Source organism: Ambystoma mexicanum, chromosome 10 (genome assembly GCF_040938575.1).
Source record: "Ambystoma mexicanum isolate Mex_15411 chromosome 10, UKY_AmexF1_1, whole genome shotgun sequence".
Classification (NCBI taxonomy): Eukaryota; Metazoa; Chordata; class Amphibia; order Caudata; family Ambystomatidae; genus Ambystoma; species Ambystoma mexicanum.
The window spans coordinates 292,320,938-292,465,116 of NC_090932.1; the positions used below are offsets into that span (position 1 = coordinate 292,320,938).

Below are 144,179 nucleotides of genomic sequence, written 5' to 3' on the forward strand. Positions count from 1 at the left end.
AAAAGTTCCATGAAAATCACCCTGAAAAGCCCAAGCTCAAGCCCCTCCGTGCGGGGGGGAGTACTGTCAGGGTACAGGGTGTTATAAGGGGGAATCAGGGCTCGGTGAGGAGCCCCAGGCGCCCAAAACAAAGGGACCCAAAACAAGACAAACCCAAAGGAACAGCCTCCAGCCTTATAGGAGGCTTCTCTGTCCTTTTTTCAGGCAGAAAAGCCCACGGACCACGATTCCCAGCAGCCTCTAGGCCAGGAACTACTTTTTCACTCCCAGGCTGGGAGGGGCTCGCGCACACGCATGCGCGAAAGACGAAGGCACAGGGCTTGTGCTTAAGCTCCCGTGCAGAACGGACGCATCCACCGGAGCTCCTGCCGACGGGGATCATGTGAGGGGCCACGCCCCAAGGAACCAGCATTCCGGCCCCTCGCTCATAGCAGATAAGTGCAGCAAACTCCCGGCGAACAAGCGTGCAGGGGAATTAGACGCGCAGCTACAGGGGGAGAGCACGGAAGCGAACGGAAAGCATTGAGAGTCCCAACCCTCTACGGCGCACGCTCAGGGGGCACCACCCAGCCACATCACGTCCCCTGCTGAGGGCAAAGCTAAGTCTCTAACCGCGTTCTGTTGTATTTAAGCAACGCGGTTTTGGTTCGCATGCAGCATTAAGACTAACGCGCAGCGTTTATTTACCCAACTTACTTTCAGCCACTTGCGGCAAAACTTGGGCAGCATGGAGTGCTTTTGATGTCAAGCCACGTGTGGCAAAACTTTGGCAGCATGATGGGTCTTATTCTTTTTAAGCCACGTGCGGCGAACTTGGGCCACACATTCTGAATCCCTTAACGTAATCGGGCGCTCAGCTCTTGTCAGTTCTTGGACACTGTTAACCTCTGTGAGCGGATTAACCCTGAATGTGCATGTGCTTGCACTAACTAAACTCAGAGGTGGCCTGCCTCACTGTTGTGTGTTTTATGGTTTGTATTGTGCCTCTGTGAAGTAACACAGGTCGCTAATTCTAAAACTCTCTTGCAGCATTTGAACTGCTCCGAGTTCCGGACATGAGAGTGCGCAGGCAGGAGGCCAGCACTCACCCACAGAGCTAAGCGCCTCTTTTGTATCAAAAGCTATTTGTAAAGCACTGTGTGAATGTGTGGGGGGAATTGTGTGGATATTATTGTTGTTTTTTCCCATATGTTCCCTTGCCTGTCCACTTTCCCTTTCCTAACTCTCTATCCGATTACCTGCTGTTCGAAACCTATCCAACCAACGAGATCCTAACCCTCTTTCCCTGCTGGGGTCTCGGAGGCCTGTGTGAGCATTGACTTGCAGGTGCCCAGACCGTAGTGGGGGTAGTTGGTTCGCGCCACTCCTGCACCTGGAATTTGGAGCCGTGGCACCTAGTCAGTCTCTGTCAAATCGAAGATCTCCTATACTAACAAAACCTAATACCTGTCCTATCTCTTATACAAAATGTGTATAAAGGTGCATATGAATGCAAAGGAAAATCAGTGTTAGAATATAAAGAATCAAGGTGGCTGAGTCGGATCTCCTCCCTACATTGGACAGCACGGAGAAAGACGGCCGCCATAGACAGGATGATACACTCTGGCTCAGGTTCTCAACACCAAGGCAGTTCAAAACGTGGATCGAGGCCCGCTCGGCCTTCCATGATAGAGTCACTTATTCCAGCTTTCAAAGGTTCTTTTAAGTTCAACAAAAAGTTCACGCAGGTCTCCCTTGGGTGGGCTCGGACCTCTCAAAGCAAATGTTCTAAGAAAATAGGGCATAGGAGACATAGGTCTCCTTCGGTCAGGCTCAGACCTTTCAATCACAGCACTTGCAGGGGTTCCCTTCCCCAAGCTTAATTTACTTCCAGTCTCCCTCAGTTGGGCTCAGACCTTTTTCCTGATGTTGAAGACTTTCAAAGGTGTAGGGCTTTTACTATAGACCTCCACAGGACCACATCGACTTTCCATTCAGCTTGTGTTATTTGCCCCAGTGTCTCTTGGTCTGGGTAGTTTAGTATCATAAGCACAAAAGTTCAACATTTACCTTTTTAGAGTTCATTCACTTTGTCGCTTTATAACAAAAACCTTTCACCTTTCGCTGAGACTTTCGAGTGGGCTACTTCCTTTCGCCGGACCTCTCCGCTACTCTGTATCACTGGCTTCACAGTTATCAGTAATTTAAAGCTCACCATAGGTCTGCCTTCCTTCGCGTCTCATCCACACGCTTGCAGCCTTCAATTGTGAGATATACTGTTGCAACTTCAATCTTTCCTTAGCACATAAAGGCCTTTCATGTCACTCGCCAACTCACCGGCTATGTTCATTCCTTTCTTGTCTTTACAGTTTTAATTCACAAATCAAGGTTAATACCACAGGTTTGGCCTCACCTCCCCAACTCTGTCGTTCACCCTTGACGGTTGCTGGTGCCCTTGAAAAACAATGTAGTCTTCTTGTCTGGGATTTGGCCTCCTATGCGTATCTTTCACGGCTCTTCGGAGGCAACAACATCCTGCAGGGATCTCATGGGTTACTCTACCCCTTGCTCTCGTCCCTTTGTCGGTCACTCTGCTCCAGTAGGTTTGTCTTCTCGCCGGAAGTTCTGCTCCTTCTTGTGTTCCACCTTGCTCAGAGTGTGTCTCTATGTTCCGCCTTGTATCAGTGTGGGGAGAGCTAATGGTTATCAGATGTATGTAATTAAAGTCAAGTGCCTGACTTTGCCTGACCCGATTAGCGGGACATGTCCAATGAGATAAGTAACGGTTAGCCTCTTTACTCTCCGTCGCCCTCTTCCTCGGCCCAGTGTTTGTGTAGAAAAGGGGGGAGTTGGGATGTTGGAGGATCATATAAAATAGGATGGGTTATGGGTATGGGAAAGGTGGAATACCTCATCTCACCATCGGTTGCCTCACCCCCACTCTCCGAAGATCCCTCACCCAAGTGATCCTCCCGCACTGTTCCCCTCCCCAGGGTCTGGATCCAAAGGTGATGGCTGTGACCTGGCCACCTGAGATAGAGATCCCCAACACTAATAGGTGAGAAACCTTTGGTTTCTCACAGCGGTCATCAAATGGTACATGATATGCACCAGTCCATTTTTATGGCTGACTTCAAACTTAGTATGCTCCCTCCTGGGACATCCCCTTTTACTACATATATTGTCAGCATTTTGGCTTAATCTTTATACAAGCAGACAGATTCAAACATTCTTTTGCAGGGAAGTCGTATATATATCCATGTCGGGTGTATTCAAATGGGTCGCATGCCTGAGATCCTTATATGTCTCTTCACTCATCACATTCACTGTGGCCCCTGTATCTATGAGGAATTCTTGTGTGCTGCCTTCAATGTTTAGCAGCAAGGTGGGGCTGTATCAATGGCTGTCTTATTTCTGATAGCGTGGACATAACCTTGTTTTCTCTCTCTGCTAGATGACGAATCAGACTCTGGCTGGCGTCTAGGCGACACTTCAATATTTCAAATCTTCTGACACCTTGATTTCTGCAGCAGCTCCTCGGGCGTGGAGGCCCTCCTTTGCTGGCATCCTGCCAGACGTTTAGGACTCTGAGGCGGTGGGGCATACATGTCTCTGGAACTTCTGTGATAATTTGGAGACCTTTGAATTGGACTGCATCGGCCCTCTGATCCTCGGCCGGAGTATCATCTTTCTGTGGGGTATTGACTATATTTCACAGACTTACACATGGATCAAAAATGATTCTCCTCGCCACCTGCGTAACATTGGTGTCCCATCGCGAAGCAAGTTCCTTCATGAGGAAAATTGTATCCACATCTGTAGCATTTTAGTGCTTCTTTCTGAACCACCTTGTCCATGGACTGCACTTGGCATACTGGAGCTGGAGCGGCCTGAGATATTGTTATTTTACCTAGGGATTCAGCTTGCATGCTGATGGCCGTGTCTGTGCATGCTAAAATTTGGATTTCCTCTAGAGACCTCCTTTTCTGAAGTAGCTGCTTGCGAAAGTCATTCGACACACATCCGGCTATCACTTAAGCTTCAGCTACTGAGTAATTTTCAAAGTCACAAAACTTCACTCTCTTCCTCAGCCGCATAATGAACATATCCAGCGTCCCATCCTTCTCTTGGGTGGTGGTGTGGAACATGTGGCGTTCATAGTACATGTTCCTGTGTAGGGCGAATTAAGTGTTAAGAAAGTCAATTACCCCTCTGTACGTGTCCATTGCATCTTCCGGCATCTCATACACCATAGGTCGCACTGTGGGACCCAGCGAGTGCATCAGAATACCTTGTAGGCATCTTTGTTCTCCCACTCCCGTGGAATCCACGTAGATGTACCATGCTCCATTTAACCACCCGAGGTCGCACCTCCCTGTTGTGCGTTCACTCCTACTGCAGGCAGCCCTCACACTCTCATGAAGCCGAGGTGTTCTCTGCAAAGCAGGTTGGCCCAGTGTCAAGATGCGGCTCAGCCGCTGCAATGAATTCTGCCCCTCACGTCAGCATACATGCCAACATTCTCGACCACCTGAGAGGGAGATTTTGCAACAGAAAGCAGGAGACAGGAATTTCTCCATAGGATTGCATTGGGAGCATAATTATTTTAGAAAGGAGTAAGTAAAAAATAGCAAAAATTGGGAGTCTCCTGCTAAAATAGGGGGGGTTGGCATGTATGCGTCGGCTCTAATGCAGCAGCCGAGGTGGGCTCGACCACCCATCGCCATTTCTATGTGGACACTGGGTCACCCTGCCGTCAGGACGTCATTTCACCAAAATGCCAGGGGTAGCGGAAGTGACATCACACAACCCTTGACCTCCGATGACATCACAGGAAGTGATGTCATTTAACCTCACCTGAAGTGACATCACTGGAAGCGATCGAACACGACCTTTCACCCGTTGACAAAACACTATGAAAAATATGGTTAAAATATCACTGTAATTTGATATACATTTCATAAAAGAATGTATCACCATATGTAACGTTAATATCAGTGTGTTTGTTTGTTTGTTTTTATTACTTATATTGCGCACCAGACCCTGGGGTAACCAGGCGCATTTTATAAGACAACTTAAAGCTTAGTTACAGGAGCACATGGCAAAAAATAGAGAAATAGAAACAAGAAATATACAATAATATACAACAGAAATGCACAAAAATATATAATGGGGGAAAATGAGGATGCATGTATTTACAGTCCTGATCAGAAATTACCGGGGATTAAACTCATCCAGGCAATGGGTGAACTATTGTTTGTCTGCATTTTTGATCCACGTTATGAGGTTATGTCGGAAAGTGAGGTAGGGTTGGTCAGTCTTCAAGGTGGATGGTAGGGAGTTCCAGAGTTGAGCTGCTTTCACCTGAAAGCTGCAGCCACCGACTCTAGTCAATTTAACTCTAGGTATGGAAATGTTGTTGGAGTTGGCAGATCTGGTGAGTCTTGTAGGTTTTATTCTCGTGAATCTCGTAGCGAGGTAATGTGGTGCGGCGTCATTGAGGCATTTGTAGACCAACGAGGCAACTTTTAGTTGGATTTTCTCCTGAGTAGAGAGCCAGTTATTGGCTCGTCTAAATTCGGTAATGTGGGCTCTCCTGGGAATACCTAGTGCTGCTCTGAGCGCATTGTTCTGCAAGATTTGAATTATTTTCACAACTTCCTTATTAGCCCCGATATAGAGTGAATTGCAGTAGTCCAGCTTTGATAACACAAGCGCTCTTGTAAGTGTGATGCAGCTGTTGTTCGATAGGAAGGGTTTGCCTGCTCTTATCAATTTACAGGTGTAGGCAGTTGCAGAAGCCATCGCGTTGACCTGATTATTGAAAGAGAGGGTGGAGTCGAGGTAGAAACCCAGAGTTTTAACCTCGTGGGCTGTTGTAATTTGGTTGTTGTCAATATTAAAGGAGGAGTAGTTAGGGCCCAGTTTTGTGAGGGTAGAGGGTGTGCCTAGGATGATGATTTCGGTTTTGTCATCATTCAGGCATAGTCCGTGAGTGGCCATCCATGCCTGGATGATGAGATACACTCTGTTCACCAAGGCCAAATCCTTGTCGTAATCACCGGTAAGAGGTAGGAGAATCTGAGTATCATCTGCATAATTAGTGTAGTTGTGTATAGGCCCATATTACCAAATTACTGTGAATGCAAGCAGATGTCAAGGCGAAATGATAATGATGTGTTATTATATGGAACTTACCCGTAAGCGCTTTATATAGAACAAATATACATACAATATCACTCAATCTGTGTTGGTACTCATTTATCAACCTCAGAAGGATGAAAGGCTGAGTTGTCCTTGCTGGGATTCGAACCTGCAACCTGCAGACCACACACACATTGCAGCAGCAACAGATGAACCCCCTGAGCTATCTTACCGGCTATAGCTACCTTACCGGCTATAGCTAGCTTACCGGCTATAGTAAAATGCGCAATTACATGTCTGAATGTTCTCAAAGTCAGAAAGCAAATTACACTCTGTAGTGGACACCATTAAACTGTTAACTGAGATTTAACAGCAGGCCAGTTCATCTGCAGGTCTGGTGCAAAGTTGGCCACATGCCAAGCCTCAGTGGATCTACTTTTCAAGCTTCAGAGGTTGTTAAAAGAAATACCATTGTGAGGGTTCATAACTGTGTATTAAAGAATTTTGAGTACCGTAGGGAAAGCAGCACACTCACAAGGCATCCCATTCTCTGGGCACTCGTTACCTCTTAGATGAAAACAAACATCCTGAACAGCATGCCAGGGAGATTGGAAAGATAGACACATTACAACAAAGCATTAATTGTGGCACAATGAAATCATGTGCTATGGTCAAACATTTCTACACTGTACACAAGCTTTTAGGCACAAGGATTTTGTCAACTGGCCGAGGACACTGAGATGGAATGTCTTGTGATGATCGTAACCGAGACAACGGCAGAAAAAAACATGCTATAACTGCAACATTCGAAAAGCAAAATACATAGGGCCTGATGCACAGAAGAGTTTTATAATGGGGCAATCTCATAGGAAAATGCTCTGTAAATCAGGCCCATAGTCCGAAATGGATGCTTATTCTACTCTAAATGCTTTTTGGAGGTTTCTGTCTGCATTGGGAATTTGAGGTGTTTAGAAACAGACTAAATCAGTGACTCAACCCCTGAAGTGTGCCTGAAACAAACCTTTGAGTCTAGCAATCATTGTATAGAATTCGAGAAAGACAAAGTGTGTTATTCCTATTCTTTCTTATTTAGGGTCACTGCTTAAAATGTTACACTTGTGGAAGCCCCCACTTTTATTTTTAAGAACCTTGAACAAAAAAGCCAGACACTCTAGAAACAAAGAGCCACATGGCACTGGCCACAGACCTGGAGCTTTAATTTGTAAAGAATAAAAATAAAACAAACTTTTAAAAAAAATTTCTTTTTAGGGGTAGCAAGGTAGAACACGGGGGTGGCAAGGGAGACCTCAGGGTCTTCGCATCAAGAAACCCAGGTATACAAAGAATCTGTGAGACACGTCTTTATTCACTCGCATATATTCTTAACTGTTTCACGTGCCTGTGTCATGCGTCTCCTGTCTTGTGTTATGTGACCCTCACAAGTGTATTGCCCTTTTAAGATGTGTGTCCCTCCCAAGTGTATTGCCCGACCTAATGAAAGGAGCAACTGCAGGCACCCTACTGTGACAAGACCACACAGACCAAGAAGAATACAAACCCACGACTACATACTCAACCCGAGAAGATGGAGTAATGAGGCTCAAGCCTCGGTATCCAAAAATCACAGCTGATGGATAAAAATCTATCAGCAAGAAGAAGAAGAAGCGCACGTGCGACAGAACTGCTGCAGGCTCCAACAATGGAAGTCATGTTGTCTCCATCTCTCACTTTGGGCCTGCAGCCACACCATGTGATCACCGTCCTGCAGGTCCCCGCTGGTCTGGGCACCCAAGACATGCCCTGGGTCCAGCAGGCACCCTCCATCTGGATGCACCTGGCACCAAGGTCTGTGTCCCCACGGCCTATCAGGGTCCTGCCCTGTAGCCACCTGTAAGTCTGCATGATCCCAGCAAACCAACATGGTGCTGGGCCCCCCAGCACCTGTGAGGATGACGGCCTGATGGCCGCCAGCCCCAAAATATCTTGCTGTCAGACAGGGAAACAGGACAGCACTTGCAATACAACTAAAACGCTACATGATGAAAAGAAGTCGTAGTTAATCCTTGTAACTTTAAGTTGCCTGCTGCCCTAAAGCTGTTTGTACTCCAAACTATTCTCTAGTGCTTAAATTGACTGAATTATATCACAATGTGTCAACACACTGCCAACTTCAAAATGTTATCTTGAAGATTACATTTTCGGTCTCTATCCTTTGAAATGTGTACAATATACTGAACAAAGACGCATACTTGGCAACCCTATGGATTTAGGCGGTATGCTACTACTTTTCAGGCAGACCTACCACCTACGGATTTTACTATGGTATCCTAACGTAATTTTTAAACTGGTGCAGTCTGTGACACTCATCACATGACATGATAACATTACCCTCTGGTTTCTGTCAAATCCTGAAAGTAATTGATGGCGCCACACGTCTCGCAGACTCTGACTACAGCAACAGAGGAATTGTCATGTATGCACAGAAGCACTGCAGCCCCTCTTGCTCTCATGTGCTGGCTGGCTCATCTCACACCCATAGTAATGAAAACATCATGTCTGTGTATTCTGAGCGAGGTGGGTTTCAGTGGCGAGCACTTTTTTCAACAAGCTAACCTAGCTGTGTTGTTATTAGAATGTAATTGCCATATCCAGTACCCTGCAAGAAACAAATGCATTTGTGTTTGTATTTGTTTTATTTGTATAGCGCAGCCAGGCCCGAAGGCAACCAGGTGCATATCTTCAACAGTAATTACAGGAATGACATATAATCAAAAGAGTAGTTACAATCGTGCCAGAATTACAGTTAACGTTACAAATCTTCATATGCATCAGCAAGAACAGTAGCGTGCAGGAACAGTACAGAGTCCCAGCGGGCATGCAGAGAGTCATATTGTACACATATTCAAGAGGATAGTTGTTTGTGTGTGGTGGCTAACCAGAGCTTGGCTTTGTGTTTGAATAAGTGAAGTGATGGTAGATTTCTAATGGTTAATGGCAAGGTGTTCCAGAGTTTTGCAGCCAGGACAGGGAAGCTAAATCCTCCGGATGTTTGAAGCTTATATCTGGGGATCGTAAGACCTTGAGTTTGGGTGGATCTTAGTGACCACGATGGAAAGTCCTGAGTGAAGCACGAGGCTAGATAGATGGGGGCCTGGTTGTTTACGCATTTGTAAGTAAGGGCCAATGCTTTCAGAGAAATCCTCTGGGCGACTGAGAGACAGTGAAGGTTCTTCCTGGTTTCTGAGATGTGAGCTGATCTGGGGATGTTGAGGGCCGCTCTGATGGCACTGTTTTGAGTGATCTGAAGTTTGTTGAGGTTACGCTGGTTGGTGCCTTGGTACATTGCATTACAATAGTCCAATTTGGACATAACCAGTGTCCTGGCCAAGGTGATGCAATTATGAGTAGTGAGGAATGAGTGGCAGGCTGTTTGCAGTAATCGAATGGCATGAGCTGAATAATATGCAACATATTTCTTTTTTCACAATGACTGCTTTATTGTGGTGCTCTTGATTTTTAGGCTAAATGGTAAGCTCATCAGTATTAAGGAAGGAGACTATTGGGCATATTGATTTTATTATATATATTTTTTTAATTCCAGATGACTGAATCTTTCAAAGATTTTATACCATGAGGTGTTTGTGTATTTGTTTGCTTATAGGTTAGTGTGTTGCTGGAGTGCACATTTTATGAATAAGTATGACTGTGACAGGTGATGTCCGACCACAGTAAACTGAATGCCCTAACTCTGTGATTACATTTGTGGCTGATTAATAGCACCCCACTACGTCTCACTACATATACTGTTGTTATTCAGTGTATTCATGAATTATTTTGCTTGAACTTCTGACAGTCTAATTTTCTTTTCTTACATACTTATCTTTGGGTCTTTATTCTCTCTGCTTTTAAGGTTTGTGATGTCTATTGTTTTAGGCTGTTTGAGTAGTTATATAACAAAACAGCATGTGGTTACATTCTTTTTCTTGTGTTTCTATTTCGATTACCTACTAAATAATATTTTTTTTAACGCAATGTAAAAGCCAAATGTTTTATCTTTTCTGTAGACAGGTGATATTCACTTACCAAGCGTTGCCATAATGGTACTACCTCCCCATAATACACCAACAGCTGGAGAACGGTAATACTGCGGCACATTATGGCTGTGCCTGGCAAATACTACTAATGGTGGTTTGAAGAGGCACTGTTAGGGGAGCCAGCAGAGTGAATCCAGCTGGTGGCTAGTGGTTTGAACAAAAGCCATAAGTGTTAGATGTGATTATAAGCAAATGTGTGTCCTAGAAAATCTGTTTATTGTACTACATTCCTGCCAAAAACCAGCAATGGCAAGGCCAATCGTTTTGGCTGTTCCGAATGCATACCATAGGCACTTTCCAGGCTTTTCTATAATGGTACTACTACCTGCCATTAAATGTTAACTCATGGAAAATGGTTTTAGTAACTGGGCACATTATGGTTGTGCCTGGTAAATGCCTATTTTAGTGCCTATAAAAGATCCAAAACTGTTGGATTTGCCAATGCTTGTTTTTAACAGTAATATAGTGCAAGAAACAGATGCAAAGACACACATTTCCTTATAAATCAAGTAACTGAAGGCATACTTGGTCAAGACATGGTTCTCACACTAGCAGCTGGTTTACAGCTGCAATTAAGCCATTGCCTTTCAATAGACTGCTTATTTATCATTTTGGAAACCTTAAAAGCACAAAACTTGCTCATACAAATCCCATTGATATGCATAGCTCTCAACTCACACGCTTTTGGCGGGTGTCACCCGCCTTCTAAAGGGCTGACTCACCCGCCAAGCCTCCTACACGCCCATTCATTTCAATGGGCGTCTCACCCGCCAAAAACAAAATCGGGTGATTTCACCCGCTTTTGCAAAACAAATGGTTGAGAGCTATGGATATGTGTTTTGCACAGGGAGGGGCACGCAATTGTTGCACATGGGCATCTGGACTAGCATGGTCATGGGATGGGTAAAAAGTCAAATAATACCCCCACAGGCTGTGTTTCATTCTCCATAGTTATCTCACTTTCCTTGCCAAGTGTTGACTGATAGGAAGCGCTCACAACAACCTAAACAGCTAAAACTAAAAAGGCGTACCAAAATTCTCACAGGTGACTCATTGGTTGTCTGAATAAATATGAAGGTCCCAGTTAGACATTTCTTGTCATCTCATCGGGGGCACATTTCGTGTGATGTCATGTTCAGCGACGATACAATTTTGCTAATTTCTATTTTTGAAACTTGAAAAATCCTACCCCGTTTTTGGTCACAGAATGTTGGCAAGTATGAAGACGTCTTGTGTTTTTTTTTAGCAACTTTCATCGTGCACGCCAGTATTTCTATGCTGGAGACCTATCACTTTTTTTAATTCTGAAAATCTGTTCCACGTATAGCCAGCGTTTGTGTTCATATTCAGCTGCTGTGGTATCTTAGTCACATTATTCTTTGTGCATCGTCTTTTTCGTGTGACACGTTTATTTCAAAGCACGGTGTTTACCTCTTTAGTATTGGAGTGGTGTTCTTCCGGGTTGTGACTAGAAAGCACTCTGTATTTCCGGGTTGGATAGTTCGCTTCCAGGTCAGGGGTTTAACTTTCGAGTGTTCTGACAGCCTGATGCTGGTCGGGATGGCCTGGCTCTTGCGTGCAGCGGTGTCACCGCTCCTCAGAGGCAGCCCCTCATGCCCTTGCGGGCTCCTTACCCAGGTGCGAGGCAAGAAGCGCTGGCTGCGTGCCTACCTCCTACTCCTGGCGAATAAGAGCAAGCTCGAGGCACCCCCGCCTCCAACCCCACGGTACGTATGGAGAATCCTCAAATAACTGAACACGCTCGGGATCCTGATTAATAAGGAGGGAAGCTCACACTGATGCAGGACTGGAGGTGGGCCAGTATCCGAGCACGCTTCTGCACAGGAGTGATTCTTGAGTGATGGCAAAGCTGGGTCACTGGAATGAGTGCGGAAAGCTTGGGGTTATTGAAAGGTTAATGGCGGAGTTTAGTATTCTTACGCAGGATTGGGGACACGGGCAAAGCTGGGGTCAGGGGGAGTAGCACAGCTAGGAGCTGTGGAATCTCGGAAATGTGAGCACGGCAGATTGTCCTGGTATTGGAGACGATAAAAATGAGGTATCGGTGCAAAAGAGGTTGTTCGTCCCAGTCGCATTGGAGGCAGGCCATTGACTGGTCATGTTTCTGCATGTGGATGCAAGGATAGTGATTTAGTGAACAGGCACAGTATCTTGATTGGGGGGGGGCTGGATCTGAAGATCCTAAGAAAAGAAGGCAAACCGAGGATCTCGTGGGAGGAGTCGTCATACCTGGTTATATAGATGGGGCAGTGGTTTTAAGTCAAAGCAAAATACCCACTGAATAAACCCAAACCACTGTACATAACTGAAGGTGTTTTCATCTCTCACAGTCCCCTTATCAAAACTTAGATTTAATTTTCATTGTCAAGACTACTTTGTTTTCCAAGTTTAGTTTAACAACTTGTGGCTAGGTGATCCCTGGCACTTACTTCCCACAAGAGACGATTCTTATACTAAGGACTGTGCTGTAAACCAAAAACTATAATTTGTTTTCTTTCCGGCTATATTGTGGAAAGCTAACCCTGACAAATCATCTTGATGTCATTCAGATTCATGCTTAATTTTATGGTTGACACAAACATGATACATATGTTTTCTTACACATTCTTTAATCAAACACACTAAAAAAGTACATCTTTCATACTCTTATTTTTAATTTCTTTTTATTTGATTAGGGTATTGTACAATTAACTTTTAATACCACACAGTAAAGGAAACCATACAAATCAGATTAAAATAAAACATACCAAGAACCAAAGTTGAGTCACTCAACCTTCAGCTGCACACACTATGCCAAAATGTCCAAAATGTTGGCAATTCTTTGGCATTAAATAGTGCAAAATGATACATGCTTCATGAGAGCCCCTCATGAATAGGTTCCAAATAGTCTCAGATGTCAGGTTCCCATCCAGACCGCTGAGCTCAAAGCCTGTGTTCAGAGCGTCAATAGAGTGTCAGTAGGGGTTTGACTGTTTCCGTTAGTGTTTCGCTATTCTCTGAATTTTTAGCCAAACTCCCGTTATCTCATAAGATTTCACGGTGTCACATTAAATCTGAGAGGATCCCAAAGCAAAGAGTTACCCAAAAATTGGGAGATGTATCTTGGAGCTGATTCCCCATCCTGAATGTATTCAATGAAGGCAGCTGCATTAGATTTAGTTGCCACATGTACGATTAGTTGCTCCCTACTCAGTTGGAATAAAAGGGTCTTCATTATTTTCCTAAAATGGCTAAACTGCATTGCAAGAACATTCTCTGGTGCATGTTTAAGCCACCTATCAGTATTCAACCTGATTTTCACAAGGAAACTGGTAGACCCCAGACTAGCTCTATTTTGTAACACCACGAACATCAGCCCATTGAAAGTCTTTTTCTAGAGCATTGACAAGCTTCCAGTACGCAATCAAACAGTACAGATGGAACTTCATATAGATTGGTACCATATCAAATTCCCCCAAAATAGTTTCTGTTGCAGCAGATTGGGAAGGCTATCTCAACAGTCTCTTTAATATTACTGTCTCCGTTTTAACAAGCTCTGTAAGATTCCTAAAGGCCCAGACTTCAGCCAATTATAACTGGATTGGTAGGATTTTGGCTTGGTATAACGTGGTCAAAAAGCACCAGCTATCTGTGAGGTGTTAATTTTTGCTTTTTCTAAATGCAAGACCCCCTGTATTTATAGTCCAAATTTACTCCCGGATATTTATAGTCCGAGACAATTTCGATTGCTTCCCCATCAATGTACCAGTTCAGCTTTTTTTGCATTTTTATGCATACAGATCAAGATGATAATTTTTGTTTTGCTAGTGTTCACTTTCAAGGTGTTTAAAACGGAATATGTTTTCAGAGCACTCACTGATGACTGCAGGCTGCCAGGAGTAAGTGAGATCGCCCAGTTTAGTTGATATGGAGGAATGGTTTGAGATGGCTTCTCCTAGGTCAGACAGGTAAAGGTTAAACAGCATGGTGGCATGGATACACCCCTCCGTTAGCACTTTCTGGTTGGGTATCCAATAAGTCAGTCCCCCATGTTTATCAAGGCAAACCTTTACCCTGGTTTGTTCATAGAGGGAAATGATCATCTTCAACAGACTTAAAGTAATATTCCAATTGTGCAGCTTCCTCCACAGCCTACCCCTATCCACTGTGCTGCGCTATAGTCCATAAATGCAGCATACACAGGAGTTTTGTGGATTAACCAGGCCTGCTGAATAACGGTGGTCAGTGGTGTTAAATACCTTCCTGTATCCAGTTTGAATAAACAGGATGATGTTATTCGACTCAGCCTAGGCTCCCAACTCTTCTAGGATAACTCTGTCAAAGATCTTAACCGGGGCATCTAGCATCACCAGTAAACAGTAGTTACTGGGTTCAGTGTGGCTTCCATTTTTTTAAGACTGGGACAATTATGCTGTCCTGCCAGGATGATGGTATGATCCGTGTCGCACTTATCCCGTGGAACAGCCAGTACAAGGCGTTAGTTAGCCCAGAGCTTTGTCAGACCTGATGACTAAATGGCAGGTACCATCGGGGCCAGGAGCCTGTGACGATTAGTGGTCTTGATCATACCAGTTAGCGGCAATGGTATTCTCAATTCAATCCCCCTACGTTCTGTTCAATATGGTTAACCCATACCTGCTGAGACACCATGAATGTATTACAAGTGGTTTGTTGCCATTGATGATCGTCCAAAACCTTTTGGTATTATTAATTATGGATTAGCTAACCAAAACCCTCCATTGAGAGCATTCCACCCGGTATTTGAGCCATTTAGGATTTATCATTTTGTATGGTCTTCACTCTAATGGCATGGTGAACCGGGTGAAGCACCTGGTGTGTGAAAGTCAGAGTGCTTTCTGTACAGTCATTTTCTTGTCTCCAATATGTTTGTCATGAGCAGATTTCTGGCATTTTTTTAGGACCAATACCCACATTACATCAAGTTATTAGGTTAACAAAAGTGCCTGGCTGGATGGTCTCTAGACATGTTTTTCGTAATTGGTGGTGGCACATTGGGCGACCTACAATGGGGTTTAGGAGTCAGTCGACAGTCTAATATATATTCGCTTCGAGTAAACTGGGCCAAATTTAATGCTGTCTCAATTTTACTGTTGCTCCAGGAAATGCGGTTTAAAGCTGAGTTAATCTGAAGTGTCCCGGTTGGAACAATAATCGAATGATGACTCTGCAAATGAAGGCTGGCAACAATGGGATAATGGTCGCTTTCCTGTTGTTGGAACACACACACATTAATATTTAAGGTGCGTGAGCGACAAAGATTCATGTCAAATACTACAGCTATGATGCCCAGTTGTAGTAAATTGAGGAGGTATGTCAGAAGGAAATGCACCAGTAAGCATACTAAACCCAGGCATATATTACAAGTTAGCCCATTGATTCCCTCTATGACATGCCCCATCAAGTCTGCCACTCACTGGAGGTGACAACGATCAGTCCATCTCCTGCCCCCTTAAATTATCATCTCGGGATTCTAGAATTAAAATCCCCGCAGATAAGTGTCGAAGTCGATCTCGCCTGAGAGCCAAGTAGTTCTTAAAGTTCCTTAGTTACTACAGCATGGCAGCCTGAGTATGGGGATCATAAGTATTGATGATCAGTAGTTTCCTTGAGCCCTCACCTTGTCATTCTTGAAGATATAAGACTTTGCCAGCTAGGACATTCGGGATATGGTTGAGATTTCGACCAAACTCGATGGTTTCTTAACTCCTTAGACCAAACCACCTTTAGGGAGTCCCCTCGGGCCATGAGTGGCCAGTGAAGACAGCATGTTCCACCCATCAGTAATTAAAGGTCCTGTTCACCAGGTCTCTTGTGATGCTATCACACTAAGGTTATCAATGTGACCTAAAAGACCATCCTCTCCGAATATGTATGTTAATGCAAGTGTTGCAACTAAGGAATAAGGCGGGGGGGGGGGCTAGGAATTAGGCTGTCTGTTCTTTTCAACCATGGTAGCCAGCCATTTCTAATGACACTCCTCCTTTTCCCCCATGTCCGCTAGCCAATCCTACCATATTACGGAACTCGCCACTTCTTGGTGTGTAGCTGGAGGGACCAGCTGCGGGCATAGAGCAGGGTTGCAGATCCTCCCACCTCTGTTGGACATAGACTGATTATGCAGTTCTGTGCGAGACCATGGAGTGATGCACTCCTTTCTTCTCCCAGTGAGTTTACCTGTTCAGTTATGTCAGTTAGCATCATCTAGGTTGCCACATGATCAAGCTCCATGATGAGCATCAATCTCCAAAACGGACCATTCATAACCAAGCTTGTTTAAGGCAGGACAGGAGTCCATAATGTAGGCAAGAGTAATTTCTACTTGGAAATGGACAATAGAAGTAAATTGTCTGACATTTTCACAACACTATTCTGATGTCATCGCTTCTGATGAAGTGTAGAGGAATAATTGTATAAAACAGCTCCAGCAGCCGTGATCGGTTTAAATAAAAAGGTTTACGTCGCAAAAAAGAATTTCTTTCAAAAGACAATGATGTAGATCATACCTCTATTTGCAAGTCTCTTGGCTCCAATTTGGATCATATCATTGACAGAGGGACCCACACCCACCCCACATCCATCTTAGGGGCTGCAACAGCCGGGCTCAGAAACAACCTTTCAAGATTGTAGACCGGCACCTCCGCCACATTATCTGCAGATTTTTTATAATGGCTCTGCCGGAGGGAAGGCAATTTCTTTGCTTTTCACTCAGTCCAGTACTAAAACTCGACTTGGTGAATGGGAGCAGTCGACCAATTGTTAGCAACAATTCCTATAACCGAAGGTGATATAGTCATGGCTTTAAGCACAATATTATGATGTTCTTCCACAATGAATGGTATGTCAGTCTCTTGTTTTGACAAGTTGGACCCCTCCATCAAATGCCCCTTACGGGCAGTGGCAGAGTTGGTATTGACTGCATGTGATATATGACATGATCTGATCTGGCATTTGTAACGCGCCTATATACAAGTGTTTCAAGCGTGACGAGGCAGGGAGGGGGAACAAAGGGAAGACAGACAACGATCCTACTAGGCCAGGTGTCATTCAGATCGCACAAGTGCATGGGTAGAGGGAAAGTGCAGTACAGGGTAAGTAGAATAATAATGATAAATAATATGGCCAGCTAGTGGCAAGTGCAAGGTAAGTGCAGAACAAATGCTAGGAAGGGGGCTGTAGGGATACAGAGACAGTCCCGCAGTCCAGGGGTTGTCGGTGCAAGTGGAGAGTGGCTGGGCCAAGGACCGAGATCGGTGAGAGTGGCCCAGTTGCAGATTCATGTGAAGTCTTAATGGCCCGTAGGCGCCTATTGTGATCTGTCAAGATATTCAGAGACGTATGCCTTTTCCTTTTGGCCGAAAGATCGTCATACATAATAGCTTGTTTAATTACCCTTCTTTTTTCCGTTTGTACCAAGTCACTGTGTCATTGTCAACTCCGGCAGGGACGAGGCTCGATAATATCTTGCTTTCCTTTTGTTGGGACAAAACAGACTTTGTTAATGACACCGTTGGTGTAAATTATATCCAGGCTGATTGCACAAGCTTTGTTGATATTCGTAAACATATTCTGTATACACACAATGTGATCAAGGATATTACCTAGACTGCCAAGTTTATTCTCAATGGCATCACATCTGGCTATTAACCGGGAGAGTAGGTGTGATGCTGGTAATGCATTGGAGGGACAGGGCCTATACTCCCTTATGTGTGTTTTGTGATGTTTTCTGCAAAGGAGTCCAGTTGGTACACCTGGTAGTACTGCCTTCCTCTTTTTTGGTTGTGGTGAACAGAGACCTTTGGGATACACTTATGGCACCCATGGGCATGGGTGGAGGTACAACCCTGTACCCCTAGTGTATGTTTTTTTTTGTGCACCTGTGTTGCCCACAGAGCAGGGTATGGGATGGTGGCAGTTTCATACTGATGACAGGCGCTCCGAGTATCCTCCATTTTGGGATACCCAGGCCCTGCCATAGGAATCAGTGGATTCCTGATAGAAGGCAAGATGACCTTTGGGGCCTCTTGGTTTCTGTTGCCTGTTTTGTTTTCCAAAGTCCTGGGAAGCCCTGACTCTGTCCATTCCACTAACTGGCTGGTGGGTGGAAGAAACATATATGGTATTGTGGCGAAGTCCAGGCCAGACTGGCTGAAACCTTCCCGGTGCTGTATGTTCTGGGTACACCCTTGGGGTGGGACCTGGGTGAATGGAGTGTGTGACACAATGAATGACACAGCCCTGCCTGAAACTGACATGAATGCAGTATAGTGTGCTGAAAGGCTGAGTGCTTGCACCAATCCACATTCCTTGTTATGGGTGTCTGGGTGGAAGTGAATAGCGAATGCCTGTGAGCCTGATTGGCTGCCTGCATTAATGCCCTTCTGTGTGATTGGCTGACTGAGCCTGGCTCAGCCAGAGTGAATGAGGGACATATTTATATATCTGGGGACCGCTCACTTACCAATTTGTTCAGAAGCTGAAGTCGAAACTTGTTGCTCAGCCTTGAAGCCCAGCTGGAAGAAGACTGCTACTGCATTCCTTCGAAGTAATCTAAAAGCTGATGAGGACTGATCCAAGAGAGGACCTGGCTAGGAGACCTCTTCTTGGGCTATGAGGGACCATCCTGCAAAAACTGCTTTCATCAAGGCACCCTGGAAGCCAGTTCGGTGAGTTTGACGTCCAGAGAAGGAGTCCGCCGAGAATCCTGAAGAGCGCCTCAACATCAAGGCCAGCGAAGCCTATTGACGTACACCAGGGTTCGGAAGATTTCCGTGACTGCTGAAAGCCAGTTAAAGTATGTCGCTTAGAAGCCGGGACCTCTTGGCGCTGCGCTGCTTGACACCTGGAGCCAAAACGCTCTACATCACCTAAGAACGTTTGAAAGGGGCCTCCCTTGCCATCACCGTCGACCACTTTGTCCCGCCAGAGAAAGTCGAGGTCGCCGGCTACTGAGGGGTTTCCCGCCACCAGAAGTCAACAAAGACGTCCCGAAGACACTGACGGAGTGAAGATCCAAGGTCCAGCCCATGATAGAGTCCCGATCGCCGAAGCTATCCCGAGGTACGTGCTGCGGCTGCAGAACAGACGGGCCATAGGACCGCTGAACGCGACTCCCGATGTCAGCTGCAGGGCCTGCATCCATCAATGTCTTATTTGCGGCACATAACACTTTGCATATAGGTTTACCGCAAGCCTGAGCTTCCCAGGACTTCCATGACCGATTGTCGAAAAGCACAGCGAAGGTCGAAGCTGCAGTATCCGCATCATTTTCCACTTTTCTTTCGAGGATCACGACGCCCAGTGGCTCCTGCTTTAAAAGGAGTCCACCTTCGAAGAAACTATTCACTACAGGTGCATTGGGGTGGTTGAACGTTTTGACCAGGAAGCAAGACAGCATTTATAGACTGGGCTTGTTAATACATTTATTACAGGTTGCCCAGGTGGGGGGATTTGGTCTCTATCTAAATAAAGCATTCTGTCCTACGTGCTGACCGAGACGGCCAAGGAGGAGGAGTTGCAATCCTCTCCAAATTCACCCTCCCCAACAGAGCCTCCCCTCTCCAAGTCTCCCAGGCTACGAACTCCTACTGGCCAAGATTGAATCTACCCTCCCCTCCCCACCCAAAAGATCATCAATTTACTACTCCTTTACCGCCAACCCTCACACACTGGCGCTTCCGACACCGACATCCCCCTACTCATCGCTCCCCTCCTCAAGCCCAATACCAAAATCATTCTCCTAGGAGATTTCAATTTAGGCTTCAAAGACCCCGCTGACCAAAAGGCCAACGCTCACAGCAACCCTTGAAGAGATGAACTTCACTCAATTGGTCCTCTCTCCCACCCACGAAAAAGGTAGAATCCTTGACTGGATACTTTCTTGCAACACACCCCTACAAGTTATATCTATTGACACCCTCCCCCCCCCTTCCTTGGTCAGATCGCTCATTAATCTGCTTTACAATGACTAACATCACCAAAACCACACCCACTCCCGGGCTCCCCCCAGATCACTGCCAGACATACTCGCAGCCAAGCTACTAGCCTCTTCTATTCTTGCCTCCCTTGACTCAGCACCAGGCAGCGCCACCCCTGAAGACATCCTAGCGGCGTACAACACCGCACTGTTCTCTGCACTTGACAAACAGGCCCCCCCCCTTAAAACTACTTCCTGCAAAAAAATAATCCCTAGAACTGGTACACTGACGAAGTAGCTGCCCTCTGCAACCAAAAACGTTCCCTTGAACATCTTTGGAGAAAAAAAACCCACGTCTATCAACAAAACTGCTCTTCATCGCGCAGCCAGCACCTACAAAACAACCATCGTTGCCACTAAAGCCAATATCTATAACAGTAGAATCACTGAAGCAAGCTCTAACATGAAAGAGCTCTTCAAAATCCTTAGAGCTTGAAACCCCTGCACCCCGACCGACAATTTCCCCAAAAATAAAGCATGGTGTTCAATCATCATATCAGCCCTTGTCACCAAAACTCAGAAACTTAGGGTTAAAGCCTTCCTCAAAAAGTCCCTCCTGCACCACTCGTCCCCTAGGAAAGCACCAGCTCGACCACCACCAACTCTCCTCCGTTTCAATTCTCTGCCATCACTCCATCTGAAGTCTTCCCCACCATCCAGCATCTGAAAGCCTCCACTGCTCTGGAGACATAGGCCCAGCTCACATTGTTAAAATGTGTGCTAAACCCATGGCTCCGACTATAGCCAGCTTTAACGCATCCTTCAAATCCAACTCCATTCCTAACTCTGTCAAAGAAGCCCGGGTCACCCTACTTCTGAAGAAACCCCCCCCCCCCCCGCCCCCACCAACTACCACTCGTTTACTACAGTATATATCTCCTCAAAATTCTGGACCGCACTGTTTACTTGATACTCCAAATTTGCCTGGAAAACCACAACCTACTAGGTTCCCGCCAATCTGGCTTCAGACCCAGACACAGCACTGAATCCACCCTCCTGGATCTAAAGATCCAGCTTGATCACATCAGAGACAACAGGGAGCTTGCCATTCTCCTCCTACTGGATCTCTTTGCAGCTTTTGATTTAATAGATCATGCAATCCTTTGCCAACACCTCAATGCAACCTTCAAACTTTCCCCAGAAGCTAATTTATGGATCAGTTCCTTCCTATCTGGACAATCCAACATGGTCTTTGTGGGCAATGAACAGGCTGACCCCATTCCCCGTCTCTCACGGTGTCCCCCCAAGGCTCCTGCCTCTCCCCTACCTTGTACAATATGTACACCAAACCCCTCTTCGACCATCTGGATAGCCTTAACATACCGTACACCAACTTCCCTGACGACATGCAGGTCCTTCTCAAAATCACTGGCAACCATGAGATTGACTCTGCTAACATTAACCTTCTCTTCAGCATCATCCAGGCATGGGTGGCTACCCACCATCTTTGCCTGAACAATGATAAAACGGAGATCTTTCTTGTGGGCTCTCCACACCACCTCACACACCTCGGTGCCGCTTTCACCTCCTTCTGCATAGACAGTAACATTATCCCAGTGTCTGCCCAAGTCAAAACACTTGGCATTTACCTCGACTCAGAACTAAACATGCAGAAACGTGTTAAAGCTATCGCCGCCTCCTCTGCTGCCTATTCCGCTAAACTTATCAACCTCTCCAGAAAACTCCTCACCCGAGTAACTGCCTCACACTGGCTAGGGCCATCATAGCTAGTTAATTGGATTACTGCAATGCCATCCTAGCTGGGACATCATCCAAAAACACAGCAAACTCCAACTGTTTAACAAACAATGCATTCGGAGCAGTCTGAGGCCTGAAACGCTCTGATCATAATTCACCAATCAGACTAGATGCTCACTGGCTCCTTATCAAAGCATGCATCGAATTCAAACTCCTTACCGTCCCCTACCGCTGCTTACACTGTGGGGGCTCGGGGACTCTGTATTTAAGAACCAGCCTGCATCACCCCCTGAGAGCTTAATCCTTGGTTGCTTGTCCATAGCTACCATATAGAGAACCTTGGCTGGGGTGCTCTGTGCCTCTACTCTGCCATATAGAGGGCAGAAGTACAGATGCCCCCCTCCAGTCTTTACAGTAGGTTTTCCAGAATGTTAAACATTGCCACAGAAGATCCGCTAAGATTAGAGGTTTGCAGCGTGTTATTTAACTAGATGTCGATCTTGCCAACGGGAGGTGGAGTGATTTTTCTCTGTGTGCTTGGTCAATCTAAGAGGGGAAAATTCAGTACCAGAAATCTCGCTGTTAAGATAGGTGTCCACAAAGGACTCGTCGGGTTTGAAGAGATACTATGTTGATTCTTATGGGTGTTGGTGTGTGTAACTGGTGATATTGGTGCCATGTCAGCCATAATAGCTGCAGTTTCCAGATCAATCAACACCAGACTGGTATCTAAATTAATTCCAGGCAGGCCAAGCAACCGCGAGCTTACAGGCATCGAAAAGGACTTCTATTTTGCTCAGAATTGTTCGTTACAAGTGCCTTAACAACTGACTCAATGGTTTTAGAGCCAAGGCAGGGGAGCAACACAGCAAGCTCCTCTACCAAGCCAGAGCGGAACTCTGTGACAAAGACAGCATTGTTTATTGGAGTAACGTCCCGGACAGAAAAAAAAAGTCAGTAATTTTAGTGTCCGATTTAGTCCCTTGCTAGTGTCTCCAAGGTTAAAGGTCTTCTGGTGACAAGGTAAAAGGTCTTCTGGTGACATGTACGTGATAGAGGTTGCAAAGGAGCATTAGCTTTGCTGCTTAGTTCTTCAGTGACTAGCCTCCTTTCTTCTCGGGCCGAACCCACAGAATAAATTGAGGAGGCAAAGCATACTTCATTTATACAAAGAGGGGTAGGCGGCGGAGTCCTGGGCCAACCCTCCGTATCTCCGCCTTTAGCAGCTGCAATACGCTTAGAAGCTCGTAATGCAACTGCTCCCGAAGCACGTCGCTTCAGCGTTTTTGCGGCACACAGTCTCCAAGTGAAGAGTGGCTCAGAGGGTGCACCCCTGCAGTCCCCTTGCTTCCTGCTGTGTGACGGGAATCCCCTTGTAGAATATGGTTTACGGCTCAAATATCAATACCCACAGTTAATAGATGATGTTTACAGTTGACCTGCAGTGAATTCGCTTACCAAGTAAGGAGCAGTTTGTGGCAAGATGGATGAGAAACCGCAGGTCCGTGTTTTTGAAAATATTTTTTTACATTAATTGTTTTCCTACAATCTTTTTATTCAATTTCAGGTACAGTCTGTTTACGTAGGGTGGGCACATGAAACGGCACAGTCCCCCCAGACCCCCATCCAAATATATTCTACTGCAGGAAATCTGTTAAAATGCCCGCTTCTATGGCTGTAATATCTAAACCCCCCACCTCACCCAATCCGCCCCTAGATTCCCATTTGTACCAAGCGTGACGTTGGAAGGGTTGTATTGATTATTCCTCAGCATGTAACAGTTGCTGTATATATCCATCAAAGACCATTCCCCAGTGATGTGTAGGTGTCGGCCCCCAACCCCCACCTTATTGCCCCTGGATCTGACGATCCAGTGTTTGTGTCCTGTGGTCCCTTTTGACTTGCTTTGTCATCGCACTGCCTTTGCTTGTATATACCCCGAGTGATGAAGATCCCCTTCTGGTTCATAGACGTATAAGATGCTGAAGGTTTACAAATATGGTTAAGCTAGTTCCCAGATGTGTGTAGCCTGTCTAAGTCTAGCAAGGCGCTTAATGTTACTGTGTTCCAAGGAGCACAGCTTGCTAAGTAATGTTTGCCACATGAGATTGGTGGGTGGGCTGATGGCTTTCCAGTTGAGGATCAGGCTTTTACGAGCGGCGAACAGCATTATGCATATTATCTTGCGCGGAATGGGTTCTGTGTGCCAGTCTTCTCTCTCTCCCCCTCCCCCCATACCCCAAAATAGCAGCGGGCCAGGTGCAAATTCAATATCTTGTGTTTGTGTGTGTGTGTGTGATCTGTCGATGTATCATTCCCCAATATGCCATGATCTGTGGGCTGGACCAGAGCATATGGCCCATCGTACCCATCCTTCCATATAGTCGCCAACAGGCTGGAGAGTGTGTGAGACCCTTCCGGAATAGTTTGCTCAGCATATAGGACATGTTTTGGATCAGTTTGTATTGGATATCCTGGTTATGTATATTGTCCGAAAGACCGCTCAAAAAAAGTCCTATAGGTCACCTGGATCAAACGCAGTCCCCAGATTACTTGACCACAGAGTCGCTAAGATGTGGTTATGCTACACATTCTTGGGTGCATATTGTGTAGAAATGACGCAGGCGTGGGTATGCTTGATTTTGCCCGCTGTCGGTGTAGCAGTAAGATATTGTTCCGAGGTGTTTGCGAATCGCTGATTATGGTGTCCTATATTGGAGCCACTCTGACTCCCGCAGCCCGAGCAGCTGTCTCCCATCTGAGAAACGTTGGGAGTGGTCCTCATAGGTCTGTCTACCTGACCTGTTGCCATGCTACCACTTGGGTGGGGTGCAATTTATGATTTAGCCCATATGACAGTAGCGCTCTGACACTGTTCAAGGCTGGCTTCACCCGAATCGGCTAGCCTTGTACCACCAGTAGTCTGTGCCATTGCGAGAGCATCGCCCCTATTACCGGGTGTTTTTTAAATCTCGTTAGGCAGTTTTTGGGGGAATTAGCCCGGTCTCAGATGGTGAGAGCAGCGCCAATGGGGATAACTCCATTTGCTTCACCCCTGCGCGGGCTGTTAGTATGGTCTCCATGCCGGTAACGCTAGTCCACCATCTGATTTAGATGCCTGAAGGATTTCAAGCCTGAGCCGCGCTTTCTTTCCCCTCCAGATCAATTTGGACATATAAGCATCCAATTCTTTAAATCTGACTCATCTGGGGCAGGTCGATGGTTTAAAACAAAAAGTGGCAGCCAGGACTCGCGCTGTCTCCTCCAGCCCCGACAGACCACGCTTTGCCACTTCCTTCCACTTGCTCTTCCGCGGAGTGCTGTGAACTGGGTATAATTAATTGCAGCAGCAGGTCTCTGATGACTGACTCCTCCTTCTAGAACACAAACGGTGAAAATAATCCATAATGACCACGCTAGACCACTTGCTCTTCCGTGCAGCACTCCGCGCTGGGAATGGGGTACAAGTAATTGCAGTAGCAGGTCTCTGATGACTGGCTCCTCCTTCTAGAACAGCAATGATAAAACTACTGAATAGTGACCACGCTAGACCTCTTCCTCCAACTTGATCTTCCTATTTTTATATTGTTGCATAGTTTGCTTTATGAAAAACATTTCACACATGCAAACATTCTAAACATCCATATGCATAGGCAGTAATTTCAATTAGAATTAACAATTTCCTATTAAAATACGATTAAGCTGAATTTCCACATGTTCTCAATATCCTCTGCATATGTTCACGTGTTTAGGGCTTTGCACGTTTTTCAGCAACAACAATTAAGTTATCTTTATAGTTGAACGTTCCATACGCTTGCTGTGTAGGATCTGCCGCAGGCATCTTGGAGTTGAAAAGAACATTTCGATGTGATCAGGGAAATCTCTTCCACATGTTGCGCACAAATGCATTCCCACAAAATAATTCAAAATCCTTGTAGACTTACCTGCAATTCATACATTGTTTTTAGCTAGTTTGACATTTACAAATAGAGGGGAAGTAAATTACACTTTATAAACATAGTTCGTTTTATTGCAGTTCATAGATTGGGCAAATATTCTTCCTTATCCCACAATTAAAACGATTTACTCTGTCAATCCATTTTCTGATTGCTTTGACCAATATGGTCTGGATCTGATGAACCGAAACATGGGAAAGTCCATGTGTTTTTATTTTTTTTGGGAGGGAAACTTATTGCAATATCTGTGTCTTTTTCCTTGTATTTGCTGAAACATTATTGACATTTCCGAGTGTAAGGATTTGCCATCAGACTTAACAGGTTCCGGTTGAGTCCCGTTTGCAACCTTTCAGAACCTTGAACCAAATGCACATCTATTTGTGAGCCCCAGTAAATGAATGCTGAAGGTGTCTTTAGGGAAACATTTTAGGGTTTACGTTGTTGTTGGAAAACTCTTATACACAAGAGCAATACCCGAATGCACAAGTTTTTGATTAATCCAGCCAATATATTAGTCCTAGATTGACTGATTTACTTTTCATCCATATTATCCCATGTTGGACTGATCTTCTCCCCAAGACTGCCCCCCCCCCAAAATGAGTGACAGAACAGATTATAGGCCTCAAACGATGGAGTCAGATAATGGAGGTTATCAAATAGTTTAATGGTCCTCAGCACGGTTACCCTTCTTTGTGTTTATTTGAAGAACTGGGATGTCGATTTTGATCAGAAAAGACTACAGATGCTGGAGGCATTCCCACGAAGCAATACATAAAGATGAGTGGTGAGCCTGTTTGCGGGTGTAAGAAAACGACATTATACCAGGGACAATACAGAACAAACAGGAAACAGCTATTTATATAAGGAAAGGATCTGTGCCCGTGGGCTTTTTTTTAAAAAATTTTTTTATTTAACTGAAGCCAGTTGCAGGGAAACATGATTTTCTTTGTAGGGCCCCCCTCCCTTCTATCCTCCGTTGCGGGGGTTACACTCCCACACCCTGTGTTCTGCTGGGGGTCACTCCCACAACCCATGGTCTTCTCGTCCCTTCTTCCCTGCTCACAATCCACCCCCCCCCCCCTTATCATGCAATTACACAACTTTTTTCCCAGTGCCCCTCTTTACCTCACGTGGCTGTCTTCTGCCACTTCATGGTCCCCACCTAGCGTATGCATAGTAAGTGCATAAGTGGTTTTCTCAGATCCCGCCATTCGGTAAAAGGCAGCCTGTCGCAGAAATATTTTTGCTGAAAGTGGGCGGAACATAAGGAAACGGGTGACTTGCAAAGGTAACATTAACCTAAGGGGCAAAGTGCTTAAACAAAAAAAGGAGTACTATTTAAATATTCAAAATGTGATACTAAGCGTTAATGGAGGCAGTGGTGGGGTCATTTGGGTGGGACGGGGGAGAGGGAAGCTCCCTCCTTAACGAGTAAGTGAAATTTAAGTCCAGCTTCAAAGAGATCCACAGTTGAACTGGCTTCGATTGTTCTGGGCAGTGGGTTCCAGTGGAGAGGGGCGAGTAGGAAGAAAGAGCAGAAGCAAGAGGAGGCACACAGATGGAATTGGACAGTAAGGGTGAGTGCAGAGAAGGATCGGAGGGAATGTGTCTGTTTACTCACAATCAGGAACTGATGAGCACAACAGTTGCTTTGTAAGCTGGGAGAAGGAACTTGAAAAGAGACCAGTTGTGCATGGAGAGCTAGCCAGCATGCAGTCGGTAGGTTGTTGAAAGTGCAGTTAGCAAAGTTGAAGACTTTGTCTAGAGGGAGTGGAGAAGAAGTCAAGGAGTCGGCTTGAGCAGTGGTAGATTAGCGTTTTTGCAGAGTGGTTATTAAGAAAAGGATTATTTTTTATTTTTTTAATGTTTACGTTAATATGAGCAGCAGTGTGAGTGATTCATTGTGCCATTTGTTGGGCGCTATGAAAGAGGACCCCAAGAGTGCAAGCGTTTGGGTGAGCGAACAGAAGTTCAGGTGCAAAGGATAGGTATGGCATTGGAAGCTTGGAGAAAGATTGCTTCTGATTTTGAAGAGTTGGGCACAAGGCAGCACAGAGCCATCCAGTGACGAATTGCAGTGGGGCAGTTTGTACGAGGTGGCTGGTGTGAAGGAGGGAAAATAAAAAAATAAATAAAACAGTTGTGTGTTTCAGTTAAAAGGTGATTGTGAAGTATGAGAGGTTTTCCTAGGGCAGAGGTATACAGGTTGAAGAACAAAGACTGATCCTTGAGGGACACTGACAGAGGAGCAGAGTCATAAGTTTGCGAGTAAGAGGTTTTAAAGGATTGTCCTTCCAGGCAAGAGCAGATTTGCGAAACCCAAGGTGCTGGAGAGTGAGGAGCAAAGGGGAGTGGTAGAGGGTTTCAAGAACAGCAGAAATGTCCATAAGGATGAGTCTAATGCTCACCGCTCCAAACTCGTCTAGAGAGAATATTGGAGGCCAATGAGTGAGTCTTGGTGGAGTGTTTTACTGCAGAAACCAGATTGAAGAGGTTCTACAAAGCCATTAACCTCAAGGTACTTGGTGATCTGGTCGAAGTCCACCTGCTCAAGGATTTCTGAATAATGGGGAAGGAGAGAGCAATAGTTTGCTGGGACGATAGGGGCAAGACAGTTGCAGATTTGCAGACCAGGTCTCTGACCGTTTGGGGAGCAAAAGGGTTGATGGGAGCGCAAGATGGGTTGGCACTGCGGGATGGATGTTATTTTAGTAGGATTCAGTAGGAGAGGTAAAGGAAGGTTAATCGAGAGTAGAAGGAGGTGGTGGACAGAAGGAGGGCTGTGAGTATCACAAATGTTAGAGAAAAAGTGAGCAATGTCAACAGAAGGGGAGGAGGTGTGAGCAAATATTGGAAGGTAGAAGAAAGCTTGAAACAGTGATTGCGAAGGGAATATATTAGATTTGTGAAGATGGGGGGGCTTGGCCAGCGGCGATGCAGTGAGGATGTGGGTCGCATGAGCTCCTGTCTGATCCTTGCAATTAAGATTAATATCTTGCGCTTTAGGTTGTCTTGGAATTTGGCAGACCGTGGATGAGAAAAGGGACTGAGGACTGACATTGGCGGTACCGGGAACAAAGAAATCCGACCCGGAGCACTTGGGCCAGGCCTCAGAGTGACTCAATATGGCACTGTGAGTGTAGTTGCATTGTTCGTTGGATGGCTGGAGAAGGCTGCAGGCGTGAACTGCTGCATTCTTCTGTGTCTGATCTGAATGAGGACTGCGGAATATGAGGCTGCATTGCGCGTAGTGGCCCTGGATTACTACGTACATTGGCTAACATTCGTGCTGGCAGATATTCGGAAAAAGCGGACATTGCGGCATGGAGTGGACGCTATGGCTAGGTCTGGGCAATGCCACTAGAGGTGACGTATGGTTTTGGGCGGGCGCTATCTGCTTAGCTGCGGAGCAAATATAGCAGTGCTGCAGTGCTGCAGACAACAGAGACCAGATGCGCTGACGCCCAGTGGATTAGTAGTGGTAGAGGATGCCAGTGGTGTGTGCCTTCTTCTGCTGTCTGAAGAACAAGGTGGAGGGTTTGTCGCTGTCTGCCCATACACATATGGGCTGCAATCGGGTGCCAACATAGACGGCACAACCTTGATTGATTGAAAAACCCAGAGGAGGACAAGAAGGGCTGCAGATTGAACCCTTTGAAGAGGGTTGAGGTTTTTATTGCACTGACACCAGATCACTTGTCCTCTATTACGCATGGATTGTGGGAATCTCGCTGAGACCGTGGATATGATAATACGGTGCCCCTGGAAGGGTGGACCTGACTGAGCCATAATTACTAACTATGCTACTGAAATGCCAGACCAAAAGTCAGGAGATGGGACCAAAACGTCCAAAATGGAATCCTTCACCCTGAAACAACTGGAAAAAGGGGGTCTCAGCGCAGGCTGACACACCTACGGAAAGCTCAAACGTTGGATACCAGATTCTGGAGGCAATTGCTTTGTTACGGGCGTCCGTGGAGACAAATAAATTGACGCAGTCCAAATTGATGTCAATCTATTACCACAAGATGTAAGTGGGTAAATATTTCTGAAAATAAGATTTTGGAGACTGTGTCGACCGTGAACAGAACTACAGGCGCTGGTCGCCGATTTTGACAGTGAAGACGAGGGTGCTGGAACAAAGGGCAGAAGACGCAGAAGGACGGTCGTAAATGAATGTCAGGATTTTAGGCCACGAACTGATGCGTTTTGTAGAAAATAAAGCTACTGCAGGAGATTAGCCTTGGCACGCTATCTCAAGGATTCACAGTTGAGCGGGCGCACAGATCATCTGCAAGAAGGCCTCCTCCCAGAGCACCTCGTAGACTTTTCATTGTTAAGGGCAATGAACGATTCTTGGAAGTTTTCAAGAGACTGGGGGGGTGAGGGGGAGTGGGGTTGCAGGGATAGTCACACGTAACTGCTCGAATGTTAAAGTACTGTTGAGCAATGCTTCTGGTTGCAGATTACAGCGATTTCGTTAAGTATGGTTGGTTTTATTATGTTGTTTCCAGTTGTCAATGACATGTCAGATTAAAGTGCATGGATTGGATTGGAGAGGAGGGAGGAGCGCCAGCATGAGTGTCCATTTTGGGAGGGATTAGTTGGTGTTAAATGGGACCAGGAAGATGTGGCTTTTGAATCCAGGGTTCAGGTTGTGGTGGCGGGACGGATGCCCCTGAATATCATACAAAATGCCACATACTATGAATGTGGAATGTTGAGGGGGCTGAACAGTTTTGTTAAAAGGAATCGGGGCTGGTTGTTCTACGCCACAGGTGCATTGAGATCGCATTGCTACAGGAGACCCATCTTACGAATGAGAAACGGAAGCATCTTATTAAGAAATGTGGTGGGTATGGTTACTAGATCAACTACTTACATATGCTATAGGGGTGCTCATTGTTGAAACCCCAGACGGATAGTGATGGAGGGATGGTATTGGTACAATGTTACATAAAAATAAAGAGGTGTACATTTTAATTCTAGATTAATTATGAGATGGTCAATGAGTGGAAGGATCCCTATGCAGATCCTTATCTGTAATGTTTTCAATGCATTGTTACTTTTGGATTTATCTGTCTCGTTCAACATTTGAGACTATTATGTGCTTCTTGGGTGTCTACTACAGTTTAGTCTCGGCCTACTAGATACCTTTTTGGATTAAACCGTTTCTCTGTTGCATAGATTAAACTGTGGAATTCCTCTCACCTCTGCTTTTCCATCTGTATGTACAGGTTTTATCCACTACATACGTTTGGCGTTTAAATTCGCACTTCCACATGCTGATACATGGAAAATATGAAGATTTAAGAAATCTGTCTGTCTCTTGAAAGAAACCAGTAAACGTTATGGTGACTCAGAATCGACTAATGTTTAATTCAGGCAATTGGAAATACCATGGTTTCACAGAATCTCCAACCAGTTTAAATTTCTGGCCAGATATTATGAGGTGCCTGCCATCATGTGCACAACGTGAGCGTACTTCTGGTTGATCAGCTCCCCTTGAATCCTCAGGTTAAAGTTGCCTGGATACCCCTCTCTCAGATGAAGGTCTATATTTTTTAATTTCCTTGTAGGGTAACATTAATTAATGCTACTATTAGTTCAAGGGTTGAATACTGTATTTCAGTCCATCCCTGTTGTCTGCATTATTCCATTAAAAAATGGCAAAGAATGCAGGACTTACCTGCCCGAATACTCCTATAATGACCACAAGTACAGATCCCACCACCTCTCAGACAGCAGTGACTCCACTTGAAATCTGCTTCTGTGATACAGAAGGCCGTCTTTCTCTGTGTGTTGAGCACTACACACCAAGCAGACACATTTGATCTACTTGGGGTAGATCTGGTCCTTGTCCACAGTGCAGATGGCCCTTCAACCACCATAACCCAAACAGGCCCACCACTTAAGAAGTGAGTACATGGTTGTACATAAAGCAAGTTTATTGTACAAAGTTCATGGGAGCCGTTTGATGGTGTTGTAGGACCAAACAACCCATGTCTCAACAATACCACACCACTTAATTTTGCAGTTAAAACATTTCCAAAATACTTTATTGCAATCCACCCCACATACATGATTGGACACAACCCTCTTCAAAGAAATCCCTTCTTTTCCCAATTCCTAAATTTTCATTGCCATGGTGATCTCAATAATTCTCTTCAGATTATATTCATAATCCACCTCCTTATGACTCGTCCGTAGTAGGTCATGACGACAACACATGGTTAAACATTGGTAATGACAACCTAATTCATTAGTAGTGATAACCGACCTACACTGTTTAAATCCTAACTCTTGATTTACACATGGCTCGCATGAACATTTCCCTCAATATCACGAGGCTGTGTGAATGATTTCTCCTTGTTCGTGATGCTATCCCATTTCCAGGGCACTGTTCCCTTGAAACTTTCCAATCTACAAATCTCCCACTTTTATCACACAATTGAACTCCTAATTTGCTTTAGGCACTGGCTTACCCCGTGTTTTACTACTGACCAGAATAAATAACTAAACTCCCTGGTCATGCTCACACAGCAGGAGATTGTCTACTACCAAGAGATTTATCAGACCATAAAAACTATGCTATTCCTGCAGCTGCTGGCCGTGAAGGCCAAAGCCACTCATTCACCTGCTTTTCTGCCCTCTGAAAAGCGGTTTAAAAGTCAGTGCATTTTGCAAGAAAGACCTAACCACTGATTCATTGTGAAAAGGCCACTTTTATTGAGATTCATGAATTCCACATAGATGGTGCAAGCAACATGACACCCTCGTAATGATGGGGACCCTTCCTGACCACCGCAACACCTACATTCCGACACTTGAAATTGGGTGGGGCGGGGCAGAGCGGTCAAACCCATCACCTAGAGATTAGACAAATAAAATTCAAATGTACGTTTTCAGCTATTTTGCTTACTCCACTTAGTGACAGTGGGCTTCGATGCAGGCCTAAATTGACTTCTACAAAAAATGTATTTACATCCCGAGACACTGCACAGCCTGCACATCACTACCCCAAACCAAATACTACATGACAGAACAGGCCGGGCAAAGGAAGAGAAGAGAAGAGAAGTGAAGTGACAAAATGGAAATCTGCAACATGGAATGAATCTGTGAGATGTAGCACAAGGAAATGGCGCGGATGCAGCACATAGGCATAAATGAAGGTGCATTGAAAGCATACTTGCCTGGCAATGTATTTATGGACATTAGATCCTCTCAGAAGGATTCATAAAATCCTACTACTAACTAGTTGAGAGCTAGGCCTTTATTTATCGTAACTTGCTACTATCCCATCTTCAACATCTTAAGAGGAAACCTGGATCCTCGTAAAGGTAGGCCATAACACATTCAAAGACCTGCATTCACCATGATGCGCTTCACTAAGAGTAGCGGTGTTCTTACTGTGGGGTGATCACTGACTCAGGGATGTAGGTGCAGAACCCATAGGTTGAAAACCAATTCTAGCAGTTCACGTTTGACTGTGGCATTCTTGTTGTTCAGGCACCTCGGAGGGGAGGGGGTGGAGCTGGGGGGGGGTTCCGGAGGAAGAGCACCATTTTAGGAATTATACAGGGCATGCATTCCTATCCCAGAGGCATCTCTGGCTGCAAGAAAGAGTAAAGGTGGCGAAGTGAGACCGAATGGGCAGGGGAGTGTGGATGCGAAGAACTGAAAGAAATGGTGATGGGGAGACCCGACAGATGGGTGAGAGAAAAGAAAATATAAATGGGGAGATAGGCTTCTGCTTTTACCTTTCTCCTTGATTATTGTATAATGTCTCCTAGAAGAGCATGGAAAAGGAGGATCACCTGCTCTGGAGAGGAGGGCATTGATGCTGTCTGTGCTGTGCCTTTTTTGTGTGTGCAAAATGCTTGCACTTCGGCTGTCCTGTGCTGTACACATTTTGTATAAGGAAATTGTGTACTGCTGCTGTCCTTGTTGTACCTATTCTGTGTATTGGGTCGGCTCTTTGATGCACTGATACTCACATTGCTGTGTGTATGTTAGGTGGGAAAGACCGAATTGAAAAGACTGAATGGGACATTTGGTCGAATTTCGGCCGAACGAAAAGTTCGAACGGCTGAGAAATTCGACCAAATGCCCAATTCGGTGTCATTATAGTGAACAAGGGGAATGGGGCTGCGGGGGTGCCCCCGCGCCTCCCCCACCGTCCCCCCACACCCTTCACTATAATGTTAGCAGGGGATGCAGCATTCACATAAGTACAAAATTGAAAATAAAAGGACCCTGCAGCGCCATACCCGGTACACAGAAGTGAATGGGAACAGGCGTTGCAGGGACACAGCGACGGAGCGATGGTGCACAGCAGAGTGTGCTGCCGACGGGTAAGTAAGGGGTGGGTGGGAACGGGCTATCCGGAATGAAAAACTGAATGTTATTTTCATACAAATAATTTTTTCCTGTCATTTTGGATACAACCAAATCACCCAAATTCTGTTGGGTGGTTGTTTTCTTGGCAGGAGAATGCACCATTGCTCGTGCTGTAACTGTTCTCTGAATGTGAAAAGCTTGTACTGACGCTGCCAGTAATGCCTGTGAGTGGAGGTTCACAGCACCTGCTATGCCTCTTATGTGCGGGAAACTTTTCTTTTGCTACGGATGCTATATCTGTGTGGGAGGGATGCTTGCTTTGTGTGGGAAGGACGCTTGCTAAGCAGCTGCCAGCGCAGCACTGAAAGTCCTATTTTGCTCTGTAGATTGAAGGTGCTTTTGTTGTCTGCAACCTTGCTTTATCCATTAAGGTATAATCCCAAACACTCCTTAAACATTCTAACAAATCCACGTTGCCTCTTTTCCTCAGACTCAACTTCTACTCTTCCTTACTGCATCAACTGAATATTGCACTTTGGAATGCTCAATCTGTATGCAACAAAACTTCCTGTATCACTGACTAATTTCATGTCGGCTCTCCACCCCTAGATCTCCTTGTTATTCCTGAAACTTGGATTTCACCATTTGACGCTGCCACCCTGGTTGCTCTATGTGACTCCAAATTATTCTGAGTTGACTCTCCTCGTCCCACTGGTAGAGGTAGAGGTGGAGGCATCGGACACTTTATCTTCCCTCCTCATCGCCTCACAAATCTTCAATGAAACGTACGTCCTCTGCTACCTTTTTATTGTCATTTTTGTTTTTGTTTTTGTATACAATTTCATAGATTTTCATTCAACACAAATCACTGACAACAATCCAGTGTTTAACTTCACTACATTAACGGTTCGTTTTACCCTTGCCGCCCCCCGCCCCCGACATCCCTCCCCTTTTCCCTTAGTATCTTCATCTCTGTTCTCCTGATCTTCTAATCTTCCTCGCTCTTTTTTGCCTATGCTTAACCCCTGATGGTCAAAATAGAATTCATAAAGTGTCATTCAACTTCCACCCCTTTCCCCCATATTTTGTTGGTGCTTGTTAGGTCAGCCTCTTGATCTATACACCCTTTCTTCCAGTGCACAACCTTGGTCCATTTCCTCCCTCCACATTTCAATGTCTGGGGCGTCCTCTGCCCTGCCCCCCATTTTGCTGCAGTAGCCCTGTTTGCCACCATCCATGCCATGAAAGCTTCTTTCCCAGCTCTAATATCACTAATTTCCTCCGCTCTCCAATGTGTAGAGGCACCACACTTTGACCCCCCCTGGATTTGGGTTCCTAGTACTCTAGACGTTCTAGTTAGGACTTTTGCCCAATAGGGTTGTATTTTCGGGCAGCCCCATATTGTGTGTAAGAATGGTCCCCTGCTGCCTTGCACCTGAGACCGTTACAATTATTGGCCCTCCCTGGTGTAGCAGATTCTATGCACTATCTTATATTGAACCAATCGTAGGCTACTAGAGATGTCTTCTCTGGCTGCTATCTGGCTTTTATCCATTCCTCTTCTTCCAAGCTACCCCGGCCTGCCTCCCATTTGCCCTTCAATTTGCCTACTGCGGGTGATGTGAAGTTGTTGATGACTTGATATAGTATCATAATTGCCTCCTCTTTAACCTCCCGTCAGTAAGTTGACCTCCAATGGTGTATACTCTGATGGCCCAGCTGGCTAGGCATTCAGCATTCACAGCGTGTCTCAGACATATGTCTCTGCTACCTCTTTTAACTCACCATCTCTACTATTGCTCCACCTCACTCTGTTCATATCATCTCCGTCAATCGTCCTCCTTGTCCCACTGGCCCATTCTCTGATGTACCTGGGCAAATCCTTGATTCTCTTGCCACTAAACATTCATGTCATTCTCTTTAGTGACTTAACCCTCCCTCTACAACCACTTCTCTGAAATCTGGACTTCAGGCTTTTCTTAGTGACCATACTCTCGTCTCTATCCATAGCCTGCCTACCCACACTGGGGTAACTCTTTGGATGTCTTATCTCCTCCTCTCTCTCAACCACTAATACTACTGTCACACCATCCCTACATGATCACTCCCATTTGTTCCACCACTATCTCCTTTCCAACCTCTGACCTCTTCTCATCACTTGCCTCACCTATTACTAAAAGGACATTTAAACCTGCTGTCATTTTCTGTTTCTCTGTGACCGACCGTCTTTCTTCACACCTGATGCCTCTGGCACTATTACTGCCTTCTCCAGCTTCCAATCCCTACTATGACTCATTCTCCTCACACTTCCCACTGGTCATTTTCATGCACAAGTCTCTGCATCCTCAACCATGGCTCCCCACCATTCATACGCTGTCACCACACAGACTTGCGTTGACTGCTGCGCAAATGGAGGCTTACCTACTTGCATGAGTGATGCTGGAAATACATCGGAGGGACAGGGCCTCCGTATCCTTGTCCTTTACTGCTTTTTATTGTGTGTTCTGTTGTGTTTTCTGCGCAGGAGTTCATGTGGGACTCCTGGCGGTGCAGCTCTTTTGGTTTGGTGAACAGACCTGTGGGATACCCTTATGGCACCCATGGGTAGGGGTACAATCCTGTGCCCCTAGTGTATGTTTTTGGGCACCTGTGTGTGACCCACAGAGCAGGTTACGGCTGGTGGCAGCTCTGTGCTGAAATGACTGGTGCCCTGAGCGTTCTCCATTTTGGATGCCCAGGCCCTGTCATTGGAATCGGTAGATTCCTGATCAAAATGGCCCCCATGGCCTCTTGCCTTCCATCACCTGTTACCTTGATCTTCCCGAAGTCCTGGGAAGCCCTGCTTCTGCCCCTTCCCCCTGACTGGCTGTTGCGTGGAAGTTCCGTATATGGTAGTGTGGGGAAGTGCCGACCAGACTGGCTGGAGCCTTCTCAACGACCGTATGTTGTGGGTACGCCTGTGGGTGGGACCTGGGTGAATGGAGTGTTTGGCGAATATGCATTCTATGTTGTGGCTGTGGTTGACACAATGGTTGAGACAGCCCTGCCCGAAACCGGTATGAATGCAGTTTGGAGTGTTGAATGGCTCGGTACTTGTCCCAATACACAACTTGTTCCGAGTGTCTGGAGAGAAGTGAATGGCTTGAATGCCCTGTGTGCCTGATTGGCTGCCTGCCTGCATGAATGACCGTAGTCGTGATTGGATGCTTGAGTGTGACCCAGCGGAATGAATGGGAGATCAACAGTATATCTGGGGACCTCTCACTGCTAGGAATAGTGTTCGGAAGCTGGAGTAACTGAAGCTTAACCTTGAGCCCTGCTGGATGAGAAGAATTGCTGTTGCTCTCCTTCACAATCTGAAAGCTGCTGTGCTTCAAGAACTGACCCAGAGAGGACCTGGTAAGGCGCCCTCTTCCCGAGCTATGAGGGACCATCGTGCACAGCTGATCTTTGCCTAAGCTCCCTGGTAGACAGACCTTCGACAGGCTGCCGACACGATACGGGGACTGCTGCGGAACTCCAAGGAGCAGCGCCTGGACTGTTGTCCGCCACTGTCGACGACCGCCGTCGCCGACTGGAGCCGCTGCGCTCCCGTTTGCCTAAGAACTTCATTGATCCGAGGACGCTCTTGTCCGCATCGTGGCCATTGTATCGTGCTGGAGAAGGCCTGACCGTCGACGTGCCGAGGAGCATCCACCGGTGGGTTTCCCGCCACCCAACGACCACAGACACGCCAACGACTCGATGCCCTTGCTGGGCCACAGTTCATCTCTTTGTGGTCCAGAACTATCGAAACCGAGGTGCCCCGCACGCCTCTTCCTTGCAGGACGTTTACGCTTCCCCATCAACAAGCATCGCTAGGAACGATGCGGCCACTTCACCGTCGTTGCTCGACCTGTTCTCCGTCGGACGTTCAACGACCCGTGACTCCTGCCTGAAAGGGAGGACACTCAAGAAGGGTTGTCGATTTCCCCGACGAACGCTACAACGCCAGGTACTTTGGGGTTGCAGAACTATTGGAAAGTCTAGTGTGAACAATATATGGACTGGGCTTGTATCTTTCTTCTACAGGTTGCCCAGTTGTGGGGTGGGGGGGATCTCCACACAGAACTGTGTTTAACGGTAGTTACCAGTATTCTGCCTATTGTTCAACCATCTTGCTTTCCTTCCTCTCTCTACTGCTGGTTTCCTCTTTATTTTGATCTGTGTGTCATTCTGACCGTATGCACTTTTAATGAGATCTAAAAACGTTAGTGGTACCATTTTTAGAATTGTACATATTTACCATTGTTGATTTTTGGAGTACAAAGTGAGTGATCGTGTATATGACCTTGAATATTAATTATATAAAGACTGTGTTTTAACCAATACAGTGTGTGGACATTCCTTCGTGGGTGCTCGGGATTACACTGTACTTAAGAACCAGCTCACATCACCTCCTGAGAAGCTAAGCCCTGATTGCTCGACCACGTACCAATAATAGAAAATCTTGGCAGGGGTCTCTGTGCCTCCCCTCTACCATACAGAGAGCGGAAGTGCAGACCCCTCCTCCGGTCTTTACAATGAGGACCTGCAACTCTACCTCTCTGCCCTGAAATATCTCGAGTCATCTTGATGGAGCGAATGAGAATTCTACCTCTTCCCTCATAGACTCACTCAACCATTCTCGCCGGCTACAGGGCACTCTAAACTCATACCTCCTAAAGGTATGACTATCCACTCTCAAAACTAATGACCTGACTGAATACTCTGCTGCAAGAACTCTCTCCTTACCTTTCAGACACTCCTACATTCTACACTCACCTCCTCTACCATCATCCTCTCCCTCGATGTCAGACTTTAGTCACACTAATAATGAAGTTATATCTCTACTGATGAAGGTTAACCACTCTTGTGCCCCATCAGATCCTCCTGCTAGTCAAGCTTATTGCCCCTTTAGTGGCCTTCCTCCTCGCTCAACTCTGTCCTACAACTCAGCTTGCTTTCCCTCTATTTTCAATCGGCCGCGGTCCTCCCTCTCCTAAAAATGCAAGTGGCTGACCCAAACCTGCTGGCCGAACATTCGCCCTATGTCTCTCATTCCACACTAATCTAAAGTGTTGGAAAGGGTTGTGTCGAACCAATTTCTTAGACGTTTATAACCTTTGAGACCACTCCAAGCAGGTTCTGCTCCTGTCACTTAACTGCTTGCGTGAATTTCTCCAACTTCATTGCTTCTGCTGAGCTGCTGGAAGGGGGGGGGAGAGACAGCCATTTACTGCTCCCTATTTAACTGTCCCTCCTCTTTTATTACTCCTGTTAGCAAAGCTTGTAGTCTGCTGCACTTCGCTCAGTTGGATGTTAGCCTTATCTAGCATTTAGGTCTTAGTTGGCCATATTGGGCTTTTCCTCTATCTAGGAAAGTCGAATCTGGGTGTTTTGCATCTGCTGCGTTTGAAATGTAGGCTTTTTTTCCCCACTCTATCCCTCTAGTTATGTTTTTGCTTTTTCTCTTTTCTGTAAAAATTCTGCTTTATGTTGAAATGTAGCCTTTTTCCCTCTTCCTGTACATTTGAAACTAGGTGGTTGCATTGCTGTTGTGTTGAAGTTGGGTGTCATGCCTTGCAGTTCGTTTGTTCGTTTTTTTTCTCTTCCCCTCTCTCTCTCTTTTTCGAAGGGAAAAGTTCAAGAAGGCTATCCAGACCTTCCCATCGCTGATGCCTATTCAAACGCTTCTTCCAGACAGAAGACTGTCACTGACATCCTCTCCGGACCTTTGGACTCCCCATATGGTCTCGGTGCACTCCCCTTTCTCTTCCTCACCCATTAATGGTTGCACCCATTGGGAAGTACTCTTGGCATATTTCCCATCCTCTTGCGTCATCATTGTCTACCTGAATGGCATTGTCATGGTCCAGAGCCCTCAGCCCAACCTCCTCCTTCTTGAAAGGCCTCTTCAGCCTCTTATCAACTTCCTCCTTCCACTTTTCCTTCTGCTGCCCCTCCGCCACCACCGATGGGTGCACCACATTCCTCTACCCCTCCTCGGAAAACCTTCAAAAGTGGCAACCAGTTTCACTTGGCTACCCTCAACTATTGCTCTGCCGTCAAACACTCCGCTGACATATGCCACGTCCTCGCTCTCACCGAGGCGTGGTTCACAGCCAGCTCTGTCATGAGTGTTGACACTCTCTCCTACGGGAGGGCTACAAGTTCCTCTCTGAACCCAGGCTTAACCGGTACGTGGGGGAGTGGCCCTAAACTTCCCTGGATGGGTCCCTGCTACTATCATACCCACTCAGTCCTCCTTCGAATGCCTCGTTTGCAGGCTTAGGCTTGGCCTCTAGCTGACTCTTGCCACCAGTGCTACGGATAAGATTTGGAAGTGTATTTTTTAGGGAGTAAAAATGTACATCAAGTTTCCAAAGGGAGTATCTTAATAGTGAGTAAAAACGTGTTTTTAACCAGACAACGCTAATGTATTTTGGAATAAATATTTCTTTGCACCTAGTTACTCATGCACATTTAAAAGATGCATGTTTAGTAGTTTCTTCCTGTGATACTATGTTTACTACTGATCCATGGAGCTGTGTGGGTGAAAGCAAGAGCACAAGGTTCTATGTGTCTGTTTCCTATTTTTTGCTAGGAGTGTTTTAGCATGTATTTATTTATGTATTTATTTATTTTTTGGAGTATTTGCTCATTTCTACGGCGTAAAAGTGGCTGATACACCCCTTATCTGTAGGGCTGCTTGCCACCCTCTACAGTCCCCCCTGGTCCGGTCTCCCTTCCTCTGTGTGGTCTGATTTCACCCTTCTCTCCTAACCTCCAAGCTCCTTGTCCTCAGAGGCTTCAATGTTCACCTTGACCCCCCTGATGAAGCCTCTGGACGCTTCCGCAACCTCTGACTCTTTCTCTCTCCATTCTTCCCTCCAGTCAGATGCACTCAGCCGGACACACCTTTGATGCTCTCATCTCAGCAGACGTCCCCATCACCAACCCTCTCACTACACCTCTCACCTGGACCTCCTGGGTCCCCTGGCGACGCCCCCACCTGTGGATCCCCCAGTGATGGCCCTTGCCTGTACTGCCAGTCTCCTTCTCCGTAATTTGACCAATGAAGCAAGTGTCAGTTGCTGCTTTTGCCACCACCTTCACTTTGCCTCCCACTCCTTCCACTGACTGACACAGCCCTTACTAACCTTCAACTCTGTCTCCAACACTCTGGACATCCTTGCTCCTGTCCTGAGTATCCGCCTGAAGCCTGCCTCCTGCATCACCTGGTATGATTCTGATCTCGCCTCTCCGAAACGCATGTATAGAGCTGCTGAGCGGAAGTGGCAGGCTTCAAGCACATCCTCTGACAAACTGGCCTGCTGCCTGCTCCAAAGGCAATCCAGTTTATCCATCTGCTGTTAACATTTATCCATCATGGTCACACCCCCAACATAAATGGCCTATTGCCTATCTGCACTAATCTTCCTTAATCGAGTCATTATATGGATTCTAACAGCTCAAAATGTTTACAAGGGAAGATTCTTAACATATTCAAATTATTTTGGCATTCTCTTTGCTTAATACTTGCTGTATTTCTAACAAGGCCTTCCCTAGCATTAAAACCAAGAATAACTGATCTAATGTAAAGAGTCTAGTTCAAAAGAACTCCCTTCCCAGAGAAGAATTGCCAGTCCACAAACACTGGTGCTTCGGTGTCATATCCTTCATACCTTCACATTGTAGTAAAAGTGTTTCAATGATTCAGATACTCTACAGTTACAGAACCTACATAGCCTTTTATCCTTGGATAATCCATGTATAGGCCCCACAGTGTAAAACGTTGGTATTCAATTTAAGAAGTGGATTAGGATTGCACCGAAATTTACAACTCAGCAAGTTTTCTATGAATGAGGGCTAGTTCTTTTAAGGAAGGGTACTTGCATATGTCCCGTTTTGTTAAGGCCCAATTGTAATTAAACAATTTTGTTATTTAGGGGATTTCAAGTAGTTCCTTCACATTTGAGCCAATCTCATTTGGTGTATATACCACACCCATATTCATAAAGGATAGTGCCTCTTCTACCGGCTTTAACTTTTTATGCCTCATTCAAATTTTCAAATAAGGAATTTCTCCTTGGTGGTGGAATTGTGCTCATTTATTGGATCATCCTCCACCAAACATAAACTTTATGAGAATGTAGCATCAACAGTTCACGTAAAAGCTGGACTGGCACCGAGTTAGGGAGGCCCAAGGTTGATTTCCAAATACTACCTTCTAGTCTCTGTAACCCTACCCACAGTTTAGGTTGAACTAGCTCTAAACCATAAACTGAATTTGGAATTGCCTTCATTCTGTAGAAGTGGTAAATTGTCTCCCCTCACCCCCAATCAACAATAAGGTTTATTTGTTACCTTACTACCCGTCAGAGAAAGAATAATGTTAAAAATCCTCACCATCACACACTGATGCCTCTCTAACATTGCCCCCAGCTACCTGAACCAGAGGACATCCAGACTGGCCTCCACCAGACCGACATGTACTGCCTACTTAAACTGCCTGCCCATTTCTAGGTTGAAGCGCTCCAAAGCCAAAGGCTCCAGCTTTCCTGTCAATGCAGCCACACTTTAGAACTCTCCATCCAGCCATGAGACCAGAACCCTTCCGGAAACAGCCAAAGAATTACTTGTTCAGCTAGTGCCCACCACTACCTTATTCTGATTATACTTCTGTACAGTTGTGATCTGCCTGTAACTAGCACCTAGATGTTTTTGGGATAAGTACGCTCCTACAAATGTAAAAAAGATGTTAATTTGTGCCCCCTAGTGAGTTGCTTACATTTCCCATTATCTCTACAAATATTTTCTCGCACACCTAGAAGCCCAGATATTTCAAAGATGGTACATATTCTACTATGGACTGCCATGTGCCATCTACAATTGGGTGAATTTTTCCTGCTCGAAAAGACCATAATCTTGGATTTGCGAAATTCACTTTCAGATTATTAATCCCGCCAAACCAGTCGAGTTGCCTTCCTGCACTTAATGTTGAACGTCCTTAATCTATGTAAGTCCACCTATGTATTGTTCCCGATAACTTTTTGTCACAATGTCACTGGAACTTACACTATGGTAAGAAGCTCACTGCTTCCCGTACAGTCTGATATGTTATCTGTTCTACTTTCTTTTGTGATCAAAAGAGCATTGTTTTCCCCTGAATATAAATAAATTATGCTTTTGCACAAACATTTGCTGTTCATTTTTAAAACCCATTAGTACTTCTGTTGTTTTGAGGTGAGGGGCAATCCATATTTCCCACTCATGGTGTGGTGTCTTTGACCAATGTAGATTGAAGACCACTGACCTGGAGCAACTGTTTAAGGTTTGTATGCTTGGCTCACAGAGGTGGCGGATGCCCACACAGCAGATCTTTTTTGCTTTTCAAGAAGAAACCGAGTTTTCCTCTACTTGAAATAATTACACTGTTGATCTTCACAAAGACTCCACTTGCTAAGCACTGGGGACGGTTTTGATGAATCTCCTAGAGCTGCAGCAACATGGCCAGATGTGGTATTTTACAGGTCGGCCCATTGGTATGATATTGATTGGGTGAGTTCTCTCACAGCTTACACTACCAGTGGAATGGCATCCATGTGCTTTTAGAGAATGTAGGGTTTGATTTTGGTGTTTGCGAAATGTTTTGGATTGGGAGCGCTCCATTGTCTGCTGCACTGTTTGCCATCTTGATAAGTACAGAGGCAGAGTTTGGTATTTTCAACGGGATAACGAGAGGAGGTGATGAGACCAGTTAGTTTCTTGGCGGTATTGTATTTTATTTATGTAGCGCTCCTAGCCTTGGGGGATCTGGGCACATTTCTTACAGTTACAAGTTATACAGAACGTCTTTATACATATTTGAATCTTTACATAGTGTTATTCACAGTTGCATCGGTAAAGATTATAGCAGTAAATTACATGGCATACGAATATTACATATTAGTGTAAATACATTAGCATAGGTATACATTGACATTCTACTGAGTGAGAGTGCTTGAGGGTACTCGCTACGGTGCTTATCCAGTAATAACGGGCGAGAGGTCTAGTGGGCATTAGTCTTCATTGGTACAGAGCCAGGCTTTGACAGACTTTTGGAATTTGTAATAAGAGGGGTCTGGTCTGATGTTAGCCGGTAGGGCGTTCCATGTTTTGGCTGTTAAAACTGTGAAACTCCTACCCCCCCGCCTTTTGGAGTTTGAACCTCGGTATGATGAGGCAATTGGATTGTGAAGATCTAGTCAGGCGGTCCGTGGTGTAGAGTTTAAATTTGTCGCATAAATACCTAGGTGCTTGATTGTGTTGGCGTTTGTGGGTAACAGATAGGGTCTTGAATTTAATTCTTCGGTTGATGGAGAGCCAACAAACATTTTGTCTTAGTTCTGTCTGTGATGTGGAGTTTTCTCAAAGTTGTTGGCTGCTCTGAGCGCATTGTTTTGATAGATTTGCAGTTTTCTTAGGTTGTAGTTGTTGGTACCTAGATATAGGGAATTGCAATAGTCTAGCTTGGTTAGTACGAGGGCTCACGGTAAGGTAATGCAGTTCTCGCGGGTCAGAAATGGTCTGCAGGCATTGATGAGCTTGTATGTGTAGGCTTTGGTGGACGCAGTCACTTTAAATTGTCTGTCTAAGGAGGGGTTTGAGTCGATGTACATGCCTAGAGTTTTTACATCCTTCAAGACCTTGATGTTGCCATCGATACTGAAGGTGTTAAACTGATTGTCGAGTCTGTTCAGTCTGGTTGGTGTTCCTTCCAGGAGTATCTCGGTGTTGTCCTCGTTTAGGCAAAGTCTGTGTTGAGCCATCCAAGCTTGGATGACACTGTAGATTTAGTTGAGTCGTTTGGAGTCTTTTATGTGGGTGTCTGAGAAGGGTATAAGAATGTGTGTGTCGTTGGCGTAGTTTGTGTAAATTATGCCTATGTGGTCTAGTATGTCAATTAGGGACTTAGTAAATATGTTGTACAATGTCGGGGATACGCACGAGCCTTGCAGGACCCCACAGGTGACAGTAACAGGTGTGGCGGATGCTGTCGGGGCGAACACTCTAGTCGTTCTATTGTTGGGGAATGACTGGATCCAGGAGGTGGCGTCAATTGAAAAGTGAGCGATAGGCAGAGCTAGCGGCTTGTAGACCCCACCATTGCAAAGCAAGCCCTGTAAGAAAGGTGAAATTGGAGGTAAAACTGAGAAGAATGCATTCATGTGTGCGTGTGAGTGTTTTGCAGGGTCCATCTTTGGATTGAATCTAAAAACACGTTTCGCTTGTTAAAAGGAACCATGAGCGCATCATTTTGTAATCTCGTTCGTATTGTGAGGCTTAAAGAAAGGTAGCTGTTCGATCATTTTAGACCAAGTATAATTTGTCATTGGTTACATTATTAATTTGTGTAATTTTCCACCGAAGCATAATAATTGTGCTTTTTAAAACAATGTATTTTTAACCATGCATTTGACCTTTTGAAAACACCTTTTTTATTTTCAGTTCACAAAAGCCGAACTTTGACTATCATGCAGAAATTATTGCGTTTGGCCATCGATTGCATGAAAACTTTTCCTTGGACCTTCTCAAAACTGCCTTTGTGAACTCCTGCTACATAAAGCAAGAAGAGGCCCGCCGGCGAGAACTTGGGGTGGACAAAGATGTTGTGGCCCTAAATATCCGTGACAACCAAGAACTGTCTAAACAAGGGTTGTTTTTCACTCGTACTTACCTAAAAACGCGTCTCGAAAATGCATACCCAATGATGCCCCTTGCAGGCGTTGACGCCATTGTGGATTTTCTAACTGGGGAAAATATCATGTGCCACGTAGCGCGTCACTTAGGAATGGAGGACTTGACTCTCAGCTCAGAGTGTCCAGTTCCACAGAGCATCCTCCAACAGACGTTCAGTGCTGTGGTGGGTGCCTTGCTCCAGAGCAGTGGGCAGCAGAAAGCTGAGATCTTTATTAGGGTAAGTTTCACATTGTCAAGTCTTGGTTTTTCTTTTTCGCTAATTTCTATGCAGAACTTCGACACCATGCATTGTGGTCATAAAAATGTGAACGTACAGCAGGAACATTCTTTTGGTCATGGAAAGCATTTGTGAATTATTATTTTTTTTTTTTTGGTGTCAGGCGATGCTAATGCTGAAGCGAGTATTCAAGATGTGGGGGGGGGGGTCCGTTTGCATTTTGCATTAGCTTGGTTAAGAGCTGGTAGGTATTGCAATGGTGCCTGTTTTGGAAAATGAGTCTTATAGTGCGTAGTGAGTGGGCTGTCAGTGAGAACTTTCGGCGAATTATCCGGGCAGATGTGTCATGTCCTAGTCCTCGTGCTTTATCTAATCCATTCTTTACTAATTTTAATTTTTGCTTATTTCCTCCATTTTTTTTCTTTCTTTTTCCCCGCAGTAGTTGTCATTCCACCTTCCCCTTTTTTTCCTTTGTTCCGTTTCCCTCCATTTTTCTTTGTCAATCTTTCTTCCATTTACCTGCAATAGTCTGGTGAACATATTTATGACCCATCATGCTTTAAATGTGTTTTAATGGTTATTTATGGTTTGTTCCAACTAAATAGAGATGCATTCATAGAGGTGTTTTTTCGGCATCAGTTGGCCTGGGATGCAAACCGTAGCTGTTGGTGTCAGTGCTAACCAGATTCTTCGAAGCTACAAGCAGGAGCCAAATAGATCTGAGCTACCCTCATTTTGGAACCTTGCTTGTGGGTGAAATAAAACTTGGATTGTGAAATAAAGAAACAATATCATAAGGAGCAAAAAAAACGTTTATAATCTGTGGTCTGTGCTTGCTGTATTTTTTTTTTAATGATTAATTTTTCATTTATAATTTGGTGTCAAGTCTGGCCTTTTTGCTTAAACAAGGTTTAATTGTAGTTTGTTTCTTATTTAGATATTTATAGGTGGACTCAGTGTAGGGTATTGGATCATCTTATTTGAGCACACATGTGGTTTGATTCACTGAACTATTTCGTTTTCTAATGTTCATTTAAAGGAATCCTTGCTCTGTGATAATACTTTGTTTTGTTGTTGTATAGGACTTCTTGATTGCGCAGCTCATTGGTAAAGACCTATTTGATATGTGGACTCTCTCAAACCCTATGGGATTACTTGTGGAAGAATTGGCCAAGCGAGGCGTTTCTGCTCCAGAGCCCCGGATCACCAGCCAGTCTGGAGCCAGCACAGTCCTGCCATTATACTTTGTGGGCTTGTACTGGTGAGTGCAAATTTCATTGGTTGCCTCTGTAGGATGGTGGTCCAGATTTTTCATTCCTGTATTATGTGTTTTATGGCTAGCTGCCAAAGAGTGCTCCGAAGGGTCTGGTGTCCTATGGTCACGAGGCTGACAGAATAATTGTGACTATGAGGTAACATCAATCGCTGCGTTTCACCCAGAACTCTGCTTCTGTTCTCAAGTTTTGACTTCCAACTTTCCACTAGTGGCTTTAAAGAATTGGACTACAAGGAACAATTTGTGCCAGCTGAAAAACACTGCTGCATGCCTTGCATGTGCAAATAGGAAACCCCTAATCACAACTAGGCAATACGCATTTTCCTTTCTCTCCTACTGGTAAATGTAGAGGAGTCCAAGGCTAAGCTGCTAGAAATTGAGCACTGTGGTTGGGTACATTGTCGCATGTAATGTTAATTAGGAGACTGTTTACAAATTAGTTGAAACCAGTGTTAAAGTGAGTATTCAGAGATAATGTTCTGCGCTCGGTCCATTTTAATATTCAGCACAATTTTAGCGTCCAAATTTGTATCGCAATATGAGTTCCATGAACTAAGGGATTCTTGCAATGAGCATTGTCTTGAAATCAATTTTTTTTTTTTATTTATTTCACATAATAGCCGGCGTGGGGTTTTATTTTGTTTGTTTGTTTTTTTTTTTTTTTTTTTTTTTACCAGCTTGGTCGTTCTCAAGGCTGTACATTATCATTGTAAAAGCAAAATAATGAAGCACAGTTTAGCAGAGAAATGAAAATCATGCACATTGCCAATGTAAAAAATGGTAAAATAAATATAAATCTACCACACAAGTTGTTGGCATTGAGGATGGCAAACGTTCTGCTCGGATTTCAGATGAGAGAAAAAATTACAATTTTTCAAATCAACATTGTTCATTGTCTCATCATGAATTAATCATAGTTGATAGGGTCCTATGAACTCAAAACAAATTGAAATTCAAGTAGTATCCGTCACGCAAAAGTTACAATGACCCGTACAAGTTCCAGTGTCCATAAACATTGATTCACCATGTAATAAGTGAGTAAGATTGATGTAATTGTTGTTACATTTTAATTGCCATATCTTTCATCTTGTTCCTAAGAAGAAAAAAGGTCATATTAGGAGAATTTGTGTGTCACCCAGTGGGGATCAATAGCCATTTAGAAAATTAAAATCAAATTCGTTGAAACAAGCCTCAAAATGTGAACGAGTGATAATTTGGTACTATGCTAGAAGGCATTTAAAAAAAAAAACAATATATTTGACACCAAGAAAGTTATGCTTTATTGTATTCTGCCAGTCCAAAACTCTTAAAAATTGTTCCTGTTAGGTGCACAATCTAGATGTGAAAATAGGCTAAGACACTACTATGTTACACTGCCAGTCCCAAACGCTTGGAAGTTGTTCCTGTTAGCCTGTTTTCGCATCTGGGCAGTTCACCCAAGATACTACTGTTATACTGCCAGTCTATTACTCTTAGAAATCGTTCTCTACATCCTCCGATATTACTGTGTATGTACTCTGCCTGTCCCAATAAAACTGTTCATGTTAGTCTGCTTTGCCTCTATGCAGTGCACCTAAGTTTTGTTGTGTTGTATTCTGCCAGTCCCAAACTCTTGGTAATTGTTCCTGTTAGCCTGTTTCGCATCTGGGCAGTTCACCCAAGATGATACTGTTATTCCGCTAGTCCCAACCTCTTAGAAATTGTTCCTATTGGCCTATTTCACATATAGACAGTGAACCTTACAGATCCCTCCCTATCCCAACCATCCCCATGTCCATGGCATCCAGATCTCAATCGCAGGTTTTACATCCATCTACCACCACTAGCTCATCGATTCACAGCTTCCCAACACCAGATGGAGACACCAGCTCACAAGAATCCCTGTCTCGCGCCAGTCCTGATCCCTCGGATCCCCCACTCCCTCCTCCCTCACCCATCACGACACCTGGCCCGTGCTCTAGCACCCCCTTCTCTAGCCCCCCCCACTATCCGCCCCCTTAGCACAACCATAGAAACCTCCCCTTGCACTTTATTACTCCATGATGCTGCTCGCCCACTCCAATACCACCACCCTGCATCAAACTCACAGGTGCTCTCTGGTGCGCCAATCATCCCCCTCTGCAGAAGCCTATTCCCTAACCCCTTCCCACCCACACCCATCACCCTCCCTCTTCCCACTATTGGGAACTCCCTAATACCCCACACCAAGACTGCACGCCCCCTATCAAACTCCCAAGTCAGAGGAGCCTGCTGGTGCACCAAACGGCACGAACCCCCATCTCCCTCGGCTGCTTCCTTGCACCTTCCAATGAACATCCGTCCCTCTCTTTCGCTCCTCCATACCCCCAGTTCCTCCCCCATCCCCACTGTAACCACTTCTCGACCCTCGCCAACAATCAACCCTTCAGGTCCCTTCCCCTCTCTAAAAAATAGCGCGCCTCGCCCTCGCAAGAACGGTAGCTTCATCTCATTCACCCTCTGCCCCCCCACACCCCTATTGCACCAAAACCCATGAAATGTAGAAAACAAGTCTGGTCCCCCCTCCTTGACTCTACTCCTTACCACTTCTACCTCAACCCGGCCCCCCCATCTCTGCCTCCCCTACCTCTTCACACTCCCATGCCCTCGCTCTGCTTTCATCCCCCCCTCTCGACTTCTCACCCTGCACACCTGACCCCCCGAATCCTTCGAGACTCACTCCAATTTCTAGCCCTCTAAATCCCCTCACACCCACTGACCGCCTACCCACTCGCCTGCCCTTCCCCATCTCTACCCACTCCCCTCACATATCCTCCTCCGCCCGCCTACTCTTCCCAGCCTCCGGCGACGTAAACCATCTCCCGTCACTCAGAACCCGCTGGCACCCTACCCCCTCACTACCCCTCCCCTCCCTGTCACAACGACACTGACTGTCCCTACCACAACCTCCTCTCCTTTTGCACCCACTCTCATGACCTTCTCCAAGATGTCCCCACTGAAGTCAACCGCATCCCTTTTAATGCCTACTCTGTAGCGTAAAACAGACGTGGCATCTTCTGACAAATCCAACCTCGTCTTTATCACCGAAACCTGGTTCTCTTACTTTGTCCCTGTTGTGCATGAAGCATTCCCTCCTGTTCCCACCCCCACCCCCCTCCCCCATCTACTCCCTCATCGCGCACAATGGACCCTCCAGAGGAGGCGGAGTGGTAGTCCTCTTCAATTCTCATTTCTCCGTCTCACTAGTCTAATCTCGGACAGGCATCCCATCATGTGAATCCCTTCTAGTTAAACTCTCACTACCTCCGACTTTCATCCACGGCTTCCTACTCCTCTACAGACCACCTGGTTACGACAGACATTTCTGAAACGGCCTCTGTGACTCTGTAGCCACCATTCAAGTAAATCACCCCTCTCTGACTCTCCTAGGAGATTTCAGTAATATTTGGTTAGACATTCCCACCAACCCCATGACCCATCCACTGGTCGACAGTCTTGATGCTTTCATCCTTTTCCCTCCATATGAATGGTCCAACCCACTCAAGGGGACACACCCTTGATGCAATCGTCAGCTCCCATGACCAGATTAATCTATTTCTCTCCCCTTCCCACCCCCCCCAAACCACTCATCTGGACCGACCACTTTTCCTTTCTCCATCCGCACCCCTGCGACACCCCCTTGCCCCCCCCCCCCCCACAATTCCCCCCTGGCCTTCCCCCAAGATCTCAAATGCTGGAACAAAGTAAAGATCCTTCCTGACCTTGCCAAAGCCCTACTTCTTGGAATCCCCTACAATTGCATGTCCCCCCACCGCCCCTGACAGATCCATAACCATTGACTCCTTTGATTCTTGGCTCAATGAATCACTAATTCCTCTCACCCCCTCGCGCCCCGCTTCCTCAAGCAATGGATCATTCCCCAAATGGTTCACGCCTGAACTAAGGAACGCCAAAAAACAAAACTCCATGGAACGCAAATGGCGAGTATCAAAAAACAATCTCGTCAGATATACTTTTGCCTTGCACCATCGGAACTACAAAGCTGAAATCCGGAAAGCCAAATAAGCCTATTACAACAAACAAATTCTCAACTGTGGAAACGGCAGCAAGGAACTTCATAGAATCAATACTGAATTCGTCAAACCTACCTGCGCATCTACCCAATCAACCCCATCTCAATCTCTCTGTGACTCCCTCTCCCTGCACATCTACACCACCGCTCTTGACAGAACGTCCTCCCTTAACAACAAACTGTTCCTCCTCTCCCACCCCCCAACCACCGGCCAATCCAACAACCCCCCCTCACCCCCACCTGCCTCGACCTGCACCTGCCTCGACCTGCACCCCACACTTTCGACTCCTTCAAACCCATCTCCAGAGACGAGTTTCGAGACCTACTATCCACCAGCAAACCGTCTGGCTCCCCCCTTTGACCCATGCTCCGCCTCTGTCCTAAATGAAATATTCTGTACCTGCGCAAGAGAACATGCAAGAACCATACTCAATGACTTCCTCAGCTCTGGCATCTTCCCCGATGCCTTCAAAATTACCCATGTCAAACATCTTTTCAAAAAGCCATCCCTTGACACCACCTCCCCACCCCCTGCCCCCTTGACCCCAAAAACTACAGACGAACACAAGATTCCTTGCAAAACTCATCGACCGAACAGCATACTCCCAGCTAAACGCCTTTGTTGAATCCAACAACTTCCTCGGCCCTGCACAATCGGGTATCAGACCACGACATGGAACCAAAACCACTCTGACATTGATCTCGGATGATCTTAAGGCCACTGCAGACGCTGAAAGATACGCTGCATTAATTCTCCTCGCAGCCTTTGGCACGAAACCACTCAATCCTTCTTGACTGCCTCCATTCCCTTGGAATCTGTGGCAGTGCTCTCGATTGGATCGCTTCCTTCCTCAGCAACAGGAAACAAATAACCCTCCTCTCCCCTTTTGTCAACTGCTTGCGTGGCAAGGCGCATGCCTATCTGCTCTCCTATTCAACCTCTGTCCACCCTCCCTGGAATCATCCGCTTGCACAACATCCTGTGCTACAACTACGCAGAAGATACCCAAATCATCCTAAAAATCCACAATTCGGGCACCAATCCCCAACCCAACCTCGAAGCCTGTCTTCGAGATATTGACTGCTGGATGACAATAAACCACCTCCTCCTAAACCCCACTAAAACTGAAATCATGGTGCGTGGCGAAACAGCCCTTCCACCTCACCCTCTCCCATGGCTCCCATCCCTAGATAACCCCCCCCCCCCCCCCAACCCAGTAAAAAACCTAGGATGCACTATGGACTCTGACCTACCCTCTCCTGTCAGATCAACAATGTGTCCAAATGTTGTCACTGCCTTCTCAAACTTCTAAGACGCATCTTTCCCTACCTCTCCTGCCGAGCAGACTTGCTGCCGTCATGTCTATTGTAATGTCGAGACTGGACTATGCCAACTCCCTATACCTTGGAGCACTGGCATGTTATCTTAACAAACTCCAACGAGCGCAAAACGCTTCTGCCAAACTGCTCCTTGCCCGAAGTCCGAGAGACCACATTTCTCCAGCGCTCCGAACCCTCCACTGGCTCCTAGTCGGACGAAGGGCCACTTTCAAGACCCTGTGCATCACCAAACGTGCAGTGCACAAGACCGGCCCATCATACCTGCAAGATAAGATAAATACCATACCTCCCAACCCACACGCACTGCCCACCTTTTAGTGATTCCAACCTTTTACTCTGTCAGGATTGGAAGATCCACCTTCTCAACCTTGGCCCGACTCTGTGGAACTCGCTTCCCCCACATATTCGACACACCCAAGACTGTCATTCCGCAAAGCCTTCTGTAATACCAATCACAACCATCTGAAGCGATTGAAACCCCAGCAACCTGATGACTTAATGCTCAATGAAATTCCTAACAAAGTCATCAATGAATACACCTATTAATATGGCCTTTAAACAACCCCATGCCGGAAACGCAGATTAATCTTGTTAGATCACCGCTCTTCGCAATTCCCTCTCCTCACTAATGGTGACATATCCATCCCAGTATCCTGCAGCCCCTTCAGCATACTAGACCCACAACAAAGCCTCCATCAAATCCCTGTCCGCGTAGACACTCTCCCCGCCCCACGATGTCGCAGTGCACCGGATCGCCCCTCTTTCCCATGTTGTCGCTGCATACCCAACCCCGCTGGTCCCCCGTAATGTCGCTATGTCACCCTTTGGTACCCGTGTTCTCGCTGTACACACCTGCCCCCTGGTCCCTATCCCTCTGTCTGTCCCTTTTCTTACCAATGTGTGCACCCATGCCCTCTGTCACCTGTTTTGTTGTTTGTGTCCCTCTGACCTCCCATGCTGTCGCTTTAGACCCAACACTGACTCTATTGCCCATGAGGTTGCTATGTGCCCTCTTGGTACCCTGTATTCTCCCTCTATACACCTGCCCTCGGATTCATGTACTGTCAATTTATGCCCAGCCCCCCTAGTCCCTGTGAGGTCAGTCTGTCCCTGTGTTATCCATATATGCACCCATGCCCTCGCTGTGTCAATTGGCCCATTTGGGACCCCCGTATTGTCACTGTGTACCAGCTCCCCTCTAACCCCCCCCCCCCCCATGATGTCGCTGTTTACCCCTCTGGTCCCCTGTGCTGTCACTGCATGCCCAGTCCCTCTAGTTCCTGTGATGTCCCTGCGTGCCCTGCATACCCCCCTTTCTACTTCTAGCCAGACCCCTTTGTTGCTCTGTACCCACCTACCCTCTGGCTCCCTGTGTCATCTCTGTGTACCCCTCCTGTTCCCTCTGCTGTTGCTGTAGGCCCTTCTGATCTCCCTCGATGTTGCTGTGTACCCCTGCCCTCTAGTCCCCCGTACTGTCTTTATATGCCCAGCCCTGGATGACCCCACCCGTCCAGTTCACTGTGCTGTTGCTGCATATCTGGCCCGCTGGTCCCTCGTAATGTCGCTTTGCCACCTGCACCTTGTTTTTCCCCCTTAATGTCTGAGTACCCATGTTTCACCTGTACCCAGACCCTCTAGTTCCCGTCTCGTCACTGCGCCCCTTCCCCTCTTGTATCCCATGCTGTCGTTGTGTGTGTGTGTGTGTGTGCGCGCCTTGGCCCCTGGTCAACTTGATGTCACTGTGTACCCAGATCCCTGGTCCCATGATGTCTCTCTGTGCCCCCAGCACCCTCATAGTCCCTTGTTGCTTTGGCTTATGCCCTAACGCCCCCCAGTTAACGCAATGTCGCAATGTGCCCCAGCCCCTCCGGTTCTCGTATACCGTTCCCCGCTACGTATGTCTTACCACATGCACTGTCCGGGTGTCGATGGGCTGAGTGCAGTGGCTACCCTTCACATTCCGGCTGTTCGTGGCCTGTAAGTGTGTCTTTGCGTAATCCCTTGTCCCCTCCCTGTCGTCGAGCGCTTGAAGCGCATTGTGTGTGGGTGCTGTGTGGATGAACCATCACATATCTTATCACTATGCTTACTCTCTACGCCACACCATCACACATAGAGTACAGCTGTACCCCTCAATCAATTTGGCCTAGCTGCTCACATACGAATACTATCCCACAAACCCATCGTCACTCTATTAAAACGCAGATATATCACACGAAAAACCAGCCCAGCTGCACACATAAGCATCCCACAGGTCTAACGCAGCCAGAACCCAGTCTTGGTATCTACCCTCCAGACTGCATACATTGAACCAATACCACTACCACCACACCCAATGCTAGAATGCAGCTACCATCTAGCAACTACATCGGCTGAACACTTAACTGGTGTACCCAAGCACCCTTCAACACCCTACCACTTCTACTGACCCGGACTACGGTCCCTGAAGGCGTTCAACCTACCAGCGCTTTGTCATACCAATGATATATATATAGAGCGCTATATGAATGCCAAATAACATAACATGGTGGGTTTGGAAAAAAAAAACTTTCACCTCATTTGAGCCAAGTCAGACATTCCACAACGCCTCCTAGTAGCCATCGCTGGAAGTTCAACTCCAGTTCTGAGCCACAGCAAGGCATTGTGGTTATGCAAATTATCTCCAATGCAAACCTTTTTCTCCAGGAAATTGTCTTTAAGAACCCTTTGCCTTTAGAAATGGTGTGTAGACCGCTAGGAAATGAGCATGGTGGCAGACACGCTTTGTTTTGCTCCGGTAACATTTAACCCTATGGGAGACTGGATTCTATGCGGGACCCTAGCTAGCCAAAACGTTCCCTAATGAGGGTGAAACCAGGTATGTGGGTGTCCTGGCAGCCTTGCAAATGCCGGTCTTGGGTTGATTAAATTAAGCTATGTATAAAGTAGCATTGCCCTCTTAGACAAAGATGTTTTCCTGGAGAAAAAGGTTTTCATTTGGACTAATTTGCATACCCACAATGCTTTGCTGTTGTGTCTCAGACTGAAAGTGAACATCCAACAATGGCTACTAGGTGGCGTTGTGGAATGTGTGACTTGGCTCAAATGGACTTTTCTACTTGTATACATTTCTGGAGCTTGTGAATCTGCTTGTATCACATGCTCTGCATAGTCCGACATCTAGTGGAAGTCGCAGAGTATTACAAGATTTGTTTTCGAAACTCGAAATTGACGTTGACAGGGCGTGTTAGTAATACTATCCCTAGTGTGACGTGTAGGTCCCTCCAGATTGTTTTTTTTTTTCTGTCATCGAAGTACATTGCAAATGCAGAGTTCTTCCGGGCTGATACCTTTTAATTAGTTGAAAGTTTAATTGTAGACTGACTTTTTCCTTTCTCCAGCATTGGATCTTTCATGGATTCATTTGCTGTGGATATTGCCCGTCGTCAGGCTTGGAAAACCATGGTAACTTTAATATAGTAGTTCGTAGACGGCCTTGAGTGTCCCATCGTCGTTATGGGTGCTTTGGGTAGCACAAATGGGATGTAGAGTATATAGCTCCGCCCTGTGGCTTCTCCTCAGATTTCAACCGTCTTCCAAACTGTTGGGGTTACCTCATGTTCTCTCCTGAGAGAATTCGTCTTTTTGTGAGAATTTTTCTTTCTTCACTTCAGCTTTCGCTGGTTCCAGTCTTTCAAAAAAGGAAAGGTGTGTTTTCCGGTCCTGTTATGGAATCCTCGGGTCCGATGAATCTTCAGGCCGTGAGAGACCTGCGGCCTCAAATGTATACGAGGGAGACAGGCATTCAGAGTGCCTATACTGTTTGTACCCTATCATTCGACCGAAGACTGCAACATCTGTCAGGGGTTCTCACAAAAAATCTTCGAAGACGGGAATAGGCGCCTAGTTTGTTGGCAAAACGAGGGAGCCTATCCAGCTTTGGAGGTTGGGTCGTCACGCGGAGGCAGGGCAGCCACTCCCTTGGATAAGAGGTCACCAACACTCAGATCAGAAGAACCCCTGCAAAAGAAATGGCGCACAGGTAAGCCTAGGCCTTCTTCCGGCAGGATAAAGCAGTGAAAAGACCTCGGAGTAGTGCGGGGTTGCAGGTCCCCGCCCCCCCACCCCACTCTCATGACACTTACATATCACGTGCTGAAAAACCTAAGGATAAGGGCTCGCACCCGCAAAAATCTACTGATTTGTGTTGTAAATCTTCGTCGTTTGATAAAGTAAAATCAAGGCCTACGTCCCCATCCTTACCAACGAACAAGTCTTCGTCCGCTGACAAACCTCATTCCTCATCGGCGTCCCATAGTCGTCCTCCGGCCACAAGTCTACGAAGCACAAATCCAAATAGTCATCCATGCCATCGCCTTCTCCATCGGCGATGGTACCGGTGACGAAGACAACCTCTATGATTAGTCTCCCGTCGACAGCTCCTTTGACCGCTTCGACGACTACAGTCAACCACTGTCCCATTGGTGACTACACCGTCAACCGCTCCAGCGACCTCGTCGACGATGAAGAAAAAATCTGTCGCAATGTACTTCCTCTACAAGGTCAGCCCAGCCCGCATTGGCAACAGATCAGTCTCCCAAGGACAGATCAAAGCACACAGCTGTGCCTGCGGAACAGCCTCTTAGAAAGGTTTCTGACCATACTATCAGAGGAAATACTTCAGCATGAAATCTCATCTGATTTTGAGGCACCTACCTACGACAAGCGGGCAGTTTTTGAGTCCGATCCCTAAGGAGCTTCAGAAACACCTCTACTAGATCCATCGGTCTTGTATCTACAGCGAATAACGCAATCACCTTCCCTGCTGTCCACATCAATGGACATGGGGCCTATTCCACATCAATATCCTCTAATCCTCATTCATTGCTTTCTATGCAAGTACTCGCCACTCTGCAATCTCTCCTAGGACAACTCGACGCCAGGCTTCCAATGCCTCGAGCTCCATCAGTCCTGCTGTTGAAAAGCCCACAGATTGGTCCTCGTCAGATGGATACTTCGACACCTCACAAAACCAGGGGCACTCGCCCCAGAAAGCAATGCCCAGCTAGACCGCCTCCCCCATCTCCTAGGGCACTTAGTCTTCGATGCAGGGAGTAGGAGGAAGGAGAGCTGGATGACTCAGACATTGCCCCCAGGGCACCCTCTCCACTTCTCCAAGGAGGGCGGATACTTGGCATACAGACCCGGGCCAGGATGCGCTGGGTTGTCCGGACCAACAAGATCTCCCCCCCCCCCCCCCCCCCCCCCGATGACATAGGCGCATTCCATGCCATGATGGCTAAAGCCTGTCAGGAATTCAGTCTCACACCGGAAGAAGAGAAGGCCTGTTCCTTGTTTGACCACATTGGGGGAATTGGGGGAGTGGGGGGCAGGGGGGAGAATGAGAGAGGCGGTTTTCTCAATCCCAATACTAGATCACGTATTGCAGGAGGGTCTCTGTACGATGAAACGCCCTTTCATGGAGCCATCAGTCAAAGGCCACTGGGGGGAGGGGGGGAGGTTCAAAGCTCCCAAATACACTCCGAAGTGCTTAACATCGCAGCCAACACCAAGTCTGTTGTGTCCACGGCAGCTACCAGGAAAGCTTGCACCCAACACAAGTGTGCCGCTCCACCGGATAATAAACTGTAAGTTGGACGCTTTTGGGAAAAAAGTTCTTACTAAGAGCGACTACCGTGAAAGCTGCCAACTCTTTGGCCATTGTTGCAAGGTATGACCGTGAGATGTGGCACCATCTAGCGCCACTGTTAGACCACCTTCTAGAGAAGCAGTGGAAAGAAGCTATGCTTTTGGTGAGAGAGGGGGAGGAGGCATTGAACCGTAGCATAAACATTGCTGTCGACCTAGCTGAGACTGGCTTCAAGCAAATTAACAGGCTGGTTTTCAGGCGTCAAGCTTGGCTTCGCTGCACGGATTTCCGCCACTTGTGGATAGGCGCGTTATAAATGCCATGTCATATCAGGAAGTTCAACACAAGGTTGTAGACCTGCCTTGTGAGGGTGAGAATCTTTTAGAGGGAAAGATCGACGAAGCTTTGAAGGCCATGAAGGAGGATTCGGATACAGCAAGGTCCCTTAAGGCTCTGCAGGGCAGAAGATCTTTTTGCCCCTTTTGTGGAGTCTCAGGAAATGTAAGATTTTCAGGTTCTCGAGACAAAGAATACTGCAGATCCACCAACTACTCCCAAGGCTACAGGCATTCTTTTCAAACTGCCCAACGCAACAAAGATTACCAAGTCAGAGGAAACGGGGATCCTCCTTCACAAAGAAGGCTGTCGAAGCAAAGCACAACAATGACTGCCACATGGACAGTCGGATAGGAGAGAAGGTGGCGTTCCACCTCAGCGAGTGGCGTTCAATATCCACGGACAGATTGGTACTAGATGCTATCCAATACGGCCACTTGTTGCAGTTCAAACGTCCACAACTCCCCATTGCTCTGGTAAAAACATCCCAATCTCACCTTCACATCTTGCGCCGATAAAAAAAGGCCATTGAGAGGGTTAGCCCATCGGCAAGAGGAAAGGGTACCTATTCCAGGTTTCAAATTCAGGATGCTAATGTTGCAAGAAGTTATAAGGGTGGTTTAGCCCGAGGCCTTTTTAGCGTCTCTAGATTTTGAACTTTCAGATACCAACTCACCCAAGGCACCGCAAATGTCTCAGGTTCACGGTGGGCAATAGCCACTTATAGTTTCGGGCTCTCCACTTTGTCTTAAAGTCAGCTCCCAGGTCTTTCACCAAGTGTCTGGCTCCTGTAGCAGCTTTCTTCCGGAGAAACGACCACCATGTTTACCCGCACCTGGACAACTGGTTGGTCAGGGGGACAACTTATCAGCAGACTGCTCCTTCTACAACCTCTAGGCTTCACCATCCACTTCAGCAAATCCTATCTGACGCCCTCAAAGAATGTGGTCTTCCTGGCAGCGCAATTCCGAACAACCCATAATCGGGTGAAACCCTTGGAAGAAAGGAAAGAGAAACTCTTGACCCTAGCACGCTCTTTTACACCGTGAGAATCTGTTACAGTCCGCTCATGTCATCTGTACCATGTCGTCCTGCACTCCCCCCCCCCCCCCCACCCCCCCCATTCCAAACTATCACCTTTATATTCGCCCGGCACAGGAATTTTTCACATCCAGATGGTCCCATATCCAGGGCTCCTGATCGGATAAGATGGTCATCTCCCGGTCACTGGTGGACACCCTACACTGGTGGACTCATCTCTTCAACGTCAAACATGGCACGCCCCTGGTAAGAGCTGGATTTTCTTTACCCTATTGTGACCAACGCCTCACAGGTAGGCTGGGGGTGCTAATCTGGACAAGTTCCAAGTCCAAGGCCTGTAGTTACCCATAGAGGCCTCTCTACACATCAACGCGCTAGAGCTGAGGACGGTGCACTGGGCTGTCAAATCTTTTCGCTCCCTCATCAAGGCCTCGCCAATGAGGGTTCTCATCGACAGCACAACTACCATGGTTCTCATCGACAACAGAACTACCATGTTCTATCTGCGCAAGCGGAGGGACACACTCACAGATTCTATCCCAGGAAGCTTAAATCATCTGGCACTGGGCCATCCAGCAAAAGATTCAGATCCTGGCTTTCCAACTGGCAGGGATTCAGAACAAGGCGGATAACCCCAGCAGGGACTGCTCCCAGGCACACGAGTGGCAGCTGAACAGCCCAGGTGGCAAAGATCTTCGCAAAGTGGGGCCTTCCCCTTTAGACCTTTTCACATGCCCCGAAAACAAACAGTGCCAGCAGGGTCCTCATCCATTCTCTTTTCCTTGGACTGGGATTTTCGCCTGCATGTTCGCTCCTTTCCCCTGATGAGGAAAACTGTTCAAATGATTTGCGAAGTTCCCTGCAAGATCAACCTAGCGGCCCCGTTCTGGACCAGGCAGACCTGGTTCTCGGACCTGCTCACCTGGCTGTGGACGATCCTCTTCACCTGGGTTCCCAGCCAGATCGCGTATCTCAGAACAAGGGGATGGTATGGCATCACAACCCAGGCTCCCTCAAGTTGACTGCATGGCTCCTGACCAATACGAGTTTGGCAACCTAAACATACCGCAGGACTGTCGCCGGTTTTTGGCTGCGGCAAGCGCTCTGTCTACCAACACATCATATACCCGTAAATAGAAAAGGTTTTGTTTGGTGTACAACCTAACCTGCCGCCATTGCGTGTCATGCCTCAACTCCTTCCTTACCTTTTGTTAGCAAAAGATGGTCTTGCAGTATCCTCTATCTAGGTTCACCTAGCAGCGATATCAAGATTCACATGGAAAAGATCTTCTACCCCGCTTTACAGTGACAGATTAATTTAGCACTTCCTGAAGGGCCTTTTCAGAACTTTTTTCCCCCATTTGGAGTCTCAACCTAGTTTTACAGCCCTCATGTAACTACCTTTTGAGCCTGTCAACAGCTGACATCAAATTTCTCACTTGGAAGGTAATCTTTCTAGTGGCTATTACGTCCTTCAGACGAGTATCAGAACTACAAGCTCGGTCATTGATCCACCATGTCTGCGCTTCATGAGGGACAAGGTTCTTTTCTCTACGAATGCATATTTCATTCCAAAGATTCCATCTGATTTTCATAAACGCTACAATCATTCTGGATTTTGTTTTTTTTTTTTTCCTCTAATGCTTCTACTCCAGCTGAAAAGGCTTTGCACTCCATGGACGTCAAAAGAGCTTTAAAGTACTACCTAGATCTCACTAAATCGTTCAAGTCCTCCAAGCAACTCTTTGTGCCTTTCGACCCTTCCAGTAACGGTAGTCCGATTTCAAAACTGGGCATCTCACACTGCGTGGCTGCTACTATATCCTTCTGCCACTCAAAGGCCAACAAACCTCTACAATCGGCTCCCAGAGCTCATTCCACAAGGTCCACTGTGGCCTCAGCAGCTCTATGGGCGGGCATATCAATCAGACATTTGCTAGGCAGCAACATGGGCAGTGCCCCTACACGTTCACCAGGCACTACTCTCTGCATCAACAACATGCTGAGGATGTACAGGTGGGACGAGCGGTGCTCCAAAGCCTGTTCCAGTAAGGTAAGCTCTGCAGCTTCTGGTTTATTTTGCTCTACTCCTGTTTATTACCTTAAGGTTATATGCTCTATGCCGCTTCTGTTCCTTGGCAGCCGAATCGCTGAAACACTTAGTCATCGAGTGTGAGAAAACTATTGCCTTGCGTTCTGTACACCCGAGTCAATTTACTCCTCTAGATAATGACATATTCGCTTGGTAGCTTAAGATTTCATCTGGTGCAAATGTTAAACATGTTGGTGCAATTGTGAACTATCTAGATGCACTACTGAAATGCTCTCTTTGAGCAGTGATCTCAAGCCTTTATTTTGTGTTTTGGAGGACATGAACTGGGATAGAACTGACTCTTCGCATGTTGTACAAACTGGCTGATGTGTCTTTATCTTTGCTTTTGTTCACTTACTTCCTCTTTCTGATGTGAAGAGCTATCGGTTTTGTAAGAGCCATTTGAGTTATGTTCGTGGAATTGAAACAAAAGTTTTTACGTATGTTGAAACTGATTTTTTTTTCGATTAAAAAAAAAAATGCTTTTCTTTCAGTCATATTACTGAAGGTTTACATCCTGTTTTGCCGGATATGCACCTCCAAGCATTTCTACTGCTACAAAGTCTATTCATAGCATGTGAATCCATGAAAGATCCAATGCTGGAGATGGGAGTAGTTTCTTACCTGTAACTCTGCTTCTCCAGCGTTGGTACCTTTCATGGATTCACATGCGCCTTCCACCTCAGGCAAACATCCTTCTTTGGACATCCTCCTTTTGGAGATGTTAAAATCTGAGTGGAAGTCACAGGGGCGGAGCTATACACACAACGTCCCATTGGTGCTGCCCAAAGCACCCATAATGATGTTGATGGGACACTCAAGGTGTTTTACGTTTTTCCCATAGGAAAACTACTATATTAAAGTTACCAGGTTTTTCCAACCTGACGGGCAATATTCACAGCTTGTGAATCCATAAGATACCAACGCTGGAGAAATGAAGTTACAGGTAAGAAACTACTCCCTTATTGTTCGCTTTGCTGCACGGCTAACGGACTGCTCGAAGGCTTTCGACTAACAACCTCTTCGTTGACGACCAGATGTGGCCCGTTACAGTCGGGGGTGAGGGGTGTTCATACTGACCTTTTTAGAGAATGAATGCATATTCTGTCATTCCCCCTTCTCACCAAAACAATAATGGACAAAACTCACTTTTTTGCCATATTTGCCACCGAGGGGAAAAAACCATGGAAGGACACGCACTGAGTGTACAATTAGTGTTTCCCGGGGGATCACCCCGAAAGTTTGTACATCCTGTAAACTTTTTTCAACTGAAAACCTTAAAGGATCGGCGGACCAAACGCTGGGCGTCTCACACCATGCAGGCCTCGGCCTCCATCGACATGACGATGGACTCCAGCGAGGGCAGTATCGGGGTCATGAGTGATGCTGAAGGCGAGCAGGGTCTGTTGGAACCCCATGTGCGAGCCTTCCAAACCAAGAAGCAGGCTGGTGGCTCTGTGATGGAGAAGACACTTGGCGTTGAGGGCAAAAACAAGCACAAAGACACGAAGCATACCCCCACGGCCGACTCTCGACGTACCGTCGAGTGTCGAAGCCCATGCAGTGTCCAAGGAGAGAGCCTCAGGTTCTTAACTGTCCTCTGGGCCATTGCATACGCTTTCGCCTCACGAAAGGCCACCAAAACAAGTGTCGGTTTTGGACACTGCACATAAAAAGGCCCTCTTTTCGCGTGCTGAAGAACAGGCAGCAAAAGGCGTTTCGGCGTCCCCCAAGAAAATGCAGGAGCTAATTAAAAAACACATCTGTGCATCACTGCTTAAAGCAAGGTCGCTACGCCAAAAGAAATCGCTAATTTCGACGCATTTGACCTCGAACCACACAGGCTGTATTCCCACCCCCCACCCCCTTTTTAGACTCTCTCTCTCTCTCTCTCGGGGGCTATGCCCAGAAAAATCAAAACTCCCTCCCAGACGTCCCACCTTCATGTCAGTATACACCTGAACAGTTGAATAAAATCTTGAGGATGTTCAGTTACGTAGACTTTATGGACAGACACCCAGACCAAGTGTCAACCCTTAAAGATGCCTCACAGCCAAAGGTCTCAGCACAGCAGCCCCCTGGTCTTGTCTTGAGCCACAGCCTAGCACCTCTGCTCTAGGCACCCCGCCTCGACCTACCAAGACCCCTCTCAAGACTTGTATTATGACAACCCCCTCAGGGTCACGCGACCCAGGGTCTCAACGGGACGTTTATAGTCCAGACCAATTTTATGATGACATTTACGTGACCCAGTTGCCAGACCACCAGGACCAGCCGGTAGTAGATTTGTCTGACAACCAACTACAGTACAATGAAATGCTACTAAAGGCAGCACAACACTTTAACGACACTCGTGACAAGGACTTTGTGGAAGACATTCTGGGGGACAAAAGGTCCACCACCCAGTTTATTCCGCTCCTGCAGACTGTCCAAAGACTCATCCAGCCATCCCTACTGGTGCCTAGTCTCACAAGGGTGGTCAACTCCAGAATAGAGAGACTTAGACCAGTGCCCACTGACCCCCCTGTATATTAGTATAAAACAATTCCTAGCCGCCTAGAAATAGTTAGTTCACAAGAGCCAGTGAGTCTCCGGTTTGATGCTAAAGGGTCTGGTGGTGGAAAACCTCTCTACATGTAGAATGACTGCACTGGAGACCGATGGTCTAACGCTGCAGTACTGTGCAACTGTCCAGTAGCTGACTTTGCATGACTGGTTACTCAGAAATGCAGGAGATGATCCAGTGGCACAAGTAAGCGTAAAGTTGATTAAAGTCCCCAGGATCAGGACAAAAATGTCAAGTTGCAAGCTACTAGCCAGACATATTCACACAATGCCCCATTCTACATATACAGCACACCATTTCTTACTCGCCACAAGTCAGTTTTCACTAGCCAACTGTTAGTGGCTGGTGCAGATTTTGAGCTCTGCCGGGGGTCACTGAAATTTTTATTTACATTTAGTCTGGCCTGGGGTTTTTGAGTTTCAGGTCTTTTTGTAATGTTGGGCTGTGCAGGTTGAAGAAGGGCTGCACTGGGAGAGGTGTGGCCTGGAGGCTTGTAACCCAGCTAAACACTCATGGTCGTGGGGGGGGGGGGGTAGTAGCATGCACTGACCTCGTAGTCTAAAGGCTCCCTTTTTCCTGATGCCCTCATAAACCTGAGGTGAAAGTGAAGAGAGGGTTCTACATATGCAGAGACATTTTCTTAGACAACCATTCAAACCTTATCCAATCAATGGGCCTCATCCTCATTACGGGTCCAGCGGTAACCTGCCAAAGCTACCGGTGGGGTTGCCGCCCAACCCATTTTATTTTACTGGCACATGACTTCCCGGTGCCACAGGCTCATAATGAGTCTGGTGGCCCAGGAAGTTGGGCGCCGGCAAATGAAGTCCTCATTCCCGTAAGAGTCTTATGGGACTCTATGGGAGTAGGCACGTGGAAGCACCGTTGGCAACGGTGCCAATGCTTCCATGATTAGTCCGCCCACTGTGGCGGAAGCACCCGGCAGGGTTAGACCTGTCGGGCACAGCGGCCATGGCAGGCAGACTGAGTTTGCCGACTCAGAAACAAGGGTGTCTGTGAGCTTACTGGCACCTTGTTTCCGGACCGACAAACTCTTAATGAAGCCCAACTTCTTCATGGATACAGGTGCTAAAACACTGGTCACGGACCCAAATGCCTCGAGATGGATGACATTGACTAATGACGAGAAACCAATATCCTGATGTCATTAGTGACACCACGACATAGCAATGTTAGTCACAAAGTGCTCTAGCAGCCATTACATACACGTGAATACACGAACATGCTTACGCAGTTCTGTAGATAGATGCATATACATGCTGTCAAAAGATTTTATTTTTCCTCATTAGCCAAGTGCAGAAACTCTGAACGCAAGGCGAACAAAGGGATGTGGAGCAAGCTTGCAGATGCTTATGGCAGCTAACCCTATGGAACTACAGGATCTCACAAGGAGCCTAGAAGGACCGAATACAACTATTTTATGGGTAACCTAGCATGCTATAGAGCTGAAGAAATCCTAGTAGAAGTATGAGGATCACATGAGGCCACAGGACAAGAGACGAGGGAAAGCAGAACCAGTCTGCACAGAACAGCAGGCCACGGCACGCAGCCAAGGTCAGTGACGAGCAACACATTCCAAACCTAAAACGACCAAAGGGCCATCTGCAGAAAAACAGAATAAAGCCTCATAAATTGCAGATCAGAAGAAATAGATTTCGTGGTCCTCGATCACGTGATGCAGCCAAACCGACTATGGTTATTCACCTGCGGTCGGAAGACGAGCTGTTTTCAGCAACACGGACATGAAGTGAAACATGGAATCATTAACAATGTTGCAACATTGAGGGCACTCTCACAGGAAAAAGTGGTACTGCTCCCAGGTATATTGGGAACGCATAGTAATTCTCATCACCTTATCCCATGAATGGGCCTCATCCTCATTACGGGTCCAGCAGTAACCTACCGGTGCCATCGCCATCGACAGCCCCTGTCGCTCTACCTTACCTTCCATAACGTAGACTGCCACAGACTTTAATAATACATACTTAGGAAGACTTGTGACCAGTGTAAATGGATTGTAAATGTTGCCTTGTGATACATATGCTAGTGCCACACTCGTATGGAATTCTTCACTTTAGCTCGCATCGCATGGAGAAAGAAATGTGATTGTTGGCATGTGCCACACTCAGGATTCTTAACTTTAGCTTGCACTGCATCTAGATGGAAATATGACTGTTAGCATGTGCCACACTCGCATGGAACTCTGAAATTTAGCTTGCTTTGCATCTAGATAGAATGTTATTCTTAACATGCACCACACTTAGAATTTTAAACTTTAGCTTGCGTAGCATTTGGTTAGAAATGTAAATGTCAGCATCTACCGCACCTAGATGGAATCCCATAATTGCAATGGACAGCAATGCCAACTAACAACCAACTAACAATTCCATCCCTCTGCATATACCTCTCGAGCTCTAACGAAACACAAGCCTAAAACGCAGCAATCCGCAACAACAAAACAAACATACTTGCACAACAGCACACGACGACTATGGACCGTAAAACACCCCAAGCCCAGCCAATGGACCCACTGGGCTGAGGCCGCCAAAAGCACATCACTGCTCTCTTGCATTTTTCCAGCTCATTTCCCACTAACCCACCCCCTCTCTTCCGCTTTTTCCAGACCTGCCAGAGCACCACGGGACCACTTCGGTGGTGATAGTGCGCGGTACAAATGTCCTTTAACATTAACCTTGAAGTGCACAAAGCGCTGAGAACAGAGCTGGGTCCCGGGCCTGGGGAGACCAGTTGCAGCCAATCGGGGAACAGAAATCCAGGGGTGGATGGCAGAGGGCAAGGGCCAATGGTAATCCTGCCACCCTGCCCCAATGTAATAGTTTCTTGGGGAAGGGGTAGGCCAGCCACCTGACCTGTAAGGGCCAATGACAAGACAACCCATATGGGCAATCTATAAGGGATACCCCTCTGATCACCCAACCAGAATGACTGATTGGTGTTTGGGGAAGGTCCCATGTTGTGACGCAAGGGGACAGCAAAATGGCCCGAAACTGGCTTGGAGCGTTGAGTCTGCGAATTTCCGAACTTCTGTATGATCCTTGTCGGTTTGTGTAATAAACGACAGTTCTAACGTGCCCTTGGCTTAGTCCCCGTTTTGGTTCAGGGGGAGGGTTGTTGGGCTCTGGGAGCTAAACCGGTACGCTCGTAGTAACCCCCAGACCTCTGGCATACCTAAGCCAACCAAAGGGAGGGTGGGTGCCCCGTTCATGCATTATCCGGTTTCTTCTTGGGCAAATGAACAGCACGTGGCTTCAACCTTGAATCCAAGACACCCTATTCAGTCACTGGCCCAATGTGATCTGGGCCCCTCAAGCTTCCTGACCGGGTCATATATATGCCCACATGTGTATCCTTTCGCACAAAAGGTCATTGTTTGAGCTGTAGACGTCCTGCAGGATTTCCAACAGAAAGGTCCGTTCTAGGGTCTCTTGCATCGAACAGTGCTCTGTTCTCTGTTTACAGATGTGGTGTTTCAAAGTTATCGACTGCCACCTGAGTTAACATAGCTCACTGGGGAAGCTTACTTGCCCTGTGAAAGACAAATGCCTTTGGAGCACCCATCCCTAGAATTCTTAAGGTCTCTCAAATGTCACAGAAGAGCTGCTCCTGAGTGAGGCCTTTTAATTTAAGATTTTTATGGGAAAACTGATCGGTGAGCTAGTACAAATAAGCAAATGGCTGATTGATGCTTCAGTAGTGATTCCTGGTCCCAACACTGTCCCCTGCTCCTCCTCCTCCTCCTCCTCCTCCTGCAGAGTCTGCTTGACCAGGGTTATTTGTTGCAAACAAATATGTGCCTGATACCCTACACCACTAGATTGTAGTGCTGTTGCAAATTACATTTCAATATGGGCGTTAGCTGGTGTGCTATAAGCTCCTAGAGCGAACAACTATACAGTTGTAGCTCCTGCTAAATACCACAGAGACCAGCCCTTAGATGCTTGCTCTCTAAAAATAGCCTATATGAAAATATACAATGTACTTGAATTGCTAACTACATGCTCGCGTGCTTTATTTTGGATTTTACATGGTTATTCGCAAAAGAAATTGGAATCAACGTACACAACTATCCAGCCATAAAGTACATTTTTTTTAACTACAATACAGTCTAAATGACTAATTAAGCAGCATTCTAACCATCAATTTAAATTTTGACCCCAGTAAAGCCCACAATACTCCAACTCTTCAAAACTTCAATATGTCTCTGTTTTCAGGAGTACAAGGATGAGTATTGGCTTAACAGCCAACTCAACGCCACACTACTACTAGTACAATAGCAGTGATCCCAGTCATAAAGTGAAAACTGACATAGCTCGACTGGCATACACCTTTTTGTGGTATTGTGGCCAAAAGCATTCTTTAGTCTTGGCAGGGGTGTGAAGTGATAACCATAGCAACCCAAACAGCATATAGTGGCAAGACTCCAAAATAAAAGAATGCCCAATCAAGGTTCTATAAGAATATATATACTTAAACAATCAAAAATTCACACAACTAACTCAAAACACTAACCAAGGCTCAACCCCATGCTGAAAACCTTGAAAATGCAGAACTGGTATTTATTCATTTTTTGACATTAGTACAGTGCACTACACCCATGGGCATGAAGGCGCTGGTTACAGTGAAAGTGTTACATCAGAGAAGAGTTTGTCAATTTGAAAGTTACTGTAAGCATGAAGGCTTACAGTGGTTACGGTGACCAGCATTACATCAAGACAGAAGGACAATACTTGTGGTTTTGACAGATGCTGGGGAAAATGTTTGCCGAGATAGTTAGCATGAATCATGCTTAGAGGCTGCCTCTAGGTTGCACATCATGAGCGAAAAGCCATGTTTTAGGTGCTTATGGAGATCCCAGTAAGTGCTCCGATCTCAATGCTAGTGGGAGGGCATTCCAGTTCTGTGCCGCAATAACTGGGAAGCTAAGTCCTCCTGATCTTTGTAGTTTGAATCTTGGGGTGATGAGGCAGTGCATTTAGTTAGATCAGGTAGATCTGGTAGATTGAGCTTTGTTAAATTTGTGAGATGGGGATTTTGGGGTAGTATTCGAGACATTTATGCTTTATGGCAAGCGTTTTGAACAGTATGCGCTCGCAAATGGGCAGCTAATATGCATTTTTTCTAGCAGCTTGCAATGCATTATTCTGTATGATCTGCAGCTTATTAATATTACGTGCACTGGTGCCAGTGAATGAGTAGCAATAGTTCAGTCTGGATCCAATAAGTGCTCTGGTAGTGCAAATGTCAGAGGGTGGGGGAGAGAGGAAGGGCTGGCAGGCATTCATTTATGTCGTGGTTTAGGCCACCAAAGATGTGATTGCATTTCCTTGCTTCGCTAGAGTCGAGCTGGAATCCAGGTAGACCCGAGGATTTTGACTTCCTGTAGTACTGGGGTGGATAGATCAATGATGAATGATTTATATGCTCCGTCAAGTTTGTTCAGCAGGGATTGTGAGCCGACCAGGAGCAGCTTGTCTTGTCATTGAGGCCTAACGAATGTTGAGCCATCCAATCCTCGATCGTTTGGTGGACTGCTCCAAATGAGTTGGAGATATAGTCTCCTGTCATAGGTAGGAGGAGCTGGGTATCGGCCGCATAGTTTGTGTAGGAGATACCCTGAGTGTCAAGGAGGTTTTGTGAAAATATTGTATCAGCCCAGAAAAACCAAACACCCCTTGAGGGTCCGGAAATGAATGATAATTGGTTAGCCGAAGACCAACCGCCTCATTTACAGTGTAAGAATATATATTCCTTAGTCATTAGTTATTACGTAGCTATTAGTTCAACTAGAGTCAAGCCATTTTAAGATGACCAGAATCGCCATTTTGTTTTCTCTGCTCTCTAACTTTGCCACTTTGCCTCATGTAAAACTGCTTTGCTGTAGATATTATTTCGCTTCAATGGTCCAAGGCTAAGAAATATGTTAAAACATTACACTGGAGAGCCAGACAGAAATGCCCGATTCCCTCCCTCACATATCCTTGAAGACAGGGAGCAAGGCATTTAATCAGTACACGAATGCGAGCAAGTCTCCTATAAAAGTAGCAATGTACGAAACTAGCATTTAAAGAGTTGAGTTGAATTATGATCTTCTTTACGGCCCCCCTTTCTGAGCCCGGAGAGCGGGCTGACCTCTAGAGCGAGAATCAAAACTAAGATAGAGAGGTCTGGTATGTGCCAGTCTCCTACGCGCAGCTTGCCCATGACAAACAAACGCTGTGTTCTCGCAAATAAAGAATGGTGTCTGTAAAATTGAAGATTGCAAACCGTTATGGTGGTCTAAGGTGTCATATTCGTCACACTGGTCAATCATCGCCTCTAATTCAAAGAGAAATGAATTGGGGCGGCATCAAATGTGTCATTGCTGATTGAAAGATGCTCCGTTTGTATATATGTAACTGATGTACGTTTCACGCTCTCTTGCGTCCCCCGAGGTCTGTTAGACACACGTCGTGGGACCACTTGGCCAACTGGGACTACTTTATATTGCAATAAACCTAGATTGTGGGTACCAAACCTTGTGTCTGGTGTATCTATTCGTGTGTGTGGTGACTGTGCCTTGTTTCCACATCCGAGGGTCCCTCAGGGGCCCCTTCAATTGTACAATGTGGGTGAGATGCAGGTGCCCTGAGGTACGCTGCAAGTGACTGCGGTTGGAAGGGATGAGACTACAGAGGAGAACACTCTCATAGATCTATTAGAAAGGAAATCTGAGAGCCAAGTGGTAGATTCCAAGGAAAATTGAACTGCTGAGGACTAGTGTTGGCAGAGGATTTGGTGATCCACTAAATCGAAGGCAACTGAGAGGTCTAGCAATAGGAGGAGAGCAAGCTTGCCAGAATCTTTGAATGAATCCATTTGATTTATTTAAGTCAAGGAGTGCGGATTCAGTACCATTACCAGGTCGGTATCCAGATTGACGTAGGGCCAAGAGGATATTAGATTCCAGGTGAGTCGGATTCAGGCGTTGTATGTGTAATTTGTGGCTTGGAGTATGGCCTGCTTGTATTCTTTTAATAGGGTGGTGGTGGTGTTCTTTGTTCGAGACTGTAGGGTTGTTTCTCCAGGCGATTTTAGCTGTGTGTTTGTTTGTGCGAAGTACTTTACGGTCGGGGTGAACCATGTGTTGAGGTGGGTGATTGTTTTGGCCTAGCACTCTGGGTACTTGAGCAGTGGTCCTCCGGTGACTAATAGCAGCAATTTCACTGTTCAAAGGATATGTCTTTCAAGAAAAAAGCAGAGGGGCTGAAGGATGGCTTAAAATTCACTATGGTCCCAAAAGAGGACCAGGGGGGACAGGGTCTTTTTGCAGTATCTTATTATTCTCGTTGGGGGCTCAACCTTGAGCCAGGCTTCTAGTAGCTACCTGAAGCTGTCATTTGGCTTTGGGTTGGCGAGCTGTGACTATGTCCAAAACGTGGTGTGGTCCAAGCATCAATGGCAGGTGGCACAAATAAGCTTGGGAATGGCAGGCAATGCCCTGTTTGGTGTAGTTCGCAAGCAGTTAAATGCTGACATCTGGGCCCAGAGCTGGTCCTGGGAGATTCGGTCTCTGATCTTCAAGGACAAGATAAGACCTTTGGTTGCACTGCCAATCCGAGAGGCTTGGCTGGCACCTACATGGTACCTTTTACGTGCAGGGAACAGGGTCGTTGTTCCAGTACAGAGCCTGCACTGGTGCCTTGATCATGAGTCACCCACTGTTTCCTGGTGATGGTTGGGAGGGGGGGTGGGGTAGAGCTTTTCCATGTCTTGGATGCCTTCTGTTTTCACCTCTATGGCAGACCACATTGGAATCGCCTGTACGTCCAACAGAGGTTCAAAATGATCTCCTTCTCTTGATGGTCCAAATATGAATCCAGGAAGGAGTAGGGGACCCATTCCTTATCAAGGCGAAGAGTCGGAGGTGATTGGGCAGAAACAACCCTGCTGTAAGGGGACCAAACCCTGTTTCTGCAACAAGTGACCCTTGCCTTTTTGCAGCATATACGCTTTGATCTACAGGAAAAGGTGGGGACAGGAAGGAAAGGGCCCCACAGAAAAGGAAGATGGTGGAGCCATTTCTTGGGTGCACTTCATTCTCTCCTAGTTATCCTCCAATGCCTGCAACTTCTAAGGCCCTTTTGTGTGCAGCACCCTGCTTTGAGGTTTGCCTTTATGTGAGTACTTCTTTGAAGCAGGGTTTCCAGATGGGCTCCAGTGCCTAAAAGGAGGGGGTGGTGTTGCCCTTCCTCTCAGGAGATCAAAGGAAGAGTGCCTCCTGGCCTTTGTCTCACTGGGTGCAGTGAAGAAACATGAAATCACATTTTTCATTGTTCTCCCAGCTGATGCTTGTTTGATTGGTGTGACGATAATAATAGATATGCTGTGTTCATCTGGAGTAACCTGCGCCCAGACAGATCAGGCACCAAGTACTACATTTGGAATTGGAGTTGCAGAGGTTTATCACCTTCTGGCTTTAGTGACTTTGGGTTGCAGCAACAGTTGGGGATGTGCATGTTACCACTAAACCTGCCCTGTGCCACTGAGGAGCAGGTGCTTCAGTTGTCAAAGACTGGTGCTGCAAAGGCACATTATATATTGTGCTCATGAAGGTCTATGCAAGGGGGTCCGATTAGCAGACTCCTTTCCGACCGAATTGCCTGCATCTTTTTATTTTAATTAAAAAAAATACTTTGGGCTTGCACATCCTCGCCTGATGGCATTCTGTCACACCATACTTTTTCTCGAACGATTGTGTGCTTCTCTAAGCTTCTATCGCACCATATCATTCACTGGGCGTTCCTAATTGAACTCACTCCTTCCTTTTAGTTGCTTAATACCGCATTGTGGCTTCAAACGTGGAATATTTTTATTTTATTATTCTTATTTGGGTTACCTTTTTAGATTTTTATCTAGGACTAGACAATTTTCCCCAATTGCAGCATGAGCTTTCTAACGGAAAATAGAATTTTAGATGAAGATTTTAATATACACTTAAGTATAATTAATCCATGCACTTCACTCATTTGCACTGCACTTAATGTAGTACATTGTACTTTTTGGTGTCAACTGGGAACTTACCAGACCCAGTACTGTGTTTCATTGGATTGCTATATATCGCCCCCCGGGGGGATTTTTTTTTTGAATTGTTTAACCCTTTTTCCATCCTCCTTTCTAAAACTTTATGGGTTAGTACATCCCTGTCCGTGCTTCTCTTAGTGGCTTGCCTATTGAGGCAAGTCTGAGGTCGGGGGCAGTTTGTCTAGCTCCTTGAAGTAGTGAATTTTCTGTAAATATGTTTGCTTACCTTATCACTCAACCTCTTCTACAACTTGTTGGGCAGCCCACTGGGGCCTTCGGGTTGCAACTGGGAACTGACCTTTTCAGTTTCTTCTCTGGAGAGATCAGTTTGTTTTTTTCCGGTCCAGTGACCAAGGCACCTCATAATGTTGATAAAGTGTTTAATGGTAAACAACACATTTGGCAGTGCTGAGGTCCACTTTCATGATCTTCCTGTCTGCGTTTATGATCACTTTTTTAATCCCGTTTCCCTGCCTTTCCAACCAGGCCAACGTCCTTCCTGCCTTGTCGCCTACCTCAAATTCTACCTCTGTTCTCATTGTGCCTTTCTAGCATTCTTCTGTGTGTGTGTGTGTGTTGGTGTGTGTTTTGTGTGTGGTTCCTGTCCATTTACAGTCTTGTCAGGTTGGATTTCTACCCGGTAGCTTTTCCCCCTTCTTTTTTTTTCCCTCCTTTTCAGTCACCATCCAAGAATGTTCCTTGCACTAATTAATTGCATACCTTCCGCTGAAATGGTGTCCACTTTTCTCTAATGAGCTTTTTGTAAAACCAAGATGTTTTGTTATCTCGCTGCACACCTTGTGCCCTATGGCCCTGATCTGTATCCTGTCAAAAAGAGATTGATCTGCTCCATGTCCGGATTCTATCCTTGTTCGGGAACAAGAGACCTTGCAGTGTCACATGAGCAAAAAGGTACGTCTCTTGGGGGAGCACATTAACTTCCAGGTATCTGACTGGCCCATAGCTTGTGTGAATGTGGGTAAGCATGTGGATTTACCTGTCCTTCCTCCATATCCTTTGGGCTGGTCGAGGTCTGGGATAATGGCCCAATTTAAAAGTTTTCCATCATCAAGAAATCCTTCACAATCTTAAAAGTAATTTCTGAACCCCATTTAAGGAGCTGTATTAACTTGCTGAATTCCCCCCAAGCATTGCTGTAGAGCTCCCTGGTAATCGTAAGGTACCCCCTACCTCTATCCCTGGTAACCCAGGTGTCCAAAGGGAACCAACGACTCCTGCATAATTGCAACCCTGCAGCACCTGCCCCCATAACCCAGACCCCATTGTTAATTTTGCATGCTTGCTTTTGGAGGAGGGCATACAACCCTGAAACTTGCAGTCTGAGGATCATGTGAAGCACAGGCTCATTTCTTCCCTAGTCTGCAGGGGTTCTGGCTCACCATGCCCTTTTTCATTTTGTTGCACAGCTTGTTTGCAGTCCAGGACCTGCTTCTGAATTCGCATCTCCTAGGTGCTTTCGGTTGTGCTCCCATGTTTGTTATATTTTCGTGATGCCTGGGCCGTCCGAATAGTAACACAAAATAGTTGACTCCAGAACCTTTGCACAACTCCCCTGCACCCCACACTTCCTGATACCTAGAAGCATTTGTTTGCCTGAGTTAAACCAAGCTGGGGGTCTGAGCATTTCACTGATCCAGGATCCTCTCGTCCATCTCCCCTGCCCACGCACACACTGGAGCTGGTACCTCCAACGACTCCCGTTTACTTTTCTGCTCAGTCAAATGCCCATCCATATCCTGGGTCTGAGATCTCCCCTTGTATACAATGTGGTAACTGTGATGGATCAACTTGTGGTAACTGCTGTCTACCATGAGAGCCGCTACTTGGTCCACCACAACCCCTACTCGTACCTGCCCAGGTCTCTGCTTCAAAATATATTCTGCCTTCTGCGATCACCCTGAGTGTTATCTGAAACATGAGTGTATACTTAATGTTCCAAGTGCAAGGACTGGCGCATCTTCCGAACATTCCTGATGAAGTCTGGAACTGTCCGCACCTCATCACTCTATATGTGGTCATCTTTATCCTGATGGCTTGTAGAATAGCAAGCTGATCTCTAAAATTCTGCATCGACCCATGGAGTTGGAGGACTTGTTGACACATGGTTGGACCCACAAAGTCTTTAGAACTCTGGTCCAAGAAATTCCATTGATAGGCCCTCTACCCGCTTTGGAAGGTTAAAGACGGACGCTGTAGTCTGTGTTGTCCCGCTGTGTCAAGGTTTCTAAAACTTCTTGGTTCTCCACGCATGCATTGGGCAATGCAGCATATTTTGAAGGTCAGGCGCTTGACCCTCCACCTCTCCCATCATGGTCAATATTTTTTGGGTGATTGTGATGTTGTAGGCCCAAATATCAGCCTATTTCATGAATCTACCCTCCATTGATTTCCCAGAGTCTTGGATGGCTTTGGTGATGGTGTCCGCATATGTATGAGAGGGGCTTACCTAAGCACCCCAATATGCCAATATTGGCCTAGATCTTTCGTGGTTCCTGGACAGTGCATTTAGCCATATTTGTGCTTTCTCTACTTAAGCATAGAGTGTGAGCCTTTCTGAACATTTTGTGATGGGAGATGCAAAGGGCAAACAACTCTTGTGTGTTTTTGTTTTTTTTTTACTTGGAGTTTATCGTTCTGATCAATAGTGCTGCAGAATAGTCTGGCCCCTAATGAGATTTCAAGCCTGGTGGCCTCTGCCAACCGCAGGACCTGTGCAGTCCCCCATCTCGACCCTTCCTTCCCTAGTGAGAGGTGAAGCCTCACCTTGCCTTAAGAATGCTCAGATGTGCGGTTGCAGCATGCTTGGTGTCTGCTATTGGTGCAAACGTGGAGGAAATTGATATTCATGTGCTCACACCACTAACTATTAATCGGAAGGTGGACTCCCTCTACAAACCCATCTAGGGGGTCTTGGTGCAGTCCAGTAATATGGACATCCCGCAGGTTAGAATGGTATGAACCTCGGGCAGGGGCAGACAGGGAGGTGACCGCTGATTCTTTCAGTTTGTCCATCAGTGGGAGGGCCCAGAAAATCTTTCTTCGCCACCCCTCAGAGAATTTTCAATAATGGCTATCTCCTACACCCAATAATCCTCCCAGGAATCTCGTGCTGTAAATTAAATTGGGCTGCTTGCCCCTCCTGTGTATATTTAGCCCCCAAGGAGTGCAAGTGACACTTTACATGGTATGCCCAGAAGTCATTCTGTGCTTGAATCCACATTATTGTGATGTGTCCAATCCTCCCTGTCTGATTCATAGAGGATCCGCTCTAGAGATTCGAAGTATTCCTGGACCTGAGCGCCACTGTCAGTGGGTCTCCCCTCAGAAGCGCGTGTTTATCCCACTCTCTAATATATTTTGCTGCTCTTTGTGAACTCTTATACAGGCTGGGTGTGCATTTTACAAATTATGCGGATGACATCCATATCGAGTTGAGCGGCACGTATACAGAGGATGCGGAACACATAAAAAATGTTTACACAGAAATCCAACATTGGATGGCTAATGACGGGATGTGCTTGAATTCAACCAAAACGGAGCTAATGCCTTTCGGCTCCCCCAAGCCGGATCCAAATTGGATGGTCAGTATGAGCGTTTCTCTATTGATAATCATACTATCAAAGCCGTAGGTCGAGTTAAAACATTGGGTTTCATTTTTGACTCCTCTTTGATCTCTAATCTGCATATTGATCAGGTCTGTAACCAAGCACAAGATTCACTCAAGCTGCTCAAGAGTTAAACCGTATGTAACCGAGGTTAACTGTAAGCCCCTCGTGCACGCGCTAATCATGCCAACGATCGATTTTTTTTATTGTAATGTTCTGATGATTGGAGATAGTAAACTTCATGAGGCACCTACAAGTTATTCAGAACGATGCTGTGTGTAGTCAAAGGGATTTTTAGACATCAGCCTATTACCACACATAGGAGAAGTCTACAATCGGTTCCAGTGTAAGCACAAGTCCGTTTAAAGCCTTAACCATTGTTCATAGATGCCTGTATGGTAAGGCTCCGGACTATCTGAGAGACTGTCACAATTCAGCATCATCTTCTATCCACGAGAGCAAGTGAGTCAGTGCGTCTTTCTTTTCCAATAAGTAGAAGAACTAGAGGCATGGGCAGATCATTTACTGTCTGCGCCGCTACTTTGTTTAACCAGTTGCCGAAGTATCTACGCTCGGAGACAGACCTTTTGAGATGCCGAAAGAGGCTAAAGACTATTTTGTTTGAGTAGTCTCAAGTGTTCGTTTAGGTCTACCGGCTTCTGGCTTTTTTCCCCCTCTCTTGATGGATTCTCTGTGCCCTGATCCCTGCAGGCTTCGGTGCCTTACAAATCCAAATCAAATCAGAAGTACACATAGCCGACGAGGTCTACCCACTGATGTGCTCTTATTCCCGCCAGGGATGTCGGGGCGCACACACCGTCCATCCTACTGAGTTTCTGCCACCTTTCTCAGTCTTTTGGCATTTGGAGCAATGCTTCGTCTATCACAAATTGTCCTCGGTGAGTTATTATGAATCGTATATGGTTTAAAAAAAAATTAACAGTATTTTAAAAAGACAGAAAACCAACATGTTAAGGTTACATAGTATCGCACAATCCCCCGCTTTGTGCCTAATATTACAAACACTGCCTACTTTTCGATTCATCACAAATATCAAGCTATCACAATAATTAACAAATTCAACATTAATAGTTATAAAGCATTCACATTCACCTATATAACCCATTACTATATACAGACACTAAGCAGTTCATCTAACATATTTTGCTAAGACCAAGGACAACATCTTTTAGAGACTCTAAATGAATTGTGCATACATGGAACCTGTATTTTTTTTAAAAAAAAAGTTAAATCGTAAGGTAGGAACCTGTAATACTTTTAGACAGACGATCCCTGAAAATTTTCAAAAGGAGGGCCAGAACTGCGACTGGAAATGAAAAAGGTTAATTAAGAGACTGATTGGTGGGCAGATAATGCTGTATCACGTACATTGTATAGATCCATATACTTTATAAATGCAGCATTTGCTAAGCCTTTTGAAGTTTTCTGGATATTGATACAGCAAGACCATATGTAGTCGTCATCCCTATTGTGACATAATTTTGCAAATTTTTCCCAAAAAAGCGACCTTTCATTACACAACAAGGGACACGATAAAAGTAAATGTTTGACAGTTTTTGTCACTCCAAACATCTTACAAAACAGACAGTATGATTCTTCATTCCTATCAATTATCTACGTAAAAGCACTTCACGCGTTGGCAATATGTTTCATCAGAGTTTTAACAGTATTGTCCGGTAGTATCGATTGGGGAAATTGTAAGAGAAGGGGCAAAATAACATGATCCCACTGTAGGTGTATCAGGGAGGGATACAAGTGAAATATATCTGTCGCAACAATTCAGTCTTTCTCAAAAAGAAATCTTTTAACGGATTTGAAATAAGGGTCTTTCTATCCGTACCAAGGTCTTTCAAACATTGGTCACAAGTCCACGTACTCAAGTTAAAAACTTATTCCAGTTTTATCCCGAACTGCAAACATCCAATAGTTTTCCTAAATCTCCATAAAGCGGGGTAATCGTACTGCAGAAGACGGCTAACGATCTCCAATTCACACAAACATCCAGGGAGGCCAGTCCTAATTCATATCTGATGGCTGCCGCTGGGATGGAATTTGGTATCTTAAGCACCCTCCTCCACATCATTCCTTCTAATATTTCCCCAAACTTCACCAACTCACGGTAATGTAATGCCATCCCATAAATTAGCCTTGGCACTGCCTTGACCTCCTAAAAAAGAACCTACGGTTTAATAGAGAACCGCCCACATTTTTTGTGCAATTTGTTAAATTGATTAGAAAGAATACTAGCTTTCTGTCTAAGGAATACACAGAGACAATCTCCCGAAGAGAGCGACATGAGTGGGAATCCCAGTTGGAGCACACTGGTTGATTTATCAGTAGGGATCCCTTGCAAGTTCCAGATATCTATCTTTTTCTGTCCCCTCCGGCACCAAAATCCGAGTTTTCTTGGGGTTAACAGTCGAGCCATTCTCATCTGCATACATTGCAAATTTGATGATCAGCCGTTGGAGGCCCACTTTAGTGCGGTTGAGGAGTAGAAAATCAACATATGCCAACCAAGGAATAGGCATCTCGCCTAATTTTGGAGTGACCAGCCCGTCTCCGCCATAAATTCCCCAATATCTGATGCCTATTAAATTTAATAGGCAAGGGGCAAGAGCCCATCCCTGTCTCAGTCCCATCTACATCAGGATCCTCCGGGATAGGTTCCCATCTAAATTAAGTCTATGCCTTATTCCCCCATTGTCATATAGCCCTATGAGCCGCAATAGGCCTCCCAGCAGCCCCCACTTCATTATTTTGGACCACAAACGGTGCCTAATAACACAATCAAAAGCTGTCGATACATTGAGGCCACATGGATATCACCACCGTATCTCCCCCAGGCTGATTCCTGTAGTGCCCTCATCACCAGACCATTGAGGTTCGTTGAATGACCTGTCCGAAACGCTGTCTGAAATTTAATCGCTTTGAGGACTTCATCCAATCATTTAAGTGGGCAAGTAAAATGGAGGTAAATGTTTTACAGCCTGTGTCTGAGAGCTATCGGCCGGTAGTTCCTAGCCTGATCTCTCTCCCCACGTTTAAAAATGGGAACCATGTAAGCTGTTTGCCAGGAGTTCCGGGGTTCTCCATTTTCCATAATACTCTTGGGGAGCATAGTAAGGACATGCGCCCAAACAAATGGCTGCCCTTTAAAGGTGATATTAGTGATCCCATTGGGATTTGGTGCCTGTGAGGCTTTGGCCCTTTTTATCAATCCCAGCACCACTTCATAATTGATAGTGGGCTGCCAGTCTCCAGAGCAATATGTAGTCGGACAGCTGCTTACTCACACAGACCTCTTGCATAACCCCATATAGATTAGGAAAAAAAATCAACCCATTGGGCTTCAGAAACCGCGTTCAGTTGCCAACGATGGTAGAGAATTCTTGTCCATTAATCAGCGACCAGAAGTCCCTCGGGTCTCTCTCAACAAGGGTGCGTATCATAGCTTCAGCATCCTTTTGCAGCTACGCAGCTTTTGTGGACTCTTATCTTTGTTTGTTATTTGACCAGCCTTAATCTATTGTTCTTTTGAGGTTGGTCCCAGTTCAAACAACCTATCCACCTCGAGGATTGAAGCATGGACGCTTTCTTCCTGGCCAGTTGTAGACTAAAGATATGTCAATGGCAGGGTATACCCAAGATGTCAAAGCTGGTAGGGTTAAATACATGCAGTTTCCACTCAAGGGTACTCCCACTATCTAGGAGTCTCAAATCAGGTGTGTTCAGATCTCCCATTCTGTGACCCAGACCCATAGGCCTCTCTCCCACTATCTAGGACTCTCGTGTGAATGTGTTTATATCTGCTAATCTGTGAAACTTGGGTCTCTCCCGCTGTCTAGGAATCTCTAGCTGAATTGCGTAGTTCTCACGTCTGCCACGCTGTGAAGCCTAGGCCTTTTCCAACTCTCTAGAAATGGCTAATCTAGGCATGGTCCAGTTACTGCCTATACCTCTAGATACACTATGTGGGATCCCATAAACTCTAAAAGGCATTACCCCTCTATAAACCACTGTGTATCCTAGGCTTTTCTGTCATTCTCCCCACTCCCTGCCCCCGAGCCCCCACTGCCCTGACCAAGTACTATGGACCGGGTAAGCACCCGGATCTAGTGCCGGATCGCAGTGGAGGTGCACCTCTCCTCTGACACATTTCTGACGCTTTTCCTCCCCTCCCCACTAGACGAACACCATGCCACACACTGGTCAAAGCAGAGCAGCACGCTGGCGCACCAGTAGGCCAGATGAGACCAAACGCAGCAGAACTTAACCGCCACCATCACACAGCCCATCATCCGTCCCTGCACCTCAACTTGCAACCCTCAGTCCTCCCCTATTCCTCCTCCTTGCCAGACCAACCCCACTCACCCTGATCCACTATTCTCCCCCCCCCCCCTTCAGACCCCTGCGGAGATCCCACCCTGCTCAACTAAGAATGTCAAGATGGAGAGAGGGAGCAGAGAACACTGTCCCCGGACGAACCATATAAAACACACATCACACACCACCCCTGCCACCAACCGCACTTGCTCAAACCCTCCCCGAACAACAACAGCACCTCCAACACACGCTTCCCCAGCCTTAGCGCAGAAAGAGTTGGCCAAAACCCCAAGCTCCACAGCACTAACCCCCCCCCCCCACACACACACACCCCACACACTCACCCACATCCCTTGTACTGTCAAAGTCAAGAAAAGGACCTGACCAAAAGGACCGTATGCCCCTCCGAGCGTCGCCCATCCTCCAGCCCAGATCACACGCACTGCCACCACACTATAGGACCCAAACCACCAATCCGGTCCTAGCCCTATTCCCCTCCTCCCCCATTCCCGTCAATCCATGCCCCCGCCGCCCCCACTTGCTCCACCCGCCATTTGCCCACTTCACTCCAGCCCCCCATACCACTTGCAACCCTTCCCGCCCAGCACCCACAAGGACACCCCACCATTTATCCTGCATACTCATCAACGTCAGGTCAGTATCCAAAAATAAATTTCACATCTTTGACCTCCTCACAGAAGAAAACCCAGCCAGCCTTTTCATTACTGAGACCTGTTATGCGAACGATTACGAGCCCTTCCCACCCGGCTACAACCTTACTGTCCGTAACAGATTGCGAAGGGGGGAGGGATAGCGATACTACGCAAATGCCAATTCCCATTAATAATTAAGGACACCACAAACTATGAATCTCTCATGGTAGAACTGCAACTCTCACTTATAGACCTCCTCCCCCTGGCTAGAACAAAAACATTGCTGACACACCTGCTGAAGGACTGCCCACCAACCTCATCCTACATTCAACACTTACAGTCTTAGGGGATTTCAACATATCGTTCGACTCACCCTCAAACCCTATGACCCAATCACTCACAGACTTGAATCGCTCAACTTGACACAATACATCTGCACACCCACCCACATGGGAATTCACACCCTCGATGCGATCCTCAGCACTACAAACCTATCTACATCTACCCAGCCCCCACCCCCTATCCAAGGACTGATCACTCAGCATTTTACTTCTCCATACGACTGAGCACAATGGCTGGCGGTCAAGGTCACACACGACCACCACCAACTACCTCCCCTATCATTCTACTATGGAATAAAGTCATAATTACCCCAAATCTAGCACACTCGCTCCTCGACTCTCTCCACACACTTTCCCTCCAGGAAGGACCACTAGCAATTGAAACCTTAGACATCTGACTTACAAACACCCTCGCACACCCCTCTCCAACAAAACGGACCACTCCGAAATCAGGACCAACACCCAGGTGGTTCACTGTAAAACTCAAATCACTAAAAACCCTCGAGCACTGTCTGGAACGGAGCTGGAGAAACGACCCTACAGCACAGGAAAAAAAACACCCTAGCAAGAACAACCAGAGCATACAGACTGGAAATCATAAAAACCAAGAAAACATTATATGGGAACAGAACCTTTAAATGCTTGCAACCCAAGCAAGGAACTACATAGAATCCTATTGAAATCCCTGTCATGCTCGAACCCCCCCCACCCCGAAACCTCCCAAGCCCTATGTGACCCCTTGTCACTGCACTTCAACAATGTTGCTGTTGACAGACACTCCGCCATCATCTCTAAATTGGAACACACGCCCCCGTCACCCACCCGCCCACAGACTGACCTTCCTCAAAACCCAGCCTCGATCCAAATCTTCGACTTTCTCTCCCATCTCATGACTGGGGCTCCACTCGCTCGTAGCAGATAGCTGCCCATCCGGCTCCCCTGATTGCCCCTGCCAACCCACACTCCTCAAACATCCTAGCCTCTACATGTGCAGGTAGTGTCGCACGCTTGATCCTCAACCACTCGCTCACCTCAGGATCCTTCCCGGAAGCCCTAAAACCTCCTACATCAAACCCATCCTCAAAAAACCGACACTCGACCCACTCTTCCCCCCAGAACTACTGGCCAATCTCCAACACACAATTCATCGCCAAACTCATGGACCACACAGCATACAAGCAGCTTGGCCTCTTCACCAAATCCAACAATCTCCTAGACCCTGCACAATTGGGCTTCAGGCCACTCGAGCAACGGAATCCTCCCTGGTATCCTTCTGGGACGACCTGAACAGCCGACGCAGAAGGCTGCGCTGTACTCGTGCTACTGGACCTCTCAGCAGCCTTCGATACCATCAATCACACTATCCTACTAGTCAGTCTACGAACACTAGGAATCGGACACGCATCCCTCGCATTGAACTCCTCTTTCATCTCAAATCACTCACAAATCCTGCACCTCCACCAGTTCATATCCACCTCATGACTAGTAAGGAAAGGTGTGCCACAAGGAGCATCCCTATCTCCCCTAATCGTCAACTTCTACCTAAAACCCCTGCCTGCAATCATCCTCTCATACAATCTTACTTGCTACAACTACGCAGACGACTCCCAGATCATACTTAAAATCTCAAGGCTCCGGCAGTCTGCACCTGGCACCATGCCTCTCGGATATTGACCACTGGATGACGACCAATCACCTCATCCTCAACACTGGGAAAACTAAAATCCTAGTTTACGGGAAAACAGCCCTCCTTCCCCAACCGATTCCGTGGCCTTAATCCCTTGGACAAGCACCAGCGACTTCAAAAGTAGTAAAAAACCTTGGATGCACACTGTACTCAGAACTATCCCTCACCCAACACACCACCTCCGTATCCAAAACCTGCTTCTTCCATCTACGGATTCTCAGGCGTATTTTTCCTTACCTCGCCTATCCCCACTGCTTTTCTGCCATCAACTCCATTATCCTGTCCCGCCTAGACTAGTCAAAATGCCTCGACCTAGGCACCCCAGCGTTTCAACTAAGGAAACTCCAAAGAATCCAAAACGCAGCATAACACCTGCTCATTACCCTACCCCACAGAGAACAGATCAGCCCCACACTAAAAGTCCTCCATTGGCTCCCGATTGGTGGACGCACTTATTATTATTATTTTTTTCTAAAGCCATGTGCATCACCCACCGCTCCATCCACAACACCGGCCCAGAATTCCTTCAAGACAAAATCCTCCCCTACCTGCCCTCAAGTAATCTCCGATCTTGATCTCGCACAGCATATCGCTTTGGTTCCACCTCACAACTCTTCGTTCTCCGTCCAAGCGCCAATTATCTGGAATTCCCTACCCCTACACATTTGCAACACTGAAAATCACTTGAAATTCAGAAGGGCACTAAAAGGCTCTTCCCAACTTCTTCCTGAACTCCTCCCCCTCTCTAAACTACACTATTGAACCCAACATCCCTATTCACCAATCACAGAACTGATGCCGGCAGCATTTGCAGAGGCTCACCTAGACCACTGTCGCCCCATGCACAACAAAACTCCCACCCGATAAATACTGCATGAAAGTCTGCAGCATTCGCTAAGGCACACCTCAAAAAACCTTACTCCTAGTCCAACTAAAAACTGCAGCATTCACATCCTTGAAAATCGATCGCCCTATGCGCAGCAACACCCCACCGTACAAATACACCAGGGAAGGCAGCAGCTTTCGCTGTGGCACAATGCAATACACCTCACTCGCCCTCGCCGCTCAGACTTTCGCATCAGAGAAACACGAATAATGAGACCATGCTGGCCACACTGGACAAAGGACGCTGCAGCCGAACTACATCGAAGCACATGGTACATATACCTTTAAGCACGTCTGTGGTCACAGGCCGCAGGCACAGCCAAACATCCATGCACCGTAGAATGCAGCTATGGAGATGCCCATCCAGTCTAGTGGTGCACATAGAGGTTCACACTGAAACACCTGACGCACCTCAACACCTCTGCCACTAGCATACAGCGACTACCAACGAAAAGAATTTGGTATAGCTAGCCACACAGCGCTTTTTCAACCCTAGCATATCGCAAACCACCAACCGCGCCCACCGCGTGCCTGACCTTTGGGCTGCTTAGTGGAGGCAAGCCAGCCACCGAAGTCCTAAACCGGTGAAAATGCACACAAGCATCTCTTAATCTAAAACTCTTAAAACCTCCACCACATTGACTACGGTCACTGAGGGCTTTCAACCACAAAGCGCATTGAGGCCATACAAATTGGGAAAGAGCGCTATACAAATAACCATACAATACTCATAATGGAAGTTATTTCACAATTAAGGATCCCTATAGTCTGATTAGACCATCTAATCCCTTTGCCCTGCCCCACTGTACTAAGATTGGTTAGATCTCCTTTGCTTGTTCATTCACCAATATATCAAAATCCACTTTCAGGTAGGATCAATGTTTTGGCGGACACCCGAACGCCTGTATTCAGCTCAGATAGAAATAAATCTATGAAGATACAATCTATAGTAGAGGAGCTATCTCTTCTATTCCAAGTAGCTATTGCGGTATCAGATGAATCAAGTCCCCCATTCAAACAAGTTGGGCCCATAGGTTCCAATGAGAGATTCCACATTCTCCCCCATGCTCACTTTTGCTTTCCTTTAACCATACATGGAAGGATCTCCCACAGTTAATTGTCATTATTTGATACACAGCAATCTGAATTAAGATCCCCAGCAAAGATCACCCTCCCATTTGGAGCATCCCTCTGCCAATCTTGTAATAAGGTAATAATAGATTATAAAAAAAGAAAATATTCAATTGTGAGATCCCCTTATGCCAGTAGAGATTAACTAGCAGAATTTGAAGATTGACCACATAAGAGGAGACTCTCACTGCCATGATCCCCAAAGGGAGATGGGTACAGTTATTGAGCCCAATGTCCCCTTTATTGCGATCATCAGACCCACCAAAGGCCTCCCTACCTCATTCCGTTTAGCAGTTTGGCAAAACGCCTCAAAACCATCTATAAACAGATTGTCCAGAAACCATGTCTCAACATGGCAGTGGTTTCAGGGTTAGTTAACAGTTAGTTAACATGTGAAGGTTCCCCCTGGTATTCTATTACAACAATTTAAATTGTATTTCCTCCTCAATCAACCCACTGACCTCTTTAAGTACCGTATATGGATCATTTCCACAGTGCTTCTTTGATTTGGTCCCAATCGTCCTTTTGTCTATTGAGACCTCTGGTGTTGCCTTGCTTGCCGGGAGTATGTAGGTTTGTCTTGATGAAGTACCTCTTTTAAATCCTCCCCATACTGGTAATTGCTTCTTGCAGGGTGACGCTCCCCTTGAAGTATTTTCACCCCACACCCCAAATTTCACCAAAGCAGCACTTTTTCATTACCAGATTCAGTAACAGTTGGGAGTTATTTCTCCCATTGACCATAATCTGGGAATTGTATTCTATTGAGGTCACAGAAGGATAAAAGACTTATCCGGGATTTCTGCTAATATTGTAAGTATGTTTCCCCGATTCAAACACTTGATTCTTTCTACCCCAAAGTCTTGTCATCTATATCATTCTTTTAGCGGCTTACGAGTCATTATTATTATAATTGACATTTGCAACCTTTAATGTCTTAATTCCCAACCTTCATATTCTTGATACCAAAATGACTCTCGCTACCTTTGGCTCTCCTCGGAATACTCCAGAGTCCTAGCTCTCATGGGCCCTGAGGGTTCCTATCACGTTGGCCAGAGTTATCTTTCATACAAACATTAGCTGTCGGTAGTACATTCAGAACATGCAATTTGCCCCATGGTTTGTCACGTTCTGGGGCCTGTATAGTGGGGAGCACAGAGGGGGCCCGGTTTATCACTAACTGGCTAAGAGGCCTCAACCCGCTAATGAGAGAAGCCGGGCATGATCCAAACTCAGGAAATACAATTTCTCAAACAATTGTTTGCCCATCTCATCGTCTATCTGAGAAAAGCTCCCATCGCTGGCTCTACAGCCCCCCCCCCCCCCCCAGAGGAGCTGTCTCAAATTTAACATTATTTATAGATAGAGCAGGATTCCTGCTCAAAATTGGTACTCCTATAGATGATCTATAACCAGTGAAACTCTATCTCCCCCAATTTCCTGATTGGGTAATGGCCCCTCTGTCTTTCCATTATTGGAATCCTTCAGAATTGTCACCAGAGGATCCGTTTGAATGCCAATGTCAGCCCTGTCCGTTGTAGGCACTCTGTTATCTTATTTTAATGATTATGATTACTTAATACTGGCTGCATCTCCCAAGACCATTAGCATCATCAACTACTTCTAACCCCAGTGCTCTCTTCCAACAGATGAGTCCTCACTTTCTGTAGACCTTCTAGGCTTTTCTTACTCATTGACTGGTTCGTTGTTACTAGGAGTTCCATCTCTCACAGGTGCTTCGTCAGTGTTTTAAATCTATCATTTCTGTTACAACATTGGGGACCTTTCGAGCAGACAGTTTCCACGGCAGCAGAGGGCACCTCAGATACAGTATACAGTGCTCTCAAAGGGTAAACCCCCCCTAAACTAGGGACACCTCCCGCCCAGGTTGGGCTAGACCCCTGTTTAGCTGGTCTCGCAAAGGAATTAGCCAAGTCTTCTAGTTTGTTATTAATTTTCCATTAGGCTGGCATTCGGAACAGGATCCTTAACTAGCGAGGACTTTTGCTGGGAGATCCGCCCACAGTTCTTTTCTGGGCCTTCGAGTCTGTTCAACTTCGAGGGGATAGTGTCCTCTGACGTATGCCATATCTGACAGTAATCAGCACAGCTGGGATGCTTTGGAAAATTTCCTGCGTCAATGCGCCGTCCCCGAGGACCTCCTCCGATGGCCGACGTCACCCGATGTGATCAGTAGGACGCACGACGCCCGTAGCCTCAGTTCCTTTTTTTTTTTTTTTTTTGTGAACGTGTTCGCTTCGTGAATCTCGGTACGCCTCGACTCTTTGGAGTTTCTGTTGTATTCTTCTTGGTTCTTTGAACCTCTTTGGTTTTTGTGAAAAGCCTGTTCGTGACGATGTCTACCTCGTCTTCAACCCCGCGTCCGGGCTTCAAGAAATGCAGCGACTCTGGGTCCAAGATGTCGCTAACGGACTTGCACGATGCCTGCCTCTGGTGCCTCGGGGAGGCCCACGACACGGACGACTGTGTCGACTGTCAGTCGCTCACGGTCAAGGCCTTGCGGGAGCAAAAGAAGTTGTGACAGAGTTGAAAGATCTCTCCTGTGGAACAAACTTGAAGCATGGAAATGTCCCCACGCTCTGTTAGAGCCAATTCAAGCTCTGCACCAGGAAACATCCATAAGAGTCAGACTCAGCCGTGAAGGAGACCTATCATCCGAAATAAACACCACACGAGGAGTCAAACAAGGTTGCCCATTAGCATCAGCACTCTTTATCACTTAAATAGGTGATATTCAAAGTATGAGAAGTCCAACACGAGTCTTCCAACCAACATTAGGTAAAACACAAATTGGACACCTACTCTATGCTGATGACCTAACGATTTTTGACCAAACCCAAATTGGCCTGCAGCGGAAACTTGATGCCCTTCTAATCTACGCCAATAGCAATCACCTGGAAATCAATATTAATAAAACAAAAATCATGATTTTCCAATCCCATCCAAGAAAGGAAAACTTTCAATGGCATTTGGGCAAAACCAAAATCGAAGTGGTCTCAAACTTTAAATATCTAGGAGTCCACATGGACAGTTCCCACCATGAGACCACAATGCAGCAGGAACTACACACAAAAATGAACAAATTAACAGCGCAAGCAAAAAAAATCAACAGCAAATTTGGAAAATTCTCCCTGAAACCAATAATAAACTTCTACAAGATGAAAGTCGTACCTACCATCATATACGGCAGTGAAGCCATGCCAATGATTCCACAGAAAGTCTGGTGCAAACTAGAAGCTCATTTTTGGCGCAAAGTTCTCAAACTACCAAATTCGACTCCTGGGACAGCAATACGACGCGAACTAAGTTTACAATCCCTAGAATGTGCCGTAACCTGTAATGGAATCATGCTATACCGTAAATGCAGAATGGACAGCAAAAACAAAATCTTCAGCTTCATTAAACAAGAAATGAATGACAATACGTGTAACATGATAACCAACTGGCAAAGGCAAAATCAAAAAGTATTAGAGGCAATCAACTCAGATGAAGACGAACTCATCACAAATCCATGCAAAGTGCTAAAGAAGATAAAAGACATGGACTGGGCCAAAACGATCGATGACACCTCGACGTTAAAACTCATCGCTCACCTACCAAGTTTCACTGCAAAAAGAAATGAACTACAAAACTATATAAAGCAATTTCCAAACAGGCAAGCACAGAACTTAATCCTACGCGCTAGGCTCAACCTGTTCAAAACAAACAAAATAAGATACGTACGAGGACAAACACAGTCAAACACCTGCAGATTCTGCTCCAACGATACACAACCTCCAACGGAGACGATAAGACATTTACTCATGACATGCACAGCGACCGCAGCACTTAGACAGTGCTATCTGCCAATGATACCAGGCTTCAGCGCACTGCCAGAAGAGCAACTGTGGTGGTGCAGACTCATCGGGGGAGACAAAACGACGTGGCAAATAGCAACTGCAAAAATACTAGAACATATTGATGCAAAGTTACTAAATGCGAACAATGAATAGCAAAACAGAAGTCTGCAAAACAGAAAACAAAGACATGTCTTCCTTTTGTAGTTCACTACAAAAAGTTCAGTATTGTAAAATCATATTTTGATAAAAAAATAATAATAAAAAAAAAAAAAAAGTTGTCGGTAGGTACGGTGTCTAAGCCCCGGAAGTCGAGGTCTGCGGGGCTTTCGACGGATGATTCGAGAGGCGACTCTCCGCGTCATGGTCAGAGGTCCAGTGGGTCTCCTTCCAGGAGTCGGTCTCGCCACTCCTCTGCCTCTTCGAGGCATTCTCGGAAGCGCTGGCATCGGTCGCCTTCCCTGTCCTCTTCCGAGGACTCCGCCCGTCGGCGGGTCGCTTATCCCACCATGCAAGCGACACCGGAGGAATGGGCTTCCTTCGGGTAGATGATGTTGGCGATGCTTGAATCGCAGGGCACCGGTCCGTCCATGCCTCCGAGTGGGGTCGGTCGTGATCGGTCGAGAGACACCGCTCGCACGCCTTCGGGCTCGGGTGGTCGGCACGGTTCGCGGGAGAGGTCCCGCTCGGACAAGGGTAACCGTTCTCGCCATGCCTGTTCCAGGTCCCAGTCCTCGACGCGCTCGAGACCGCGTGATCCTGTGCTGTCTTCGAGGAAGACGTTGACGCCTGTGGCGCCGAGGTCGTCGATGACCTCTCTCAAGGCTCCGCTTTCGAGGGGGTCGTCGGCTGTCTGCGCCTAGGTCGTCGGACACGCTCAGAGCCCTCGCTTCGAGGCCTTTGTCGATGCTGGCGGCGCTGCGGCTGACGCCGATTCGCTCGACGCCGACTCGTTCGGCGCCCTCAACGCCTTTCGAGGCGGTGGTGTCGGAGGGGCACCGTGGCATGGGGGTAGCCCCTAGAAAAGCTCTGGCTAAGGTCAGGCATAGCTTTGGTCCCCATGTGTCTTCCTCTCACTGCCTGGAGTACATTTTAGAGGGTGATGAGGGCTTGGTTCCGGTTACGGTGCCTGATGAGCTTCTCTCGTGCCATAGCCAATTTGATGACCTGAGGCAGTCACTGCATGATGCCAGTGGACTAGACACCTCTCCGGAGGTGGAGTTTTGTAGGCCTGAGCCTGGCACTCATGCCGATTCTTCGTACCGGCGCCTTATGTCTCGGGTCACCGAGTACTTGGGATGGTCGGCTCCCCCACGGACATCCTCGATCTTGGTCCCCTCCCTCCCCACTGACCCGGTACTGCCGTTTCATATGGCTCTGCAGAGAACAGTGGCGGCGGCTTGGACTGCTCCGGAGAGTCTCCCGGCAGTGGGCAAGTCTTTGTCGCGAAAATACCATCCAGCCAGTAGCGACTCCTGCTACTTGTCTAGGCACCCCACTCCGGAGAGTTTGGTGGTGCAGGTGGCTATGGCCTCGGCAAAGCAGGTGTCGTATCCTACCATCCCTCCGGATAGGGACGACAAACGTTTTGATGGCTGGGCGAAGAAAGTGTTTTCTTCAGGGGGTATGGCGCTTCAGGCGGCCTACTCCGTATGTGCCTTGTCTCGTTTCACACACACTCTGTGTAACTGTGTTGCATTAGCGGCTGAACATATTCCCGAAGGGGACGAATGGGATGGTTTCCTTGCTATGGTTCAGGATGGCAAGGATGCCATTTGTGAGGTTCAGTCGGGTTTGAACATGGCAGATTGTGTCAGCCGGTCCATGGCGGCGAGCACTGTAATACGCAGGTTTGCGTGGTTGCGGAAGTCGGGGTTCGCTCCTGATGTGCAGTCCCGGCTCCTCAACCTGCCCTTTGACGGTGAACATATGTTTTGGCAGCAAGGCTGACGAGAGCCTTGAGAGGTTGCAGACCTCCAAAGCTGCAGCGAAGTCGTTGGACGCTGCAGTTAGACAACCTCTGCCTTTTCGTCCTAGGGGACAATAATGGAGGGGAGGTTCCTTTTGCTATTACTCGTCCTTCAGTAAAGCGAGAGGAGCTGTCAGTCAAAGAGGCCACCGTAAGAGTGCCAGAGGTGGAAAACGGGGTACTCTAGGTGCCAAGGCCGCTCGGGCAGTTGCATCTTTGCCCTCAAGCAACGCCGCAGCCGCTACCACTCACGTCATGAGGCCAGGTTCCATGGTTCGCCGGTTGGGGGAAGGCTGACGCAGCATCTTGTAGAGTGGCGTGCCATTACTTCAGATGTGTGGGTTCTGGAGATCATAACCCACGGCTACTGTCTTCCCTTTCGGCAGAGGCCTCACAACAATCCACCTGGGAACCTCTCTTTGAAGAATCCGGTTCCGCTCCTTGCACAGGAAATTCAAGCCCTGCTGGAGAAAGGCGCCATAGAAATGGTGCCTGTAGCGGAGAGGAACAAGGGTTGGTATTCCCCTTATTTTTTTATTTTGAAGAAAGACTGGGGATTGAGACTCATCATGGACTTGCGCGGTTTCGACAAACTCCTCAGGAAGGACAAGTTCAAGATGGTTACACTCTCTCGTCCTCCAGGCCCTTCAACTTCAGGACTGGTTGGGGTGTCTCGACCTCAAGGACGCTTACTTCCATGTGCCGATCCATCCCAAGCACAATAAGTACCTGAGGTTCGCGGTTGGCGACTTGCACTTTCAGTTTCGGTGCCTGCCGTTTGGATTGACCTCCGCCCCGAGGGTTTTCACCAAGCTCATGGTGGTGGTGGCAGCGCATCTCAGGAAAGTGGGGATTCACGTCTACCCCTACCTGGACGATTGGTTGATCAGGGGGAGCTCTCCCGAGCAAGTCCTGGATCATCAGTCCGTCACCTGCCACTCCCTTCACAAGCTGGGCTTCTCCCTCAATTTAAAGAAGTCCCATTTGACGCCAACACAGCGGCTCCAGTACATCGGAGCAGTGCTTGGCACATCCCTGGGGCTGTTTTCCTCCCCAGGTGAGGGCTCTTCACATTCAGCAGATGGTGCACAAGTTTCAACTTGCCCTGACGCTCCCGGCATTCGAGTTCTTGAGGTTGCTCGGCCTCATGGCCTCCTGCATTCTTCTGGTGCCAGAGGCTCATCTGCGGATGAGATCTTTGCTTTGGGCACTCAAGATGCAGTGGTCGCACTCTTACGGCAGGATGTCGGACCCTGTTCAGGTGCTGCCCTCGGTCGCCCAGGACCTTCTGTGGTGGGCCGTCGAAGGCAATCTGATGAAGGGGGGAGTGGGGGCCCATTTTCGCTGCCCTGGCCGGAGGTGACTATCGTGACGGACGCATCCCTCACGGGATGGGGAGCTCATGCCAACGAGTTGAAAGTCAGCGGTCTTTGGAGTCCAGACTCCATATCAGTCTGTTGGAGCTGAGGGCCGTCAGGCTAGCCCTGAAGGCTTTTCTGCCCACTGTGCGAGGAAAGAGTGTCCTGATTCTAACGGACAACACGGTGGCCATGCACTACCTCAACAAAAAAAGGGGGGGGCAGGGTCACTTCCTCTGTGCAGGGAGGCGATGCAGCTAGAGTTCTGGGCCATCCACCAGGAAGTTTCGATCTCGGCTGTTCATCTAGCCGGGGACAACAATGAGACGGCGGACGCTCTGAGCAGGCAAAGCACGATCTCTCAGGAGTGGGAGCTGGCTCAGGAGATTCTCCTGGAGATCTTCGCCCTTTGGGGGACCCCTCAAGTGGATCTCTTCGCCTCCAGTGTCAACCGGAAGTGCGAAAGGTTTTGCTCACGGGAATTTCCTCCAAAAGGAGCCTTAGGAGACGCGTTCGTGGTGGAGTGGTCGTTCCCACTGCTGTACATGTTTCCTCCCGTCCCCGTCATCCTGCAAGTACTGCAGAGTTTACGGAGGTTCGGTTCCCCGATGATCCTCATTGCTCCGGCGTGGGCTCGGAGGACGTGGTACCCGGACCTTCTCGACTTGTCCATCTGCCCTCCGCGTCGTCTTCCCTACCGAGGCGATCTGCTCTCACGGGAAGAGGGTCAGGTTCTCCATCCAGAGGTCCGATCCCTCAACCTTCACGCTTGGCTTCTGAAAGGTTGAGGTATAAGGATTGGGACCTCCCTGAAGACGTGTTGGAGGTGTTGCTCTCGGCCAGACGGCCGGCAACAAAGTCTCTGTACTGTTGGTGTAAATTCTGCGCCTGGTGCAGAGTTAAGAATGTGGATCCTTTTGAGTGTGACATTCACTCTTTTTTTTGCTTTCCTTGGCTCATAGGGGCTTGCAAGTGGGTACCAAAGGTTACCTGGCGGCGCTGTCCATATTTAAGCGCTTCTCTGAAGAATGTTCTTATTTTAAGATTCCTTTAATTTCTCAGTTTTTAAAAGGGCTCACTAATGTGTTTCCTCCGTCGCCTTTTCTGGTGCCCGATTGGGATTTGAACCTTGTTCTTAAGTTTCTTATGAGTGCTCAGTTTGAGCCTTTGCATCCTTGCCCTTTGAGACTGTTAACTCTTAAAACTATGTTTTTGGTTGTGGTTACTTCCGCTCGCAGAGTGAGTGAGTGAGTTACAGGCACTTTCAGTTAAGCCACCCTTCACTGTGTTTCATAAGGACAGGGTTGTCCTTAGAGTTCATCCTTCCTTTCTTCTGAAGGTGGTTTTGGAATTTCATTTGAGCCAGAAGGTGGTCTTCCGGCGTTCTATCCTCCTCCACGTCCTGGTAAGGAAGAGGAGAGGCTCCATAGGCTTGATCCTAGGAGAGCGTTGAGCTTTTATATTTCACGCATGTCCCGGGTCAGAGTGGACGATCAACTTTTCTTTGGTTACGCTGGAAAGCGTTTGGGACAAGCTGTGATGAAACTGACTTTGTCTCGGATTATTTTAGCTACCTCCTAGTGTTACCGCTTGGCGGGTAAGGACCCTCCGGCTGGCTTGCGGGCCCATTCTACCAGGGGAGTGGCTGTGTCTACTCCCCTACAGAAGGGTGTTCCTATTCGTCTCATCTGTGATGCAGCCACCTGGGCTTCGGTACATACTTTTGTACGTCACTACTCCCTCGATTCCTTCCGAGGGCAGGATCTGGCCTTTGGCAAGGCATTCCTTTATTCTGCAATTTGATTGGGCATGCTAAATTGGTGTTCTATATTCTTTTCCCACCTCCTTGCTTGGTACTGTTTTGAGAGTCTGTCATAGATATGGAATACGTCGGAGGACCCAATCCCCTGGAAGAACAAGTTACTCTCTTACCTGGTAACGTTCTTTCGATGGGATGGTCCGACGACGTATTCCATATCACTCCCTCCCTACCTTCCCCGCTGCAGAATTTCTTATGCGATTGCAGCTTGCGTTCCGCAAGGCCTTCTGTGTCTGACTGGCAGAAAACTGGTGTCATACGTTCTGGGGAAAAAACTACAACTGAGGCTACGAGCGTTGTGCGTCCTACTTATCACATCGGGTGACGTCTGCCATCGGAGGAGGTCCTTGGGGACGGCACATCGACGTCATCGACGCAGATGCCGAACATTTTCTGAAGCAGCACAGCTGTGGTGATTACTGTCATAGATATGGAATATGTCGTCGGACCATCCAATCGAAAGAACTTTACCAGGTAAGAGAGTAACTTGTTCATCTCTCCCAATAGTTCAGAATGCACTCTGTCTGAACTTCTGCCCAGATGTTATATAAATTCACAAAGGAGCTTGGGACCATATTTAAGGCTGATACCATGGGTTGTGTCAAGCAAATTCTGTCATCTACTTCAGAGGGTATGATGGGGAGGGGTGTTTCCCGAAGCATCATCATTCACCTCTGATAGAAGACCCCTATCTCTGAGCCATTGTTTTTTTGCATGCTCATTGATCAAATGTGTCAAATCTGTAGCTGATCCTGCAAATGAAGCATTGCAAGTCTGCTGAACAACGCTATGAGACAGGGAGTCGAATTGTTATTTCCATTATTTTCCATGACGAGGTTAGCAAACTGAGGCTCATATCGTGTAACTCATTTTTCCCCTCTAGGGTTCGTTATTCTATCATCCATCGTGGAATGATCCAGTCTTGCAACTCGCCTCGCAGGGATTATGGATTTAATCTCGGTACTAGTGCAGGTTTTTTCCCGAAACCATTCATAATTTTCTGTCCTGTGATGGGGGGGGAAGAAAGGACCATTTTGTTTCAGGTTATGTTTTTTCAATGAGATGTTGGGCTTTGAATTTTGTGAATGGTTCCTTGATTTACGGATGTGCCATTAAGAAGTGTTGATTGTATCAATTTCTTTACCGGGGTCTTACTCTTAGGTGTTTCAAGGTGCATTCCTGTCCCTTATGCATGAATTGTGATTGAAAATGTCCAGTCATACAAGAGAATTCATGCTTGACGGGTGTAACTCTTCAGCGCTGCAGCCACAAAATGGGCTTGCGCTGTCTGGTGGACAGTCTCGTGGTGTCCTTGTCATTGCTTTCTAGTTTCTAATTGGTCACTGGCAGTGTTCTTTACTTCTCCAAACGTGTATCCACCTCGAAGACAGCCATTACAATCTTGATGCACACTTGATCGGTTTTAGAGAGTAGAACTTGGTCTACAATCCTTGTCCCTTTTTAAGGTGTGTGGGGTCCTTCAGTTCTAAACCCATTTAGACCATAATGTTGCCAAGTGAGTTCTAGAAGAGGTTGGCTTTGAGAAACGTTCACACTTAAGTACAGACACTGAGCCTTTAAAGCTTGCTCGTCTACTGCTGGAGTGCTTGAGGGTGCCACTACTACCCTGGAGTCAACATTACTAAATGGCTCACTTGAGCCAACATTCACAATGGGAGCCTTAAAGTAATCTTGCATTTTCTTGGTCATGACTAGTAAGTGTGCCTTCCAGTAAATACTCTAAATCCTTTAAAGAGGTGCTTGGCACAAGATCTAAGAAAGGTAAAAACTTCTTTTTGGACAAAACCTAAGCTTAAAAATGTAAAGTCAGTGGGCTTCATTACTAGTATGGTGGAGCGGGAAGAAATTGGCAGTAACAAAATTACGATTGTGGCCCCGGAAGGACTCCGTAGAAATTATCAAAGTTAAAATAAATGGAGAAATTCCCTAAATGTTTGTTTTTTTGTTGTTGTTTTTTTTTTTTTTTTGTGGCTTTTGTAACAGCATGTGTCTTGTGCCTTCTGTTCCTTTGCATTTGGGGTTTCAATCTTGTCACCAAAGGGCTGATGGGATACCTTACCATTCAGCTGCAGCTATGCAGTAAATCGGTTTCCTTTTTATTTTGTGCACTTCCAAAAGGTGCAGTACAAAGGGAATCGGGACAATTCTTGAAGAGACCTGTTGGACATCAGGAGCATGACTTGGTATACATACAATAGAAGAGTAGTTCAAGGCATTATGTGTTGGTCTCTGAGTATTTACTGCAAGTTCCTCTTGGCCTCGAATGGGTGTCTGGCAGAAGCCACATCCATTACTTGGTTCTGAAACCTGAGCGTATGGTTTTCTGGTGCTTCTGGGAGAGTCTCAGAAGAAGCTCCTAATTCTAAGGTATATAGCCATATGTGGTACGTGCTTGATTTTGGTGGAGGCTATTGAAACGGGTTAGTTCCCCTCTAGTCCAGCACCTATTTTGCAGTGACGTTCAAAACCGGAGATGATAAATGCTTCTAGTTACCGAACTATCTGATGGTGACAATGTGAATTATGTAGCACCAATTATTACTTGTTATCGAACCACATGTTTTCAGCAATTGCAGCTTAAAGGGGAAGTGTGCTCAGAAATGTTATTTTCTTAAAAGATGAGCATTAATCAAACGCATATTAAATGTAAAAATTGCAAATTAGGCTCAAACCCAATCATTTCAAGCACTAGGAGGCATCCATTTTGTGAAATGGATGAGCCTCCTGTGCGTCTGTTGTTAATCTCTGCCCTCGCTGCGCTAATGAAGCAAAAGCCACTTTTTGGTAGCTTTTTATTACAGCAGCTTTTGCTTCATTATTGCCAGAGAGCAGAGCATGCAGGCAGGAAGGCTGCTGCCGGTAAGTGCTTTTTATGAATCCAAAGTTCTATTTTATGATTGCCATAGTTGGAAAACCACAGAAATCATAAATGCAACAAAGTTGTATTTATAATTGCAGTGGCTTTCGCTTAGAGTCTCCCGGGCTCCTCCGGTCCGGGGGCTCCCGGGAGACTGAAAGCGAAAGCCGGTGTAATCATAAATACACTGCAGTTGTATTTATAATTGCGTGATTTTCTGAAGTCTGTGAAACTTAAAAAGAAAACCACGGCAATTACATATACAACCGCTTTGTGTTTGATTGCAGTGGCTTTTGATTTCAGTCTCCGGGGCTCCCCTGGACCAGAGGAACCCAGGAGACTTAAAGAAAAACAAGGAAATCATAAATGCAACTGCATTGTATTTGATTACGGTGGCTTCCGCTTGAGTCTCCCGGGCTCCTCTTGGCTGGGGTAGCCCGGGAGACTCGAAGAGGAAGCCGCCGCAATCATAAATGCAACACAGTTGTATTTATAAATGCCATGGTTTTCTTTTGCGGGCTCCCCCGGTCCTGAGGAGCCCGGGAAACTTAAAAAGACAACCACAGCATTTATGAATACAACAATGTTGTATTTATAAATGCTGGTACTTTAGCTTTGAGTCTCCCTGGCCCCGGAGACTCAAAGCGAAAGCCGCTGCAGTCATAAATACAATGCAGTTGCATTTATAATTGCAGTGGTGTTCTTTGTTTCCCGGGCTCCCCCGGGCCAGAGGAGCCCAGGAAACTTAGAAAGAAAACCACAGCAATCATAAATACAAAGCGGTTGTATTTATAATTGCCTTGGTTTTCTAAGAAAAAGAAAATAAGCACTTACCTGAAGCAGCCTTCCTGCCTGCATTCTCTGCTCTCCGGCAATAATGAAGTAAAAGCTGCTGTAATAAAAGCTACCAGCAGGTAGCACAAGCACAGGAGGCTCATCCATTTCACAAAATGGATGCCTCCTAGTGCTTGAAATTATTGGATATGAGCCTTATTTGCTCACTTTTTTTAAAAGAAAATACTCAAAACTTTCTTTAAAAATGTTTGTTTTTAATTGCCCACCTTTTAAGATAACATTTTTGAGTGCACTTCCCCTTTAACCCCTTCAGAGGCCACTCCTGAATAATTGTATTGTGAAACATTGGAGTAATTACCAATGGCATCTTGGAGAACAACACAAACGGACTTGTAGGAAAATGTCACGTAGCCCTAAGAAATAATCTATCCAGTTGGCTCCTGGGGAAGCCATCTTCCTCACTGTTCCATGGCTCCTCTTACTAACAATATTCTTGAGCGAACACTGCAAGACGCTTTCTACTACAATAAGCAGCAATGGTTGTTACAGTGCATCTATTGACTTCTCTACAGGAAAAAATGTTTCAGCTTGTACTGTGCTATAATTCTGATGTTTGACTAATTCCATTTTTCAGTAATAGGTTGATCCTCTAAACACCTATCCTTGTTTCTTTCAGTCCTTTATTTTTTTCTATTTAACTTCCTTTTTTTTTCTTCTCCAATACATAATTGCATTTCCTTTTTTTCCTAAATTCAATGTTTGCTTTATTTCCATCTTTTCATCGTTCATTTATTTCTTTACTTTTTTCCCCACTGGTTATCATCCCACCCTTTTTTTTTTTAATTTTTTTTTATTTATTTCTTCATTCCATCTCCCTCCTTTTTTTCTTAGTCAGCCTTTCCTCACTTAACTGGAAGAAACTTATCTGCAATGTTCTGGTGCATGATGCTTTCGGATATAAAACTAATCAAAGGGGAATCTTTGCCTGCTTTTTTTTCAATGAGTTAAGACCAACTGTCACATTGATCAGAGCAATAGCATAGCAGCCCCGACTTGAAGCACAGTCTTAGCACTCGTAGAACTTGTAAAAATGTAATGGCTGGAAGTTTTACCTCCTTAGTAGGTCCACAGTTTACACTGTATCAAAATTCTTTCCTATTGGTTATGATGCCCCCCTTAGCAATTTCACCACTCTTTCCGTCATATTTGTATTAAATAAGTTTGTGTTGTGCATCATGTAAACATTCACTATTCATCTTGTAAGCCTGATGCACATCAGTTTACTGGTCTTTTTGGGATCCTTTTATGGTGGTGGGCAAAGTAGTTTGAAGTTCTCTGGTAACAAATAACTTTGTAAGCTACTTGTTGAAGCAACACACTGGTAATATTTATTTGCCAGAACTTCCCTTAGTGGTGTGTTTGAACTTGGGTTCCATAAACGATAGCTGCTTTAGTGAATGGGCACCTCTACCTCAAAATAGAACGTTTTTGGGCTGGATGAAAAGGGGCATAATAATTAATGGCAAATCATTCTTCTAATGTCAAACATTGCAATGTTAGTCTTCTTTTAGATGTGAGCTCCCAATCCTTGGAAGGACTGAACATGATCACTCTCATAATGTTTAGGGTTGTAAGCAAAGTTTGTCTACCTTTTCAGAAAAAGCTTGCTAAAGACTTCACTTTTATTTATCAGATTTTCCAATGCATAGTCTACAAAATAATTACTCTGACAAACTTGAAGAAAGTTGCATGTGGTGAAACCAGTTTTTACTATCTGAAAGCAGTAAAGGGAGAAAAATAGACTTTGAAGAAAGGAGGTAAGAGGAAAAGGGTATGGATCGATGGAAGGAAAGCAAAAAAGAATGTTGGTTTATGCAATGAACCAAAGGTAGAGAGCGAGACAAAGAACAGGGAAGAATGAAGGGTGGAAAAGAAGAATTGTTGTAAGGCTAGAAAGAAGCAAAGCATGAATGTTGGATGGAAAGAATGAAAAACAAGGAAGGCACTATGAAAGGTAAGCAGAGAAGAAGAGTAAGTGAGTGAAGGAAAAGTAAATCTGAAATGGGGAAACCAGTAAAGAAGGAAAATTGGAATGAAAGATGTAAAGAAAGTAAGCAAGAAACGGCAACAGACGGACGACCAAGAAATGTAAGATGTAAACAAGAACATTTTGAATAAAGGAAAGAATGGGAGGAAATATGTAAGGAAATGAGATTGAAAAAAGAACATAGGAAAGGGAGGCAAGCACATAATGAAAAGGCGGATTGAAGGAAGTAGTAAAGGTGGAGCTAAGGAAAGGAATGTGGAAAACAGACAGAAAAAGGGACAAAAATGAGGAATGAATGAAGGATGGATGTAAAGCAGAAAAGATGGACTATTGGAACGAAAGGGTGAAGAATAGGGAGAAGAGGTGGAGAGAAGGGGCACTGGAAATGGAGAGGGGATGAGTTGGCAAGATGACATGAGGGTAGATGGCAAGAAAGACCAAGAACACAGCAAAATGGTAGGAAAGAAAAAAACATTTTTTTTTAAATTAATTTACTTGTGTTTAATCAAGCATGATTTTTACAAGATTGCTTGCAGATCAGGTTGAAAACAAGTAGAGACCTCAGAAGCAAGACTGAACTGAAGTCCTCAGCATATCGTAAAAGTCAGTCAAAAGTCACAGTAGGGGCCGCCGTTCACGGGGGAGAAATCTTGGGGACAAGAAGTTGGGTGTGCTATCACGTTGTATCCACTGTCTTTTATGAGTTTATATTTTTCAGTGCTAGGTCCAGCAGTTTTACAGTTGCCATAGTCCATCTTGTGGTCTCCCCTGAAGTTAGTCGATTCCAGACAATGTCTTGGTCCACACTTGGCGATCCTGTAAGTAAGGACCGAAGGTACACTGATCTATATTGCCTCATTTTAGGGCATGGCATCACCAAATGTCTTACATTTTCAGGCTGGCCCGGATGTTTACAAAGGCAGCATTCATTTGTCCCAGAAGTGTATCTAATTGCCAAAATTGTGTGTGTCATTAAGAGATTCAATCTTGCTTTCATGCAAGTTTTCTTCAGCAATTTGTTCGGGAATTTACTGCAATGGTTCGGGGGGGTTTTACTTTGTTGAATGTAGAAGGGAGATGCGCTAGCAGTTTGTTCTCCTTTTGCTTCTTCATTAGTATCGATCCAGTCTTTATTTTCCATTTTTATTTTACCCTTTGCGGGTTGTTTTTCAGAACTTCTTCTGTGCATGCAACCTCTCTGTTTTGCTTTTTGCAAGGCGGCCCATGTGTTTAGAGCTTTACATTTCGCGCCTTTGTTTTCTTCTGCAATCACTTTATAGATTGGCAGTGAATCTATTGGCAGTGAAGTTGCATGGAGCTTAAGTCTACGGAAGCCGCTAAGGATAGAAGGCCCAACTCGTAACACTGTCTTCCAGAACAGGCCTTCTAGTTTTGTCCATATTGAGGTAGGCATGTTTAGGGTCGCGTCCATTCCGTAAATGAGCGAAGGCGCTACTTTCGTCTTGTAGAATTGAATGGATGGAAGTAGGGAGAATCTTTATCAATCGATCTTGTTTGAGCTGTTAACTGCTTTGCTTTTTCCTAGTGTCTTCTGCAACATTATTTCTCGGGCAGAGCCATCAATGATAACTCCTGGATATTTGAAATGGGACACTATTTCCAGTTTTTTTTTTTTTCAAGGAACCAATTCCAGTTCTTATTTTCTGTCAGATTACTTTTCGAGATCTTTGCCTTTGTTTTATCCATGACCAAGATTTTTGTTTTAGTTTTGTTGATGTCCAAGTTGTTTTCTTCGCTGTAGCGTGCCAGATTGGTTAGTTTGACCTGTAGACCGATTTGGGTTTGGTCTATTAAAATCGGGTCATCCGCATATAAAATTCTTGTAATTACTGTTTTTCTGATTTTGGGAGGGAATGCTCTTATCTTTGCTTCAGAGTATTGATAATCTCCTAGAAAGGCGGTGAAGAGAGCCGGGGTTAGTGGGCACCCTTGTTTTACTCCTCGGTTAAACGGTATTTCCTCTGACAGGGTGCCTTGGCAGTTCAGTCGTACACAAATCTTTGTGTTTGAGTGCAGAGCAATCACCGGGCCCAGGATTGAATTAGGACAGTCCCAGGCTTCCAATTTTGTACTATTTTTTTTCGGTCAACTTCGTCGAAGGCTTTAGATAGGTCAACGAAAGCCAAGTAGACTTTGGGAAATCCTGCCTTTACTTTTGCTTTTAAGATGTTCAACAGCAAGATGTTCACGGCTGTGCTTCCATTTTTCTTGAAGGCCATTTGAAAGTCATCTGCGCATAGCGCGTTTCTAGCTCATTGCTGGAAAGTTGCTAGCAAGAGTTGCGTAAATCTTACCAATAATATCTAGGAGCGCGATTGGTCTATAGCTCTCTGTTTCTTCTCTGCTTCCTTTTTTGTAGATCGGGACAACTATTGCTTGCTGCTAGGACTTGGATCATTTTTACTTTTCCACAGTGATCAAAAATGTTGCTTATTACTGCTGCCCATTCAGTAGGGAATTGCTTCAAGTCGAGATTAGTCGGGCTGTCTGGGCCTGGGGCTATAGAGGTTTTTAGTTTGACTATGACATTTTTAATCTCCTCTGGATCTGTCACGTCTGCCCATGTTGACACCTTCCCAGTCAATGCTGTCTGTGCTGGATGGTGGGAAGTCAAAGAGTTATGAGAAGTGGGTCATCCGCTTCGATTCCGACACTGAGTTCACAATGTCATTAGAGGGCTGTGTCTTCGTCTTTTTGCCCAGAAGTCACGTGATTTATTTTGTAATGTTTTTAACATTTCCCCTGAATCCTGTTGGTACAGTGCCAGTCTGTGATGTTTTATCCACCTGGTGTATGCCTTTGATTCGATTTGAAAGGTTGACCATGCTTCCGGTGTATTTGATATTTTCGCTGTTCTTTTCAGTTTTCGTATCTCTTCTTTTCTCGAACACGCTCTTGTCATAAGCCTGTTTGAATTGCTCATCTGTGTTTTTGAGCCCAGATGACTTTACTCTGTAAGCCAGTAGAAATGGTAGGTAGTTCTTGCTTGTTTTTGCGTTGGTGTTTCTTTTGCTGCAAATGGATTATATTTTGCATTTATCTCCCTCACATCTGCTGCTGTCAAGCGGAGGTGTTTGTGTTGGTTGTTTACTAACACATTGTATTTGTAGGTCTTTTTTACCGGGCGATTTCCCTGCCAAGAAAAGTGGAGCAGATTGTGATCACTGTGGTTGGTCCTTTGCACCTGGAAAGTCTGTATGCTTGGTTGGAGTCCCTGACTTACAAAAATATAGTCAAGTGTCGCTTTGGAGTTTTGACGTTCCCATGTAGGCTCCATTGTTTTTGATGCGCAAACTGTTGCGACATTATGGAGGTTTCTGGGGGTGGTTGGGCTCATCCTTGCCTCTTTCTTCCGCTGAGGTGTGTAGGGATTGCCCGTTGGGATTCTTAGAGTGCTCATCGCATTTGGCGTTAAGGTTGCCGCAAATGATGTCAGTGTTTTCATATTCGGCTTAGAGTTTGTCAATCATATCCACCGCTTTCACACAGAAAGCTTTATTAGTTGTTCATTGTGGATTCCAATGTGTGTTGAAGATCACTATCTGTGCAAAAATCTCTCGGTTTGAGCCTGATGGCTTATGGGCCCATGATAGCCAGCATTTCATAAAATTCGTCCAGTTTTTTGATTGGTGTTATTCCCAAACCTATTCGGATTGCGTCAAAAGCCCCGATGATGGGCGACCCAGTAGTCCTGTCGAGGCAGATGATTATTTCCACCGTGAACCCGTCCAAAGATGGCTTTTCTACCAACCATGTTTCCTGTAGGCACAGGATGTCATATTCTCTTAAGTCTACGTCCCCTACACTTGTTAAGTGTGTGTGTCCTCTTGTGTTACAGGAGCCCAGGGTGAATACTTCTCTAGTGTGCGTGCGATGTTTGTTGGGATCCTGCGGGCGAGGTTAGTGGGGTCGTTGCGCATTGCGATTTGTCTCCTTTACTATTTAGTGCTGATTTAAACCATGTCCACAGACCCATTGAAGTTTTCTCATCTGTACGCCTACATTGATTCTCACTGCTTGTTTTGTGATGCTGAGGCCTCTGATGGGCATCTGGTTATCTGTCGACTTTGCTGACCATCTAATCTAGATCTTGTACGGGAGAGTGGGGAGATTGTATGTTTTAGGGCTCTCATATGCCCTATGAGTCTGGTCCTCCTTCTGTAACCTGGGCCGGCGATAGCATCTCTCTTCCTGGTCTGTGTTGGATTTACAGTTATAAATAGCTTTCAGTCCAGGGCTGTAACCTCTACGCTTATTTCAGTACAGCTTCTCGGTTCTCTATAGATCGATGTTTAGGTTGATCAGCTTATTTCGTTCTTTGAGGGGGGGGGGGGGGGGGTCTCACTTTTGGTTGCAGTGACTCGCAGTTCCGTCAACGTGAAGCCCAGATGTTGTTCAATTTCAGTGTAGGCTTCTGCGGCGTATGGCTTCACATGTAGATAGGCTTTTGCATTAGTGTCTCTGTGGTAATGTTCGACGAGTGCCAAATCCTGTCTTCATTTTTCTCAATTTATGGGTTTTATTCGTTTTTAGTACTGTTTAAGACCATATATCCCTCATTGGTCGCAGCTTGCTCAAATTTGAAATTCCGTGGTGAATCTTTCGGCCTGTCGCCCTTCTTTAATCGAAGCTTGCACTGCTTAGTAGGTTTTCGGACTTCTTGTGCTGGATGGAGATCAGCCTGATCCCCTTTTCTATTATCTCGAATGTCAGTGTAGTCACCTTTCTTGTTTCGTTGGTGAGGAGATTTTAATTCTTTAGGCGCGGCTGTTCGAGCTGTTTCCTTATTTACTGGCCGCTTCTGATTCTGCGTTTATATTCTGATGAGACTGGTGTACGGTATCTGATGTCACTGTTTTAATTTCCCCCTCCAATGTAGGGACCCTCACTCTTGGTTGTTCCTGTTTCAGATTCCCAGTGTTGGGTCATATTCATCAAGTCTGAAGTTACCAAAAATGTGTCTACAGATCTAGGCGATCTGGTCAGGTCTACCAGGTTCAGTGACCTCTGTGGGTCCCCGATGCCCTTCGTTTGGTCTACTTTTTACATTTGAAGCCTTGGTCCCTACTTGGTACCTCCCATGGGTGCTTGTGCATTTTATAGCCATTGGGTCTGCTAGTTTCAATATAGTTGGTAGTCTTTTTTTCGTTTGTACTTGTTTCTGGTTCTATTGTGACTTCAGATAAATGGGTCGCTATCATTTTTTCTTTTGGTTTTGTTAGTTCTGCACGAGTATCGGTTACTTCATTGTGGTTGATTTCAGTGTTTGCTTTTTTTTTTTTTTCCTCCATGCTCTTCGTCTGTCTTTTGGTCACGGCTTGCAAGGTCTCCAACGCTTCTTCCAGAGCTGCCACTTTTGTTTCCCAAATCTTCTGTTGGTTGGTGTTTCTTTCTTCCATTGCGGTTATGTATCCCTCTACATATTTCAGTTTGGTATTCATGTTGGCAATTGGAGATGTATTTTCTTGTAAGGATTAGTTAATTGTTTTGTATAGTTTGCAAAACAGTGCTAAAGCGATGGTAATGGCCGACATGATCGTTACCATGTCTGTTTTTTTTGTTGGAGAATCTTTTTGGGCCACTAGAGATATTTCACTCCGTCTTCTGTTCTTTGGCGAGGAGTGGATGTTGGCCGGCCGCTTATTTGTCTGCGGCGAATCGAAGGTCAGTATGTCGTCTGAGTGGGTAAGTTCTTGGTCTACTTCTGGTGGCACGAGGACTGGTGGTTTCTCGTTTCTTGAGGGCTCTGGAATGGCAGACCCAGCTCTGCCCCCTTTCGCTTGTACTTGGGGTTCTTGGCCCGTGTTCAAATGAGCTTTTGTCCAAGCATAGCGTTGGTTTTTCTGCAGATGGTCCCTTTCAGGAGCAGAAGGTCTTATTGGCGACGTCTGGTCCGCTGCGATGTGCCTTGCTTGTAAATCTGAGTGATTGTTGGCTCTGTCAGGCAAATTGAGGTGGCCAAGCGCTTCACTGGGGGGGATTTTCCTGGGCTTCAGTTCGTATACTTGTTTGGCCTGTGTCAGGACGCCTTTGATTGTGCCCGCTGGCGGTCTTTGCCCAGGTGACTCTCAGGCTTTTGTCAGTTACTCCGGTCATAGATGTCGGACAGGGAGATAGTCCTGTTGCAGGGCAGCTTGCGGAGAGCTCAGCTGGTGTCTATTTTGCGTGCTTTATTTACAGGCAGTGTCTCTTGGATAGCCTCCAGCATTTTCGCATCGGATAATTCCATATCGGAGTCCAATTTGCATTTCTGATGTTGGGTGAAGAAATTGGCACGACATCGGTGGATTAGGCAAACATTTGGTGGTTGCTGTCCTCTTCCTATACACTTTTGATGGGTTTTTTTGTTAATGTTTTTGTTAATGGTTTTCATGTGCTTGCTTTGAGATTGTTTGTTTCGTGCTTTGATCTGTTACCTTTCATATTTGGCTTGTTGATTTTTTTTTTGATGTTTGACAATTGAGAAAAAAAATAAAATAAGCAGTGTCTTATCTCTTATACTGGACTGAGCTTTTTCCAAATCCTCGTCCACGCTGCTTTGCTCATGGTCTCTTTGCCCCCCTTCCTCTGAGTCTTGTGATGAAACTGTTGGAAAGGTATGGCCTTCGTTGTTGGTATGTTTAGTAGTAGGGATGTTTACTTCTTTTTGCTGGCACTGCGGTGGGGCGTGGACCATGGCTGTTATATATTTTTTTGTTTGTTGCCATAAATACCCTCTGCTCTCAGACTTCGCTGTTTGTCCCCGTATTAGGATCTTCCGGGGCGTGGCTGGCTCCTTCTTTCTGCTAGTACTATAATGGTACTAGCCTCTTTTAGCTTATGGGCATGTTTGGCATCCTCGACTTTGCCATTTTGCAGTTCCGGTACCTGCCCCCAAGTGGATGACGGCAGTGGTGGTTTTGTACCTCTCGCCTCATCGCGCTTCTGCACAGAGTCCTGCTGTTGCCGCCCTCCGGCAGCCTCAGCTGGAATCTTGCTCGCCTCAGTGGTCTGCGGAGAGCTGGACGCTCTGAGTGAGGGGGGGGATTGGGCTTTCTCCAACCTCCTCATCGGGTTGTGAACCTGATGTGGCTGCCTCATTGCCTGAGGGCGCTGTATCAGGGGATGGAGGAAGCGCTGGACCTGATGGGCGGTCATCACAAAATCGCATTCTTACCTCCAGTTAGTGTTGTAAAGACTTCCGGGGGGTTCTTACTGCTTCTCAGGCACCGTTTGGATGTGGCCACATCGTTGTCAATAGCGGCGCTCTTCGCAGTTTTCTTTCGGTTGCAGCGATTCCATTCAGCTCCACAGCTTCCCGACTGCTGTAGACTTCTCACACCTCGTCTCGCAGCTCCACTCCAGTCACAGGTTAAGTGGATCCTCCCACACAGTAAACACAAATGAAAGACTGCTGGTGTGTTGTAGACTGCTCACAGCTCGTTTCACAGCTCCGGTTGCAAGAAGAAAATGCAGGTGGAAAGGGGGGTCAACCTATATATTGCACACTAAATGTGCTCTATGTGAATTTTAGAATTGTATCAAAGCACTCAAGTAGTAATTTGAATATATGTACTAAGATGAGATTTATGGATCGTGTCTAAGATTTGTATTAAATGATGAATCATGCCATGTTGGCATTTGTATGATGTATATTTACCATTGAAGGTTAAATAAAATTGATAATTGAATACCTGGTTAAATGTACATTGTTTTTGTATCCACTCCCCATTGTGCAGTGCTTTAATACTGAAGTACAAATGATTAGAGGTATGTGAACTTGTTTTTTCTATCTCTATTCCTGCCTTATAACTAGCGAGGTTGGACATGTGACCTTGTGACACCACACTGTGGACCATTTCCTTAGTTTATATTATTTAGGTGTTCCTAAAGTTAGGGGGCTTTTTTGGTCCTACAGTTTAATCCCCCAACCTCTTTTGTGTATATTGTTGTGCTGTAGACTGCTCACAGCTCGTTTCACAGCTCCGGTTGCAAGAAGAAAATGCAGGTGGAAAGGGGGTCAACCTATATATTGCACACTAAATGTGCTCTATGTGAATTTTAGAATTGTATCAAAGCACTCAAGTAGTAATTTGAATATATGTACTAAGATGAGACCTTGCAGGACACAGTTTAGGATTCAAAACAAAACACTTGCCACAAAATTCAATATAAATGCATAGTGCTTGTCTTCAGGAAGAGAATGAAAACGGAACTCCTACATAAGCATTTGAAAACAAGCGTTGCATGTCCTTTTCAGCATACAACCAACCACGGCAGAGATAAGGTGTTTGATCATTTTGTCTCAATTCTCACAAAGATGTAATGATGGGCCATGGGAACGTTGCCCAATTTCCTCAAGTAATTAATACTTTCAACTAGAGTGCATGAGCAGCTTTGCTTTTAAGTGAACACCTGTTTCTCACAGCTGTAGACTGTCTAAAGAAAAGAGACCACACCTTCCTTTCTGCATCATTTTTTATGGTCCTTGTTAATGGCTCGTCAGTCAACCAAGCTATCACAAAGTTCATTTCCCCATCTACATCGTTCCTTCCCTATGTCCGTGGCATTTCCTTTTCTCCCTACCCACTTTACTCTGCAGACTAAGTTCTAGGTAGGTGCGCCGAGCAGGGGTACAAGACCCCAACTACCAGACAAGCTTTGGAATTCTGAAACCGCTAGCATTATCACATAATCTATAGTTGGTCACATGTTTCTATGATCAAAGGAGACCTGGATGCTGCCTTCCTTTCAAAGCAGAGTTGACCTTCTCGAACACCCACACACTTAATTATCTGTACATGAGTCCTTCCACTTCACAGGAAAGTGGAAGGCAAGCATTGAGGGAAAGCTTGTAGCTAGTAGGTGAGTGTATAAAAGTGTACAGTGTATGCAAGAGCTGCTAGCAAGTATCGCTACTGTGAGTGTATAAAGGAGGGGCGGTAGGTAGACCTGTATGGATGCTGTGGTAGAGTGTGTGAGATCAAAGTAGTGAACATTTATTTTTGCTGGGTAGTACAGAATTTCCAAATTATTATTCATTTGGTGGCGCTACCTGTTCCCGTTGTACACTGATTGGAGCCTTCAGGGAATAAAATGCATGTATTACTTGAAGTTTACTCAGTTTATTGTTATGTTCTAATGCTGGGTCCTTGTTTGTATTTATTAGTGACAAGAATCTGATTGCAGAAGGTCCAGGTGAAACCTTGCTAGCAGCAGAGGAGGAGGCTGCCCGGGTGGCCCTAAGGAAGATATATGGATATACTGAAAACCAACGACCGTGGGACTATTCCAACCCCAGTGAGGAAGAGAATCCTAAAAAGGCCATCCGCAGCAGCTAGATTCCCTCTACCCGGTCTGACTGTTACCCCTTGTGAAGTGCTCCAGACTATTTCTATCATGGAATAAACTGTACCCAAGTTTTCATTGTGGGATATTTGCTGTGTCATTCAGCAGTTGCGTAAAGTTCTAGAAATAAATTCTGCTTCCTCAGCTATGAGACTCCATAACCGGAGACTGACACGGAAAAACGTACCTTTTAATTCATCAAACATGTATACAAGTACAGCAATAACGTGTCTGTCAGTTGTTCAAGTGTATGCTGTTCATGGATTTTCTCATCTAGTCTGATATGTTGATTGTCGCACAATAAAGGCCTTTTCTTGAACGGCACCTTTGTCTCCAAAGCCTTCCTCTTCCCCTCCTGCCTCCTATCCCGTCCGACCCTTGTTTGGGTGTGCTACCCCCCCCCCTTGGCGAAGGGCTCAGAGGCAAAGGGCAGCTCTTTTAGGAGTGTGTTTGCCCGTGTTCGCCGCAGGAGCATGCAGCGCAGCAGTCAACTAGCAACGACTGATAAGGTACGAAAGTTGCAGGTAGGGGGAACAGCCATTACTGCTACCTATTTCCCTCCTCTTATTACCCCTATCAGCTAAGTTTGCAGTATACTGCACGTCGCAGTTGTATGTTCTCCATATCTGGCATCCAGTGAATTGTTAGCCACTGGGGCTTTTCCCCTCTATTTAGGAAAGTCAAATCTGTGTTTTTGCAACTACTGCCGTTTGAAAATTAGGCTTTTCCCTCTAGCCCTCTACCTAGGACATTTCCCCTCGATCCTGGAAACTTGCTTCTTGGTATCTTGCTTTTCTGCTTTATGCTGAATCATAGGCTTCTTGTACTTGATTCTTGATTGATGCTCTTCTGCCACCTACATTTCCCCCTCCAACCCTTGACTCTCACACAACCATTACTAACCTTCTTACACTCCATCTCAAACACTCTCGACATCCCTGCACCGGTGATAAGGATCCGCAAGAAGCCTGCCTCCAAGTGCAGCTCGTGGTATGACTCTGACCTGGCCTCTCTGAAACACAAGTGCAGAGTGGAAGTTGCAGGCTTCGAGCACATCTTCTGATAAACTGGCCAGCCACCTGCTCCAAAGGCAATACAGACTTCATCTGCTCGAAGAAGAGGGCCTATATCCAAGCCCGCATCTCTGGGGCCACTAACAACATAGATTAACTTTTCAAAATCTGCAAGGAACTCAGCAATTCTACTGCCGTCTCATCTCTCTTCTGCCCTCCCAGGCCCCCTGCACTGCCCTCCCAGGCCCCCTGCACTGCCCTCCCAGGCCCCCTGCACTGCCCTCCCAGGCCCCCTGCACTGCCCTCCCAGGCCCCCTGCACTGCCCTGGCCTCCCACTTCATTACTAAAACTAAGGACATCCTGTCCTCGCTCTCATCTGCACCATTCCCTTTCTCTCTGACCCGCTCTCAGGCTTCCCTTGGCCCCCATTCCCCTTCCACCCTACTCTCCTTTCTTTTCCATATCACTAGATGAGGTCCCTAGACTAGTCTGCTCTATGCTCATCCAAGCAGGTACTCCTCTGTTCCTCTAGAACTATCAAGGACAACATTGTCTCCCTTGCTCTAGCCTTAGCTGATCTATGCAATCACTCCTTTGCCACTGGATCCTTCCCGTTACATCTCAAGCACTCCCTTGTGCACACTCTGCTCAAAAAGTCTTCTGCCAACCCTTCCTGTCTGGCTAACTACCATCCTATCTCCATCACCCTCTTCCTGGGCAAACTCTTAAAGAAGCTCTCCCAGCTTATCCACCACACTGAATCTGTTGGGTGTCTCCACGACCACCGGTCTGGCTTCAGAGCTGTCAAGGGCACGAAAACGGCTCTCCTGAACACCTGTGAAGACTTAATCTCTAATGTCAATTCCAACTCTCCTTCTGTTCTCATCCGTCTTGACCTTACCTCTGCCTTTGATACGGTCAATCATGCCACCCTTATAAATCTGCTCTGTGAAACCCTTGGCATCACGGACCTGGCTCTTGACTGGTTGACCTCCTGTCTCTCTGACTGACCTTCCAAGGTCCAACTAGGCCCTTTTCTCTCCTCTAACTCGCTTTCCACCTGTGGTGTCCTTTAGGGCTCTATCCTCTTGCCTTGGCTTTTCAACATCTACCTTGCCCCTCTAGCTCATTTGATCTCCGCCTTCTCTCCTAACTTCCAGTGTTATGCGGATGACACACGGATTGGTATTTGACCGTGGAATAATTGTTCGCAGCGGAATTGACCGCAGTCCATTTTGCAGCAAACCCAATTTTGCAGCGGCCAAAATCAACACATACATGTCGCCCCCCAATATATCCGACCCCCACTTAATTTTCAGCAGCTGCTTTCATTCTGACCCTGCAGCGTTGGTTCCGTCCCTGCAACATCCAGGTTATTTATAGTCCCCCTCCACCCCCCCATGTCCCGAAAGCGGGGGCACCCCTGCAACCCCCGTTCCCCTCGTTCGCTATAATGAAACCCTATGGCCTAGTTGACTGAATTTTTGGTTGTACAATAATTTAGTCCAGCCTAAATCCGGTCCACTGGGCTATATGGTTAAATATTTTTGGTCAAATTGGCCAATTCCTGACACACACAGCTCTCCTTCAAGCTTCCTTCCTCTGCCTCCTTATCTTCTCTCTCATTCCTGTCTGTCTGCTATTCAGGCATGGCACACTGCTAACAATCTCTGCCTTAATGCTAGTAAGACTTCTCATTGGGGACCCCTGCTCCCTCCGTCCCTCCTACACTCTGGCCACCCTCCATGGGCCCCAGCCCCTCACCATCTTGTGAGGTAAAAAAACCTTGGTGTCCTCTTCTACTCCTTTCTCTCCTCTCATCACTGACTTTGCCAAGAAGGCCCACTTTCAACTGCACCTCCTCAGAGGCATTCTCCCTTTCCTCCCCAGCCCCCAGAAACTCAATTTCGAGGGGATTGGGTCCTCCAATGTATTCCATATCTATGAGAGTAATCACCACAGCTGTGCTGCTTTGGAAAATTTTCGGTGTCCTGCGTCTGACGTCGATACACTGTCCTCGAGGGCCTCCGTCGAGCTGCCGTCACTGGATGTTCTAAGTAGGACGCATGACGCCCGTAGCCTCAGTTCCATTTTATTTTTTTTTTCCACGAACGTCTTCGCTTCGGAGATCTCGGCGCGCCTTGGTTCTTCTGAGTTCTGTTCTTTCGGTTCTTTGAACCTGTTCGTTATGAAGATTTCCATGATGTCTTCATCTTTTTCCACCCCGCAGCCGGGTTTTAAGAAGTGTCGGGACTGCGGGTCCAAGATGTCGTTCACGTATTCGCACAACGCCTGTCTCTGATGCCTCGGGGAGGACCACGACACGGATGACTGTGTAGACTGCCAGACGCTTACATCGAAGGCCTTGCGGGAGCATAAGAAGCTTTCTGTAGCTATGGTGGCCAAGCCTTGAAAGTCGAAATCCTCTGGGCTTTCGACGGACGATTTGAGGGGCGACTCTCCGCATCGTCGGTGTAAGTATGGGGGGTCTCGGTCCAGGAGTAGGTCCCGCCATTCCTCTGCCTCTTCGAGGTACTCGCGGAAGCGCCGGCATCGGTTGCCTTCCCCGTCCGAGGACTCCACCCGTCGGCGGGTAGCTTGTCCCAACAAGCATTCCACTCCTGCGGAATGGGATTCATTTCGGCAGGAGATTTTGGCGATTTTTCAGTCGCAGGGCTCGGGTCCGTCAGCGCCGTCGAAAGACGCCGGCCGGGATCGTGCTAGAGACGCCACTCGCACGCCTTCAGGCTTGAGCGGTCGTTGTGATCACCGGGCACCTTCGAGGTCCCGGTCGGACAAGGATGGTCGCTCTAGACATGCCTGTTCCAGGTCCCGGTCCTCGATGCCCTCGAGACCCTCTGAGCCTGTGAAGCCTTCGAAGAAGACATCGACGCCGAGGTCGTCGAGGGACTCTCTCAAGGCTCTGCCTCCGAGGAAGCCATCTGTCGAAGGACACACTCGGGCTCTGCCCTCGAGCACTGTGTCGAACCCGTCGGCGCCATGCTCAACGCCGATTCCATTGACTCCTTTTGGGGCTGCTTTGTCGGAGGTAACCCATGGCACGGTGGAACCCCCTAGAAAGGCTCTGCCCAAGGCTAAAAATGTTACGCTCACCTGGTTCCCACGGGGGCGTCGACTGGGCCGCTGTTGTTTCCACCAGCGTGACGTGTAGCGCCGAGATGACTGACTGGACTGGCCCGCTCAGCCTAGTTTGTCTGGCTCGCAGGAATGTTCTTCTGCAAAGGAGAAGAGGAATTAACCACCCGTGGAATTGAGTGTCAACCCACCTTCCCCACTCCCGTTGTCTTCCCACAGATCACTCTTGATGTCCCCTCCTTAGTCTCACCTGATGGTTTGGAAGGATGAGCTCTCCATCCTGCGTCGACCGCAGGGGCGCGTTGATGACCAGTTACTTCACTGGCGTAGAGGAATTGGTGAGTTCCGGTATTGACTGTAAAGTCCAATTGTTCATAAGAGTTCAAATGTCTGATCTTCACTCTGTCCGATTCCTTGCAGGTTGCCGATTAATCCACTTGAAGATTTCCAAATGGCAATTGGTAAGATTCAGGTAAGTCTATTGTGGTTGTCCCCTTAGGGGCCGGGGTACGGCGATGAAGCAGAGTTGACTGCGCCGACCCGAGATGAGGTGAGTACCCCCCGTGGTAAATCCCTTGGGGGTAGCTTTTATAGCCTTAGAGAGTCCCCTTGCTCACCTTGCTGTCTTTGTCTCCTTAGGTGTCGGAGGGCGGCCGCGAGATGGAGAGAGCGTGATGGAATGCTGAAGTACCGCCAAGCAGGTGAGTTCAGCGCGGCGCCGTAGGAATGCGAAGCGATGCTTCAAAGACTTCTGTCTTTCAGCTCCGTGGCGAAATGGATCAGGATTCAGGTAAGGATTAAAGTTAAAACTCCTGTTCTAACCTTTATCCTTCTTTTCTTCTTGTTTCAGGAGTCCCAGGACTGAAGCGGGCGTGGCTGAAGACTGGAGCTGCTGAAAACAAGGTGAGCTTTACGCTGCAGCAAGCAGAATAACGCGAAGCACGTGTGGCTGTCCGGGCGTGGTTTAAATAGCCTTGGAAGAAGATCCAGGTAAGTATTCTTCCACAGCCCCACCCAAGTAACAAAATAGTCCCTTCAGTAAAATAGGAAACCGCCCCTAACTGGGGCTTTTGGGCATGCTCCAAGTGGCATGATGCCTGCTTCCGGGGCTGCTGGGCCTGGTCTGGTCTTCCGGGGGCAGGCATCTTGCCAAAATGCCTTTGTTCCTTTTTCTGTGCCTTCTTTCCAGCCTCTGGATTATATTTCTGAGGTGGATGAGGGGTCTGAGGAAGGTATGGTTCCTGAGGAGATACCTGGCGAGATTTTGTCTGGTCATAGCCAGTTTGAAGACCTGCGTCAGTTGTTGCATGACGCCAGTGGTCTGGACACCTCTGGAGGTGGAGGTCTGTAGGCCTGAGCCTGGAACCCATGCCGAGTCCTCGTAACAGTGCCTTATGTTGAGGGTCACAGAATACTTGGGGTGGTCGGCGCCACCAGTGGATTTTCTGCAGGATGACCTCACAGATATCCGTGACCAAGGTCCACCAACTGACCCGGTGCTGCCCTTCCATATGGCCTTGCAGAGAAGGGTGGCAGCAGCTTGGACTGCTCTGGAGAGTCTCACAGCAGTGAGCAAGTCTTTGCCGCGAAAATACTGCCCAGCCAGCAGTGACCCCCTGCTACTTGACCACGCAGCCCACTCGGGAGAGTTGTTTGGTGCAGGTGGCTACGGCCCCAGCAAAGCAGGAGTTGTACCCTACCATCCCTCATGATGGGTACGACAAGCATTTTGATGGCTGGGCGAAGAAATTGTTTTCTTCAGGGGGTATGGCTTTACAGGCAGCTAACTCTGTGTGTGCCATGTCACGTTTCACGCACACTCTGTGGAACTGTATTTCGTTAGCGGCTGAACATATTCCTGAAGGGGAGGAATGGGATGGTTTTCTTGCTATTGTGCAGGATGGCAAGGATGCCATGTGAGTCAGTTCAGTCGGGTCTGGACATGGCAGATTGTGTCAGCCGGTCCATGGCGGCGAGCACCGTAATACTCAGGTTTGCGTGGTTGCGGAAGTCTGCTTTGCTCCGGATGTGCAAGCCCGGCTCCTCAACATGCCCTTTTGATGGTGAACATCTTTTTGGCAGCAAGGCTGATGAGAGCCTTGAGAGGTTGCAGACCTCCAAAGCTGCAGCAAAGTCATTGAGCACTGCAGTTCGCCAACCTCTGCCTTTTCGTCCTAGGGGAGAGCAATCGAGCAGAGGTTTCTTTCGTTATTACTCATCTTTTGGTAAATCGAGAAGAGCTGCAAGTCAAAGGGGCCACCGTAGGAGTACCAGAGGTGGAAAATAGGGTACTCGAGGTGCCAAAGCCGCTCGGGCAGTTGCCTCTTTTCCCTCAGGCGCTGCTGCAGCCGCTTCAGCTCAGTCATGAGGCCATGTCCTATGGTTCGCCGGTTGGGGTGAAGGTTGGCGCAGCATCTTGTAGCGTGGCGTGCCATTACTTCAGATGTGTCGGTTCTGGAGATCATAGCCCACGACTACCGTCTTCCTTTCCGGCAGAGAAATTTCACCAGGGAATCTCTTTGAAGAGTCCGGATCCGATCCTTGTGCAGGAAATGCAATCCCTGCTGGAGAAAGGCGCCATAGAACTGGTGCCTGTATGCCTGTAGCAGAGAGAAACAAGGGATGGTATTCCCCTTATTTTTTGATTTCAAAGAAAGATGGGGGATTGAGACCCATCATAGACTTGCGTGGTTTGAACAAGCTCCTCAGGAAGGACAAGTTGAAGATGGTTACTCTTTCTCAAGTCCTCCAGGCCCTTCAACTTCAGAACTGGTTGGTGTCTCTCGACCTCAAGGACGCTTACTTTATGTGCCAATCCATCCCAAGCAGAAGTACCTGAGGTTTGCAGTTGGCGACTCGCACTTTCAGTTTCGGGTCCTGTCGTTCGGATTGACTTCCGCCCTGAGGTTCTTCACCAAGCTCATGGTGGTGGTGGCAGCGTATCTCAGGAAAGGGGGGATTCACGTCTACCCCTACCTGGACGATTGGTTGATCAGGGCGTGCTCTCCCAAGCAAGTCCTGGATCATCTGTCCGTCACCTGCCACTCCCTTCACAAGCTGGGCTTCTCCCTCAACTTAAAGAAATCCCACTTGACGCCAACTCAGCGGTTCCAGTACATCGGAGCAATGCTCGACACATCCCTGGGGCAGTGTTTTCCTCCCCAGGTGAGGGCTCATCACATTCAGCAGATGGTGCACAAGTTTCAGCATGCCCAGAGTCTCCCGTTGTTCGAGTTCTTGAGGTTGCTCTGCCTCATGGCATCCTGCATTCTTCTGGTGCCAGAGGCCAGGTGCGGATGAGATCTCTGCAATGGGCTCTCAAGATGCAGTGGTTGCAGTCCTCCGGCAGGACGTCGGACCTCGTTCAGGTGCCGCCCTCGGTCGCCGAGGACCGTCTGTGGTGGGCTGTCAATGGCAATCTGATGGGATCAGGGGGGGCCGGGCTCCATTTTGGCTACCCTGGCCGGAGGTGACGATCGTGACAGACCCATCCCTCATGGGATGGGAAGCTCATGCCAACGAGCTGACAGTCAGCGGTCGTTGGTCTCCGTCAGAGTCCAGACTCCATATCAATCTGTTGGAGCTGAGGGCCGTCAGGCTTGCCCTGAAGGCTTTTCTGCCGACTGTGCGAGGAAAGAATGTCCTGATTCTGACGTACAACAGTGGCCATGCACTACCTCAACATAAAGGGGGCGGGGGGGCGGGGTCACTTGCTCTGTGCAGGGAGGTGATGCAGCTCTGGTTCTGGCTCATCTAGCAGGAAATTTCGATCTCGGCAGTTCATCTGGCCATACGCTCTGAGCAGGCAGAGCGCGATCTCTCACGAATGGGAGCTGGCTGAGGAGATTTTCCTGGAGATCTTTGCCCTTTGGGGGACCCCTGAAATGGATCTCTTCGCCTCCAGTTTCAACCTGAAGTGCGATTCTGCTTGCAGGAATTTCCTCCAAGAGGAGCCTTAGGAGACACGTTTGTGGTGGAGTGGTCCTTCCCACTGCTGTATGCGTTTCCTCCAGTCCCCGTCATCCCGCAAGTGCTACGGAGGTTCGGTTCGCGAATGATCCTCATTGCTCCGGCATGGGCCTGGAGAACGTGGTACCCGGACCTTCTCGACTTGTCCATCTGCCCTCAACGTCGTCTTCCCTACCGAGATGATCTGCTCTCACGGGAGGGGGGGGGTTGGGTTCTCCATCCAGAGGTCAGATCCCCCAACCTTCACGCTTGGCTTCTGAAAGGTTGAGGTATAAGGATTGGGACCTCCCTGAAGACGTGATGGAGGTGTTGCTTTCGGCCAGATGGCCTGCAACCAAGTCCCTAGACCGTTGCCGTTGGAGAATGTTCTGCGACTGGTGCAGGGTTAAGAATGTGGCTCCTTTTTAATGCGACATTCCTTTGGTTCTGTCTTTTTTGCTTTCGTTAGCCCACAAGGTCCTGCAAGTGGATACCATTAAAGGTTACCTGGCGGCGCTGTCCATATTTAAGCGCTCGCCGGAGAAGTGTTCTTATTTCACAATTCCTTTTAATTTCTCAGTTTCTCAAAGGGCTCACTAATGTGTTTCCGCCATCACCTTTCCAGGTGCCTGGTTGGGATTTGAACCTTGTTCTAAAATTCCTAATGGGTGCTCCATTTGTGCCTTTACACTCTTGTCCTCTGAGACTGTTAACCCTTAGAACTGTATTTTTAGTTGCGGTCACTTCCACTCGCAGAGTGAATGAGTTGCAGGCACTTTCAGTTAAGCCACCCTTCACTGTGTTTCATAAGGACAGGGTTGTCCTTAGAGTTCGTCCATCCTTTCTTCCGAAAGTTGTCTCGGAATTTCATTTAAGCCAGAAGGTCATTCTTCCAGCATTTTATCCTCCTCCACATCCTGGTAAGGAAGAGGAGAGGCTCCATAGGTTGGATCCTTGGAGAGCTTTAAGTTTCTACATTTCACGCATGTCCCGGGTCAGGGTGGACGATCAGCTCTTATAGGTTATGCTGGAAGGCGTTTGGGACAGGCTGACTAAGCAGACTTTGTCTAGATGGATTATCTTGGCAATTTCTGAATGTTACCGCTTGGTGGGTAAGGACCCTCCGGTTGGCTTACGGGCCTATTCTACTAGGAGTATGGCTGCCTCTACTGCCCTGCAGAGGGGCGTTCCTATTCGAAACATCTGTGAAGCAGCCACTTGGGCTTCGGTCCATACTTTTGTATGACACTACTCCCTAGATTCCTTCCATGGGCAGGATCTGCCCTTTGGCAAGACGGTCCTTTACTCTGCAATTAGATTGGACATTCTAAATTTCTATATTATAAATTTTTTTTTTCCTCCTCCATACGTTGGTACTGCTTTGGGAGTCTGTCATAGAAATGGAATACGTCGGAGGACCCAATTCCCCTCGAAGAACAAGTTACTCTCTTACCTGGTAACGTTCTTTCGATGGGATGGTCTGACGACGTATTCCATATCGCTCCCTCCCTTCCTACCTGCCACGCTACAGAATTCTTATGTGATTGCAGCTTACGTTTCCGCAAGGCTTTCTGTGGTCATACTGGCAGTAGTTTGGTGCCACACGTTCTGGGGGAAAAAACTACAACTGAGGCTACGGGCGTTGTGTGTCCTACTTATAACATCCGGTGATGTCGGCTAGACGGAGGCCCTTGAGGACAGCGTATCAATGTCATTGACGCAGGACGCAGGTGCTGAAAAGTTTCCAAAGCAGCACAGCTGTGGTGATTACTGTCATAGATCTGAATTTGTCGTCGGACCATCCCATTGAAAGAACGTTACCAGGTAAGAGAGTAACTTGTTCGTCTCCAGAGCTCTGGTCCTCCCCAGTTTGGATTCCTGCAACAGCCCTGTCCGCAATCTGCTCAACTAATCCAGAATAGGACTGCAAGACTTATCCTTGGCCTCAAGTGCTTTGACCGCATCTCTCCAGCCCTTAAATCTCTCCACTGCCTCCTGGTTGCTGCAAGGGTCAAGTTCAAGACTCTCTGCATCATTCGCAAAGCTTTTTGGGGCCTGGTACCCTGATGATTCCAACTCTCCCTAAATAACTCCCTGTTAGCCCTTCGGTCTTCTAGCTCCAACTCGCTGTAGATCAGATGCTTTTCCAAGCAGAGAGTGGGGGGGGGGGGTTAGATGTCTCTCCTCCAAAGGTGCCCCTGCCCCTCTCATACTTGAGCCAGGTCTCCTTAATTTCCGGAAGCTTCTCAAGACCCTCCTTTCCCCTAATGTGTCCCTCCTCTGCCTCTTGACTGGCACCTGACCCTCCTCATCCAGTCTACCCCAGAACTTGGTCTCCACTGATTTTTATTTGTATTGATTTATTTATTCCCACCCCCCCTTCTCGGCCCCCTCCCCTGTACTAGCCTGACTTGGCCCTGCACCCTTGACCTCCCATCCAGCCCTGTACTTAGCATGTGAACATGAACCTTTCCTGCACTCTCTGCATTGCCCTGGCTCACTCCACCTGGCACTGTTTGACCCACAACCCTTGCACTCCAACCGGCACTTGCGCTACCCCCCCCCCCCCCTCTTTCCTGCACTTCTTGTTACTGCACATGTGCAATCTGAATGTCACAAGGCCTTGTAGGACCATTTTTGTTTTTGCCCCCCTTGTCTTGTTGCACCTTGAAACACTTTTGTATAGGTGCATTATAAATACCCTATAAATACGTTAACCTGAGTCTTGGAGTAACATCCACTGTTTTTTTTAATTTTATTTCTTTTTCTATTTTTTTTAAATAATTGTTATTCATGATGGATTTCTATTTTCCTAATGCTTAGATGGGCATTGTTGTTTTGACTGGAGTTTGGGGTATTGGGTACTAGTGTGCACCAAGTCTGTTGTGTTGAGCACTGGTAAAATGAAGCTTTAGTGGTTCTGGGATAAGCTCTTTTTGAGCTGGTGTAAAGAGGGGAAGAACAAAATTGTGTTTTCTAACCTCTTCAGAAATAGTTGGTGTGGCTTCTTGTTCTGCAGCTTGCTTCTTATAGCCTGTTCTCCGACCTGACAAGGGCTATTCGATTTCTAAATGTTCGGAATAGCACGGCGTAAGCAATAGTTGGCTACAGTTTTTTTTTCTTTTGTAGCGGAGACTGGATTTGAAACAATTGCACCCAATTGCAGCATCCGTTTTGATTTGTCATCTGCCGTAAAGCATGCAATAATATCCATGCTGAAGTCTAGGAGAGAGCTCACTCAATCTAGCAGTCAGACTGATAAGCTTATAAACCGCAGCCAATGAAATCCTGGCCAGGCCACTCTTGAAGGATTGAGGAAATCCTGCCGAAGCATATTGATGAAAATCAATATAGTATGTGATGGGAACGGAGAAGCCAACCATGCAGAAGCTGATCTTGAACATCACCTGGCCGGAATCAAGAACCCCTTTTAGCTCGGTTTACCTGGATGCAGAGAAAGTCATTGATCACATAAACTAACAGTTCCTACTCTGAACACTGGAGGAAATGGAATTCGGGTATTAAGCTTTTCGATGGATCAGGCTACATCAACAATAATTTTATGGTATTTTCTTAACCATCAGACAATTCTCAGTATCATGCTGCCCCCTTTCATCAATGTGATTTGTCCTCACAGTTGAACCCCCAACTCTTCAGATCCAGAATGACTGTGGAATCCATGGTGAGAACTTCAACAGAGGAATGACGAAACTGGCTCTACGCTGCTAGATTTGCTGTTCCTGATCATAGACCCAAAGAGGTGAATACCACAACAAAAGGTTGTGTTCAGAGAATTTGGAAAGCTGTCTGGTTACACCATCGACTGGTCCAAATCTGGTGCAATGGGGTTTGGCATCCTGCTCCCAAAGAGAGCTTCCAGCCTTGGGCTTTTAATGGTGCCCGATATGAAGTTCCTTGACATCTGGATTACAACAAAGACAACCCTCTAAGTAGGATAGGCCTAGATTTTCCAACCTGGTGAAAACCGGAAAATACAAGACCCTGGTGGTGGTTTAGAGGCAGGTGATCATCTGGGATTCTCTTGAAGTACGTATGGTGTTAGCAAGGGAGAAAGCCCCGGGATCCAATCTGATCCTGGTGTATCTTTTTGTCCGATTCCCATACTACTTTTTATTGAACGCTGCTGCGAAACTAGTTAAAGTCCTGCATTGTGCAACAACACGGATTGTTCACATTTAGAAGGGGGGGTGCAAAAAGGTCCGGAAAAATATCGCCCAGTATCACTGCTGATTCAATGGGGAAAATGTATCGTAAACTGCTCCTAAATAGATTAGCGGGATGGATAACAAACAAATTGTAGGAGCGATTTACAGGCAGGCTTTAAGAGGGTAATTGTTACAATTGATCAAGTGTTTAGATTGGTATTATTGACGGATGACTGTTTCTCTTAAAGGGGGTATGATGTATTGAGATAGGTCATTCATTGACCTCCAAAACCGCATTCAATGGTATTTCTAGGGCATGAGCTTTGGAGCGCTTTGAAAAGAAAGAACATCAAAACCACTGCTAACAATTATGCTTCCGTAAGGTGTGGGAGGGGGCAAATGCACAGGTCACTTTCCCATTGAAAAGGGTGTGCCCTGGCGCCCACACTCTTTTCTACTTACTTTGATGCTGTGGAAAGTCTGGCAGTGGAATATGCTCTGAATCGCCATAGCTGGGAGGAGTATAGATTAATATATATTATAAATAAAATACAATACAATTAATGTTTGCAGATAATACGGTTCTCATCTCCTGTACCCCAAGTGGTCTAACCAGGTTGATAGACCAGTTCATTACATTTTGTAATGACAAAGGTTTGACCATCAACACACTGAAAACAAACGTTTATGAAATGAGGGAAAGTGTGAAACCACCTACGAATCTAACTATGGATAGGGGGTGACTTAACTCTCAAAAAAGGTTAATTTTGAGTTTTGCAGGTCATTTGGCAATAATACAGTTCTACTACCATTGGCGCCGATAGCAAATCGTTGGTATAAATCTGCTACCTACTGTCTGTTTTGTAATGGCACAAGTGGTTTCTGCAGAAGATAAGTGAAAAAACAACTAGCCTTGATGGGGTTTATGCTACCTCTGATTACATTGTAAAGGCTTGGAGGAAGAGGAACAGTAGCGTTAGGAATACTAGTACCTAATAATTATAGCCTATCTGGTTGCCCTAGTGTTAACGATTGTTGCACTGCTTTTAAGCAGGCTCTGTTTAAATGAAATGTCTCGGAGTAATGAATGCAAGTGATTATTTATTGATGTGGTGGATTATTTGGTATCCCAACAAAATATCCCCACCAAAAATATCGCCATACATATGGCTGTTTGTCTCGCCATGGGTGACATTTTTGGGGAGGATATTTTGTGGGAGCAGGGGTTGTGGAGGTGTCTCTGCACATTTTAAAATAATGCGGGGTGTCCCCCCGCAGGGTCGGTGGGTCCATATCGCTGCAAAAATATGCCTATTTTTGTATCACAATATTTTTGCGCGGATATTAACACATGGAACCGATTTATTTTTAGCATGCTTGTACTTGGATATTTATGCATTGTTGATTTTTATGGCACTTTTCCGAAATAGAGTATTTTCTTATTCTGAATGAAGAAACGGCCTGTACAGAGCTAGATTTGCTGTTGCTGATCGTAGCCGCACATTGATCGTATCCTTTTGGTGTGGTATCAAATTGTTTCTGAAGCTGTCGTGTTACACGATAAACTGGTCCAAATCTGAGGCAATGCAAGTTTTGGCCTCATCCTCCCAGAGAGCACTGTCAGCCTTGCGCTCTTTCTGGTGCCAGACAAAGATGAAGTACCTTGACATCTGTATTACAATAAAGACAAATCTGATGAAATACAGGATGGATAAAGCTCTTGTAAAATTGAAAACTGAACTAAATGCATGTTACCAGACTGAATTTGTTGCTACGGGTTAAAGTGAATTATATTAAGAAGACTGTATCCCCATGGGTCAATTCCATCCTCTCTTCTTCTGAGTAGGTGGATGAACCCTCCAGGAAATTGAGTTTCCTGAAGCTACTAAGATGAGCATTATGGAAGGTACATCTGCCACAGGTTTGGGGGAATGTTCTACAATTCTCATCTTCCCACTTGGCATTTAGATCACAATAGAAGTGTAAGCTGCTGACTAACAATGAAGATAGTTGAGGTCAAAACTGTAATTAATGCAGAGGGACCACTTGAACCATTTACTCTTCTATCGAGGAGTTGGCGGAACCAAACGGTCCAGGAAATTACACAATGTTTGTAAATCGGCTGCAGGAAATGGTGACTATTGTCTGGCAGGGGCCATACTTCTATGGTGTGGCACCTTTTTGGTCTAACCCTATAGTGATGCATAGCAGTAAAGCAGTGTTTGTTTTTGGCCCAAAATGGTTCTTCTTTGGGGTCAAATTCTGTCTGACCTGATCGATGGAGGGGAAATGGAGACCATATGGAGTACTGATCGAAAATAATAACTAATGGAAGGGTGTACATTGGGAAATAACCTACCCTGACAACTGCATTGAACAAAATACCTGGCACCCTGGAGAAGTCATTCAAGGATATTTTATTACCCCTGGCACTTGGAGTTTGGTGCTCTCCACCATTTAGCATCAGCCATATACGCAATGCTGCAATTGAACAAACACCAGCCTATTCATGGAATTGTCCCTTGCGATCAGTGATGACATTAGACCACAGACATGGTCCAGGTGCTGTAACAATGTTTGGCTCACCTTAATAAATTGTGGGAGACCAAGAATGGTAAATATATATATTCTTGAAAAATCTTTTTGAGTAATTTAAAATCGAACAATGAAAAATAAAATGGAGTGAATATGATCTTCAAGTCGGACCGTGAGCAGGGTACAAATAGATATTTTCAGTATTCACAGCATACTCTATTCCCCCACCTCCAAACTTGCACATGTATCTATGGTCGTGGTACAGTAAGCGTAGGTGTTGGTTTGTGTATGGTAATGTAAAGGTCCCCTTAAGAAGAGGTTTGTTATATTAAGCTTTCTCTTTGTCTGATAAAGAGCTGGGGTTATAGTTGAGTTAAGGTGGTTCCCCCTCAGGGGTTCAGAGACCGAAGGTCCCCTTTCTGTCACATGGCAGAATACCCAAATCTGGTGGCCTCTGGTGTTCATGGTGGCAGTCATGACCCAGGCACGGAGGCAGGAGGTCGAGGCGGTTGACAGAGCAGCATTGGCCTACATAGTGTGTGGTGCCATGAGTAAGATAGGATAGAGGGTGATCAGGGGACAGAGAGCAGAGTGGGCCACTGCGGCCCCTCTGTCCTCACTGGTGGCCATGTCCGTCCAGAGTGTATCCTTACTGTGTTCGCATCTCACTGGCCCAGGTCAGGTGTAGTATAGTGGCCACCCTCTTCTCCCCTATGCTCATCCCATGTGTACGTCAAATGTTGGCCTCCGCCAGTCTCCTAAAGTTGTCTGCCTGTGCAGGTTTGGTTCAGTGTTTGAGATCGAGCATTCTGGTCAATAGGGTCAGCCAGGCCTGTTTAGTACGAGCGGTCTGCCTTCCAGTGGGGGACCAGGATCTTTACGGGCAGAGAAAAGTACTGTATGTACAAGTTTCCTAGTCATCTGGTCAGTATGCCAGTCCTCATTTCCAGTGCAAAACAGTATTGGGCCTGGGGCTAGGTCTGTAGTGACTCTGTGAACCCTAGTGGTGTGCCTTTGAACCATTGCCCAGAATGTCCTGATCCTTGGCCAGGTCCACATTGTACCCAGTCCTCCGCAGTGTTACCAGCATGTGGATGTCTGTGTGAGACCCATCCTATAGAGTTTGCTAGGTGTGAAGTATAACCTTTGAACCAGTTATAATTGGATCACTCTATTGTGGATGTTGTATGATGTTGCGGGTATGGCATCAAAGAAGTCATAAATATCTCCTACGTCCAATGGGATTCCCAAGTCGTTGGACCCTTGTGACGCAAGTGTTTGGTTCCGTTGGATATTGTTTGGGGTGTAGATGGTGTAAATGCACATAGGCATGGGAAGGCAGTTGCGTTCTGTTCCATCTCGAGTTCCCCAGCCGTTGGTCTGGCTTGTAGCATTTGTTCTGCTGTGTTCAACCGTGTCACTGCTAGAAGAGTGTGCTATCATAGCCAGTCTATCTTCTGTAACTGGAGCATCTGGCTGCCTTTTTGAAAGCCAATGGGGGGGATTGTTCATCATAAAGATCCATTACTTTGATCTTTGACCAAAGTGAGTCTTGGTTGGGGTATAAAGTATGATTGCCCTTAGGCTGATCCATGCCGGGGCAGCCTGAACATCTGAGCCCAGAAGCGCTCTCATTTTGTGCCACTGTTGGACCCAATAAGGGGTGTGAGCTAATATTTTCGGGCAACTCCTTCAGCGGGACAGCTAAAGTTTTAGATGGAGATTTTGGTGCCATCAAGGATAGCTCCATGCTCCTCCAGCTTGATGTGTCCGTCATATCAAGCCAGCGTTTGGCCCAGCATAATTGGGCTGATTGATAATAGATATGCCAGGTTTGCACAGCTAGTCCGCTGTCACGGCTAGTCGATTGTAGAACTTTGAACCAAAGCCGTGCCTTTCTGGATATTACATTATGGAGCACCACATTGTAGGTGGTTTCTACTGACAGTCATGTGTTGTGCATGGTCTGTAAATAAAGAAAACATTTTTCCAAAGAAAATCGATTTCCTGGTGATTCTTCAAAGGGCGGGGGAGTGCCTCTCACCTTGACTGTGAAAAAAAGTCTCAAGTTATTTATATATATATATATATATTCGGGTTAGGTACGCGTCTAGGTCTTTGTACATTTGGCATGTTGGAGCGCAGGGCAGCATCATTGCCAAGTAGATGGTAGGAAGTTCATTCTGAATGCATTAATGCAGCCGGTGAGGGATAGCGGTAGAGTGTTTGGCCTGGCCAGGTCAGAATGAATCTTTAGGGGGGTCGGGCGATAGTTTAATTCTGAGATTTTGCTCAGAGAAGGGCCGACGAAAAAACCCAAGATATTTGCTACTATGCAGCTGGAGGCGAAAGGGGCAACCCCACCGATGTCCTGTGGGATGTCCGTTCTGAGCGGGAGAATTTCTGATTTTGACCAGTTGACCTTCTAACCAATCATGGGGCCAAAGTTATGTAGCAGTTGCTGCAGTCGGAGTGATGTCCTCCAGCTGCTGACATATACCGGGAGGTTGTCCGCATATAGCGATACTCCGTGTTCTTCTCCCTCCCGTAGCACGCATGTCCACTCGGGATCAGGGCAACATGTTTCTGCTAGAGGTTCAATTGAGAGTGCATACAAAAGGTGGGAGAGTTGGCATCCCTGCCTGGTACCGGAATATAATTCAAACGGGCCAGAGGTGATACTGTTGGTGGTCATCGAGGCTGTGGGATTTGTATATAGCCGCCTGACTAGACCTAAGAACGCCAGTGGGAAGCCGTACAACGTCGGTTTTCGGAACATGATGTCCCATCTGACTTTGTCGAATGCTTTTTCAGCATCGATTGTTAGGATTACTTTGCCCGGGTCTTTGTCCGGCTATGGCGTGTAGTAGCCATCTTACATTGTCTGTCGAGTGGCGGCCATGAATAAACCCGGTTGGATCTCTCTGGATAAGCTGTTGGAGGTTTTTTTGTATTCTCTACTCTAGGCACTTGGCCAGAATCTTGTCATCAGTGTTTATCAGAGAGATTGGGTGATATGACCCGCAATCCTTCGCCGACCTTTGTTATGAAAGCAACGATATTAGCTGCAATTGTTGACTGTGGCAAGTGGCCGTTAGGATGGGCTTCTGTGAATACCGCTTTGAGCAGGGGAGCCAGAAAGTCGGATGCTGCTTTGTATAAATCTATGGGGAGGCCATCCGGACCGACACCTTGCCTGCCAATAGCCTCGGTTATCTTTGTGGCCGTCATCTGGTTCTCCAGGTCAGCTGTCTGGGTGGGGTAAATTTTCTGTAGTCAGGGACCCGCAAGGAAAGCGTCAATCTGACTTGGAGGTATCAGGTCTGGGCTAGTATATAGCTTGCCGTAGTATTCAGCGAACTGTCTGTTTATATCAGTCTCCATTGTGAGGAGGGTCCTGTGGCAATCCTGGATGCCAATTATGTTTTGGGAGCCTGTCTACGGAGGGCAAGATTGTTGGGGACAGTCCCCATCTTGGTAGTAGGCCTGGTGCCAGCTAGAAAATGATTTCTGAGCCCGCTGAGTGGAGGTGTGTTTGAGTTCCGCCCGGAGCCGAACAAGTTGTACGTGCATTTGAGGGGGGGGTTATGGGTGCACTTAAGTAATGTCTCGTTTTGCACAATTTTGTGCTAATCTACGTTTCCTGTTCCCGCCATTTCTTGAGTTTGCAGGCCCACCTAGAGATTGCCCTCTAGAAAAGGCCTTCAATGCGTCCCAGCAGGTGCTAGTGAGGTATCCCGGGATCAGATTGGTCTGCCAGAACACGTCCATGTCAGTCTCAATGTGTTCAAGGAAGTCCGGGTAGCCTAGTGCTCTTAGGTTTAGTTGCCAATCAGACTAGTTTGTGACGTTACTGGTAGTTCAATGTGAAGGAGTACCGGTGTGTGGTCAGACGCCATCGTAGGTAAAATTGTGCACTGTTGTACCATTGAGAGGGCGGTTGTGGGGACCAGCCAAAGGTCCAGTCTGGAGTACGATCCCTGGCCGTTCGAGTAAAAGTTGTAGTCTAGGTGCTGTGGGTGCCAATCTAATCCAATCCGATTCAAGTAGTCCTCTATGGAAGGCTGACTCACCAAGGTTTTAGATGAATATGCTGTAATTTTCCACGAATGCACCAGCAATAAGGCCCCACCCGGAGATTGAACGGCAGAAATATGGTTACCTAAAGTCTCCACCATGACTGCGCATGCCAGCAGCCTACCAGGTTTCTGCTCCTTGCCCTACGCCAGTGCAGGAACTTCATCTTCCCACTCCACTATCTCCTTGAACCACCCAAGCGTAGTATGGAAACGTGCCTGCAGCCTGTGGTCAGAAAGGACTCGATTCCCGGCAGCCAATTCCTCTGGTATGGTCTTAAGAATCATGCTTTGTTGGCAATGCAAACTCTGTGAATTAGAGCACAGAGGAGGAGGAGGCTACTGAGCCCTCGTTTTCCTGAAAAAGGTGAAGGATGTTTTCTTGAATAGTTTTCAAGAAATGCCCAGTCTGTGAGGTTCTCAGTTTTGAAAAACCAATTATTGCCACTGCGTCTCCTACCAGGAATAACCATTGTGGTGGTCACATGGGCATGACCTGATCGGGTGTGCGCTAAGATACTACAGTCTGAAACCCAAACAGCTCCCCTCCCCGAAACCAGTATGTAATCCAGTCTGGACGCTGCGTGGTGTACAGTGGACCTGAACACCTGAACGTGTACCCCCCCTCCCTAGTGATGCAGTGTTGCTGACACTTGTGTGTGGCCCTAGAGGCTGGCCTGATGACCACCCCTCACCCAGACCTATCCAGATCAGGGCATAAGACTGCATTAAAATCTCCCACTCAGATGACCATATTAGTTGGGTGCTTCTCAATAAACTGTGTTTAGAGAATCCATATTGGGAGCATCATACTTGACAAATGTGATTCCCTGCCCTTGTGCCATCCCTGAAAGAATCAACGCTCTCCCCTCAGATTCCTTCACCAGGTTGGAGTAGCGGAAGCCTAGTGTTCACTGGATAACTATTCTTACCCCTCTTGAGCAGTATGAGAAGGAGGACAAAGATCTAGGACAACCCCAGGACTTGGCAAATGTCGCTTCATCTGAGGGGTGAGAGGTGTCTTTCCTGCAAAAAGGCCACTACATGATGTCTCTGCATGTACAATAACACTTTCCTTGATTTGGCGGGACAATTAAGACCACGCACAAATCATGCACTGAACTACAGCACTGGGCATGTGAAACCCTGAAGATAATTAGCAAAACTGAGTTGCACCTATCATCTCCTGTGCCCTGGGCACCAGGCAGGGTGGGAGAAGGGCACCCACTGCCACCTCCAGGGCTGCCAGTTTCAAAATAGTAACCAGTGCACCATGAGACCCATATGCTGACACCCCCTACTGCAGCAATCATAATAAGGGGCCCCATCTCCCACCCCACAGACGCTAATCTTACATTTCTCCTCCCCACAATGGCTCCAGCAGGGCCTGCCACGGCCAAAGCCCACCGCACAGTCACCTAGAAGATGGAAACCTCTTGCTGTCCAAAATAGCATTACATTGACAAACCAACCTCAACCCTTCCCCAGAACCCCACCTCCACCAGCAACCCCCATCTGCCAGTTAACCCCCCCCCACCCTCAAAGTTGTGATTCGCAACTCTCAAGGTACATACCCTCAGCATGGGTCGATAGTAGCTACCTGTATTTCAATACAAAGAAAGGAGGAATAATATGATTGGGTCATCCAACATCCCTATTCCGAGGCTTGCCAGGGTTATTTTTAGTCATCCATGTCTTAGAGCTGCTGTTTGATGCATCAAGGAAATCACTTGCCGCCTCTGGTGTCTGCAAAAACAGTGTTCTCCCATTATGTTCAAAGCGGAGCCTTGCAGGAAATGTAACATAATTAAAACCTTTTGCTTTGAACCTCTTATTCACGTCAACAAAGGATCTTCTGGACGCCTGAACCCTATTGGAGGAATCAGGAAAAAAGTCTAATTTGACCACCTTTTATAAGTGAGGATGCCTTGTTCCCTGGAGCAGCAGACAGCAAAGTCCATGTCACTGTAGTTGAGGAGTCTTTCGATAATTGGTGACGTGCTCCAGATATTGAAGGCCTCCCTCCAGGAATGAGGTGGCCGCGCTCCATTACAAACACTGATGAGAAGCCGTCTTGGCCCAGGGATTCATGCAGGATAGCGTTTTAGCGATTCCATGGAGCCTGTGTCTGCTGTCTCCGGGACCCCCACAATCCTGAGGTTATTCCAGAAATATCTTCTAGGTCGCCCTGCTTCTCCGTTGGCTCCTTAATCATTTGGGTCACTTTCCTGGAGGTTGAAGCAGATTTATCCTCAAGCGCTGAAAGGTGGGTTTCGGCCTCATCAAGCCTGTCGCTATGTTTCTTCCGTCTGACCTGCATAAGTTCCACCATACAGGTTAGGGTGTTGAGCTTGCCATCCAATGAGTGGATAGCTGCTTGAAACGGTGTCAGCATGCCTTTAATATCCTTTAATGTATCAGAGGAGGCAGCAGTTTGCAGTTCTTCTGTTGACTGTGTCCAAGGCACCCCTGGTAGCATACCTGGTCTGGGAGGGGGTTGAGTAATGAAGCTTTGTCTAATTATTGTCTGTCTTGACCATGTTGGTGCTTGGGGAGCGGGAGCCGGATTGTAGAGCAGCCTCCCTTTTCGACAACTGGAAGGAGCAGCACTTGCCCATGCAGCTGTGGGCAAAGTAATAATGCCCCAGACAAAGCCTCCTAACGTCGTTGGCAATGTTCATCCAAGGGGAAAATGCGCAATTTCACCACCCCTCCAGTGAGAACATTTCGGTAGCTGTGTGTAGGGCTATAATGACCGGACAATGCCCCCTAGCGTCTTCAGCACTGCCCATGCAATGGTCAAAAAAATGTTTGCCACCCCTCCCAGTGAGGAAACTTCAGTAGCTGTGCGCAAGTTGTGATGACCCCGCCAATGCCCCCTGGCGTCAACAGCGAAGCCCCATCCAAGGGAAGAAGTGTGCTTTTTGCTTCCCATCCAGTGAGGGAATGTTTATAGTTGGGTGCAGTGTTCTAATAACCAGGCAATGCCCTACAGCATCTCTAGCAATGCTCATCTAAGGGAAAAGAAATGCAGATTTGTCACCACTCCAATGTTGACATTTCTGCAGCTGTGTGCAAAGTGAAACTATCCAGGCAGTGCCCCCCTCACCCCAAACTCTGGTAGCATGCCCCTCCAAGGGGGAAAAAAGCACACCATGTTCAGCCCCTCCCAGCGAGTCAGAAGGCCACTGGGCAAACTAAGCAAAGCGACAAAGGTAAATTGGGTGATTTTAGACTATCACATTAGGATATTGGGTGGCAATGAAGTGCTTCCCAGCATAGAATCCTTGTACCGTGCCCTTACTTGCCGACTATTCCTTCATACCTCTGCTGGGATCCTGGCCACGGTGCCGGTGTGCGCAAGCAACGTACAGGCAACCAAGCCCACACCGCCTCACACAGTGCAGCCTCTCTGCAGCCGAACCACGGTGCTCACAGGCAGCGAGACACTGGGCAGGACTCCAAAGCCCTCCCCAACCATTGTCTGCCGTCTTATCGGAAGCACTCAGTGTGCTTCCTTACCCCACACACAGCCGCAAAGCGCAGAAACCTAGGTGGAAGGATCATTTGGGGCTAGGTGCACCACCACTTCATCTCCTTGAGCCTGCTATTACTGCTCCTGTTGCGGCTCTGCATCCCTGCGCGCCCTTTCTGTGCTGGGCCACCACACAGGGAAGAGCAGCGTTAATCTCTTTGCCCTTCACCGTCGGGGCTCAGTCACCACCGGATACTAGGGGCCTCCCACTTGCGATTTTTGCTGCTCTGTATGTCTCTGCTAACCCGATGGCACAGGATTCTGTCCCGATCTACTGCAGGTGAACAGGGAGCTCACTCTAGGGTGGCCATCTTGGTGGGGCTCACAAGCGTGCTCCCCTTTTATTAGAATTCTTAACATTATTACAGGTGATCTGTGACATCACAGTGCCTATGCACAACTCCAGCATTGAAAAAGCTGCCACCACTTGTCATCCGGCAGATGGATTCTTTGATGAATTATACTTTGCTACTCACTGGGGTTTATTTGCACTAAAGGAGTGAACTCTATTTTGGCAGGGAGTTTGTACCTGGTGTAGGACTGGGCCTTTAGATCACTGTAACCAAAATCAGGCCCATCTTTTAAAGAATACGTACACGCTTTGTCCATAAAGCAAGTTTATTGTACAAATGGCTGGGAGGGGTTAGATGACATCCAAGAGTCAAACTAACCTGTCGCTCCGAACCACACACAGTACATGCATTTTATACAATTTGCAACAGTTAAAACATTCCCAAAGGTTTTGTTACATAGTCAACCCCTTACACATGATTGGTTAAACCTATTCAATGTAACCATGTTCCCTGTTCTCACACTTCTTATTGGATACATTCATCTGAGCACCATCCTCTTTAATTTATGATATGTTTCATATTTACACTACAGCCCTCTCTGGGGCCTTTCAGTATTTGGTCATAACCTCAACTCCTAGTTACACAGTTCACACAACTTTCAATTTCAATTATCACAGGTTCCATCTGGTTCTAAACCTTTACCCCTATTTGTGATGCACACGTCTATTCTATGAAAATACCATTGATGTGAAGAGGAGGGAAACAAACACATTTCCTTTTGATCTATTGTTGCTGGTTTTATCGCCCAAACATGTTGGTGTCCACATTTCACTCTAAACTATGTGATTTACCATTCCAGTCCGCATGGTCCCAACACAAACATTGACCACTCTATTGTAAATCCATGATCTATCAGTGCTCTTTTCCCCGCAAGAAAACCGCATCAGGTTTGATTGTCTGGCCCTAAAATCCAGTCCTACAAGATGGCTGGAATCCGCCCGTGATTCACTAACGGACTCTATATACTTAGAGATTGCATCTCCCCTTCACAATGCTCCTAGGCCATAAAAAGGCCTGCCCGAAACTGACCATCTGATATTCATCGCAACTGCTGCTGTCCTTCCCCCAACCTTGTAAAACTAGTTTTTTAGTCACACAGAGTTCAATTGCCCAGCCCAGTTTTCAGCCAGCGCAATTCCTAACCTCTCAGAGAACTCGGGGGCAAAACCGATCTGTATATTCATACTGCCCAAAACGATTTCCCTAGAGGCCCCCATGTATGTCTACCTAAACATGTATGTTCAGGACTACCGCATCCCCTCACACTGCTTTTCCCATTGCAAATCTCCTACCTTGCATGCACATGTAGAGCTCCTTGCTGCCTGGTTGTTAAACGATAGTGGCCTGACGCACCTATATTGCGTTTATATTGTATTAGCAGTTTTGCCATTTATCATGCTGCGCACATGCACATCTCATTCCCATTAGCTAAACTGGATTCATGCTAAATTGCCATATTATGTCACCATCGCTGTCACCCCAGCCACCAATATGGTGCACACAATTAAAACTTCTTTATCTGACTGACCCTTAGCAACTACCGCAACACTGGTTACAAAAAAAGGAAAGCAGTGACATTTAAAAGTAATGAGTAATTTTAGGAGGGTAGATTTGTAAGAGGCAGAAAAGGGAATGAATGAAAAAATAAATGCAAGAGGAATGGTATGTCGAATGAGATGGTAGAAGCATTGGCAAAACCAGTAGGTTTTCATTTCCATGTGGCAATTGCCAACATATATGCCTATCACGGTAACCATATTGTACGGCATAACTCATGTGTGCAGTGGTGGCCCTTATACACGATGTGCAGCATAACGTGTCGAAGTAATGGCTTTTTATGCCTGCTAAAACTGTTTTTTTATGTGTTGCCTCACAGATGCTGCCTTCATATGCAAAGTGCTACCTAAATCCCCAATAATGGCATCATATGGAAGCTATGCCCCACATGTGCAGGAGCTCCAATTGTGAAACCAGATATTGTATGGAGAAGCCTTGTTTGTTATCATTAGAGAATCATTACCCATTTAGGGATTAGTAGTGAGATATTAGTTACCCATTATACACATATTATGTAGCCATTTGCATTTGCTAGAGAATGAGGCCTGTTATATTTGAAGTGCCTTTCTAGAGACACATGTTACATTTGTAGAGACATGTAGAGATATGTTATATGTATGCATTAGAGGCACGCATGAGTGTGCACTTAGAGTATGCATTGAGACATTGAGTATAGCGCTTGCCATTGTGAGAGAGTAAACGCTAGAAAGCATGAGGCCTATGGCATATTGAAGCCAACCTGAATGAGACAGACAGAAGAGAAGCGCCACGGACTGCGGAAGTTGTTTTGAGTTACAGGAGTACAAGGAATGCTTAAACAGTTTGGTGGTACCGACAGAGATTAGACGTGACTCTTGTCCGTGTAGAGAGGAGAAGGGTTGTCTTATCAGGCCTGCCTGGCTCACGTGCGCAGACAGAGATGGTGGGGGCCATGCAGGTAGTGCTTTGCACAGAGACAGAAGAGAGGGATTTCAGTGGAGTGAATGGAGGAATATGGAGAGAGATGGTATGGTAACACGTAACACAGATACCATGGTACAAGATATGATGTACAAATGTCGCGATGACAGAACACGCAGTCATTGAAAAGTACAAGAAGTGCATCACAGACTTTCAGGCACTGCTCGGATTTAGAAATGCTGACAGAGATGAGTGAATGCTTAATGCAACCATAGAGATGTATGTACATCATTTGACACTATAACTGAGCAGTAGGAGTGTATGCTGCTCTCTGACAGAGATCGGGAGACATTTTGGCAGTGGCATAGGAGAGGCGTTTTTAGATGGCTCTCTGACTGAGATCGAGGGAGTTTTTGGATGGAGCTGCACTCTGAGCTTGAAGAGAGACGTTTGGCTGGCATGAGATCGAGAGGCGAATGAAAGGAAGTTGCCATTGAGGGAGAAGTGTTTTGGTGCAGCAGAATCTTATGGTTTCGGGAGTTCGGAAGCTTGGAGAAGCATTCTTATGAGAGCTGATGAGATCGATCTGGCAGAGAGAGTTGGCAGGACAACCAGACTACTGAGAGGTCAAGGAGAGGCCCTGACTGACTGGCTGGTTGCAGAGTTAGCTGGAGTATTGCTGATATGAGGCCTTGATTGATCTTAATAAGGCACGTGCCAATGGGGAATTAGGACAGACACTCGCACAGAGTGTTACGCTCCCCTGGTATCCACGGGGACGCCACCCAGCCAGTTGGTCGTTGGTGCCCTTCCCAATGATCCCATGGTGTGGTCTCGGTGTCAATGGGATTCCGCCTGGAAATGAAGACTATATTCGGACTGGGCAACAAAGGTAAGTTTTCCCCCACCTCCCTTGTGTTTCCAGCCCCTCCAGGTTCTCTTCTCACCTGGTTGTCGGAATCGGTGGGCTCTCCGTCCTGCTCTCTGGGCAGGGGTGCATTGTCTTTTGTGGGCGTGGGCAGTCCAGTTACTTCACTGACTGCTGCCCTTGTAGTGTCTTTCAGGTAGGTCTTATTGCGATTGATGGCGTCGTAATTCTTGCATGCCTTTTCTCTGTTCTAAATGTCTCTTTTTTTTCATCTCCCTAGGAGCGTGGAGTGTCCGCTTGGAGAACTGGATATGCTGGTTCTCACTGGGAGATGATGGCACACTATAGCGCTATGATGCGGTAAGGAGGCGCTTTGCGTAGCGCAGCGATGTCATGTCCTCACTGACCTGTGCTTTTCTCTTTTCGTAGGTCGCGGTGAGTTCCCAGCGCAGATGGAGTTCCAGAGCTATGCCGGCCGAAAAGCAACCAACCAGGTAAGTCTAAGCGCTTTGTGGTTGTAATGTCTGCACTACCTCCTTTAATGACGTCTTTCTCCTTTTCTCAGGTCCTTCGATCCGAGCGTTGAACTCCACCAACAGAGCTGCCCAGGAGCTGCGAGCAGTGATGGATGATGAATGCAGGTAAGATTCTGCTGCTAACTATTTTCTTGGTTTTTCTGCAGGTCCGGAATTCACCAGGCTTGTGAGAAAGCTGGACACTGTGAGCGTCACGTTGCTAGAAGCAAAGTAACGCGAAGCGTGTTGTCTTGTTCGGGTGTGGTTTAAATAGCCACTGTAAAGTAGTCCAGGTAAAGTAGTCCCTAGGCCACCACACCCAAAACACTAGACCGCATAGCTTGGTTCTAGGAACCAAGCTATGTGGATGCCTCCATGTTGTCTGAAAGCCTCAATAAAGTAGTTCCTCAAGCAGATGTCTTTCCTTACTGATGAGCCTGGCGCCAAGAGGGCCTGAGAAGTGGATGCCAGGCCTTATTAGTTATCCGAGCCCTGATTCCACCTGGCCAATGGGTTTACCAGTGGGGATCAGGGCTGAGGGTCGTGACAGCACTCTGATGGGTAGGTATTAAGCGGCTAACCAAACCTGGTCTCCTACTTCATAGTCTGTGGCTTTTTATTCGATGCTGGCTGGCGAAGTGCTTTTGTTTTTCTTTAGCATGAATAAGATGTTCCTTCGCCTTTCTGAACGCCTGAGTGATGGTTGTATGAAGAGTCTTTACTGCAGGCATTTCCAAGCTGGCAGGAAAGTCAAGTTCTGATGTATGTGGATGTCTGCCATGCAAGGTGTAAAAAGGTGTTTGGCCCATGCTAGAATGTACAGAGTTGTTATATGCGTACTCGGCTATCCACAGTAAGTCCTTCCAATCTCTCAATTCATGGTGCAGCATGCACTGTAAATACTGCTCGAGGGTCTGGTTGGTCCTCTCGGTTTGGCCGTCTGTCTGGGGGTGGTGACTGGTGGATAGCTGGACGTCAATCTGTGCCTTGCGCAACATTTTCTCCAAAAATTAGATACATTTGGCTGCTTCGATCGGAGACCAGAACTGATGGAAAGCCATGCAGCTTAACAATGTTTTCCAGAAATACTTCTGCTAGGGTGGATGCGTCCGGGAGGCCCATGAGAGGAATAAAATATGCCATCTTTGAGAACAAATCCACGATTTCAAGAATGGTGTTAAAGCCTTGACTCGGTGGCAGATCAGTGATAAAGTCGAGGGAAAGAGTGTGCCATGGAGTGGGAGGGATGTCCAGTGGTTGTAGGAGACCGGTGGTTTCTGTTTCTGTGATTTATTTTGTGCACAGACGCCGCAGGACTGAACATACTTGACAATGTCCTTACGCCAGGTAGGCCACCAAAAGTTCTTTTTTACCTTTGCTAAAGTTTTAGCGATTCCAGGGTGTCCTTCGATCAGAGAGTCATGATGACCTGAAATGATATGCTGTTGTAACTCCTTCCCGGGTACATATAGCCGGTCCCTTAAATAAGGTAACTGATCCTTGATGCAATATTGTTCTTCTTGATTTTGCCATGTGAGGAAAGCATCCGGGTTCATTGACTGTCGAATTTTGTTTCGTAATTCGGCTTGTGATAACGCTGTTGTGATACCCAAGAGTTTGTCGTCTGGTATAATGGGTACCGGGTCTGGAGTTGTATACACCGTTTCATCGATGCCCATTCGAGATAAGGCGTCAGCTTTCCCATTCTTGACCCCTGGTCAAAAGGTGATCACGTAGTCATATTCAGCAAAGAAGAGGGCCCACTGTAACTGGTGTGAAGACTGGGCTTTGGCTGTTTTGAGATATTGCAGGGTCCGGTTGTCTGTGATCACTGTAATGGTGTGTCTAGCTCCCAGAAGTTAGTGTCGCCACGCCTTGAAAGCAGACTTGATGGCTAGGAGTTCTTTGTCCGTGATAGTGTAATTAATTTCCGGGGGTGAGAATTTTTTTTACCAGAAGGCCCCAGGATGCAGCTGGCCAGTTTCTGGGTCCCTCTGTGAAAGGACCGCTCCCATTGCCATACTGGAAGCATCAGTTTCTACGACATAAGGGAGGTCTGGACGCGGGTGCCGCAGGATTGGAGCGGAGGTGAACCTTTGTTTCAGTTCCTGAAAGGCTCTTTCTGCTTCCTCAGTCCAAGCAAACTTTTTATTGCTTTTCGTAGCAGTACTGTGATCGGGGGTACAACCTGAGAGAAGTCTGGGATAAACCGGCGGTAAAAGTTTGCAAAGCCTAGCATGCTCTGCATCCCCTTCAGAGATGTTGGTGATGGCCATTTTAGAATAGCGTCAACCTTATGTACGTCCATTCTGATGCCTTTCAGCGAAAGGATGAAACCAAGGAATTCTACTTCGGTGACGTGAAAAAAAACATTTCTCCAGCTTTGCATACAAACGATGTTGGCGGAGCTTGGTGAGGACTGAACAAACATGCCTGCTATGATCTTTATTTTGAGGCTGAGTAGACCAAGATGTCATCAATGTACACTAAGGCGCAAACGTCAATCAGTTCTCTCAAGACATCATTCATGAAATATTAAAACGCTGCAGGAGCGTTACATAAGATGACTGCTGCCCTTGTAGTGTCTTTCAGGTAGGTCTTATTGCAATTGATGGCATTGTAATTCTTGCATGCCTTTTCTCTGTTCTAAATGTCTCCTTTTTTTTATCTCCCTAAGAGCGCGCAGTGTCCGCTTGGAGAACTGGATATGCTGGTTCTCACCTGGCGATGATGGCGCGCTATAGCGCTATGATGCGGTAATGAGGCGCTTTGCGTAGTGCAGCGATGTCTTGTCCTCACTGACCTGTGCTTTTCTCTTTTCGTAGATCACGTTGAGTTCCCAGCGCAGATGAGTTCCGGAGCTATGCCAGCCGAAAAGCAACCAACCAGGTAAGTCTTTAAGCGCTTTGTGGTTGTAATGTCTCCACTACCTCCTTTAATGACGTCTTTCTCCTTTTCTAAGGTCCTTCGATCCGGGCGGTGAACTCCACCAACAGAGCTACGAGCAGTGAAGGATGATGAATGCAGGTAAGATTCTGCTGCTGACGATGTTCTTGGTTTTTTTGCAGGTCCGGAATTCACCAGGCTCGTGAGAAAGCTAGACACGGTGAGCGTCACGATGCTAGAAGCAAAGTAACGCGAAGCTTGTTGTATTGTTCGGGTGTGGTTTAAATAGCCACTATAAAGTAGTCCAGGTAAAGTAGTCCTTAGGCCACCACACCCAAAACACTAGACCGCATAGCTTGGTTCTAGGAACCAAGCTATGTGGATGCCTCCATGTTGGCTGAAAGCCTAAATAAAGTAGTTCCTCAAGCAGATGTCTTTCCTTACTGATGAGCCTGGCGCCAAAAGGGCCTGAGAAGTGGATGCCAGGCCTTATTAGTGATCCGAGCCCTGATTCCACCTGGCCAATAGGCTTGCCAGTGGGGATCAGGGCTGAGGGTCGTGACACAGAGCTTTGGCTGACATGATAGATGGGGGAAATCAGACAGGGATTGTCTTAGAGGGAGAGAGTGTGAAGTGTGGTGTGGATTGGAGAGGAATGGTGAGGATTGAAGAGGAATACTGCATGCTGACACTTGCCATATGTATGAATACACTGGATAAGTTGCTATTAGATTGCTTGCTTTAGAAGCCTGTAAGGCTTATAGTTATTGCATTGCATTGTAGATTTGCACCAAGAGCATAAAAGGTGGAAATTTGAGATTTGCATTATAGTAGTGTTTGCATCATGCATTGCTGTGTATGAATAAAAGTGTTTTTATTGTTGAATCGATTTGTGTGTTTTCTTAGTGTCTTATGTTTGTGCGTCCATAGCATAGTAACTTAGGAGTAACACAGTGCACAATCGCCCTGAGATACAAGAGCAGGGGGGGCATATTGATCCACACCCCCCCGAGGTAGATTTGCAGTGGTCGTCCATAAGGGGCTAGGCTGGAGATTATCAATTTTTTAGACTAACACGATCACCTGCTGTGTGTAGACCCAAATGCCGCAATAATATTATTGTATGCCTGCTAAGTCACTGTGTAAGGAATAGCCACTTGAGTGCAATAAATACATTTGTAATTTCTGTTTTCAATCATTTTGCATTTTATTTTGTTCAAATTCTAACTCTTCTAATGCCTGAAAGACCGCCCCCGTCTCACTGACCGGTACCTTTATATAAAGAAGGATGCCTAATGCATACAATATCATCACCGTTCACGGGCCACCCAATCTTCGTCCACTCTTAATATGTCGGGAGCGGGCCAGATCTACTAGTGGTTCTATTGCACTGTGATTAATTGCATCTCATCTCCTTTTTTTTTTTTTTTTTTTTTTATAAAGCCTGCGTGTGTGTGAAAGACTTTGCTTACTCGACCACATATTTTAGAATTGCCTAATTTTAGAAAGTAACCGTTTTAGAAGTGGTTTTTTAAATTGATTTTTAGCTTTGCACTGTAAACTGTTTGCTGCTTTTAGAAGCACTTTTCTAACTTTAGCATGCTGTGATTGATTTTACGAGACTTCATTTTCCCAGCCTACCTGTAGTGCTTTCTACTACTTATACGCAAAACGGGCGTGAGAGCACCGGTGCGAGAAAAGCCAAGCCGGTCTATGCTGGTCTGTGCAGGGCCGGAAGGAAGGAAGCCTCAGCTTCTTTTTCAGCGTCCTCTTGATGGGAATCGTAGAAGTGCTTGAAGCTATCTTGGCTGCAAGGAATATTTTTAACTTACCGACTCCTAGGAAAGTCACCCAGTGCACGGTGAGTCCTAACACTAGCTGCCGAGATGCTGTGTTGCCAGCCAATCCGTTAGTGGTTAATAACGACTTGTTACACTCTTGCGTTAACCTTCCTAGTTTTCCAAATGGAGAGACCTGCAGTACTTTTAGTTGTTCCACTGTTGTCTCACATGAGAATAACATGATTGTCACCAATGTGGATGCCCCGACACGGGACATTGATATTTGTCTGGAACCTATTAGATAACCACCCACTATAATAAAGGGGCTGGCAGACTCGCCGATAGGTAATAGCAGGATTGTTTCAGTTTACAACCTGTCTTGCATGCTTCTTAACACTAGATCACTAGTGCTTTAGACGTTACTACCTATATTGATGATGACAACATTGATGATTGTGCTATAACTGACCTTGGGTACATATGGCAGCTGGCCCCTCTCTTTATTTGGCCGTTCCAGAAGGATATAACATGATACAGAAAGATAGAGGATTGCAGAGTGGTGTAGGGGGAGCATTTTAAATCTGCCTTAACTATATGGGAAGTTAATGCTTAATTCATGAATGGAGCTGATTCTCTACACCTGAAAATAGGCCTTAATGCAGAAACAACACTGAATATATTCCTAATCTATCGACCACCTTCATTAAATGATGGTTTTATTTCTGCTCTCTCTAATCATCTCTTATCCAGACTACAGCCCGACACCAGCTTTTTAGTACTGGGCGATCTAAACTACTGGCTAGGACACAAAGATGATATCCTGACGTCAAATATGGAGCAATCTCTAATGTATCTGGGATTTGAGCAAATAGTTAATGTGCCAACCCACTGTTTGGGGGTATACCCTTGACTAGGTTTCATCTTTAAAAGTTACCACCACGGACCGCCAGGTATTCCCCTGTCCACGGTCGGACCATTATTGGTTTTACTATTTAAAGTACAGGCCGATTTTCCTGGGAAAATGAAGGGCAGGAGTGTGCAAATAGGAATGAGTAGAAACCTAAAATTACTCACACGAGAAAAAAATGAACCCCTATTGAGCCCATTAATTACCTTTCCCCTCTAGACTCTCTAGAAGATGTCAAAATGTATTCTTGTTAACTTTGATAATATTTCCAATTGTCTAGCGCCATTAAAGCACAGAAAGGTGAAGGAAGGGACAGATAATAAAGCCTGGTTTTCACCAGAGCTAAGAAAGCTTAAATCTGCCTCCATGAAAATGCTGTATTCGTGGAAATCAAATTCTTCGCCTGAAGCCCTGATAAACTATAAAGAAGCAGCTAAAACATACAGATGGGCAATTATTGAGTCTAAGAAAAACCTTTTGAACTTTAGGATTGTGAATGCACAATCGGAAACTAAGGAACTTTTTAATTTTTTAAAAGAACAAGAATCCACTAGCCCAGCTAATGCTAGCGGTCTTGTACAAGATGCTGTGTGTTGTCAAGATATTCACACTGCCATGCAAGATAAACTGAATAGCATTAGGTCAGATATAGTCCAGAAAAGAGAAAATACTCACATTGACACCAGTAAGGCCATCAAGGATCCGTATGTAAGAAGTCCAACCATTCCTCAATTCCGCTTTTCAAACATAATAGAGGGTGTGCTATCCGTTATAATGGAACAGCTGAAAGCTACAAAATGCAGAGGAGACTCTTTTTCAGCCATTATAATCAAACCCTGCCCCCCCCGATCTTGCTGGAAGCGATTTGTAAGTTTGTAAATGCCTCCCTTTTGGAGGGTCGTGTACCGTAAAAAGGCATGGGTCAGCCCGAGCTTAAAAAAAAAAACTTGTTTGGCCGCTAAGGAGGCGCTTAATTACAGACCCATCCCCAAAATCATGCTCAAAATCCTGGACTGTTTCATATGGGCAAATTGTAGAGCACTTGAGCACTTGAATAAACACTCTATCCTCAATTGTCACCACTCCGGATTTAGACAGGGCTACGGCAGAGAGACCACTCTGCTTGAATTGAAATCTAGCCTCCTGGAGCGGGTAGACAAATGTAAGCCCTCAATGCTGATGTTGTTGGATTTATCAGCCGCTTTCGACCTGGTTGACCACTCAATTCTGGTCACCAGGTTGGAAGAAGTGGCTAACTTCTCTACATCTGGAAAACAGGGAAAGTAGAGTGGTCTATGTAGATGTAGCTGCCACACCGGTTACAGTTAAATTTGATGTGCCACAGGGTGCATGCATCTCTCCTTGTCTATATAATGTATTCACGGTTTCCTTCTTTGTTATTTTAGGGCAGACAGGGATTGTGTTTACAAATTACACAAACGACATGCAGTATGTGTCGTCCCTCTTGAGGGGATACATGCACTGGATGAAGCAAACCTGAATAGGATATATGCAATCGTCGAGGATTGGATGGTGCAGAACAATCTGGCACTTAACAGGGGAAAAACAGAACTGATGATTATTGGTTCTCAATCCATGCTAACAAAGCTCGGTCCATCTTACGCAAGCTTCTAGTTAGGAAATGTTACGATTACCCCATT

At 46.5% G+C, this 144,179-nt stretch overlaps 1 protein-coding gene across 2 annotated transcripts; it reads left to right on the plus strand.

Annotated features, from left to right (window-relative positions):
• Window positions 1-11,669: 11,669 nt before the first annotated feature.
• LOC138491361 (large ribosomal subunit protein mL44-like) lies at window positions 11,670-110,705 on the plus strand. Of its 2 annotated transcripts, XM_069617858.1 has the most exons (5): window positions 11,703-11,944; window positions 45,738-46,206; window positions 47,289-47,467; window positions 62,817-62,918; window positions 110,203-110,334. In XM_069617858.1, the coding sequence occupies exons 1-4, from the start codon at window positions 11,766-11,768 to the stop codon at window positions 62,878-62,880; spliced, it is 891 nt and encodes a 296-aa protein (XP_069473959.1). In that variant the 5' UTR covers window positions 11,703-11,765; the 3' UTR covers window positions 62,881-62,918; window positions 110,203-110,334. The 2 variants fall into 2 exon arrangements, with proteins under 2 accessions (XP_069473958.1, XP_069473959.1); XM_069617857.1 differs by lacking the exon at window positions 62,817-62,918 and having other exon boundaries at window positions 11,670-11,944; window positions 110,203-110,705.
• Window positions 110,706-144,179: the final 33,474 nt, after the last annotated feature.

Bases quoted from the DNA above. Each gene is read 5' to 3' on its own strand.
- LOC138491361 (XM_069617857.1), top strand. From the start codon at position 11,766: ATGCTGGTCGGGATGGCCTGGCTCTTGCGTGCAGCGGTGTCACCGCTC. The intron at 11,945-45,737 runs GTACGTATGGAG...TTTTATTTTCAG, and splicing joins CCCCCGCCTCCAACCCCACG to TTCACAAAAGCCGAACTTTG. The intron at 47,468-110,202 runs GTGAGTGCAAAT...TGTATTTATTAG, and splicing joins TACTTTGTGGGCTTGTACTG to TGACAAGAATCTGATTGCAG.